At 44.6% G+C, this 143,154-nt stretch overlaps 5 protein-coding genes and 1 long non-coding RNA gene across 12 annotated transcripts in view; 3 read left to right on the top strand and 3 right to left on the bottom strand.

The window, feature by feature from the left end:
- Positions 1-4,541: 4,541 nt before the first annotated feature.
- Positions 4,542-30,294, bottom strand: RAB15 (RAB15, member RAS oncogene family). Its single transcript, XM_081003737.1, has 7 exons — positions 29,757-30,294; positions 21,889-21,949; positions 14,580-14,640; positions 12,005-12,082; positions 10,646-10,735; positions 9,300-9,365; positions 4,542-8,541 (listed from the first exon to the last, which is right to left on the bottom strand). Exons 1-7 carry the CDS (start codon positions 29,878-29,880, stop codon positions 8,383-8,385), a joined length of 639 nt encoding a protein of 212 aa, XP_080859863.1. The 5' UTR covers positions 29,881-30,294; the 3' UTR covers positions 4,542-8,382.
- A 9,284-nt stretch (positions 30,295-39,578) lies between these two features.
- On the top strand, positions 39,579-61,395 carry LOC308476115 (protein farnesyltransferase subunit beta-like). Of its 2 annotated transcripts, none has more exons than XM_081003509.1 (12): positions 39,579-39,780; positions 46,616-46,680; positions 47,717-47,789; positions 48,353-48,444; positions 50,508-50,654; positions 52,044-52,127; positions 53,369-53,455; positions 53,646-53,775; positions 54,760-54,892; positions 56,826-56,937; positions 58,140-58,254; positions 60,440-61,395. In XM_081003509.1, exons 1-12 carry the CDS (start codon positions 39,658-39,660, stop codon positions 60,548-60,550), a joined length of 1,272 nt encoding a protein of 423 aa, XP_080859635.1. In that variant the 5' UTR covers positions 39,579-39,657; the 3' UTR covers positions 60,551-61,395. The 2 variants fall into 2 exon arrangements, with proteins under 2 accessions (XP_080859635.1, XP_080859634.1); XM_081003508.1 differs by lacking the exon at positions 39,579-39,780 and adding an exon at positions 39,883-40,044.
- Positions 61,396-64,830: 3,435 nt separating this feature from the next.
- On the bottom strand, positions 64,831-84,674 carry MAX (MYC associated factor X). 2 transcript variants are annotated; one of them, XM_081003785.1, is made up of 4 exons: positions 84,398-84,674; positions 73,568-73,674; positions 67,882-68,012; positions 64,831-66,099 (listed from the first exon to the last, which is right to left on the bottom strand). In XM_081003785.1, the coding sequence occupies exons 1-4, from the start codon at positions 84,431-84,433 to the stop codon at positions 65,912-65,914; spliced, it is 462 nt and encodes a 153-aa protein (XP_080859911.1). In that variant the 5' UTR covers positions 84,434-84,674; the 3' UTR covers positions 64,831-65,911. The 2 variants fall into 2 exon arrangements, with proteins under 2 accessions (XP_080859911.1, XP_080859912.1); XM_081003786.1 differs by having other exon boundaries at positions 67,882-68,005; positions 73,567-73,674; positions 84,398-84,669.
- Positions 84,675-88,308: 3,634 nt separating this feature from the next.
- UNC93B1 (unc-93 homolog B1, TLR signaling regulator) lies at positions 88,309-102,874 on the bottom strand. The gene is made up of 12 exons (XM_081003485.1): positions 102,792-102,874; positions 102,177-102,277; positions 100,518-100,659; positions 97,858-98,011; positions 97,288-97,449; positions 96,329-96,458; positions 96,022-96,115; positions 93,794-93,918; positions 92,450-92,632; positions 92,083-92,356; positions 90,696-90,814; positions 88,309-90,433 (listed from the first exon to the last, which is right to left on the bottom strand). The coding sequence occupies exons 1-12, from the start codon at positions 102,799-102,801 to the stop codon at positions 90,113-90,115; spliced, it is 1,815 nt and encodes a 604-aa protein (XP_080859611.1). The 5' UTR covers positions 102,802-102,874; the 3' UTR covers positions 88,309-90,112.
- LOC308476281 lies at positions 89,973-91,062 on the top strand. Its single transcript, XR_013985828.1, has 2 exons — positions 89,973-90,094; positions 90,601-91,062. It is a non-coding gene; the product is annotated as an uncharacterized lncRNA (long non-coding RNA).
- A 23,861-nt stretch (positions 102,875-126,735) lies between the features above and the next one.
- Positions 126,736-143,154, top strand: part of ALDH3B1 (aldehyde dehydrogenase 3 family member B1) — a 31,509-nt gene continuing 15,090 nt past the window's right edge. Inside the window, exons 1-4 of one of the 5 annotated variants that reach the window (XM_081003458.1) lie at positions 126,736-126,866; positions 137,457-137,658; positions 137,755-137,792; positions 137,868-138,249. In XM_081003458.1, the coding sequence (XP_080859584.1) occupies positions 126,857-126,866; positions 137,457-137,658; positions 137,755-137,792; positions 137,868-138,249 (632 nt within the window). In that variant the 5' untranslated portion in view covers positions 126,736-126,856. Of the gene's footprint in view, positions 126,867-137,456; positions 138,250-143,154 lie in introns of all 5 variants that reach the window. The other 4 variants (XM_081003455.1, XM_081003456.1, XM_081003457.1 and 1 more) reach the window with 4 other exon arrangements.

Raw genomic sequence — 143,154 nt, 5'->3', positions numbered from 1 at the left:
ATGGGTGAGTCAGGACTTTAAATTGTGCTCTTATATCAAACTTCCTTTTCTGCGTATACTGTAATGTTTTACTGTTGCTATGGCCATTGGCTAATGCGAATAAAGTTTTATCTTATCTTCCAGGCACTCCTGTCTTCCACTGCCTCCTCTAGAGGATTTTAGGTATACTAGAAAACAAACTGGGACGCGGTTGGTGCTGTGGGTTAAACCACAGAGCCTAGGACTTGCCGATCAGAAGGTCGGCGGTTCGAATCCCCGCGACGGGGTGAGCTCCCATTGCTCGGTGCCTGCTCCTGCCAACCTAGCAGATCGAAAGCACATCAAAGTGCAAGTAGATAAATAGGTACTGCTCCAGCGGGAAGGTAAACGGCGTTTTCCATGCGCTGCTCTGGTTCGCCAGAAGCAGCTTAGTCATGCTGGCCACAAGACCCGGAAGCTGTACGCTGGCTCCCTCAGCCAATAAAGCGAGATGAGCGCTGCAACCCCAGAGTTGGCCACGACTGGACCTAATGGTCAGGGATCCCTTTACCTTTACCTTAGAAAACAAACTAGGGCTGAGCAATATCTCATTTTCAACATTGTGACATATCAGCAGCTAAACACGGTGATATTCTGAAATATCCCAAGGTCTGAAATTGGAGATCAGACGTGGGGATGAGGGAAAGAGCATTCGTGGAGATCTGGAGGGTGGGGTGGATGCAGATCAGGCATGGGGATGAGGGGAAGAACAACTGCAGAGATCGGATGGATGGGGGGAGGAGAGGAAGCAGAGTCACCTCCATCCACTGCATGGGTTGAGTGAGAGGGGATGGGGATGGGGGGGGGGAATCAAGCTGCCACTGTGGCTGCTGCTTTCCTGCTGACTGAGAAAAGCTGTTCCGCCTCAGTGCCAGGGGAAGGTAGTGCCATGGTGCCTTGAAGCGAGCGCAATCAGCTACCCTGTTTTCCCTCAGCATGAGGGAAGGCAGCTCAAATCAGCAGCAATATCATGCTAGCAGCGATATGTTGCTGTGAATTGCCAGGTCAAAATCGTTATCATGGTGTGATTTCAAAACCAATGTAACTGATTTGTAAGAAAGACTGTACAACCTGAAAAAAGAGACAAGGCATGTACTTTTGTAAACCAAGAACATCTTTAATAAAAATATTTTTTTAATTAAAAAAAAAATTCAATTTTGGCCAATATATTGAAACATCTCTCAGCGCTAAAACAGACCATAAAATTTGTGCTATTACCATGCAAAAATGACCAAAAAATAGTTGTGGGGAGGCAAGGGATGGGGCCATGGACCCCCTGGGTGCATTCTGCAGACCCCCAGGGGTCCCTGGACCGCTAATTGGGAACCACGTTTAAAGAAAGAAAAATCAACCAATCTTTTGGGAATAATAAGCTGCGTCCAAACATAAGTATTATAAGACTTTGTTGGTGAAGGGAGCACCATGCAGAGTGTCTGAAGCACGAAATGGCATCATTCTTGGAAGCCATGTGTCATGTCTTCTTTTTCTTTCTGAACCACCTCTCTGAGGTGAACTATTGAGATAGTCCATTTGATACAGTCTGCTGAAGATGTCTATGAAAGGGCCCCAGATAACAGTCACATTTGTCAGCCTTCCTGCAGCTGATGATACAGTTAATCACCACTCTCTCCCTATTGAAACACTAATGATGATGAAGAACCTGCGTTTTACAGATAGAACAAATACTAGGGGAGGAAGCAGCAGATTCTTTCTGCGCCTTTATGGCAAAAAGGAGCCATTGAGGTTGACAGCAAATTGGTCTCCCACAAGGCAGCAGACTGGCAACTGGGCTAGTGAATTGACCCAACTCGGTAAGGACTCCTAGCCTTTTCCTTGATGCTTATAATTACCACTCAGGATAACCATCTATCAAAAGTAAGAACTCTGCATTTGAAAGGGTGTGCAAACTGTGGCTTTGGACATACTGAGGGCACACACAGGTGTATGTAGCAGTGTATGGTATATCATTCGGCTAAGCATAAAGGATAAAAAATTTTTTTTTGTCAATTTAGCTATGCTAAATTGTTATGCAAGCAAAGAACATTTCCTCACATATATTCCTTATGCAATTTGTATTGCTACAGGATTGAATAGATGAGCTGGGCTGGGGGAGGTTTCCAATTCTTTGATTGTAAAGAGAGGCTAATTGGGTGCTTCAGACCTGGCAGAGAAGATACCGCTTAGCAGATCCCCAGAGTTAGTGAATTGCAGGCCAATGGCTCTTAATGGCTGTCTGCATTAATGGTTGGCAGAGATCAAAATGGGTTGCTCTTTTCCTTTCCTTTTCCAGCTTTCTCTATGTAAAAGGACCCCTGACCCTTAAGTGTCAGGGGTGTCACTTGCTTACCTGGATGGGGAGGGAACAAGACGTTTGGGGCCATGCAGTTTCACCGCTGGGAACATCAGGTTGGCTGGTGGTCAACCCATAGCTCTGGCCTCACCATTGTCCCACCCATCCAGCCCCATCCAGGTAAGCAGAAGGGGCAGTTTCACCCACCACAAACACAGCTGGGGTACAGTGAACTTCAGTATTTGTTGGAGTGCTTTAACACTGTATCTCCACCTATGCTCAACATGTATATTTTCAATTAAGAACAAGTATTATTACAAAACAATGGCATGCCTCCAGTGCCCTCATCCCAAAATGAGACCCGGCCCAGTTAAGAACAACTCCCCTGAAATGTCTCATGGTTCAATGAAGTAGGGGTGGCATTACAGTATTTATCATGTCTTGTGTCAACCTAGAATAGATGCAGACCTTTCCCATAATAGTTTTTTTATTGACTGCTGAGGTCTGTTCTGAGAATTATAGCAGTGTTTTGAAAGGAAAAAAGAAAAATTACTTCCACTGCTGCAATGCACGTCCCCTTTCCAAAAACAGCTTGATAATGAAAACCTCTAATGAGAATCCTGCTTCTCCTGCCACAAGGAGGAGCAGGCTGAATTATTAACAGCTGGATCAGATTCCCTGTAAGCTCAAGTAGAGGAAGCTGGGGCATGTAACCAAAGTACAGAGATCAGATATTTTTCTGTAGCAGAGGAGGGAAGGGATACAGGGCCACTCCACCAGCACAGCTCAGACACCAGCAACTCTTGGCTCCTTCCAGTAAAGTGTATCTATCCTAGCTGGCCCTTAGAAGAACGGGTACTTGAGCTTGCTTATTTCCTTTTCCCTCCTGATCAATTTTCATTTTGTGTTGTGCCTTTTAGAGTGTAAGCCCGAGGGCAGGGATTGTCTTGTTTTTATGGATCTGCAAGATGCGCTCTGGGAGCTTATTACTATTTTGCTGATGAGCAGAACAATAATAAAAAAGAATATAGGATGGAGGACTTACCTTAATGCAAGTTACCTCAGTGCCTCAGCAAAGTAGTCTAAACATGAAAAGCACAAAGAGCTGTTTTGTCTGACTCCAAACAGACACATCAACCATGTGAAATCTCTATACTACAGACTATGAAACCAGATTCACACACCCCCTGCCTGAATTGAGTGCATCAAATAGGGCAGACAGCAATACAGGCTTACGGCCAGCTCAACATTCTTGTGTAAACCTAGCTAAAAGACAGCCTAAGAGCCTTGCTAGGTGAGGCCAAAGGCCCATCCTGTTCTCACACTAGCCAACCAGATGCCTATAGGAAGCCCATACACAAGTCCTGAGTGTGATGGGACTCTTTCCACTCGTGATTCCCTGCAGCTGGTATTCAGAGGCACAATGCCTCCACCAGAGGAGGTAGAACTTGATGTTCTGAACATCCACTGTCTAACAGCAGATGTAGCTACTGTAGGAAAACCTACAACATGATTTCACTCTGTTGAGAGAATATGGGGTGTGGAGGAAACTCTGGATGACGACTTGTTTGCTCTTCCTTCCTCTAAATTTGTAGTGTTGCAGGATTTAAAGATAGAGGGAGATAGGGTTTAACAATATGCCACTATCCTGCAGCATCTGTTTGAAAACATCTAAGCTGTGGTCCTCCTTTGACCCACAACTTCCATCACCCCTGGAGACTATGAAGACTAGGGCCCAAAAGGTGTTCAGAAACATCTGGCAGACTACAGATTCCCCACCCAAGTAAATTGATGCAGATTAGCAGGCAGCTTGAGCTCTTGCAGTCTCCTTTTGAAGGAGGGATTTTATATTCCTTGCTACAGTACAAAAATAGCTGCAAATACATAAAATGTTCACTCCAGGACTCTGCCAATTCCAGGTGGTCCCATGTGGGCAGAACTAATCCTTGCTTGTTTCCATTTTTCTGGACAAAAGCTGGTTGCACTGATGCATGTGCCAAGCTACATCCGTTCTACCCCTGGTTTGCTTCTTTGGCTCCTTTCTTGTGCAACTGAGCCCGTTTGCAGCATAAATTAAACATAGCTCTATTCTGAATGTGTTCTCTACATAGGGAAGCATTTGCTGTTTGACCTCCTGGATTCCACTCCAAGTGAGATTCTTAGCAGCAACACAGCTTCTTTGTTGCAGAGGACCGGGTTAGCCACCCAGCAAAGAACTAGAGCAGCCGCCAACCACTTTGAGAATCTTTATTTTTGTAAAGATCTTTCTTGTTTAAAATCATGAGTTACAATGACAGGCCATACAAGGAAACCCAGTCAAAGTGCAAAGTCCACAAATTACAGACACAGCAGAGGATTCAGAAAGTTCTAAGTTTGGCTGGATCCCATGACAAGTTTATATGCAACGGTTTCCGCTACAGACAGAATGATCTGTGACTCAACAGGACGGAGGCAGCCTCAGAATACTGGAGAGTGCTAGATTCCCAGACTCATCCTCCCTTCCCCAAGCACTGGCCTGAAACCAAGAAGCACTTTGTGGCCTCCTGAGAGCACTACTCCAATCTGCACAGAGAAAAATCAGCATTGATTAGGGAGCTTTTCTCGCACTGAAAGAGTTGTCTTAATGACCCAGAATGCACACTGTTAGTGTGGCTCGTTTGGCTCAGTGTTGGGAGCCAGAGGCTTCGTCAACCACTTGTTTGCGAGTTCAACCCAGTTAAGAGGCCATTGCTGACTCTACACAATAAGGACTCCAGCTCCTGCCATAAGCAAGGCAAAGAGCTCCTCACCTGTTCCCCTTTCTAGTCTTGTGTGTTGTGAAGATTACATTGGAGTCTAGTAGTTTGTGTGTTATAGTTAACAGCATCAGCAGCCCAGCTTCTATTATATTGGTGGGATATGGTCTTAGATCCTAGGTGGAGCAAGCGGCGCCAATGTGATGCTGAATTGCAGCAGGCAAGGAAAAGCTACAGTGGGGACATCTTTGGGCCCTCCTAGCTTGCAGAGCCAGAGATACTGGGAAGCCTCCTGTGCTCATTTCAGGGACAGAATGACATCCCTCTCTTCAATCCTTTCAGACAGACCACCTTGAGGGCAGCTCTAGCAACAGAGCTTTAAAGAACTGGGTGCAAGAGACAGCCAGGAACCAGCTGAGACAACTACTCTCTGCAGGCAGCTAGCTAGCCACTGCTGTTGTTTTTTGTTTCCCAGTTGCACTGAGAAGATGCCGAGTGAGTTATTCCACGTTTCTCATCACATTTATGCCTTAGCATGGCAGTTCTGCATGCTGCCACAGGCCTTCCACACTGTAGGTTTAAGTGGTCATGTAAAACCTGCTTTCTGCACTCACAGCATGCCCATTCACCTTGGGTGCAGTGCAATCCAGTCAGAAAACAGGAGCGGGGGCGGGGTGGGGAGAGAAGACAACACAGGCCACGTAGACTCTCTGTGCAAGGATTAGCCCTCAGTCTTCATTCCGGCCTCCTAACAAGCTAGGCAGACCAAAGCCAGCAAGGCCTCAACCAATCAGATCAACAGTTTGGGCTTACAAAAGAGGCAAAAAAGCTCTTCCTTTGCTGTGGCCCATCCATTTCCCTCAGTCTCTACATGCCTCCTCTCTCAGGGCAAAGATGCCTAGTTCCCCACCTGCACAAGTCCTCGTTTCTTTGCATTTTCACCTGTTCTTACAGAATTTGGGTCCTACTACACCATGGCTGGGAGGAAGCTTTGGTCCTCCAGGTGTTGTTTGATTCCAGCTCCCCTCATACCGTCACAGCCAGCACGGCCCTATGGTCAGGCATGGTGGGAGCTGTAGTTCAAAAACTAAACAGGCTACCAGCTACGTGTCTCTCTAATTAGTGTCTACAATATCTCCAGCTTCACACTGGGTCTTGCAGGAAGCGGTCCCTTGTGGTCAAGCCTTTTCATGCCTCTTTCTTCCCAGACCCTGGGACTGGGGTCTTCCCAGGGGACTGTGGCTACAGGAGAGCTGCTCCTGCCAACAGCAGGCACTGTGTGTAGAACTCCACTGTTTCCCCCTTACATTTCCAGTGGCTTGATACCTGTTCAAACCCACCCAGCACAAAGAAAGAGGTAAAACTGGTGGTTTTGAGAGTGGAGCCTTTTTTGGAAATGCAAGGCACCCTTGCTTTCAAGACAAGCATCACTGTGCAGCCAACTTTATTCCTGCTACTATCCTTCCTCTCCTTCACTGGGTAAAAATATTTTTCATCTGCTCTGAGAGAGAAAGTCAACAACCAACTGGAGGAGGAAGAGGAAAAATGAGCAGGGAAATGTAGATCAGTCTGCTCTCTGGTATGACCTGGCTAGGGAAGGGCAGATCATCACATGGATATAAGAACCATTTTCTATCGCTCAAATAGATCGTGCCTAAGCCCCACCCCCTCCATCAAAGGCAGCCTCTCTAGGCAGCAGGAGGACTTACGCACCGCCATCCCACCCAGAAAGCCTCTGGTTGACACCCATCCTTTCTAGATCCGCAAATGTAGCCCATTGCTGGCATGTACGTAGGAATGGAAAGGAGTCTTCGCCTCCCCAAGGTGTTGGCACGCAGGGAGCAGCTACTCTGGAGCAGGCAGGCGCATATAGATTAGAATTACCATGACATACTGCCAAGTGTCTTTAGGCCTCCCCCGCCAAGCATGTCAAGGCGAGAGGGGGATGCTGGTACAACATGCAGGCAGGCAGGCTGGTTTCAGTTTGCTCGGATCAAGCCATGTTAAGCAGCACATGGCAAAAGAACCAAATAAATTGGATACCCTGGAATCTACCAGGCTGAGCTTCCAAGGAAATTCCTTCTGTGGAGGAACTTCTAAAAAGAGCCCACGAAAGGGTCGTGAGCAACTTCTTACAGGTTGGATCTCAAGAGTGAGAAGAAACAAACGAGGGAAGGCTCTATGCACAGATTACAGTGTGTTTCCATATCAGCGCTTTGGTGAATAGTTGGGAAAGTCATTCCAAGGGGGCTCTCAAAGCCAGTTCCGCACAGGTGACACAGATAGGGTGGGCTCTCTGCCTCCATTGGTGCAGGGATATAGGCTAAGCGGGTGCCTGATGTACCTGCACCACCAAAGATACCCAAGGGGAGCCAAGCGAAGATGCCCTACAAAATCTTCGAGTAAATAATAGTAGGCAAGGATTTTGCTTGGTGTGCAAGACAAGGCTCCAAGGAGTTACAAAATGGGAGCCTAGTTTGGCCTGGGAAGAAGCAAACATTAATTGCAACTGGTAAGGCGAGTCTGAATTTAAAGCCCCAAATTTCCATCATCCTACCCCTTTCCCAGCAGGGCTAGACTCTTGCTGCTCCCAGCAGCTTACACTTAGCAGGGCAAGAGATGCCACTGTGCACTTTGGAACAAGCCCCAATTTGGCGAGATGCCGTGGTGAGAGGTCTTTTTTAACAACAACCTCCAGGCAGCCAGGTATGTACAAGACACTGTATCCAATACAGCCGCAAAGCCCCAACCCTGCACAAAGCTGTGCAGGCATTAGGGCAGATGCTGAAATGGCAAGGCAATGTATGGGGGGCGGGGGGCGGATACAAACGGACAAGCCTTCAGCAGGCCTGCTATTGAGGGTGTGCAAGCAAACGGTCTGTCTGGAGGAGAGTGAATGAAGCGGGACATTCCTCCCTCCTTGAGCGCCCTGTTCTCAGAGGACAGGCCTAGTTGCACCCAGGCACAGAACCCAACCGGCTCAGCTGCCCCCTGGAAAAGGGCAAGGCTGCAGAGCACCTGGAGGTTGAGAGGCTGCTGAAGAGGCCTCGGCTGCTGCGATCGCCAACCACAGCTCTTCCGCAAAGGTGGCGGGGTGATGTTCTGCATATTGTGAGCCCCCCCGAAGAGAGATTTGGATCCAGGGAGTTTGGGGGAACAACAGAAATCACCAATCAAGGAGAAACACCAGGAAATCCAAAGAGGATCCAGCAGGGCAGAGAGTGGGCAGGCAGGCAGGCAGGCAGGCAACCAGAGACCAAAGAGATGGAGCCCTCTCTAGGTGGCAGCCTCTCTGCCTGCACTGGGGGACAGAAGAAAAGGAAGAGCACTGGGAGGCTTTCAGCACCAGCAGGTCTTGGGGGAGTGCTCTGTGCCCTCTGGCTTGCTTGCCTCTTCCTCCAGCTCAACCAGGTTCAGTTCATCAGCCGCATATGTGCGGAGTCCGTCTAGCTCCTTCTTGTGGGCCTGCAGGACCAGCTCTGTCAGACGAGTGAAAGACTGAAAGACATGAGGGTTGTTGTTTTTTAAAAAAGTGAGGTTTAGTACATAGCTTTAGATCAGCAAACAAGTCTACACAAGTTACTAGCCCACAATGTATTTACTAGTGTGCTTGGGTGCACATATCTAAATGTTTTAGACATTTGAGGTAGATAAAAAAAAAGACTACTTCTCAGACTTTCAGTTTGGTTTCCCACTTGATGGCAATTTTTATTTGCTACATGCAAGAGTCGACTTACAATCCAGTTTTAAGCAGGAGAGTTATGTGCATGCTTAAATATGTCCCACTGAGATCAACAGTGGGCTCCTGCTCCATCTATGTATGAGTTTTGACACTAACTGCTAACATTATCACACATAGGGGCGTATCCAATGGACCCCATTTTTGTAATTCTGCTGCCCACTGTAGCCCACTCCTGAGGGTTTAGAGACCATCCAGAACAGTTATGGGATATGGCACGAAAGGCTACAGTAGGTGGGAGTGTGTGTGAATCCAGATATACCACTGTACATAAGTGTAAGTACTTCTGAGGTTAAATAAAATATATATGTTACATTTGCAACAATATATAGTGCAACTTTGCTTTCTCTCCCAAAGGTGAGGTGCCTACTGGCTGCTATGGTCAAAAACTACAGGTGAGCCCAAGGATTTTCCACCATGAACTCTCTTTTGTTCTGTGTCTCCACTTGCTCTGCAAAGGTGATACACTGGCTGCAAAGCATCAGACACCTGGAAGTTCCATATGCAGAGTTCTTACCTCTTTGATGTTTACATTGGTGCAGGCACTTGTTTCATAGAAATCCATGCCATACTCCTTGGCCAGCTGGAAGACAGAAGTTCCAACAGCTTTACATACAGGTATAATAGTGATTGTCAATAGATTGTACAGATAGATCTGAAGAAACTAGAACATTCTCACATCATCACCTCCAAGACTGAGAAGATAACTTGTATTATTTTTTAAAAAACAGGCTAGGTAACATTTGAAGTTTCTGAATGGGGAAAAAGAGCACTGTTACAAGCATAGCGTGTCTCTCTGATTAACCAGGGCTGGAAAAACTAGTAGAATGAAGTCCAGCTCCAGACCCCAGTGCCATCTCTAATATAAACAGTGACCCGGGAACACTGTAAAACAGCTTGTCTATGCCAGAAGGAAACCAGCTTCCAGAACCCATTTCCACAAGTTCCTGGACGTTGACAAAATTTAACTGCTCCTTCCATCTAGTTTTCTAGATCAGACTCTGCCCTAGTTCACACCCACAGCGGATGAGGCAATCAACCTGTTCCTGACTCTACCAGACTATGTGGGAGTCTCACACAACTGCATGTGCTTCTGAACAACAACAACAGAAATTATCCTATAGCAAGAAGGGTTCCTGACAATGCCATTGTCTTATATAGAGGAATTTGGTTGGGGAGGTGTATGGGGCAAGATCCAAACATATGAGGCCCCCTTTGCTGTTTGAAGTGGTACAGTGTGGAACAAGTTGGCTTCAATCAAACATAGGTTCCTGAATAATGCCCTCCCCAGAGCCCAGTAAGTTTCCCACAAGGCAATGAAAATGGAGGATATGGGGGCTGCCACTACAGCCATATAAAAATGCCCGTGGTTAGTACAGCTGCCATGGAGACTGCCATTGACCAGGCCTTTGGTTAGCATTGCAGCCTGCCTGGCAAGTGGACACTTGTACGCCATACCATAACAAGGTTCTCTGGGCATCTCACAATTATTAATTACAAAAACCATTAAAAACATAAAACCATTTAAATAAAAAGCACAAACATAAATACAACGAAAGCGGAACTCACTGCACTGCCAAAGTTAAAACAGATTTAAGAAACGGAGAGGCCCAGACCACATCGTTATTTACAAGGCCTGAGTGAACATAAACAGCTCAGTAGCAGAACATCTGCTTTGCATATAGAAGGTTTGAGGTTCAATCCCTGGCGTCTTCAGGTAGGGCTATGAGGGGGCCCTGTCTGAGAGCCCAGGCAGTGTAGATGGTCTGACCCACCTGGCACTGTCAGTTTTACTATACCATCTACTATGAGTGAGGCTTAGGTCTCAAAGGAGAACAACTAGCAGCTACCCAAGAAGTTTACCTGGAGGCCTTGCTCTTTGCCTACTTGCCTCTTCTCCTCCTCGTCTGCTTTATTCCCAATGAGGATCTTCTGGACGCCATCAGGGGCATACTGGAGAGGAGGGAGAGACTTTAGCCCATCCCAATCAGCACAGATTAGAAGCAGCATAGTTAAAAGCTGAGCTGTACGGCACTGTTCAGACTTGGGATTGTCAAATGCACCATTCCTGTTGCCTTTTAACTGTTGCACAGGGCAGAGAATTTTCATAGCAAATGGCTTCTTCCACCACTGCAACACAAACATCTGGAAAATGGAATCGCCCAACACATTTCTGATCTTAACAAAGCAATTAAAAGAATCGCAGGATGGTCTTACAGAAAACAGGGCTTCCATAGACCAAAGCCAATCAAAGAAACAGGGCAGCTAGAAAATCCCGCCCCCCCCCAAACCCAGGGGCCAACAGAGTTGATCGCACATGCCCAACAGCATCTCCTTCAGTCCAGACCTGTTCATCTCCCTGTTAAGTTCACTGCAAAAGCAGATTACTTCAGTGCCAGTTGTGGCAGAGTGTTAAGAGTCACCATGTCAAAATGTGCACCACCTTCACCAGCCCAGTGCCTCCAGGTGTTCTGGACCACAACTCTCATCAGCCCCAGGACTGGCTGAGGCTGATGGGAGTTGTAGTCTCAACACATTTAGAGGGCACCAACCTGGCAAGGGGTAACCTATAAAAATTCCCTAACAGTGTAAAGGCAGAATATATGTGCACAAGGACACAAAGTTAGCACCCTGGCAGTATCCAAGATGCCTCCATCAGTTATTCAACAGCAGTGTATTTTATTTACTATTATATTTATATACGTAGCCACCTATCAATAAATATTCACTGGATGGTTTACATGCAAAACAACATGCTAGTTATTTTAAAAAAATAAAGAACAGCCTTTTGTCGCAGCAGAGATGGCATAATACAGCTCAGATTTAAAACACGGTTAAGGTTTATTAGATGTTCTTCTAGTCCCTGCATAATCTTCTAGTTAGCACTTGCTAAATACTGAAGAGCTTACACAAGGTAAAAGTCCTTTTACAGGAAATAAGGACACCCCAAAAGTGTTACGCCTTTTTCAAGGACATCCGGACTGTCCGTTGAATTCCCAAGGCTATTTTAATCCTACAATCTCTAGATAAACCAAGCACCTAAGCCAAACGTGCTATTTCTCTGTTTGAACAAGGCTTCTCAAGACAAGAGAGTGCATGTATATACACACACAGGCCTTGAGCAGGAGCAGTTCATCCGATTTTGCCATGGCAACTTCTCCCACACTGGGGCCAACAGTCCCCAACAAAAGGGGGAAGAAGCAGGGAGACCTCCTTGCTTACCTCATCTACATCACTGGCCCATTTCATGATGTGCTGGTATGAGCGCTCACTGCTGATGTCGTACACCAAGAATATCCCCTGGGGAGAGAACCAGGTCAAGAAAACAGAATGGAGTAAAACGTGCAACATAAACCCAAAGGTGAAATGACTTCTACTTACAGGGAAGGGGTAGGGGTGTGTGTGTGTGTGTGTGTGTGTGTGTAATTGTTAATTTAATAGGACATTCCCTATGCACCCTCTGCCCAGGAATTATGCTGGAGGGTTGAAGAAGAGGAACTAGACATTTGGGGATTATTCTTTCTTCTGTCCTGTTAGATTCTGCATGCATCTGCGTGTAGGCCAAGCTCATTGTGAAACCTTCATGGCAGATGTGGCCTTTAACTACTACCGATAAACCAAAAGCATTTGTGTTGTGACAGTTGTTCCTACAAGATTGTTACAGAGCAGGCTGCCACCATACTAGATAACAGACAACTGTTTAATGAATATGTCAGTCTTTCCCCCTGGGGACCTGGCTAATCAGTCTGCATTCCCTGCAGAAATACAGCAGGCTTCTTTGGCTGCAGTTTTACTAAACACTCCTTATAAACTAGGCTTCATGTCTCAGAGATCTAGCACCACTATGGCTCAGGGCATCAAGCGGCAGGCAACAGGTGACCTACAGGCAGTAGTTGGGGGGCACAACATTTACCGTATTTTTCCATCTATAAGACGAGGTTTTTTACCCAATTTTTTAGGTCTAAAAACATGGGCTGTCTTATCCACAGAATATAGCAAATAAATATATAAATAAATAAATAAGGAACTTCCTCTAGCAGTTGCAGCTTCTGGTAGTGGCAAGCTGTGGGGCCTCTGTAGTCTGCTTGCCTCCTCTCACTCTGCCCGCCCTACAGCAGGGAGGGAGGCTGTAGGCAGTCCGTTTTTGCCGCGCAGTGTCTTCGCGCAGCTCCATTTGTGTGTGGGTGATGCAATGTTACACAGGAGGAGCGCGGCAATTGAAGTAATATCCCCCCCAACCCGCCGTGCCTTTAACATCAGTGAAACATCGCGCCTTGCGTCCTTCTGTGTAACATTGCGCCGCCCGCACACAAATAGAGCTGCGCAAAGACAAAACAGGTCACACACGCAGCCTCCCCCACGCAGCCTCTGCCCCACGGGAAAGGCGTGGAGGGGAGAGATATCTTCAATCGCTGCAGCCAACTGGAGAGGCAGCGCCTTTCCCGTGGGGCATTATCAGTCTGCTTGCCTCCTCCCACTCTGCCCACCCTACAGGCAGAGGCTGCGTGGGGGAGGCTGCATGCAATCTGTGGATTTTTGGATTGCTTTCTCATGGGCCGACATCACTGCATTTTATGCACCAAGATAGCATCAGTAACACTAAATTCCTAAAGTATGCAGCTTGTCTTCAGCGCTTGAGGCCATCTGACATCCCCAGCCCGGGACTGCTGGCTTGCTGCCTTTCAATTTAGCTGAGGTTTAATGTTGGGACCCTTTCTGTGTTCTGCAATGCACTCTACGTGGGGCTACCTTTGAAGGTGACTCGGAAACTACAACTAATCCAGAATGCGGCAGCTAGACTGGTGACTGGGGGCGGCCACCGAGACCATATAACACCGGTCTTTAAAGACCTACATTGGCTCCCAGTACGTTTCCGAGCACAATTCAAAGTGTTGGTGCTGACCTTTAAAGCCCTAAACGGCCTTGGTCCAGTATACCTGAAGGAGCGTCTCCACCCCCATCGTTCTGCCCGGACGTTGAGGTCCAGCGCCGAGGGCCTTCTTGCGGTTCCCTGATTGCAAGAAGCAAAGCTATAGGGAACCAGGCAGAGGGCCTTCTCGGTAGTGGTGCCCGTCCTGTGGAACGCCCTTCCAGCAGATGTCAAAGCGATAAACAACTACCTGACATTCAGAAGACATCTTAAGGCAGCCCTGTTCAGGGAAGTTTTTAACGTGTGATATTTTACTGTATTTTTGGTTTCTATGGAAGCCGCCCAGAGTGGCTGGGGAGGCCCAGCCAGATGGGCGGGGTATAAATAATAAATTATTATTATTATTATTATTATTATTATTATTATTATTATTCCAGTGCTAACCTTTTGTCAACATTAGCACCAAAATTGTGTGTGTCTCTGTGTCTGTCTCCAAGTAGGAACTTATGGTCTGGATTCAACTAAGTTGTTGCACTTGCAGAAGCTACTGCAACAAGATCCACTGGTGCAACAATACTACCCCTCCTCTCCCTGTGCCCCCCCCCCAAATTCTGCTTCGGAGGGTAGGGAAAACCCCTAGAATAGTGCATGGGTGAAAGGGAGGCGAGATTCAATTCAGCAGGACGATCTTTTTAGCACAATGTTTAATTCCACTCAATATCAAAAAATGGAGAGAATGTCCACTTCTGTCAGGTCACCTCCATGAATTTTGGTTACACTATGCTTGCATCTCTGGCAACAGATGAAGATGTCAGAGAAATAGCACCGAGGCCAATGCTGGGACAATTCCTGCAAAAGCCAGCTAGTCCTTCCCAGGTCTCTCCATGCTTTTTGTACTACTTCTAGTCTAGGAGAAAACAGTTTTACCTGGGCTCGCCTGTAGTACTGCTTTGTGATGGTCTGGTATCGCTCCTGACCTGCAGTGTCCCTGGAACAAAAGCAGGCGTCATTAGAGTTGCTCCAAGTTACACACAGACTGAGGGCCACCACTGCAATTTTTATCCACATGATCCATCTGGACTGCAGCAGAGTTGGCGCTCATATGGACAAGGGAATTATTATCATCATTTACTGGGTTGTATCCAGCACTGCCCATGAGTGAGTGGAACAGACTTCTGCTTATGAAACAGGACTTCACCATCCTCTCCTCCCTGCTGCAAAATCAGCACTGGAGGGTTGGGATAAGCTCCAGAGCAGATTTTGGCATGGGACAGGGGGGAAGGGGCTGCAAGGAGAGGAGAGGAAGGTGAAGTCCTGTTGTGCAAGCTGAGGTCTCCTTGTGCACTGTTGGGATTCTGCTAATCGTTTCCAAAGCGATTAAAGAACAAAAGAGCCACTACCCACAGGCTTACAAACTAAGATCCAAGATGCAAGAGGAAAAAGGAAGAGGGAAATAAGAAAAGTTGGGCATCAGTTCTTTAAGAGTTACATAGTAGTTCTTAGAGTGACCAGCTGGAACAGAAATAGTTCAGGGAGAAGAGGAGCCAAATGGTAGCTGGCCTCAGCTGATGTAATGGACTGGGCCCTGTTATTCCAAATCACCCTCTGTATTATGCAAAGTGAGCGATGGGATAGCCAGGAGCAGTTCTCAACATTACACAAATTCCTCCTCCTCACCCCTGCTAAAGTAGCTGCCAAACACACTTCCTAACATGCAGCCTTGACTTTCTGCCACGTCAGAAGACAAGCCCAAACAGCAGATTTGTGCTAAACTGCAGTCAAGTCGTCATAAGGTATGACTAATTGTTGTTCTGCAGTATCATCTTATGACCGACTTGCTCTTTGATCCACAACTGGTCATCGTCACTAATATTGTCACAAGGCAATTTCCTTGCAGTACAGGGACCCAAGAACACACAGGATCACTTCAGCTATGGAGGTTTATGCAATTTGACTGCTCCCTGCTGGGCTGTTTTAAATCTACTCCTGTGAAGGCAATTGCATCTAGGGTCTTCCCAGAAAAGATATACTATATCATTTTCATGCTGACATACAACAAAGCATCCGTGTCCCATTTTTAAAAGACTTATTTTTGTTTTTAATTAGTTCTTTGAATGCTATCTAAGACCCCCACCCCAGTATTTCACACCACACCCCTCCATTAGAAACCAACACCATAAAGTGGAAAACTTCCTGGGTCAGTGGTGCTAGGGTAACATTAACACTACCTAAAAGAAGTATGTTTTTTGAAATAACAACAATAATAGTTTTAAATGGCCTCTGTGATGGGACGATGAGCTGCTTGTGCGTAAAATCCAAGTCCCTCAGAGTTTGGTCAAGTTTGCAAACCTCTATCTGTAACGGAGCCCCTTAAACATGGCTCTGTCAGTCGCTTGCAGATTCCGACAGTGGTTGCTTTCGGAATCGCTTCCAACATAAAAGCTCCTTAACGGAAACACGTCTTCTGGACTCTCTGCGTGACAGTTTCCGGCGAGGAGTGGGTGTCCCTACAGGAGGTCCTGAAACCTCCCCACTGTTTTCGCTGGAAGTGTCTCGGAGCCATCCCTCCTGCTCACTTTCCCTCAGCTCAGCTCTTCTCCCCCTACTGGTTCCCTCTTCAGCTGCTGAGTCTCTCCCAACCTGTGTGAGCCCTTCCACCTCCCTTCCTTCCGATGGCAGTTCCCTGACATCCACCTCCCCTCCAGGGCCCCCTTCACCCCCTCCCGCCCCCTCCTCTATGGGCGGTGAGGAGGCAAAACCCCGGAAGGAACTTCCTTCACCTTCCGATGTCTCGAACACTTCTCTCCACCTGTCGCGGTTCCTGGTCTCGAAGCACTCCTCCTCCTCAGAGTCCATCTCCCCTTCCCCTTCCGAATCCGTGAATCCTTCCAACTCCTCCTCCTCATCGGTGGTCCCAAAGTATTCCCTCCGGAACCTCTCCACAGGCTGAGGTTTCCTTGGGAACCTTTGATGGAACGTTTCTATCAATACCTCGTCATTGATATCTTCTGCCATTACCCAAGTGTTTTCTGACTCCGGTTCTCCTTCCCACGCTACCAAATACTCCACCTGATCCCCCTTCCACCTGGCGTCGAGGATTTCTGCCACATGGCTGCTGCATTCCCTTTCTTCTATGATCGGTCCCCGAGTGGACATCCCTTCTCGTCCCCCCTCATACGGTGACAGTAACGACCTGTGAAATACTGGGTGCAGTTTCATGTGGTTGGGTAACCGGAGCCTGAAAGCCACTGGGTTGACTTGTTGAATGACCTCAAAGGGACCCAACCTCCTGGGTCTTAATTTCTTACAACCTCCTTTGAACGGCAACCCTTGGGTTGACAGCCACACCCGATCTCCCACCCTTATGGTTTCACCTTCCCTTCGGTTCTTGTCTGCCTGCCTCTTGTATTCTTCCTTCGCCCTTTCTAAGTTGAGTTGGAGCTGACGATGGATTGCTTCCATTTCTTCTACAAAATGCTCGGCTGCCGGGATGCTCCATCTCTCCCCTCCTCCCCCTGGGAATGCCCTGGGATGACACCCATAATTAGCCAAGAAGGGGCTCATCCCTGTGGACACATTCTCTGCATTGTTGTAGGCAAATTCCGCCAGCGCCAACTTCTCTACCCAGTCATTCTCTCTGTCATTGACATAACACCTCAGGTATTGCTGGAGGACACCGTTTGCTCTTTCCGCCTGCCCGTTGGTTTCAGGGTGCCGGGCAGTCGAAAAGTTGACCTCCACCTGCAGTAAGCTCATGAGCTTCCTCCAGAACCTGGAAGTAAATTGTTTTCCCCTGTCTGAGACCACCCTCAATGGCACTCCGTGCAACCTAAAAATGTGTTCTACAAATAACTTCGCTGTCTCTTCCGCCGTGACTGCATGCGAACAGGCTACAAAGTGGCACATCTTTGTCAGTAGGTCTACCACCACCATGATGGCTGTTTTCCCCTTGGACTTCGGCAGATCAGTCATAAAATCTATCGACACTGCCTCCCAAGGTCGTTCTGGGTTGGTAAGGGTTCTAATAGCCCCGCCGGCGCCCGCCTCTCCCCTTTGGCTCGCTGGCATTGCTCACACCCTCTTACATATTCCCGTACATCTTCCCTCACCTTAGGCCACCAAAATTCCCTGGTGACCAACCACATGGTTTTGTGTTGTCCAAAATGCCCCGCCGTGGGGCTGTCGTGCAACTGCTTGAGTACCCTCCCCCTTAAGTCTCCTTCGGGGATATACAGTGCCCCTTTGTAATACAACGCTCCATTTCTTTCCTCAAAACCCCCTGGTTCCTCTCCCTCACCCCTAAGACCTCTGAGCTTATTCTGGGCATATTCATCATTCTCAGTTTCCTCTACCAGTTCTCTTTGCCCCACCAATGCCGCCCCACACACCCAGCGGTCCTCTGGGATGACATGTCTCTCTTCGGGTCCCCCCTCCCCTTCCAAATATTCAGGTTTGCGTGAGAGAGCGTCCGCCCTAACATTTTCTGGACCTGGCACATAACAGATTTCAAAGTGAAATTTGGAGAACTCCTGGGCCCATCGCACTTGCCGTTGGTTGAGCACTCGTGCCGTTCTCCAATACTCTAAGTTCTTGTGGTCCGTGCACACTTGCACCTTATGTTGTGCCCCAATTAATAAATGCCTCCATCTCCTGAACGCTTCATGAATGGCAAGTAGTTCTCGGTCATACACCGTGTAGTTCCTCTCAGATTTGTTCAGCTTTCGCGAAAAAAAGGCACACGGTCTCCACTCTGACTCCTCCTTCCCAGGCTGCAAAAGCACCGCCCCCACAGCCCGGTCTGATGCGTCCGTCTCCACTCGCATCGGTTTTTGTAAATCCACATGCAGGAGCTGTTCTTCCGAAGCGAACGCCCTTTTCAGTTCCTCAAAAGCTCGCTCCGCCTCCACCGTCCAAACGAATTTCCTCTTACTGCTGAGACAGTCCGTAATGGGAGCCGTCAAGTGGGCAAAATTTCTGATGAACTTCCGATAGAAGTTTCCAAATCCAAGGAATCTTTGCACATCCTTCCTTGTTTTCGGTGTTTTCCATTCCAGTACCGCTTGGACCTTGCCAGGATCCATGGCCAATCCCTTGTCCGACAAGCGGTACCCCAGGAATTCCACCTCCTTGGCATGAAACTGACACTTCTCTAGCTTCACCCACAGCTGATTGGCTTGCAGTCTGCCCAACACTTCCCTGACGTCTTTTACATGCTGCTCCTCAGTCTCTGAATATACTAACACGTCATCTAAGAAGGCCACACAATTCTTGTAAAGCAAAGGCCCCAGGACGTGGTTCATAAACGATTGAAAGCACGCGGAGCCTCCTTGTAGGCCGAAGGGCATAACTAAATATTCAAATGCCCCCAAAGGGGTGAACATGGTGGTTTTCCATTCATTCCCCCTTCCTTATTCGTATCAGGTTGTACGCCCCCCTCAGGTCCAGTTTAGTAAAAATCTTTCCCTTCCTGACCCTTGTCAAAATGTCATCAATTCTGGGCATTGGGAAAGTCACTGGTTCTGACACTGCATTTAAGGCCCTGAAGTCCACTACAAGCCTGGGTTTGTCCGTGTTTTTTTTTGTCCACAAAAAACACTGGGCTGCCCCCCACCGCCCTGGACTCTCTGATGAACCCTCTCTTCAGGTTCTTGTCAATGAACTCCTTTAGCTCCTGCATCTCTCTGTCTGACATGGCGTACAGCTTGCCTACAGGGAGCTGTGCCCCAGGGAGTAAATTGATTTGACAGTCAAAGGGCCTATGTGGGGGTAGTTTGTCTGCCTCCCTCTCGCTGAAGACGTTGCTCAGGTCGGCGTATTGTTGGGGAACCTTCCCCTTCTCCGTTACTTCCGTCCCTGCTAGAGTGGCTCTGGCCCCTCCTTGAGCCTCCCGCTCTTTGCAGTGTTCTAGACAATGTGCTGACCCAAAGGAGACCACTCTCTGATGCCAGCCCACTAGCGGATCATGTAACGCTAGCCAGCTCATCCCCAAAATAATGGGAGCTCCTCCCAAGGTAGCCACATTAAACGCTATTAGCTCAGTGTGTCTTGCTACCCTCATTATCATTGGGACGGTCTGCTGGCTGACTTCTCCTCCCAGCAGCTCCCTTCCATCGATCGTGGTCACCTGCAAAGGGTTACTTAAAGGGATAGTCTGTATCTGGTGCTCAGCAGCAAACTCCTTACTCATGAAATTGCAGGAGCTGCCTGAGTCCAATAGCGCCTTTATCTTTAGTGGGTGTCCGTTAGGCAGCTCTAGTAACACCTCTATCACTAGGGCGGGTTTAGGAGGTTCCGGCGTGGGCACTTTCACTGCTCTTTGGCCTGGCTGCTGTGCCCCGACGGTGGCAGCCAGGCGTTGGCTTTTACTTGCTCCGGTACCTTTTCCTCCCTCTCCCCAACAGCTCCCGCCATTCCTTGCCATTCCTTTCTTTGGGGGCAGACTCTGGCAAAATGACCTGGCTGTTGGCAGAGATAACATTTCTTGACGCCCTTTCCCTCCTTCTTCCGCTCTTCACTGGGCTTTGAAACTGCGCGCGCGCGCGCTGTTCCAGTTTCCATCGGCTCTCCCGGCGGGAACGGTGGCTCTGGAATCTCTGGAATGCGAAGCTCCCTCCAACGTTCCCCCTTCCCTTCCCGCCTCTCCAAGGCTCTCGCCTCTTGGCGCGCTCCTATGGTCAGCGCTGATTTGGTCAGCTGGTCCATAGACTCCGCCCTGGGCGCCCGGGAAAGTTCATCCTTTACCGCCGAAGCAAGCCCTTCTTCAAAGAGCATTTGAATGGGTTCCGCCGATAGATCCCACCCCAATTTATGGATCAACATGGCAAACTCAGTCCAGTACTCACGCACAGATCGGCTCCCCTGTTTGCACGCCATTAACTGTCTGCGTACCACTCCCTGCTCAATATCGCTGGAAAACATCAAATCCATAGCACGAAAAAACTTCCTCGTATCCTTCAGGATGTCATTGTTTGTTGCCATCAGGGGCCTCACCCAGTCTTTCGCCCCCTTTTCGAGATGCCCAATCACAAAAGCCACCCGTGATTCCTCGTCGGGAAAGTCATCAAACTGCAGATTAAGGGCATATTGCATCTCTGTCCTAAAGGCATGATAGTCCTTGGCCTCCCCCCCAAACTTCTGCACCAATCCTGGCAACTTTCTGGCGAGCGGGGTGGTTTTCCCCTTCTCTGCATCTTGAGCCCTCCTCTCCTCGAGCCTCGCCGTCTGCAGCGCTAGCTGGACCTCCAACGCCCGGTACCTTTCCTCCAGGCTTGGACCCGCTCCAGCTCCTGCTTCTCCGGTTCCGGCTGGGTTGCTCATGATGCCTTCTCCTGCACAAACTGCTCACAGAGACTGTCGGAATGCTGTGATGGGACGATGAGCTGCTTGTGCGTAAAATCCAAGTCCCTCAGAGTTTGGTCAAGTTTGCAAACCTCTGTCTGTAACGGAGCCCCTTAAACATGGCTCTGTCAGTCGCTTGCAGATTCCGACAGTGGTTGCTTTCGGAATCGCTTCCAACATAAAAGCTCCTTAACGGAAACACGTCTTCTGGACTCTCTGCGTGACAGTTTCCGGCGAGGAGTGGGTGTCCCTACAGGAGGTCCTGAAACCTCCCCACTGTTTTCGCTGGAAGTGTCTCGGAGCCATCCCTCCTGCTCACTTTCCCTCAGCTCAGCTCTTCTCCCCCTACTGGTTCCCTCTTCAGCTGCTGAGTCTCTCCCAACCTGTGTGAGCCCTTCCACCTCCCTTCCTTCCGATGGCAGTTCCCTGACAGCCTCTGTTGCAGTTTAGGCATGGCGCTTTAATCCACACCCCAAAAAACAACCCCAGTCCCCATTCAGGCAACCACAGGAAGGCTACACTACACAGATGGTATATAACAACCTGTTACATTACTGCCAAGGAACCCAAATGGCCTCTCCCTCTCAGTCCTACTGGACCTCTCTTTGCAGATGGTGTTCAATAACCACTTATTGATTCCCTGCTACTTTTGATAATTTACCAAGCACTTCATCTGTAGAGTGCTTTACACTCTCTCTGCATGTTCACTTTATGGCAATCTTGCTGGCTGAGTTACTTGCCATTCCCATTTTACAGATAAAAGAACTGAGGCTGAGAATGGACAACTCATCAAAGTTCTCACAATGTATTCACACCAAGGAACTCTCATCTGGTCTCCCAGATCCAGAGTTCAGCTCTCTGTCTGAAGATCTACATTGCAATAGCTAAAATCACTTACCAGATCTGTATTCGAACCTTAATGCCATCTACTTCTATAGTCTTCATTTTAAAATCGACTCCTGTGAATAACAAAAGCAAAAGGTAAGTTACAAAGGCAACTCCATCCCTACCCAGTAGATTCTGCTGAGTGTAATTAGGTTATGTGATGTTTAGAACATATATATGGAGACCCACAAATATCCATGTAGGTGTTTCTCACATGCAGCATCTTCCTTGGGCTTGATTCAACCGAGTCCCGCTAGCAGAAGATTGTGCAAGTCCTTCCACTAGCGCAACACTGCTTCCCCCCGTCCAAAAATTGGCTCTTAGGGGGCTTGATAGATTCCCTCAGAAGAATGCCTGGGGGAAGGGAGAAGGGGGCGGGAATCATTCCATCTGATGAACTGAAATGCTTGCACTGACGGAACCAATGCCATGGTGCTACATTGAATTTCTTCCCCCATATCTATCTTCTCTTCAGTCTACTGCACAACCACCCCACGATGTGAATATGCAAACAACATTCACACACACACAATCTAAGAGTAGATCACCATTGTTAAGGAGCTGGATCCTCCCTTCTCTGTTGAACTCCTTCTCACCAGCAGCCCAACCTGTCTCTGGCCTTGCCATACAGCGCTGACAGTTCTTTTAAACTTTTGAGCAGTTGACATATTCATACAAACTCCATAACACTACAGCAGCTGAGTCAGTAGCTAGGCAGAGCTCATTTTAATCAACTCAGACTAGTGCTCTCACTCTGATGGTCACCAATCTCACAGAACTACGGGGTGAACACACCAAGCAGGCCTCTGGTTGAGGTCTCAGTGTGTGGGCAAGATGTCACAGGTACTGCCAGACAGCTCACAGCCTAAACCTTTTAGGGCTTCAAAGTTTAAAACCAGTCCTTTAAAATGGGTCTACAAAGCCAGTATACTTGCTATAATATAGATGTTGTTGACGCTGACAACAGTATACCCATCAGAACTATGGCAACTGCTTTTTGGACCAGTTGACGTTTCTAGACACTATTTAAAGGCAGCCCCGTGCAGAGTGCCTTATCTGCGTCTAGTCTGGAAATAGATCACTGTGGCTAATTTTGTCCTCTGCAGAAATGGCCACCATTGGCATACCAGCTGAAACACACCCCTAGCTTAAGGTTACCAAATTTTTTTCAATGAATCCGAGGACACTTTTCAACTTCCTACTAAATAGATGGATTTTGTCAGGGGACTGATTTGTAAATCTGGGGACTGTCCCTGGGAAACAGGGATGCCCGAAACCTTACCCTAGCTACCGACACTACTTGGGCTTCACTATTCAGCACCCAAGCCAGCAGCATTTGCAATGCGGACTTGGGTCTTTTAGGGGAAGTGGAACCTCATATGGGGAATATCCCAGCCCACAGCACCTCCATCTTGCCTGGATTTAACCTCTGCTTGTTCACCCTCATCCATCTCAGAATTGCCTCCAGGCACCAGTTTAGAGTTTCTAAAACCTGATATCGGAAGATGGAAAAGAAAGAGAGAGTTCCATGTCATCAACCTTTGGATGACTTCCCCCAGTAGCTTCATGCAACTCTTAAAATGCACGGAAGACAAAACAGAGCCCTGGGGCACCCTGAAAGCCATAGGGCACAGGGCAAGATTTGCCCAACATTATCACCCGAGAACTTCCATCATGGAACAACAAGAACAAAAATACTAAAGTGTCCACAAAGTCCAATACCCAATAGTTGACCCAGAAGGATACTATGGTTGAAAGCTTTCCTGGCTTTCGATACTAACAGGGTAGCACTCCTTCCATCCTTCCTCAAGAGCACATCATCCACCAGGGTGACCAAGGCTATTTCCATCCCAGAGCTGGGCCTGGCCATTGGTGGGGCTGATGACAGTTGGAGTCCAACAATATATGGAGGGGGGCTGGCTGTCTACCTTTGGTCTAGGCCAATGTGGGTCATAAAGGAATAGTTTACTATACAATCTAATATATGTTGCCTTTGCATGCTCAGCCATGGTGTGTGTGTGTGTGTGTGTGTGTGTAAAGTAGTATAAAAACAGGACAAGAAAATCTTACTGGAGTAGGGAACATACCCGTGAAAGGAACCATGGGAAAGTACTAGTGAATTCACCTTCATTTTGTCAGAGGCTGGAGATCTAACCTTGGTAGGCTGTGCAGCTTCAACTTATCTGTGATCCGGTCTAGATTGTTTTGAAGCCTTTTCTCCTTGTATAAGAACAACAGCCCAACTCCCCAGTTTTCTGCAGGAGAGCCAGCAAAAGCAGAAAGCACCAAAGACTCTGTGTGTTTCTTTGAAGTTTCTACTGCAGCCGCTTGCCCACACTGCTGAAGAAGCAGGTACCTTTCAGCAGCACAGGGGACTGCAAGATAAATGCCACCAAAGCTGCACACAGCTTCCTACGCAACCCATCTTTCCAAGGTGGTGTGCCACAGCACGATAAAGCTTGGCTGACAAAACACCTCAGCAGTAATGCATATGCCCAAACCAAGCAGCGCCTACCTGCTGCATTGCAATATTTCTCTTCTGAGTTTGCCCTTCTTCTATTGCAGGGCAGGGTAGAGCTAATTGAGAGTACCAGCTTAGATCTATGACCGGGCAGGTTAGAGGCAACAAAACAGGCAGTGGCCCAATGGGAGAGCAGGTACTTTACATGGAAAAGGCCCCAGGTCCAATCGCTGGCATCTTCAGACATGGCTGAGGGAAGCGCCCCATCTGAAAGCCTGGAAAGGTGCTGCCTATCAGGGTAGAGAAGGGAAGACCAAGGTAGGTGGACCAGTGTGAGGCAGGTTCCTACATCTACCAGTGGTTGTTAACTATGAGAAATAAATGTTAAGAGGCAGCATAGTTCCAATTATCAGAAACTGATTGCAAACCAAAAGGGACGGTGACCCTCATGCCTTGCTTATGAATTTCCTCCAGGAACCCAGCTAGCTTCTGTTGGGAGACAGGTTGCTGAACTAGATGGACACTTGGCCTGATCCTGCAAAACAAAGCCTTGCATTCTGCACAAAAAAAGCTCCCTGATCCAAGATTAAGTTTATTTTCTCCTCAGAAAATTGTGTAGCTTTCTGAGGGTGACTCACATATCGTGCACGATTCACCAAGCAGGAACAAGTTGAAAGTGATCCTTTGTACTCCGCAAGGCATTTTCTACTCGCTCTGTGGTCACAATGAGAACTTCATTAACTTAACGCAGATGAGGACTGTGTGCTTGCGTCACCGTGTGGGAGAACAGGACCGTTTTGGAAATGGTCCACTGCTGGAGAAAATATAAACTCAAGGAGGAACATATCCCATTACATAGCAATTCATGCATACAAGCTACCTGGCTAAAACCGGCCATGGTCAACCTGAGTGGGTTTAAGCTCAAGCAGATCTAAGCAGCAGGTCACACGAAGAACAAGCTTTTCAAGAGACGTGGCACTTCTGTTAACTCCACTCTTCCGCAACCCTCCTAATGTTCCATCTCAGGAGAATAGGGAAGTGGGGGCTGAAAACCCAACCTAGTGATAGTCTTCACTGCCTACTCACCTGAATGAAGACCATACAATAATAATAATAATAATAATAATAATTTTTTAAAAATTATTTATACCCTGCTCTCCCCAGCCCTATAAAGCAGAGTGGGGGACCTGTGGCCCTCCAGATGTTGATGGACTACAACTCCTATTATTCCTTACCATTGCCATGTTGGCTGGGACTGATGGGAGTTGGAATTCTACAAATATCTGGTGGATCCACCCCTGCTAAAAGGAGGTAATCTCCCTGTGTGAACACCATTGTGAGTAGTGTATTTTGCTACAAGCCTACAGATGGGGTAGTTAGGGCACACCCTGGAAGTGGAAGTGGCTCGGCCATTCTTTGTTTACTACCATTGTTCCCATGGTACATTTGACGGCAGCAGCATTAGGCAGAAGGTAGGCCACGATCCACTTGGTAGACCTCTGGGTGTTTTGCAGTAGATCAGGAAGTGTTTCTCAATTGTTTGACGATAAAGGTAAAGGGACCCCTGACAACAAGGAGTGCTCTGATGGTGTTTCCTGCTTGGCAGCGGGTTGGACTCGATGGCCCTTGTGGTCTCTTCCAACTCTATGATTCTATGATTCTAACTAAAAGGCTTCCCTCACTAAATTAAAGGGCTTGAACAAAGAAACCTTGTGGGGAAACGAGGAATGGATTTTTGCCCTGGACTGAATATGTGCTTGATTCTTAATGTGTGTCTGCCTTCCTGAAGCACTACTTTACACTTGGCTTCAGTTGGTGACCCTCAGGATTCTACAAATTGTAATAAAGCTTAAAGCCTGCACACTGGCCAGATAAGTTACTGGAAGAATCAGTGAGTTATTGGAGGATATTAAGCAACTGGAGAAGCAGAAGAGAGGAGAGACTCTGTAAGATATGGATGCAAATGCATATCACGAGTGAGGAATTGGGTGAAATTTGGAAAAGCATGATTTACAAGAAATCATGGGACTAAGCAGAAAACCTTGCTTTCTTAGCACCAGAAGTTCCAATAAAGCTTTTGAAAACCAGAGCTTTATTTCTGTATGGACAATTTTCCTTTTCATAAGTTTGCTAGTAACGATGGGTGCCAACTGCAAACAAATATTATGCAAGCTTGGCAGTGTCAATGATTTTTACTAAATACAAGAAATATAAACTTGCTAACTTAGACCACTCTCTAGAGCAAATGAACGTTTTCCAATGCAAACTGAAAATTTTCTCTTTAAATTACTCTTTAAAAAATCCCAATTTATTTTTTTCTTGACTACTGACTACAAAAGCAATTAAACAGGAAGCAAAGGGAATTTCATCCTATTTCCTAAAATAGACCATGATAGGAAAGTAACTTATTGGCCAGAAAGCTAAATACTGGAATATGCAATTCTTCAGTGTATGGCAGGGATGGGAAACCTGTGTCCTCCACCCCAACGCTACTGAACTTCAACACCCATCAGTCCCAAACAGATGGGATGACGGAGGAAAATGGGAACTTCTCACTTTCCAGATCGATTCCATCATAAGCTTGCAAACTGACCAAATACTCAAATCTGAAATTAATAGCTTCAATACTAATGCCCAACCCTCTCTCCCCCGCACATGCATGTTGGCCTTACTTGCAAGTCCTATATCTGATATGGGCTACAGAGCTCCTTCAGATGGAGTTGTGTCAATATGGACATGCCCCAAAGCAGCTTTCTTCTCAAGCTGCCAGCAGCTGAATGCAAGCCTGAGGAATCGAGCCATAGCTGGGGAGCTTCAGGCCCGGAGCCCAAATGCAGCCAATCACACCTTTCTATATGGCACCTTGGCTCCCCAGGCCACACCCCTAACCCTCCCGGCTTCACACTTTCCTTGAATACTTTTGACTGCCTGGAATGTGTCCTTGAAAACCTGCATTGCCTTTTGCTTGCCTGGATGGAAGATAGAGAATGTGTGCACAAACTAACTTATTGTATAGATGTAAAATTTGCTTTCGTTGCTCCACCCACCTTGGCCTCTGGCCCCGCCCACTGGCATGTGGCCCCTGGACAGTTGCCCAGAAGGGAATGTGGCCCTTGGACTGAAAAAAAAATGTTCCCCACCCCTGCTATAGGTTATGCATGCCTAGCACAATGGTAGAAATGAATGGTTTCTACAGGAAAACATCAACATATTGGCCTCAGCAGGCAAATTCAGAGGCAGGTGGGGAAGCTCAGCCACAGCCTTCTTTTACCACATTTCAGGCAACGCTTCATTATCTCACCACCACCCAAAAAAATCCTGCACGATCTACAAGTTATTTTTGGACGTTCGCTACATTTCTAAAAATGAAAGGCACACTAGTTGTCACACCTTCTGAGATGAAAGCTTTGTGCCTAATTTCAGAACTGTGGGGCCTGACTGAGGTCATTCTCTGGGAACCTCCATTCATGTTTTAAAAGGTCCCTTTTTATTTACCGTGGTACCTCAGGTTACATACGCTTCAGGTTACAGACTCCGCTAACCCAGAAATAGTGCTTCAGGTTAAGAACTTTGCTTTAGGATGAGAACAGAAATTGCGCAGCGGCAGCAGGAGGCCCCATTAGCTAAAGTGGTGCTTCAGGTTAAGAACAGTTTCAGGTTAAGAACAGACCTCCAGAATGAATTAAGTACTTAACCTGAGGTACCACTGTAATGTGTTTCATGACCAACAGAGCTAACAGAAGAAGAGCCCTGCTGGATCAGGCCAAGGCCCATTTAGTCCAGCACTCTGTTTTCACAGTGGACAACCAGATAACCACAGGAAGCGAACAAGCAGGACCCGGGTGCAACAGCATTCTCCACACCTGCAGTTTCCGGCAACTGGTATCCAGAGGCACATTGCGTCCAACAGTGAAGGCAAACCATTGGAGCTAGTGCGGTGCAGCTGTCATGGCAGGGGTCCCCAACCTTTTGGGGCGCAAGGGCGTATTCTGAAATCTAAGTAACTGTCAAATGCACAATAAAGTACCCATTTCACAGAAGAAAAACTGGTGATGCTCAGAACTGCCCCTCAACTGGCCAAAACACCTACACTCCCAATAAATAAAATGGGGGCGGGGGGGGGGAGCAGGCAATGTCTTTCCCAACCAACTAAACCTCCTTGCAAAAGAAACCACCCAAAAATCTCTACTGTCTTGAGCTCATTGGAGAAAAGGTGGAATATAAATGCAAAATATAAAGGCCTGGTACTACAAACAGCTAAAACCCCAGTTTATCCTATCATCTGCTCTTGGCCACTTCAGATATGCCCTGCACATCACTCAGTAAAACGGGGTACATCCAATGTTTAGTCTCCCTTAAGGATGCTTTGCGTGTTATGTTCTGAGCTCACCAGCATGCTCCCACAAGTCACTCCTGTGTCTAAAAATAGAACAGGCTCATACAGTAGCTGCTTCCAGATTCTCAGCACACATATGTGCCTGCTAACACCCACAAAAAAGGAGATGCTCCAAAGAGACAGGCATATTCCACGTTATGGGTTTAGGCTCACGTAGGACTTATCAGAGGGCTGCTTTTTTAAGAGCCCATGAGGAACCGACTTTATTCCCTGGGACTAGCATAGCCACCACTGGGGATTTCGGAAAGCAAAACGGGTCTGCCTTCCCTCTGGCTTTCTCTCTTCCATCCTCTCCCCACCCCCATATGACTCATGGTGTTATGCCTACCTCATATTTTCGAACAATGACGTCGCATTTATTTTCACCTTTGAGGTGAGCTGGCATTACTGCATTTAGCAGCAGCAGCAGCAGCAGCAGCAGCAGCAGCAACATGTACAGTGACCGGAGAGCCGGGCGGTTATTGAACAAAAACTAGCTCCCAACACAGGCAACGCAGGAGCCAAGGCCCGGTATTGGTGCAGCATCTAACAACAGGTAACTGGAAGCAAAGGCACTGAAGGAGGGGGGGATCGGGATTTCGGGGAGAAGGGGCGCTTTTCGCGATCCCTGCCTTAGTAAGGGGGTGTCAGCTTTGCTTCAGGGAGCCGGAGCCTCAGATCTGAATCGCCCGGGGCGATTCCCTCTCGGCGCTTGCTATGGGCAACTGTGCAGGTACACTCATCTTAATCCGTGCCAAAGACGCAGTGTCTTTACGCGCGATGCAACCCAGCCACCCCTCCCCTCCTCCCCAGTCCAGCAGCGAAGCCCCCAAGGCCGCAAATGTGACCCACGAGGTCTCCCTCCCTCCAGCCGGGCCCCCGATGATGCCCTACGAAGGAGTCGCCGCGGCTCCCTCTTGTTCGAGGGCGAATCTCGTCGGCCCTCCTCCGCCTTTGTCCCCGCTCCCGGTGGAGACGGAGGAAGAGGCCAAGCTGGCAGATCCCCCCCCCGACTTCTCTTCCTTCCCCACCCGCCCCGGCGTACCGATGGTGGAGATGTGCGAAGGGTGGAACTCGTTGTCGGTGAAGCGGCACAGCAAGCAGGTCTTGCCCACGCCCGAGTCCCCGATGAGCAGCAGGCGAAAGAGCACGTCGTACTGCTTGGCCATGGCGGGCGCCGCTCCGGCTTCAGCCCCGCGCGGCACCCGCTGCCATCCCTGCTAAGCGCGCTCTCCTCCGCCCGCGGCGTCCGTGCGCGTCTGGGGAAAGGCAGCCCCAGCCGCAAGACCCGGCGGACGAAGCGAGGTGGAAGGAAGGAAGGAGGGAGAACCGACGCCGACGCCTCGGCTGCTGAGATCCGCCGGGGGTGGATCTCCAGAAGAGCGGGAGAAATTGAAGGCTGCTGCTGCCGAGGCGCTGGCGCCGGGGAGGGAATCACTTCCCCGCTCTCGGAGCGCCAAGCGGGGAGGTCTGCAAAGGTGCTCCTACCGCTCCCTATTGGAGAGCGCCGGGGAAACAGGGGCGCGCAAGGCGGGCGCCTCGGACGCGCAGAGTCGGGACGCAGCAGCCGGCGCTTTTCGGGCGAAATTGCGCTCGCCAGCCAGCTGGCGTGCTCGCTTTGCACCACGTGCCTAACAACCAACAGAAGGGGCGGAGAAGAAGGGAAGGCGGCCCGCTCAAAAGAAGGCGAGCAGGCCAAGCCGCGGCGCCTGTTGCCGAAGCCGGGGCGTGACCCTGGAACATAGGCCGAGTAAGATGGGGTGAGAAGCTCGGGAGCGGGCGCAGAATTACGAGTTTCCATCGCCATCAGTGCCGGATTTACGTTTAAGCTAAACAAGTTATAGCTTAGGACCCCACTCTCTTGGGCCCCCCAAAAAAATTAAAGAAAAAAAACACCTGGATGTACATTTCCAAAATATAAGATAAAAAACAAATAAAATAAAACCTACATACAGCAACAGTGTTTTGTGTTTTGTCGGCTCCTATGATGTAAGTGGGGATGCGGGTGGCGCTGTGGGTTAAACCACAGAGCCTAGGACTTGCCAATCAGAAGGCTGGCGGTTCGAATCCCCGCGATGGGGTGAGCTCCCGTTGCTCGGTCCCTGCTCCTGCCAACCTAGCAGTTTGAAAGCACATCAAAGTGCAAGTAGATCAATAGGTACCACTCCGGTGGGAAGGTAAACGGTGTTTCCGTGCGCTGATCTGGTTCGCTAGAAGCGGCTTAGTCATGCTGGCCACATGACCTGGAAGTTGTACGCCGGCTCCCTCGGCCAATAAAGCGAGATGAGCTCCGCAACCCCAGAGTTGGCCACGACTGGACCTAATGGTCAGGGGTCCCTTTACCTTATGATGTAAGTAATGGGACCTGCCTGCTAGCCTGCTCCCTAAAATATCACTGGTAATTATGTCAATATTAACATACTTCTTCTTAATTGTATTTCACCATTAATATACTTCTTAATTGTATTTCAGTTCCAACAATTACTTTGATAGAATACATATTTTGTTATGTGCAAATAGCTTCAGATACCTATTAGGTCCATAAATTACCATATAGCATATATTCAACACACAAAAGCAGTGACAATTTGTTGTTGACAAAGGACAGCTGGACATATAACGGGCCCCATTACCTTCAGTAGCTTAGGGTCTCATCAAACCTAAATCCAGCCCTGGTTGCCATGGATAACTAAAGAGAAATCCAGTTTGAAGGTATCGGGGATAAACGAGGGACCGAATTTCTCTGTGGTTATCCGCTCAGGATACACCTTGTTTGCATGAAATTAAGGTCAGAGAGCTCTGTAACTTCTCTTGTTCCCTGAACGCAGAAGGATTTTATAGGCATATTTGCTTGGGTAATTCTTTATTCACTCCCCATCCCCAAAAGACATACACACATGAAAGTTGAGGGGGTGGGAAATTGAGGGTTATATTTGAGGATTAGACAGAGTTCCTTAGGGCTGTGTTCAGAACTGGAGACTCAGCTCAGGAGAAAGGGCAGTAATGGAGGGGGACTCTCTCAGTGGCTATGGGATGCCAGCTGTTCAGGGGGTAGGGTGGGAAAACAGGTGGATGGAATGGAAGATTGTGGAAGAGAGCATGGGCAGCTGACTGGAACCTGAACAGCAGCACTCCACACTGCAGTTCCAACTTGTAAAATTAGAATCATAGAATCATAGAGTTGGAAGAGACCACAAGGGCCATCGAGTCCAACCCCCTGCCAAGCAGGAAAATTATGATTGCCATAGAAATATGAGTGTTTGCCATGATGATGATAATATTTATTTATTTATTTATTTATTCATGCATTTATTCATACATACATACCCCACCCATCTGGCTGGGTTTTCTCAGCCACTCTGGGTGGCTTCCATCAAAATATTAAAAATACAATAAAACATCAAAAATTAAAAACTTCCCTAAACAGGGCTGCCATGTATGTCTGTGTGTGTGTTATATAATGAGTAGCATATAAACCACATACATACCCAGTTAAATGAAAGGTAACTTGCAATGGAGTGGGGAGAAGGAAGCATAAGCAGTTTGCTATGCCAAGAGTATAATTTAGAAATCATTTTTTATAAACCCTATGGATTGTCAAATGTTAAATTGTGTCCTTCCTGAACGATTGATTTCCCTGCCCAAATCAATGGACAATCAATTATATAAGCAGTTACCCAAAGCTCTTGCTAGAAGAGATGGGAAATCCAACTTAATTTCACACTTACTCAAACTTAATCCAGTTGATCTCAACAGGATTTACGATCAGCAAGACAGCAGCCTTAAAATCTGTCCAACCCTGTAACTTGTGAATGTCAAGGAAACTAGTTGACATTTCATGCTTTAGGAAATGTAAATATTTTATGTACATTGAGCACCTTGAGAGGAAGGTCTGAGATTGGTTAGAACTGATGTCACCCGTTTTGCACCTTTGCTTTTGTTTGCTTCTTTTCTTCTCTTAAGTTTGCCCCAGGTCCCTAAACTGACAGATCTGGTTTGTCAGTATCTTAATTCTATGCATGCTACTTTCTTAGGACAAAAGGAGAAAGAAGCTTTGCTGTATGTGGCTAAAGTGCTATAGCCTGTTTGACTAGGGGTGTATGTAAATTATAATTCCCAGGCAATGCATGTGAATGTAACCCATTCTAAGCCAACATTCTGTTTGAATTTTATTTCTTTTGCTTCCTGATTGATCTCTGTGCCTGTGGTTGTTTTCCTGTTAAAAGCACTGAGTATTGAAATACTTTTCCTTAAAAGTACTGATTATGTTTATTTTCTGGCCTGGAGGTACACCCTGTGTGCATTCTAAGCAGGATGGGGTCTTCATGAAATGCGCCATACAACAGGTGTGTCCAAAGTCCATTTAATCTGGCAGTTTATTTCCTGGGTTAAAATCCTTAAAAAAGCTCAACAACAATAAAAAAATGGTTAACAACTTTGGTTGGCCCTTTGGTCGGCCCTCACGGCCCTTCACTTCATCAAATCTGGCCCTTTTTGAAAAAATTTTGGGCACCACAGCATAGAACATCAAGGGGTGGGGAGAGAGTTAGGCACTGTGACAACGGAAAAAATAAATAATGACATAAAATGTGGAAAAGTACAATGAACACTCTGGGTGGGGGCAGGGTTTTACAACACAGGTAAAGCCAAAGGACCCCTGGATGGTTAATTCCCGTCAAAGGCGACTATGGGATGCAGTGCTCATCTCCCTTTTCAGGCCGAGGGAGCCGGCGTTTGACAGACAGTTTTCCGGGTCATGTGGTATGCAGGACTACACAAAAGTAGGTCACATTGACTTCAGTGGGGTTTACTCCCAGAAAGTGTGAACAGAATTGTGGCCAAATTCAGTTGAAATAAGTGGGGTTTTCTTCTGAGTAAACAGGATTTTGCTACATATGTAATCCGCTAGATATGTGCTCTGCTAGCCAAGTATGAAGCTAGCAGCAGTGAATGATTGCTGATTTCAAGAGGATTCAGAATAAGCGTGTGATAATCAACATATTTTCTCCCCTTGACAAGTTCTTCCCATCCTGAGCTACTCGTGGTATTACTCCCAAAGCAGCATCCTAAGGCAGAGGATCAGAGCTGCTAATCTACAAGTTACAGGCTGAGAGCAGAGGCAGAGAAAAGGTGTGATATTTTATCAAGGCTGCACAATACATAGCCTGATAAACACATTTCTCTGTTTGTCATAGATCAACTTCAAGGCAACAAGGCCCGCCTTTCTCAGTACATATTTGTAAGCAGATTAAAAGGCAAGCAAACTCAAAATGACATCATTGCATTACATGATGCAAGCAAGCAAGCAAGCAAGCAAGCAAGCAAGCAAGCAAGCAAGCACTGGCTTACTCCTTAAGAATAGAGTTATATATTGACAAAATTATGAGCATGGAGTCATTGAAAATTATGAGAATGGAGTCATTGAGTTGGCCGAAACTCTATGCACATGTATCTGTGAGTAAGCCCTATTGCAAACAACGGAGCTTACTTTAGAATATGTATGTTTAGGATCTCACTAGTGCAAATACATCTCTCTTCTGCGTCTTAAGCTCCATAATGACTGACATGAGTGTTCCTTCTTTGAATCTGTCAGTACTCACGTTGGTTGCTATGGCAGATCTCTATGACAGTGACCTCACTTCTGCCAAAAGCAGGAGCGTTTTCTGAGCTGCTCAATGTACACAGGAAGACTTTTATATCTGTAGTTCAAGCAATATTGCATATGCATGAGCCCTCAGAAAATATACAGAGGATCAGCTCCATGTGACTAACAAGGTGCATGAGAACAAGCGACACCTTCCTTACATTGCTGTTCTATTTTGAATGAATCGTTTCAGATTGTTGACAGGGGAGGGAACGAAGCAGATGGAGACTGCATGACAGTTAATACCTGTAATGCTTAAGGAGACTAGCAGGCCAAGGACACACTTTTATCTCAAACATTACATAACTGGGAAAGTTTCAGCCACTCTGAGAAAACTATTAATGGGTCTATTTCAGATTATGCCACCAAACTTGAATGTAATCTGTTCACTTTGCTTACCGCATCTAGAACACTTGGTTCATCTTAGTCACCTCCTCTAGAAATGTAGACTATAGAAACAGAAAACATCAAGGCTCCTAAATGAAAACGCTAAATAAATAAACTTGCATAGAAACACTAAAATAGTAATGATTATGATTACTGTTTTGCTTTCTACACTATCATTCAGTTTGCAGGCATGTAATAACAAACTTAAGGGATCTGGGTGGCGCTGTGGGTTAAACCACAGAGCCTAGGATTTGCCGATCAGAAGGTCAGCTGTTCGAATCTCCGTGACGGGGTGAGCTCCCGTTGCTCGGTCCCTGCTCCTGCCAACCTAGCAGTTCGAAAGCACATCAAAGTGCAAGTAGATAAATAGGTACCGCTCCGGCGGGAAGGTAAATGGCGTTTCCATGCGCTGCTCTGGTTCGCCAAAAGCGGCTTAGTCATGCTGGCCACATGACCCGGAAGCTGTACGCTGGCTCCCTCGGCCAGTAAAGCGAGATGAGCGCCACAACCCCAGAGTTGGTCACAACTGGACCTAATGGTCAGGGGTCCCTTTACCTTTAATAACAAACCTGGCTGCGTGCTCACAGTCTGCACCTGCATTCGACATCCCTCTCATGTAATAGGCGCTTCTCATGACACAAAACATCAACATTAAAGATAGCATGAAAGGAAGTGTCTTATTTTAACACTGAATTGCTAAACGGGTTGGTCAAATTTTATGTTATGCTGTGAACAACAAACATGTCTGTCCAATACACATTGGTGCTGGCAGGGGGGATTTCTTAATTTTATTTTAAAATGGGGCAATTGTGTATAAACAAATAAATCTGCACAGCTACTTAGGCTCTTTTTTACCACTACTTTAAGCTACTGTACATTTCATAAGCTTTTTAAAACGTGGAATTTCACTATCGCTGATAAATGTGGAAGATATACGGTATTCTTTGTGTCAGGATGAGAAAATCTGTAACTGCTGAATAATCTCAGCCAGAGGAATTTCTATAATTACTTCATATTCACTTACCATAGGGCAGCGAAGGCTATCAGTGTCAGTCAAAAGAAGGTGATATTATTTTAACTCCCAGCCTCTCAATACCAAGAATGTTAGTTACGCCATCCATTTTTACATAAAACAGTGAATATCGTTCAACTGAACAACATTCATGGCATTTCTAAGCTTCTTGTTAAAGCAAAGAGTTGGCAAGAGTTTGGCACCTGGTCTGTCCCATCCTTCTGCTCTTGCTTAAGGATATTTATATTCTCCAAGTTTGCGTTATCAGTCTAAAAATAGAACACCATCTCTTACAGATTTCAAAATAAATTACTTTACCTTAGTCTACACTTAGTCTACACTTTCCAATAAATTTTAGAATTTCCTCCTGCCCTGCTGCTCCGAAGTACACAGGTCACTGACAGGTAGGTGGCCCCACCCACCTGTCAAATTTGGCCCTTCAGAAGTGGGAAGATAAGAATCTGGCCCGCCAGCCAGAAAATGTTTCCCACCCCTGCTTTGAACTGTGGAGCAAAAGCTTCATAAACAGAACAAAACCTCTTTTGTTTTTCTTGAATTTCATGACAACAGCCTGAATATGGACACCTTTAACTTGCTCAGCAATTTGGATCCACAACACATAAGATTCTTTTGGATTGCAGGTCTAAGGATTTATCCTCTGAGCCTTTCAAGAGGATATTTGGTCCAGTTGTGACCACTACTACACACTTCCCATTGATTGAATTGTACTTCCTGTGTCCCATTCTGTGACAGTTAGCTCATTACAACTCTAGATTATGCCCATGCTTCTTTTGGGAGCTGTTGTCTCTGTGAATAATTTCCTGTACTATTGGGTTTATTGCAGCATGGTAGAGGTCTGCACATCTAAAGGAAATTAAAATATTGATTTGTATTTTCGTTGTAAATATGGCTTGAGCAAGTACAGGAGACTAAAATGTCTACCTACTTTTTATGCAGACAGCAACACTTAAACAACATGTGTCTAATAAATAATACGGCTATTTCATCCTCAACACAGCGTTTTATTGGAGGAATTTAACAACAAACAATTTATAGTTGGGTAGAAGATAAACAAAAATGTTGATTTAAATATGATCTTCATGATTTAATGTATCTTAAGTGTACTCCTCACCATCTGTATGAACAAACTGGAGCACCATAAGATTTTCCTGGACTGTGCTTATATGTTACATTGAAAAGATAATTCTCACTCTAATACCATTAATCAGTTATATGTGGGGAGGGGTGGATTAGGGCTTTTGTTGTAGTAGTATGTGTTGTATATTTTAAAATCACACTAATTCAAACATTAAAAGAGGAAGAAAATATGTTGATTTAAATGCACCACTTGCTTTTCCATTTCTACTATTCTGCCTTGAAATCCTTGTACATCAATCAGTTTCTCACATGTCTGCAGCTATTTGCTCTGCCTGTTGGACTACAGTTCTGCAGAAGGCTTCAAATTGTTCTGAGGGGGATAATCAAATAGCCCTCATTCTTTGTTTTGCAGCAACCATGTCTGCGGTCTTTGGCATCTTCTTCAGTAACAGCCAAGAGCCTTGTGGCACCTTAAAGACTCACATTTGCATTATGACACAAGCTTTTGTGGAATAGTCACTAGCAGTGCTTTTTTTCTGGGTGGACGCAGGGGTATGCATACCCCTAAACATTTTGTGAATCTAAGTTTGGCCTCATTGAGGGGCAGTATTTCAATATGAGTAGGAAAAGGGGAGTACCCCTAAACATTTTTTTAGGAAAAAAGCACTGGTCACTAGAGAACACTTCATGGGATACATGTAAGCATTACCCTAAGTTGCAGTTTCCTTCTGAATCTTGGAGAAGATGGGTTAAACTTATTTTGAAGCAATTTTTAAATTTCTCCACCTCTTTGTTTCTGCGTAGGTTCTCCTCCCAGGTTTTCTGAACTGAGAGCTTGATTTGGTGTCTCACATGAAGACCTTTATGTGCATCCCATGAAGACTGGTTCATTAGGGCAGATGGGGCACTGCGGTTGTAAAGCTTGCCTGTTCATAGAAAAAGGAAAATGCAGCTATTATAAAACTAATGCTGTCACACAAGCTGGCCTGCTCATGTTGAGAAATACAAAGATTTCAGTCCCTTCAGTTTCAGGAGAGGAAAAATTGGAGGCAGATTTTCTTAAATGAGAGAGATGAATGTCAGCCCACACACAATGCCTATTTGGGGGGGGGGGGCACACACAAAAAGAAACCAAGAACTAGCCTGAAGAAAGAGAACCACTCAGGGCCCTAGGCTCCACTCCAATGAACCCAGGTTGGAACCCTACTCCTTTGTCTGCCTCAGTTGTTATCAATCAGTTTCTCTCCAAGCGCACAATAATTCCTCTTTGTTGAGTAAAATCTCTCCTCCTCCTTACATTTGAATGATCATAGCTAGTTTTAAATACAGTGGTACCTTAGGTTACTTACGCTTCAGGTTACAGACTCTGCTAACCCAGAAATAGTACCTCATGTTAAGAACTTTGCTTCAGGATGAGAACAGAAATCATGCAGCAGCGGCACGGAGGCCCCATTAGCTAAAGTGGTGCTTCAGGTTAAGAACAGTTTCAGGTTAAGAACGGACTTCCGGAACGAATTAAGTTCTTAATCTGAGGTACCACTGTACTGGAAATGCAAGATAGGCATAAAAAGGGCAGAGCCATAGCTATAGGGGGACTAGCCAGGTTTTTTGTCCCAGGTGAAACCTCCAGAGGGGCGCCATTGAGGCTCCCAGTTTGTGATGTGTGTACGCAAATGCACATCGGGTGTGTGTATGCCAAACTGGGTCTTTGACGTGGGTGAAAATGAGCCTAGTTTCACCCCTGAAAAGGGATTATTTAGCACTCTACCTGGATCCACAACTAATACTGAGCTGCCCAGAGTGGCTGGGGAAACCCTGCCAGATGGGTGGGGTATTATTATTATTATTATTATTATTATTCCTGCTGATCTCTGCATTATTGCTCAAATCTGAAGAGAACCTGTGCAATTGGGGGGGGGGGAGAGAGGAAACATACTAAAGTATACCTTTGAAGCCACTACAGCAAGGATGGGGTAACCTGCGACCAGGTATTGTTAGGCTCCTATTCCCATCAGCCCCAGCCAGCGTGGCCAACGGTCAGGGATAACAGGAGGGCAAAAAACTAGGAGACCACAAGTTCCCTAGGCCTACTGAAGTCGCGAGCAATGCAGCACTCTTAAACCGGCAAGGAGACTGGGAACAAAGCACAGTCATGGTAAGTAGGAGTTCAGTTTTCCATCTGGAGCCACCGGAGAGCAACTCTTCCCACACACCACCTGTCGACGCTGGAAAGGGAGAATTGCCTTACAACAAGCAGACTGCCTAGAGATTTCCAGGAGCTGTTGTCTGCTCAGCTCACGCACACACCGGCTAACTCAAGCAAAAGCGGGCTAAAAAGCAGGGCAAGTAACTTGGGAACCCACTTCCCCTTTAAATAAACTGGTCTGTGAAGAGGGAGGGGAACTCGCATTTCATGCCGCATGGACAGCTCTAGTGCCTGTAGTTAAACTGGTTTGAGGGATCCCTCTTGTGCTTCCCCCAGCCCTTAAGCAGGGCGCACTGCGTCAGAGAGAGAGGATTCCCACCTGGGATCACAGCGTCTAGCAGTCGCTTGCCGCATCTGAGGCACATTATGAGAGCTGAAACTGGCGGGTTAAAATAGGCGCCACCTGGGGGCGGCAGTGAGTTACCGACGCTGCCGCCGGCGCTTCCCAGCGCGTTTGGGCGAAGCTGCTACAGTATATAGTAATAGAGCAGCGCGCTCGGACCTTTCTTGCCTTCAGCGAGCCGCCGTAGCCGGGCTTGAGCACACCGCCTCTCGGGCTGCCAGCCTCAGTCGCGCGGGCTGAGCGGCTCTGTGGGATCATGGCGGCCGCCGCTTCTACCCAGCCCGTCGCCGACAGGAGACGCTACCGGCGGGGCGGCACGGAAGCGGGCCGGGAGAGGCTGGAGGACGACGGAGTTCGGACCCTCACTTCAGCTGAGCAGGTGGGGCTGGGAGCCGCCCCCTCTTTCCAGGGAGAGGGACTACAACTCCCAGGGTGCACTTCGCGGGCGTGTAGCTTCAGGGGTCCGGTCTGTTTCTTCGCGGGCGGAGAGAGAACGATGCCCCGGTGGCCGCCCTGTAGATCCATTGTGTTCAGCACAGTGAGAATCTCCAGGGTTGTGGGGTGGGGCTTTTTTGAGGTATATTATCTTGTTAGATTTGGTTTAGCCTCTACTTCTCCATGTGCCGCCTTAAGTCCATTTCAGGTAGCCCATTGCGCATGGAAGCTGATGCATTAATATGCTTAAGTCGCTTCTGGAGGCTCGCCTAGTCCTCCTCTCCTATGTTTTTTGCCATTTGTCCGCTTCCCAACACACACGATGGAGTTCCTTGTCTGCACACGTTGGAGAACCGCTTTGCACCTCCTCTTTTGTTGTTTGAAACCTTGTTAGAGAGTAACTGTTTGTGGGGAAACAGGAGAAAAACGTGGGTGTGCTGCTGGTGTTCCTCGCAGTTTGTGAATTTGGACCCCACTTCAAAACTCGCCCTACCTTTGGGGAATCTATATATTGGGACAGATGGAGATTCAGGGTGGTTTTAATAGTGGTGTTTCCCCATCCCCTTCAGCCAAACTTCCCCACTTCCAGCTCACACCTATTTGTAGTTATAGGCACACATCCTATTCATATCCAGATCTTACTGTATCCCTGCAACTTTCAAGTCTGACTATTTGTATGCTAACAGAAGTGGTCTTAGAAAAGTACATTACTGTACCTATTTTTTAAAAAACACAAGCAAGGTAACAATGGTTATAAAGAGTGCTGGGTTCAAATGATAAGGGGTTGCATCCCACACCAGTTCCCTTTCCACTAGCTGCTGTCTCTCACCACCCTTCTTACCCAGTTCTGTCATGGACACTTTTATCAGGTTCCCTAATCGTGCAGACAGATCAAGTAATCACAACTAGAATCCCTTTGTGGTTCTTTCCTACGTAAGGTCAGAGACTGAATTGAGAGGTGCACAGTGACAATGATGTGCATGTCTGTGTCCTCCTACACAGTTTGGTGTTCCAGTACTTAAATTTAGAAATTCAGTGGTAGCGAAGAACACTGAATTTCTAAATTTAAGTACTGGAACACCAAACTGTGTAGGAGGACATTGCTTCCATAACCTTAAACAAAAAAGTTGTGAGGACTGATACATTTGGAACCAGGCAAAGCTTTAACATCTTTGGAGATAAAAGGGCTAGAATGTTAGTGCTTCCCAAGCTTTTCTATCTAGTCCTTTAACAATTCAGGCATAAGTATTTTGAGGAAAAGAGAAGTGGGTATTTTATACAACATCAATATTATAAGCCTTAGTGATTAAGCATTTATTCCTGCCAGTGCCTAATTACTGTGATGCTTAGTAACTTTATGCCTTTATAAAACCTGTTTGAAATGTGCATGGTAAGCAGTTCCTGACCCGCCTGGCTTCAGGTCTGATTACGGAGCATTGTTTGCAATGTTCAGGGGGAAGGTAGCCTTGGAACTACGTGACCTTTGAAAAGTCAATGTCATACTGTGGAGGATGATGCTTCTAAAACAGCAGATAATAGGAAGGCATCATCCTGATGTACATGTTTTGAGTGCTCATGAACAACAAGAGGTGAAGAGATAAAAGGCTTGAACTCATGGAGGAGCAAGGACATAGGCTTGGAATTCAGAGGTTGGGGGCAGAAGGGCTGCAATAAACTCAGGACTCTGAGAAAAGGACTCTTTGGTGATCAGCAAGTTACAAGGCTCCATAGGATAACAGTTCAAAGCATGCTAGCCCCAGGTCCTCCATCATATAATATGGTGTGTGTGTTTTTAAACACTGAACTAAATGCAAGGCTACATCTTTCTCAATATATAGTGAAACACTCAGCAGTTTTGTTGTATGTATGTTGCTGCTGTGGTATTGTATTGAGGAACTGTGTTTAAGAAAGGGCAGGCAACAAACATAGCTGATTTACCAACAAACAAACATGGCTACCCCTGTGGAATCAATCAAAGGCATCCTTTCAATCACATCACAATTTTGTTGTGTTAGTAAAACGTGTGGAGCAATTTACTGATATATTTTAAGCATTCAAGTCAAGTTACCTGCTGAAAGGTCTCTGTAATTCAGTGATTATATCTGTGGTTTGTTCTCTGTGGAAGACATCTTAATTATTCACCAGGAGGGGATAAAGAGGGTTGAGCTTTAGTTAGTAGGGCATATCTATGACATATACAAGTTCTTCTCAGTTTCTGGAATTAATCAGTGAGAGGAAAGACCTCTACCTGCACTTGGGCTGACTGTTCTTCAATGCTGGTTGGACAGTCATCTGACTTTGTCTGAGGTAACCCATATTTTTAAGTGGAAAATGTGATAGGTATTGCTAGACCTGCTTCCTATGGTGATTGTGTGGTAAGACCTGCATATACTTTCCCTCAGAAATATAGATGGCAAAATGGTAGTAATCCAGTAGATTTTTATGTTCTTATGTTGTACACCACCTTGTTGCATATATTTTATGTAGTATTCAGCTCACAATATTCACCAAGTCCACTGGTAGACAGGACAGTTAAAAGTACCGTATTTTTCGCCCTATAGGACGCACTTTTCCCCCTCCAAAAATGAAGGGGAAATGTGCGTGCGTCCTATGGGGCGAATGCAGGCTTTCACTGAAGCCTGGAGAGCGAGAGGGGTCGGTGCGCACCGACCCCTCTCGCTCTCCAGGCTTCAGGAGAGCCCCAGCGCCAGCCCCACAAGGTCAGGGGACAGAGGGAGGCGGAACGCCGCCATCCCGCTGTCTCCCGAAGTGGGTTGGAGGCTGACGGCGGGGAGACCCCGCCGCAAGCTCTGGGGACAGCTGGGAGACGCAGCGGTCTTCCTGCTGTCCCCGGACCTGATCTGAAGGCAGGCGGCGGGGAGAAGAGCGCTTCTCCCTGCTGCCTGCCCCACAAGCGCCTGGGGGGGAAATAATTTTTTTTCCTTTATTTCCCCCCCAAAAAACTTGATGCGTCCTATGGGCTGGTGCGTCCTATGGGGCGAAAAATACAGTATTCCAAAGCTGGAAGTCTCAAACCACTTGTTCTGTTAACTTCATTAGGCTAAAGCCTGTCATTCATATTTCTGACATAATACCACTGGTTTTTTAATTGTGCAAAAGTTGGATGGCCAGGTATGCCCCTTCATAAGAATTGAGCTCTTTGGCTCAGGAAGACAGGCTATAGAACACAGAGATTTAACAAACTTACTTGTGTAAAATCAGAGCATAAATGGATAAGTAGTGTTGGATAGACACAGCTGAGTAGAGCACTAATAGTTATGATTTTCCTTTGGTTTGCTTGGTTGTGTAAAAGAATTATGCAGTAAATCATTTCCAGTTAAATCATGGAAATGACTATCCTAGAGTTTATAGGACTTAAATTATCCTTCTACTGGTTTTAATTAAGTCCTGTTAGTCATGGAAATACTTCATTCTTTGAAGTTCAACTGGCGGGACAATGAACAAATTATGATTATTTATAAATGTTGCTTAACCGATAGTGTCTGACCATCTTTTTCTTGATGGTCATGGTTTCTATAGCTGCAAAGCTGAGCGAAAGGAACTTATGTAAAGTTACTCAGTTGCTTAGTTCATTTGACCCCTTCCCTTCCAAATAGTACTCAATCCTTGAGAGAAGCTCTGAAATTGAGGGGAAGCCAACTACCTTTCCTAAGGTTCTGGAAAGAAATTTGCTAAAGTCAAAGCATATGTGGCTGGCAAAATAGTTCTATGTATTAGAAACTGAATGCATTTGATGTGCTATACTAGGGTGCATTCAGAGGATACATTTAAGGCACATGAGTTCCCCCAAACAATCCTGTGAACTGTAGTTAAAAGTGCTGTGAATTGTAGCTCCATGAGAGGTAAATCACGAGTTCTCAGGATTCTTTGCAGAGATGTCATTTGCTTTAAACGTGTTGTGTGGATGTAGTCTTGGATTTTGTGGCCTACTTCTGATTTTAGTTGCACTTGCCGCTTTCCACTGTTAAGACCAAAGCAGCTGAAATTACAGTCATCCAGTAAACATGATTACTAGTTGGACTTTCTTCCTTGCTGGAGGCCTGAGACATCCCTGAGGGGTGATTGCTGCTCATTATCTCTCCCTAGAATCTGACCTTTAATGGAGAAGGCAGCACTTTTCAAATCCGAGACAGTGAGAAAACATTAGATACCAGGGCAAAAGAGCAGGAAAATGTCAATTGAGGCTTTGTGGCCCCAATTAAGGTGAGCTGTGGAATAAGGATGTGAATGCCAATGTGGATTTCTTTGTTCATGTAGCCATAGAGTAGAAATACAGCATGAGCTGGTCAGAGACCTCACAGATTGCCCTTTTCTGTTGCTGAGCATTTAGTGCTGGCTTCAGCTTAGCCTAGCTGCTTTGATGCTATAGGCAAATTATTAAAACTAAGTGCGTTCATGCACACACCTTGCACTGATTCTTCAACTTCTAGTTCCTAGAACCTTTCCTCACCTATTACACCCAACCTTATGATGTGTTGAGCTTCTTCCTCTCTGTCTCCCCTCGCTATTTCCCCTCCGCCTCTCTCAGTGAGCCTGGTTTCTAATGACTTCCACTCCCCCATGCATGCTTCATAGCAGTTCCCTTTCTTTTGTTGGGAGCTGGAGCAGCAGCCTCTAAACACAACCCTATGGTTGTGTTTAAATATCCTGCTGCCATGCTTCTCTCCTTCTTGCACTTCTTCTCCATTGTTTGTGTTTCATTAAATAATTCATTTATTATATTTCTGTGCCTCTTTTCACTCACCCGAATCACAAAGCAGCTTACAAATACAGTGGTACCTCGGTTTTCGAACGTCTCTGTTGACGAACATTTCAGTTTACAAATGCCATAAACCTGGAAGTAAATGCTTCGGTTTTCGAACACACCTCAGAAGTTGAACATGCCATGCGGCTTCTGCTGAGTGCAAGATCCTGAGGCCTAGCTGTCGGCTGTTGCATCCTCGGTTTTCGAATGTTTCAGAACTCGAACAGTCTTCTGGAACAGATTACGTTAAAAAACTGAGGTACCACTGTATTAGCATAGTAAAACATCCCAATTACAACATAAATCATACAAAATAATTTAACAAATCATCAGTAAAACAACCACCTTGCATGAAACACTATTAACAAAGCGACTTAAAAAACAGGCTAAACAGCACAACCACAAGAAAAGTTATATTATAAGATTCACAAAGCATTTGCAGCACTCATAATCCACAACACGATGTGAACATTAACAAACTAACAACCAAAAACAAAACTGAGCACTGTTGAATTCACACACACTCTTTCTCCATCCCCATGACTCAGATTTCCACTCAGTTAATCAAAAGACGCAGTAACTGCGTTCTGAAGGCTTCTAGGCTCCGAGGGTTGGAGGGTGGGGCAAGGCAGGTGGAACAAGTCTTTGCCTTGTCAGCAGAAAGTCCCATCACCTTTAAGATGCTCCTTACTGAAATGGTGGTGTCTCACAAATAATATATCAATTCATAATGTCACTGTCTTGGCAGACAGTTATGGCAAAAGCAGCGGGAAAACTAAGCCAGAGCTTAGCTTAATATATATTAGCATGGCAGCAGTAAGTTATTAGCCTGCAAGTTTCTCATTCCACGGCGAAACGCCCTCCACTCACTGTTGCCAGTTACTCTCTTTCTCCATACATATATATTTATAGATGGAACAATGCACTAAAAATGACTCCATTCTATCCAAACGGAGTGCCTCGCAACAAGATTTTGCAAGTGTTGTATCCTCTGCTGCCTAAATATATATGTGATCTAATCTAATGTTTCCTATCATACCAACTATTGATTTTGCTCCCATGCATTCTGTTTGATGGTTCATTTCACTGAGGAGATGGGTGGAGGGCTTCATTGTGTGTCTTGATTCTAGCTATGTGCTCTTACAGGTGCTAAAACCCTCAGTGATTCTTGGAAAGTGCTTGTCGTCAACTCTCCCCCCCCCACCCCAAGGATCAGCCTGGGTTGTGCATATTGTACAGTGCTACATGGGTGGGATGTCCTGGGAGCAGAAGAACCTTTTTGATTGTGTGCTGCATCACTGAACCACAGGCACATAGGAAGTTACCTTAGACCAGGTCAAACCACTGACCCATCTATCTCAGTGCTGCCTAACTTAATTTTGGACTAGAGTCTTTTTCCCGGTCATACCTGGAAATGCCCGGGATTGAACATGGGACATTCTGCCTTTCAACTGTGACCTTTCCTCACGGGCAGCAGTTGTGTAGATGTGATATACTAAAGGAGCTGTAGCTTGTTATTTGTTACCATCCACTTTTTTTACGAGCCTCTGTGTTGTTTTTTTAAAACTGGAGCAGCAGCAGCCCTCTTGAACTCTGACACCCTTTTAACAATTACTCACAGCTGCCGTAGACACTTTTCTTCTTGGCATGCCTTGCCATATTGCTCCATTTGTGCTGTGATGGTTCTTTCTTAATAGTTCTGTCTTCTGAGTGCAGAGGGGTTCTTGCATTCTGATTTTTACCTGTCGTGTTTTTATGTTTAAGAAAATATTTTGCTTTCCTGTTACGTATGCTGCATTAAATGTGTCCATCTCTAATGTTTTATTTTGATATTTTGTAATGTTTTGTCTTACCTGTTAATTTACATAGTAAATTGCTTTGGGACCTTTGAAAAAAGTAGTGTAGAAATTATTTTAATAATAATCCTAATAATAAATGCTAGCATATAGTGTTCTCTGCATCCTCCCCACCCATAGTTATTGTACCTCTTCTTTGTCCCTTTAACTTGCTGCAGACAAAAGTAGAAGATATAGTCCAAGAGGTCTTTGATGCTTATAAGACAAATCACCATGACACGCAGTAAGTTATTGTATCCATGCAATCTTTCCTCCACATGCTCCGTATTCTTGTTTGACTGCTGATTTATATACCCCATCCCACATTGCTCAGGAGGGCCCTCAACTTTCTGGAGAGGCTTTTGGGGAATGGGGTATGTGTGTAGGTAGCTGCAATAGTGAGGAAGTACTGGGTGACTTTCCTGTGAACTGCCTTCCTTTCTCTTAGGATTCAAGCAATGCCTTTATATAGAGTTGTGGTATACTCATATTTACAATACTTTAGATGGTTCTGGTCTTTCCATCACAAAATAGATAGTGCTGAGCTGGCCCCCATGCCTGCTGGTTAGCACTGGAAGGAAAGCCTCGACTGGCACAAATGGGAGCTTTTCTTCCAATACACACAGCTAGGGTTGCCATATTTCAAAATCCAGACAGAAGAGTTGTTGAGCTTTTTTTTTAGTTTTGCCCAAAGTTGAGCTTTTTTTGGCATATGACAAAAAAGTTTTCCAGACATATGGTAACCCTACCCACAGCAGATGCAGGGGTCTGATCCCCTTGCCAGGGGCCCGGTCCAAATTGGCTCCTTGCTCCTGCTGTTTACCTAATAAAAAGTAAATAAAAACCACACAATTGCTGTTGTGTGAATGATGTCACTTCTAGTTTGGCCTTTATTTTTGAAAAAGATGTCTCAGGAGGGACATGATCACAGGTTTATAAAATTATGAACAGCGGCTTCCTCTCTCTTCTCATCTTTGCTTAAATGTCTTGCGTGTTCTCCCTGATCCTCCCTGCTCCCATCTTTATCAGCTCCTCCTGGGGGCCTTTGCTCTACAGGTATCATTCTTCTAGGAATAACTTAAGAATACTTCCTCTGTCAATCCCATCTGCACTGTTTCCCTCCTGTCTCTCTCTGCACTATTACCATATGGACTTCAGATGAGATGCCCACTATCCTGGATGGTTTTAAAGGAGGGTTAAACAAACACACATGGCTGTAGAGCACTTACGTGGCTTTATGACTCTTTGATCATTTGTATATCTTTTGGTCTATCCTTCAGGTTTGTTTTGCAGCGAGAGAAACACTTCCACTACCTGAAGAGAGGGCTGAGACAACTGACAGATGCCTATGAGGTAATCCCTTCTGGCTGAAGGAGTTTGTACTGTTTCCTTCCTACTTATATTTTGTTAGTGGAAAAATATTTGATGGTGGGTTAACATGATTATGGCTCATTATCCTCCTTGCTTTTTCTACAGCTGAGGTTTCTTTAACTATTCTCTGGAATCTGAGGTATCAAGGGAATTCTTTTTCCTGTCTCACTGAGGGGCACTTTTGTAGGCCATAGAAACACTGGCTGTGTTCCCGTTGACCTTGCTAAATCCATTTTCCAGGAGCCACTTCAGTTGTAGTGCTGGCTCCTCTGGGGTTGAAAGCTAAATATTTGTTACCCGTGTCTTTTGCTCTGTCCATTTAGTGATAAATGAAAAGAGGTTCTCATGTTAGCTTAGGATTGTGCGACTAATGAAGCTATTCTTAAAGAGGTATGTAAATTCCCTTCATAAATTGGTGTCCTTTATCCTTCTAAACCTCTTACTTTCCAGTTCTGATTCGCCTTCTTTGCCCTCCTTTTGTTGGGGTGTAACAAATGCAGCTGTGTCAGTCATGGATTTTAACAGCTGTCGTTTTCTCTTCCAAGTGTCTAGATGCCAGCCGCCCATGGTTGTGCTACTGGATCTTGCACAGCCTTGAACTGCTTGAGGAACCCATCCCGGAATCTGTAACTTCAGAGTAAGATTTGTTTTATATTTCACTTCCGTTCCTGCAAAACACTTTGCCATTTATTCCGAGCATTGTCATTACATAACTGCTGGGAGTCGTTGTTGAGAAGCTCAAAAATTATGCAGGCGGCTTCTGTTGATGTCTCAGAAACCAAAGATGAGTTTCTCTTTTGTTAGCAAGCTATTTAGTAAAGTTGCCTATCTAAACATTTGGAGGTAAATTCAGAACTCAAAATTTAGAGAAATAAGGACTAAGTATAACCTGAAAAAACTTTCTGCTCAACTTTCTGACTTACAAATTATAGGAGAAATTAACTTCCAGAAGTTTTCCTTATCTTTGCACAGTGTGTGCCTCTCTGGGTTAACCTCCCAATGTCCCTGCATGATGCATAAGAGCATTTTTTTGAAATACAACAGTGCATTGTCTTTGCTCCAACAATGACCTCTCAATAGCTTTTTCCTCGAGTAGAAGCTTTTGGTGCATCTTGTGATCAGCAAAGATGGTGGCGGTAAGAGATCAGCTTCAGCCACTAGGAGAAAAAAACCCATTCCCTGCAGGGTTTGAAAATCTGTGTCTGCAAAAGAGTGGTGGTGGTCAGGAGAGAGAAGGTTTTTTTGCATTTGAAAGAAGTATTGGTTGCAAATTGCTTTTCAAAGAAGAGAAGTTTTGCAATTTGTAAGGAGAAAGAGGGAAAATTAGTAAGCTTGAGTTGCTTTCTGCAGCCAAGGTCTGATGTGTATAATGAATGGAAAAGCAGGATTCTTACTGGATTGTAGTGGAGACAGTCATTTTCACCCAGGAGGCATTGGGTTGAGAAGAATTTGAGTTGCACAATTTTGGGAAATGTTGAAAAAACCTTGTTTTTGTGGGGGGCGGGATTGGAATGAATTTTGGGGGGGAAATTGTAATATTTTAAATACTTTTTAGCACCCTTTACAGATTTAAAGCCACTTTGTTACTTTAGGAACATAAAATGTGTTATGTATAACTTGGTTATACATTAAATTATCCTTAGTTCAGATCCGTATCCGGGAGCTACTGTTGCTGCGAAATATAACCATTACAGAAAGGAGTTTCGTTCCTTTAATCAGCATGTCCAGAAGGCACTCTGGATGCTGTTTTGCAGTGTTGTTGCCACCTACAACAAGATTTGTTGTAGATGAGTAGATTTGCACTTTCTGTGGCCTGCCCCCCTTGGTCTGGGGCTGGATGTGTTGCATTTCAATGGGTGACTACTGCAATTGCATTGCAAAAATTTCCATATACACATATATTGTGTGTACGTTGATCTTAAATTAAAGACTTATTGTGGGGGGTGTTGTTCTCAGTGTTACTTGCTTCTTAATAAGTAAAATGTAAATTACAGTATGTCATTAAACGATGCCCCCAAATCAATATTTTAAGGGTGGGGAGAGACAAACCCTTCTTTGATCGCACAGACCTTCCATGTAGGCAGCTTCTGTCCCAAAATAGATCGGGGGAGAGCCTGGGAAAAGGCGCCTGTAACAGACCTTTGTGTATATTGGGATTAAAACAATAACAAACAATGGAATAGCATGGCAAAAGCGGAGGAGAATGCTTGTTCTGCTGTTGAGATTCAGCTAGATGGCTCTGGTGAGAGAGAACCTTCCATAGAGTCCAGGGGGTCCTTCGTTCGAGTGCAAGGCCTTCCTCGCTTTCTGCTGATATTTTCCTCTCCCGCTGCAGTTCTCCTGTACCTCATCCCCCCACTTGTGATTATTGGGAGCAACTTCTGGTGTGTTGGGGGATGTATGTGGACACGGCTGCCAAGGGAAGTGCGAGAGCCTCATTATTTGACTGGAGTCCAGCTTCTCCAGATCCAACCCAATTCATTTAGTGTCCGAGTTGTACATTTGCTTCAATTTCCCCCTTCCTTCTGCGCAATGTGGCAATGGACTGTAGAGCCACTGGCGCGGTCAAACACTGCTGCTAGTATAAGAGGTGCAGTCCTTATTTCTTAGCCCGGGAAGGCCCTGTGCTGCTTGTTTTGTGTTTAAATGCTTCTTACTTATAAAAACTAAGCTTGTCCTTGGTCTTTCCTCTGTGCCTAGTGTGTGCCAGTTCCTGAGCCGCTGTCAGAGCCCCAGCGGAGGCTTTGGAGGGGGACCAAACCAGTACCCACATCTTGCTCCAACGTACGCAGCCGTCAATGCTCTCTGCATTATTGGGACTGAAGAGGCATACAGTGTTATCAACAGGTAAAATCGTAGGAGGGACCCCCTCCCCTCTGCTCAGATCCAAGATGTTAGGTGAAGCCTGAAGCATTCTTGACCAATGTCTGCCAGCACAGTCCCCCTCTTCAGCCTTCCTACTTGCTGAAGAAGAAAGGTTAGCTGGTAAGCTGGACTGGTGGCCCTTTTCCAACACAGCCTTTGCCACAATGTGCTGCTTGGTGTCTACATCCACCACACTGCCTCCCGCCCACTTGTTGGTAGCTTCCTTTGCTTTGAATCAAGGAGAGCAAAGCTCTTCCTGGCGCTCAGGCCTTTCTTGCACTCTGTCAGGGAACTGCCATCAGTGTCTGAGGGAGAGAGCAAGCTCCAAAGGGATCCCGGAGAGCGTCCCGGGAGTGGGAGAGGCAGCCCGTCTTCTGGGGAAGAGAATCAACGTAGCTCCAGTGGATGGGGGAGATGGGGGAATCGGCGAGGTGGTCCCATGGCTCCTTGCCGGGGACCAGCGGGGAGAGGAAGGGTCCTCCGTTGCCTACGCCCTCCTTGCGCAGAAGGCTTCCGTGCAGGGATAGTAGGAGGAGACTTGGCGTCAAAGAGCTTCTTTGCTGGAAGACGTTTAAGAAACGCCCACTGACGGATTCTGCCAGCGATTGAGACAGTCACGGGCGAGTGGCTGCCCGGACAGGAAAGGTTCACTCAGGCAACCCAGCCAGAGGTTGGGACAAGCTTACGCACGAGCAACCCCTAGAACCATTGCACACTCCAGGGCTAGAGAAGGGTTAGCTCCATATTTAGAAAAAATAAATCGAGGTGGTTAGTCCAGGTTCATGTTTTTAACCAGGGTTCTGCGGAACCTTTGGAGTCCACTTTCATCGCTAGGCATTCCAACGTACACCTCAGGCACATCACTTTCCCATCCTGCACCAGCCAGGCGTCCCCACTCAAAGAGTGAGAGTGCCCACAAGTCACACGCAGCCTGATCTAGTCCCATAGTGCATCATGTGACACCAGTGGTGAAATGGTCAAAATCAGTCTCTCTCTGGGAGCTGTGGGTCCAAACATGGAGGTTGTGTGAGATGATGTATTTCTTTTATTTAGGCTTGTACAGCAGGGCAATGGAATAGCAGGTTTTACCTTAACATGAAAACACCGTGGTGGGGACAAAGTCAGAAGAGGTTGTGGAACCTGCTTTTTCGGAGGGAAAGTTGGCGGGGGGCTCTTATTGGTAGGGAGAGGGGGCTGGGTTGCCATAGGATATCATGACATGTTGGAGGGGTTCCTCAGCCAGCAAAGCACTGAAAACCCCTGGCCTAGATGACCCTGAAGCGTATTTTCATTCATGTGGGTTGGCTCTTCCAGCATCTCAGTTGTTTTCCCCCTCTTAATAGGGATAAATGTTCTCTATTGTTTTTTCAGAGAGAAGCTTCTGGACTATTTGTATTCCCTGAAGCAGCCTGATGGCTCCTTCATCATGCACATAGGGGGAGAGGTGGATGTCAGGTGTGTTGGAAATGTTTCAAGTATTTCTTTCCTGTGATGCTCAGCAGCAGCTTTGGGTTCTGATGAAATTTTTGTAGCAATGGTGTTCGTAGAGAGTTTTGTCTTAGCACAACAAGCATTAATCCTGTTTTGTAATAGTGTAGCTAAACTTCAGTGGAGGAATAAGATGCTGGCTTCTAATGTTAGGAAGATTATGGGAGCCATTATTTGCTTCTTTCAGCTGTAAGTGATGTTAAATATTCCTGGCTTGTCCCTCTAGGGGGCAGGAAAAGGCAGTCCTTGGCTGCAGTTCAAGAGAAGTGCTTGCATGTGGAAAGAATGGCAGACATGGCCAGTTTGTTTTGGTGCAGCAGATTCTAAAGCTGAAGAAGAAAATCTTTTTCAACTTGTACAGTGGCTTGCTGTGACAAACCATTTTAAATGAAGCTCTGGCTCTTCTTTCAGGGAAGAATGTAACCTTTATTTTTCTTCCCCTGGGATTTCAATGAATAATGTTGTGAGCAAGGCTTTTTCTGTCTTAATTAACAATATTGAAATCCGCTCAGTATCTTTCCATGGCTACTAATATAAATCTAGGATACCAGTCCCTTGGTACATCAAGGAAGGAAAGAAGAGAGTTTGGATTTGATATCCCGCCTTTCACTCCCTTTAAGGAGTCTCAAAGCGGCTAACAATCTCCTTTTCCCTTCCTCCCGCACAACAAACACACTGTGAGGTGAGTGGGGTTGAGACACTTCAAAGAAGTGTGACTGGCCCAAGGTCACCCAGCAGCTGCATGTGGAGGAGCGGAGACGCGAACCCAGTTCCCCAGATTACGAGACTACCGCTCTTAACCACTACACCACACTGGCTCTGAAATGGATGCACTGGGGTAAACTCTTCTGAATTTAGCTCCTGGTGTACCTTCCATTCTAATAGCCTCATCCAGAGTAATTTTATTTTAAAACAAACAAAACATGGTCTCTCTCTCCCTCTTTCTCTCCCTCCCTCTCCTCCCACCCTCACCAACAAGTTGATTGAGTACATTGAGCAAATGCCTTCTCAGGGTTGCTCAGATATTAAAACCAAGTCATGAGTATACAATGACTTAACTTCCAAGTACTCTTTGTGTCATTTCTACGTTCATGGCTGGGTGGATTGTGCAGTTTAATATGACTGGTGTCTCCCTGACAGCAGTAGCTCGGATTGCATCATTCTTCAGCCATGTGTAGAAGTTAAATAGTCTCATATTTAAATCTCAGGAGTGCGTATTGTGCTGCATCAGTGGCCTCGCTTACCAACATCATCACACCAACTCTCTTTGAAGGGACAGCGGACTGGATAGCAAGGTAGGAAAACACTTAGCTCTTGTTTGGCCTTGGACACCCAGTGTTTCTTTGGTTGCCAAGTTTGAGTGTAGTTACCTGCCCAGCAGCAGGAGTCTAGAGAACGAGCAGGAAGATAATTGTTGTATTGTGGACAAGAAAACATATCCTGTGTTTTTTTCCTTCCTGTTTTTGTGCTTTGCTTTTGAATTAGATGTCAGAACTGGGAGGGTGGGATCGGTGGCGTCCCTGGCATGGAGGCCCACGGAGGGTACACTTTCTGTGGACTGGCAGCGCTGGTCATTCTGAAAAGTGAGCACGTCTTGAATCTGAAAAGCTTATTGGTAAGTAACCATTTGCCAGCCTGTTTCTAATTCTCTCTGTGCTGCTGTTTCAACATTCACTATGGCTCAGATCCAGAGCTCCCATGAGCACACCACTGTTCATGGGCGGAGAAGTGAATTTTAGCATTCCCCGTAAAGCTGCTCCAGAGCGTCAGGGGACCCTGCAGAGCAGAACTGCGGGCGGCACAGAGTAATCAGGGAAAATCCCTTGCCTCTTCTTCTGCAAATGAAGGAACCCGTTTCCTTTGTGGAAGAGGCACTCTAGATGGAGCCTTATCAGTGCAGAAGGCACTGTCATAGCCATCACAATGCCAAAACATAAAATCCCACTGGATTTCAGTATTTAGGATTGGGATTCCCCCTTTGCCCTGCCCCTTCCATTCTTATGCTCTCCCTAAAAGTGTCTGTCTGTACATTCACAGCACATATTCATAATTATTCCCTTGAGCTCTGCATTAATTGATTAAAAGGAAACATGTACCATTTCTAACATTATTTCATAATATCGTGAAACCCCATTTTGTCTGTAACTGTCTTTAAATACGGTCATCCCCCACTGATGCGTGATTAGCTTGCATGTAACCATGCATACGTGCAGCACCGGGAAATAAATAAATAATTTGATTCAAACCTGAAATGGCAGGATCTCAGGGCCATTCATACGATAGAAACATGATCTCTTGATGTTCACCAACGTGCAATAATTTCTCATTTCTAGTTTTATTGGTTTGCTTGGTTGCTTGTTTTCTCGTTTAGTTTAATTATCAGAAACCCCTTCATATTTTCTGTGGCAACCTGGGCATGTTAGGTTTTGCTGCAGGAAACACATGAAGCATGAAGGGGACGGGGGGACGGGTGTGTGCCCTCCGACTGTGCTAGGGGACTGCAGTTGTCTGTGGCTCCCTCCATTGATATATCCGCTGGGTGTAGCAGGTCCTGTGGCTGCAGTGAGCAATAGTGATGTTTGCTTTCTCTCCCTGCTAGCACTGGGTTACAAGCCGCCAGATGCGTTTTGAAGGAGGGTTTCAGGGCCGTTGTAACAAGCTGGTAGATGGTTGCTACTCATTCTGGCAGGCTGGCTTGCTGCCTCTCTTACATCGAGCCCTGCATGCCAAAGGTGAGTCTGAGCACTGCAAGCTGGTCCACCATTCCCCAGGTATGCTGCCCCTCTCACTTGCTTCCTCTCACCCCCAAACTGTTAGATGTGGAGTGTTTCGTTTGAGGAGCCTAGCATGAGCAAAAGACACAATATGTGCTTCACTGCAGCATTTGTATTCTCTGTCCTTGTGGAAACTAAAAAAACCCAACAACCTCCCTTTCAATGTTACAGTAGAACCGGCATCAACATGTCATAGAATTGAAAATAACAAAGCTGTTGGGGGACCCATGAAAAATGTCATTGTATCAAAGAGTGCCAGTGCCATTCTTCCTCAGCACTTGCCCTCCACTCCCCCCCCCAATGTCCCTCATTCACCTGCTTTTTCCATGTTTACCTCCCCACACCTTCACAGCCAAACTTTCCAACTCCCCTTCACTTAACTACTGTCCTTGCAGAGATTTTGCGAAGCTGATGGTGTTTCCTGCTTGGCAGGGGGTTGGACTCGATGGCCCTTGTGGTCTCATCCAACTCTATGATTCTATGATTCTATGATGGGCAGCTGATGTGACAGTTGCACTCTGAGAGGAAAAAGGGACCCAAGCAATAACTGCACTTTAATGCACAACCGTCACCCTAAACTGGGGTGGGGTTTTTGGGGGAGGGGGGTTCCTGGGAGGGTGATTTATGAGCAAAAGGGGTGGATGCCCTCCTTTCTTGCCTCTCTCTCCACTAGATGCAAGAGGGCAATGTAATAGGTGAAATTTAAAAATATATATATTATAATGCACAATTGCTCCACAGAACTCTCTGCTTACAGATGTATCAGGGTATACTGTAGTTTTTGCTCTATAAGACTCACTTTTTCCCTCCTAAAAAGTAAGGGGAAATGTGTGTGCGTCTTATGGAGCGAATGCAGACTGCATAGCTATCCCAGAAGTCAGAACAGCAAGAGGGATTGCTGCTTTCACTGCACAGCGATCCTTCTTGCTGTTCTGGCTTCTGAGATTCAGAATATTTTTTTTCTTGTTTTCCTCCTCCAAAAACTAGGTGCGTCTTGTGGTCTGGTGCATCTTATAGAGCGAAAAATACGGTAATTTAATTTTAAAAGGACCTACTCATCTATGGAAAAATTGGGTTGTGGTTAGTTACTAAGCAGTATATTCATGGCATCCATATGTACAAGGAAATCTCCAACACTTTCCTCACTTATTGAACGTACGGTGCTAGCTTGATGCTCTGTGATTTTAAAACTTCCCGAAATCTCTGGATGTGGCCAGTGTCAGAGGACCAGTCTGAAGCGATGTGGGGCATGATAGTTTGTTTATAAGCAAATCTGTGCAGGGTTACCGGTTCCTTTGGCATACCAGCCCAGCATGTACCTAAATATCCCTGTTGCGCTATCACTGTAGGAACTGGCAACAGTTTAAAAGTGACAATAGCAGGGAGCAGGGGTTATGTTGCTTTTAAAAGCAAAATGAAAGCACACTCTGCAACCTTCTTCTGTTGGACCTCAGAGCTGGAATACTAGCCAGATGAACCATTTTGCACGATGTAGGAGACAGTTTCAACACGCAGAGAGGAGAGTTCTATTCGCAGGATGCAATGAATTTCTATTATTAGGTTAACTGCCTCAGATGAACTCTGCCAGCACATGCTCCTTGCGTGCTTCCCTTCCACCTTTCCTTGTTGCATCCCCTCCACAAGCTGCTGCTTGTTATCTGCTTGCTGTCCTTGCTTTCTCTCATTAGATTAAGGAACAAGGAAATGACTGCCCGATAGCGAAAATGGAAGGCTTCTGTGTGGACAAGGCCCAAAAGTGGGTGGCCATAGTTCCGCCCTTGCGAAGCGGAAGAAGGAAGGGAGTGCAGTCTTCCATTTGGTGTCTTCCTGTTGGCCTGCTCTTTCTCCAGTGGAAGTGTTAGCCTCTTACTGGGGTTTTTGTTCCTTTTAGGTGACTCTGCCCTCAGTATGACACACTGGATGTTTGACCAGGAAGCGCTTCAAGAGTACATCCTACTATGCTGCCAGTGCCCTGCCGGGGGCCTCTTGGACAAGCCGGGCAAGTGAGTGTTGGTCACCCTAACTGAGAAAATCTTTACTTGTGACTCAGCATACAGCAGGAATACCCATGACTGGGATTAAATTTACAAGTGGTTTTTTAAACAACAGAAGTACAGGGGTACCTTGGTTCCTAAACTCAATCCGTTCTGGAAGTCCCTTCAACTTCCAAAACATTCGCAAACCAAGACGCAGCTTCTGATTGGCTGATTGGCCCCGGAAACAATGCCAACAGCTGAAACGGACATTCGGCTTCCAAAAAAAGTTTGCAAGCCAGAACACTTACTGTATTTTTCGCTCTATAGGATGCACTTTTCCCCCTCCAAAAATGAAGGGGAAATGTGTGTGCGTCCTATGGAGCGAATGCAGGGGGGAGGTAGGTAGGAAAAGCCCCCAAAAGCTGCACACAAGCTCCGCGCGGCTCTTGCAGGCTTTTCCTCAGGAGGGAGAAGGGACTGACGCAGCCAGTCAGTCCCTTCTCCCTCCTCGTAGAAAAGCCCACAGGAGCCGCGCACTCCCTAAAGGGTGTGCAGCTCCTGTGGGCTTTTGCGGGAAGTGGGGGTATTGCCATAGCCACGCGCAGCCTCTCCTTGCCGGAGAGGTGGCGCGCGGCTAAAGAAGCCCCGCGCACCCTCTCCCGGCTGGAGAGGTGGCGCGCAGCTAAAGAGGCTGCTGCCATAGCTGTGCGCCACCTCTCCCAGCTGGGGGTGAAGAAGGGGGGGGGAAACCATATTTTTCGCTCTGTAGGACGCACCGGACCATAGGACGCACCTTGTTTTAGAGGGGGAGAACAAGAGGGGGGAAATTCTCCCCCTCTCTGCACAGTGCCTCCTGCTGCTTTGCTGAAGGGGTGCTGGGCAGAGAGGGGGAGAATTTTCTTTTCTTGTTCTCCCCCTCTAAAACAAGGTGTGTCCTATGGTCCGGTGCGTCCTACAGAGCGAAAAATACGGTACTTCCAGGTTTGCGGCGTTTGGAAGCCAATTTGTTTGGGAGCCAAGCCGTTTGGGAACCAAGGTACCACTGTACTATAAGGTGAAAGAATATCACAAAGAAGATGATTACAGGAAACTAATCTGGCACCCAACTTGGGGCTTTGCGTACCCTGCACTGAAACAAATGGAGATTTTGCCCCTGAGGGTGGCTGAGTGGAATGGTTGGGCTTCCAGTTTCTCACTCACCTCAACCTTGTGTATGTTTCTACCGCCAGGTTCCGGGATTTTTACCATACCTGCTATTGCCTCAGTGGGCTGTCGATAGCACAGCATTTTGGCAGCGGGGACCTTCTCCATGAAGTAGTGCTAGGAGTGCCAGAGAACCGCCTGGTAAGCTATGCCAGGATGTGGCTGTGTTTGTGCGTGTGTTTTGTGTGTGTCTTAGGAATGAACCCAAGTGAAAGTGACACAGATCAGGAAGATGCCGCTCTGATCCATCCCTAAATCTGTTCTATCACATTTCCCATATTTCATCAATTTTTTTAAGGAAATCTAATGAAAATTGCATTTATTTACGTATTTAAATATGGAAATTGCCACAAAATTTGTTATTTCTGACCATATTTTCTCTCAAAATTTGAACAATTTTCTCCTAAATCACAAATGCTTTTATATTGCTATTTAAGTAGAGACGTGCATAACAAAACTGGGAGAACTGCAGAATCCAAAGGATAACTATGTTCTGATCTGCATCTTAGTCCAAGTGGTGCAGAACAAGTTAGTTCATAACAGAATTTCCAATCACATACTTTTGAATAGGTGGAAAGTAAGCTAGTGCTTTTGAGGATGCCATTCAGCTGCAAGTAAACCTTGTCTGCAACTCATAATCCTGGAGACACTAGTGAAAATTCAGTATGTGTTACAGCGGTGAATTGATTTCATTCACTTTTTTGCCATCTCACTGTGCACTGGTAATGGCAGCCTTCATTGGCATGAAGGCTGCTTTCAGACACTCTGGCTAGTGAGATAGGGCAGGGACTCTGAATCCCCTCCCTTCCCTTTTCACAGCCATGTTAAAAAGGTCTTCAGACAGGGCTGCCCTTGCTACTTAGGAAGGCAGGTGGTGACATTCCACAGCCAACAGGCCTCAGTATCCTGTTGCCTCTGCATCTTCATAGGCCTGCCGCTTCAAGATTAGGGTAGAAACATCTCAAATTTGGTGTGTGGTAGTTTTGGGTTTCCTTTATATTTTAACTCTTCTCATCAGGAAAGTGTGCCAGAAATTTGGCATGAACCTTCCCCCTCTGTGACATAGCCAAAGGCAGAAAAGGATACCACACAGCGGTTAGACTGTGAACCACCCTGAGACCTCCAGATATAGGGCAGTATATAAATTCAATAAATAATAACAATAAATAATCAGGAAGGACCAGAAATGGTGTTTAGTGTGTGTGTGTGTGTGTGTGTGTGTGTGTGTGTGTGGATGGATGTGAGTAGCGCACTTGCCACACCAAATAGTTTGTTGTTGTTGCAAGTCGCATGGTGGCTATGGATGCTTAATTTCACAGCATTTGAGATAACAGGGTTTGACAGGTTAGGAGGAAGGAGTGAGGTTTGGGATAAAGAGCAATGTGGATAAGGCAGAATAGGAAGTATAATGAAAGAGGGGTGCTTGCTGAGGCTCTTGTCTTTCTGCATAGGCAGTGTGAGCTCCAGATATGATTTCCTTTGGTCTGTGAGCTTTCAACAGGCATAGCCTTCCTGTTCTCTTCTATGACCCTCCATCCCAAGCCAGATTCTCCTGCTGTGTGGTATGCGTCAAGTATGATTACAGCCTTGAACTGTGAACTTTGCTTCTCATTGTGCATTCCTTATTCCTCTCATGGGGAAATGTCCCTCTTGCACTGGGAACATTTTGAAGAGAAGCATTTTCTTGTGAGATTGCCCCAGTGCTGCTATGCTGCTGCTGCTGCTGCTGCTGCTGCTGCTGCTGCTGCAGTGAATGTCTCCTCAGAGAGGCTTGAACAAGGCCAGCTCCAGGTTTGGGAGGCGGGGCTTGGCAAGATGCCCTTTCTGTGGAACCACCCCTTTCCTTTGTTGTGTCACTGCAACAGCTGGTAGGCAGGCAGTGATAAGGAACAATCCTTACCTCCAGCTAGAGGGGAGGGCAGGGAGCCAGGGTTTTTGTGGTTCCTTGCTGCTGTTGCTACTTCCCCACTTGAGAGGCAGCTGGGCTGGCAAGCAAGTGGTGGCACAATGGGAAGGAGCCCGGGGTTGGTGCTGAGGCCTTGGCAACTGCTCAAGGATAATGACCCCTTCAAAGTTGAAAATATGTGGATAACATCTAGTAAACTCTCAAAAGCTACAGCGGAGCTGATGAAAACTTCTTTCAGTGGTCAGGATGCTGGGCTTTGGACTCCTGTAGCTCCATACATATTGCCATGAAATATGTCCTTAAATAACTTGCTTTCATTAACTTACCTAAGTTGACAGACTTGGCTTCTCTTGCTATGGAACTGGTGAGAGTAGACACAGTTTCACCTTTAATTCCTGTTTGTTTCCTTCCCTCCAACAGCAGCCTACGCACCCTGTGTACAACATCTCCCCCGACAAAGTGGTGCAAGCCGTGATGCACTTCCTCAAGAAGCCTGTTCCAAGTACAAAGGAGGAGCCTGTTGCTAATTGAGGGGGGGGAGCCTGCTGCCCGGGTAGACACCGTGCAGTGCCTTGTCCTGCCATTCAACGCATGGCACTGCAAGTCGTCTTGGCCATTGTAGGGGGGGCCTGGCCCTGGAGCTAACTTTTTGATTATTTTCAAACTGGGCTCAACTTTTGTGTGTGCATCTTTTGAGAGAGTTCTGCTAGCCATACCAAAACCTGATCAGTTTTCAGGACCTAGTAGCAGATTGGCTGTGTGGTGGCATACTGTTAGACATGCTGGCTGCTCATTTGCGTGGGACACACTCTCACCTTGCAAGCAGGAGCAGTTTTGGTTTTGAAACAATGCAGCATGTTAGTATCTTAAGCATCTGGCAAACCAGTTCTGTTGTTTCATTTGCACTATGCTAAGTATCTTGGGGATGGTGGGGCCAGCTTCCTAATAGGCTGATTACTGGCCTAGCCAGAGTTGGTGCCCTGATCCCATACCCTTACAGGCAATATATTCTGTCCATTTATACTCCCTGAAGCTATTCCAAGTACTGCTAACCAAGACATGGGACTCTGGCTTTAAAATGTAAGCATATTCTGAGTCAATAGTGTGCACATCAACACTGTATTAGTTGTGTGTCGGCTGCTGGAGCACATCCCAGGGGTGCTGTCTTGGATACCCGCCTTGTGTTAAGCTCTTTTCCATTATATAAAGTGGTGTTGAAGGTCTCACTCTGCATCGAGCAAAAAAGAGGCCACTGGCAAGATTCTGTGCAAAATCCTTCCCCTCCCTTGCATATTGGTACTAGCCTGCCTAGTGGCAGGACTGACAATGTAATAATGTTTGTGCATTTTATTAAACATAAACTAATTCCTTTCTTATTATCTGTCCAGTTGTGACCATTCATAAAACTTTTTGATGCAATTGTATTTAAGGTTTTAATTTGTATTTCTGCTAGGAGGGCCCTTTGGTGCTCATCTGCATGTTTGGGAAGGAAATCACAACATTTTCCTTTGGGGACTGTACAGTTTGCAATGCTTTCTCAAGGCATGCTTATTCGTGCTTACTTCTAACCAGTGTCTTAACGCCACACAACACTTCTGTTGAAGCTAAGCAGCCCTGATACTGAACCCTTCCTGGAAACTATATGTAAACTGACCTCTTGGAGGAATTATGGCGTCAAAGAGGTAAACAATCCTAGCCTTTCGTAAGCAGAGCAGACTAATACATAACCTGTAGAACCGCTGGCATCCTTAATGAGTACCATAGTAGCCTCAGCAACAGGGCTTGAGATTTTAGCTCCATGCAAGTAACCGTGTGCGGTGAGAGTGGGGCTGTGTGCTTGCCCTGTGGTTGTCCCCTTGCATGGAGGGGAAGTCTGAAGCAGGGAAGGAAGCTTGTTGAATGGTCACAGGCTGTTCCTCTCAGCTGTAACCCTGAATACCCAGGGCGGCAGCTCTCACCGAGACAGCCTATATGTGATCAAACATGCTTCAAACCTCCCCACAACATGTAGATAGCATGGGGCAGGGCGATATTGCTTGGAGATATAACGGCTGGAAATTATAATTTACTTTTCAAGCAGCTGCTATTTGTCTCTTAATCTTGGGATGAATATAGACAACTGTTAAGTGGTATCGCCACTGGAGGAAGGCGGGAACAACATATTGGAAGGTATTTTTCCTTTGTTTGCTCCTGGCTCCTCTTTCTGCTCTCTTCCTCTCCCGGCTCCTTTTCCCTCCTCTCGGCTTCCATTTTCAGCCTTTGGGAGGCTGGTACATTCCACTGACATTTCTCTTTTTCTTTGGCACACCTGTACCTTGAGCTGCCAAGCCAGGCCAGGCCCTGCTAAAATAAACACAACTTTGCAACCATCCTAAGCACATGTATAAAAGCAGCTTTGTGGGCCAAACTGGTACTTTGGGAGGAGAATTAAAGTGTGTTTAAACTGCTGAATGAAAATTGCCAGTAGCTTGCAAAATTGCTAGTAGGATTGTGTGTTACGTGCTTTGATTCCATGCAAACACAGAAAAGCTTTAGAATTTGGTATTGGGTGCACACGTGAAGGCTGCAAGGGTAGGTGTAAAATGGCTGGGCAATGCTTGGTGATATTTCTTAAGACAGAGGGATACTAAGAGAATTTCAGGACATCAAGTGAATTTAAAGCTTTAGCAGCACGTGTTCCTACCTCTGATGCCTGAAAGTGGCATAAATTACAGCTGGAGGTGTTAGACGCACTGATTTGAGCAATACACTACAAGAGTGTTCACAATCCAGCTTTCTGGACTCTGAATTTGAGTTTCTTTGGTGCAAAACTCAGCCCTGCCTACCTCTTCTCTTGAAGGGATCATGGCTTCTTACATTAAGTCTTCAAAATTTTGACCAATCTGAAGAGAAGATGCTGCAAGCTGCTTCCATGAGGGTGGGGGGAAGGCACTGAACAATGTAACTTCCTAGGTAGTAGTGAAAAGGATGCTTAGGAGGCAGGGTTGTTAAAAGCAACTTCATTCCCCTTGTGGGAAATGTGATTTCCAGGGAGATGTTTATGCATATATAGCAAAGGTATGCTCTTATTGAAGAACTGCTGACTAGATAGCAATTACTAGAGCAGTGTTGCCATCCACTGCAAATTAGGGTAATAATAGGTTTAATTGGTAGAAAGCTGTAGAACAGGAATGGGAAACCTGTATGTATCCTCCCAAATGTTGAACTACAACTCCCATTATCCTTAACCATTGGCTGTGCTGGCTGGGGCTGATGGGAGCCCAACAACAGGAGCAGGTCACAAGTTCCCCATCCCTGTTGCAAATGTGACAAAGGGCAACTGGCTGCTGTATAGGTAGCTTTGCACAATCAGCAATAGTGGGGTGGACTATAACCACAGCCATAAAGCAGCACTGATCTTTCTGCTCGGCAAAGCTGAACAGTGGTGTCTTCTTACCATTCCTTAATGAAGAAAATTGTAACATATTTTCATTGCATCTCAAGATGGCTAAACTTACATATGCAAGATGCTGTGCATGTCACAGGAACTTTTAAAATGGGATTGTCCCCATCTGCACTTTGAAAAAGTACAGCCTCCTCTCTAGTGTAGCTTTTGGTCAGAGACTAGCCTGCATTCTAGGTTAGAACCTAAGGGACTTTTTGAGAGCCTTGAGTTCTACATGGTTTAAAGGGGGGGGGGCCTTAAAACCAAGTCAAGAGCGAGCCAGAGAATTCTGCTTGTAAAAAAAACATTAACCTTCCTTGTATGGCTGAGGTCACAGGGCGTTAAAGCTGGTGTTCTGCTGATCTGATTGTTACAGATCAAGGCCAGTTTCCAGCTACCAATGAGTTGAGCTGCAAGAGGAAGTGCTTCCTGGATCCCTCTTCCTGCTTAACTATTGTTCTAGATGCCCCACCCCCACCCCTCTTGCGTACGCCATCAGTAGTGTGTGCAGAGGTGGTGACACTGCTGCCCTGCAGCCAAAAGCCTGTCACCTTCTGAATTTCAAGAGGTGAGAAACTGCTAGCACCCATTTTGTGGCTTTTAGAACTGCACCAACAAGCCAGATGCTGTACCTTGTACAAAGCTTGTGTATGTCCAAAAACTGAGCAAAATCTCAGTGATGCCTCCTGCACTCCCTGTGCATGTGGGGCTGTTGCTGAGAGTGCTGCCGCCCAAGAGGAGGAAGCCCACAGGACCAGAAATGTTGCAATATTTCACACTGAAACTAGGAAGCAACTCTTGCCATTTCCTGTTACATATGTGTGTGTGACACAGGACCACTTTGGCCACCTGCTTGTTTTTTTATCGGCATCTTTCTGCAAAGGTGTCTACTCGTTTGGCCCAAAGAACCATTCTGAGATAGCACCATTCACAAATAAGACCTCCATCTTTCTTAATGTCATTATGTGACAAGCTGCAGCTGCATAGATGGAAAAACAAAGGGAAACAACCATTCTCTCCCCACCCCATTGGTTTTAGGGTAGTATGTGCAATTGAAAACATGTAGCAGAGGCAATCTTTCTTATCCTACTAGAAGAGATATACCTGCAAAGCTCTTCCTTTATTTGATCAACTTACTAAAAGTACAGAATCACTTGACAGTAACTCCCCTGTATCAGCATATTGGAGAAGTGCAAGATTTGGAGATCTTAAATAAATGTTGAGTTTGCCTGTGAAGCCTTGCTCATAATTCTATTTCAACAGGTTAAGCCTTTTCTCACGTGGGAATAGAAATTCTTCTGTCTCTAACATCAGAAAAGTGGAAGCAAAACTGCCAAGAGGCATACCCGCCCCTATCGGTTTCCACAAAGACACCAGTACCACTCAAAAGGATAAAATACTTTTTTATTTATAGTCTTATAGTAAAGGGAAGCCTTAACTTGCAAGACAATTCTTGGGCAGTATGTACAACATACTTCAGTTCATGGAATAGACTCACACCTGGACAGAGACCAAGCTACACTTGTATACACTAAATTCAGAAAACGTCACAAACAAGAGTGGGAAGAAGACAAAAATATAAGGTCACACACACCGACACACACACACACACGCGCATATGCACACTCATGCACATGTGCGTGCACATGCACACATACACACAGTGGCCTTTGCTCACTCACAGCCTGTGCCCATTTAAGTCATTATGGGGTAACTGGCCCATTTGCCAGAGGGCAGGAGGTCCACACTTTGATGCAGTTATTAGTACCAAGTAACAAAGCTTGTGGTGTGTATTTACATTATAAAAGCTGGCTCTAATTCTGAGAAATTCATTAAGAGGGAAGAACTGATCATGGTATGAATCTGTAGCTTCACGTCACCAATGTCCGCAGCAAGAGGAGGAATCTGATCGGATTGAGTTTCCATAGTAGGAAATAAATACCAATTAATCACTTGCCAAAGTACAAAAAGGAAATCCATCTCCCTGCTTCACCCTGAATCCTGCACCATCCCTTCAGGAAACTAGGGACATGCACTCGCATGGATCTGCATGATTCCCTTCCCCCACCAAGATCCTTCAGGGGACATTTGGCTTTGTTGTCATAAATAAACATATTTTGATGAGACAGTGACTGGTACGGCTCTAGTGAAAGGATGGAGGGGTCATTGTCACCACAGAGTCCAGGCAACCATAGACTCATGAGTTCATCGAATGGCCTGGGCATTCCTGACACTAGAACTTGCAGCCATCAGGCAGGACAAGACAAAACTACATCCTGCTCCAAGCTATGGCCGGTGTCTTCCAGAAGGTAAGCTGCCAAGCCAAGGGGTTGGGTTAATTCAAAAGGGGCCACATAGGGGCAAGGAACAGGGGAAGCTGCAGTCCGAGAGCCTCTACTAAAGAAAAAAAAAGGAAAGTCCTTAAGCAGCCAGCGAGTGTCTAATGGCAGCAGGAACAGGGGCCTCTTCTAGCTGGCCTCCATACGAAGCTTCTTCCGGCTCTGTGGCTCTTCCAGCTCAGACTCTGAACTGGAGTCGGAGCCTCCATCAAAGGCGGAGATGGTACTGCCCTTGGGATTGGTGTAGAGGCTGTTGTCTGAAGAGGAATAGTTGGCCTGCAGCTGAGCACTTGACCTTGCCTTCTCCAGGGCACGAACTAAAAGGCAAGAACAAGCATATGGAAATAGGCTGGGGAAAAGTAGGCGTTGCACATAACATGAACATGCTCTCATGTTGGTGATCTTAACACTTGGCTGACAGAATGTTATTGATTGGCACACCCTGCTTTTTAAAAACTAAATGTAGTTAAGGTAGTATAAATACAATTTTAAAAATCAAAATTAAAAAGAAAGATTCCCAAATAACTTTCAGTTCTGTAACTAAGATTGGTACCTCTAAAGATGTTAAGGCCCAAACTGGGGGAAGATTGAGAAAGTTTTGGAAATATGCCACTTTTTCCTAAGGTCTGATAAAAAAAAAAAACAGTCATAAGTTTGGGGAATATTATGTGAAATAAATTATATTTTTTCAGAAAGATTAGTGAAAGTATGTTAATTGCATTATGGGGAAATTCAGTTGTGTTCTCCCTCTCTTTTCTGTTTGTATCATAGGACTGAACCCAACTAAGTTCTACTCAGAGTAAACCCACTGAAATTAATGGACCTAAGTTAGCCATGTACAATAATTCCAGTTTTTGCCATACTGTTGACAGCTCAGCCCATGGCCCATATGTGTGTCCTAGCCAGGACATTCTGGCACTTTAACTCATCAATGCACAAGAGAGAGCCTTCTGGTTACACACAGAACGTAGAACTCTCTATCTTGGGAAGTTTGGTTCCATTTTTTAAATAATTCTGCTACCCATCAAAAAAATTCATTTTTTTAGCAAGCTTTCAACTTGCCTGCAAATTAGCAATGGCTGTTGGTTCACTGGCTCTTTAATTGTTTGTATGTTGCTCTTTTACTCAACTGTTTCCATAACTGAATTTTGATTGTATATTTAGTTTTAGTTATATAAGCTGCCTTGTGTTTCCTTTTGGAACAGGAGAAGTGGAGTAAAAAAAATCTAACAAATGCCTGCTGCACTCTGAAATGAACCAGTGTAGTTCAGTGCTAGACTATGAATCTTCCAACAACACACCTTTGCAATTAACTATTATTGGGTTGTTTTATGCCCCCTGTTCCTGGTGTCAGAAGCAGAGGTGCAGTGGAGTTGGGCTTTAAGGTTTGATAAATCCTCTGTGTGTGGGTGGGTGGGGGTGGGGGTGGGTGTGCATGTGTGTGTGTGTGTGTGTGTGTGTGTACGCACGCACGCACGCACACCCACACACACACACATCCAGCACTATGAAACTTGCTACTTATACTTCTGCCTAGTGGTAACCATTAGTCCTCCCTTGTGAGCACCAACATACCAGTCTGCTTTAAATATGTCTTAATTATTCGGCTTGAGAAAACTTTGTATGCTTCAAAACAGGAACATGCCACTCACTTACACTGTTCCATCAAACGATCCCACCATAATCACCATCCTGGCATAAACTGTACATCTTAGGCAAGGGAGAAAGACTCCTCAGAGCAAACCCCAATCCTTGGGCTGTTTTGAATGACTGTATTCAATGGCTTCATTGCCAATGTGCAAAACTTTGGATCTTCTCACTCCAACCACAGCCTTACTTCATGGGTTCCTGATCACTGGACACCTTACAGCAGTCTCCCCCAACTTGGTTTCCTTCAGGTTTCTTGGACTAACTCCCATCAGCCCCAGTCAGCAAAGATATGCAGTCTGGGAGTTGTAGACCAAGACATCTTGAAGGTACCAGGTTGGGGAAGCTTCCCTGGCAGAGAAACACGGATAGCATAGGGTTTTGTTGAGAGGTGGCACAGTATCCTTACCCATAAGATGGCATATGGAGTGCCCTAATGCAGCCTCACTCACCTTGCTGCTCCAGCAGGGCGTTCTGGCGCTTTAAGTCATCAATGTCCTGCTGGTGTGTGTGGTTTTTCCGACGCATGTACTGGATGTACTCTGTGGCTTTATCTAGGATTTGGGCCCGGGATGCCTGTTGCAATAGTAGGAAAAAACACACACCAGATAAAGTCCTAGTTCACGTAGGCAGCAAGTCTGATATTCCCTTCTGCAGGGAGGCTAAAGAACTGATTCCTCAGCCCAGTCCACATTTGACTTAGGTTCAATCTTGAAGTCCATGTAATACTTGCAAAAAGTTCAGCACTAGAGAAAGCAGCTTTGAGACTCAGAATATGTTAACTGTTTTCCAATCCCACGATACTGAGCTCCTGAATCAATTGTACTAATGACACCTGTTCCCAGTACTAAAGCAACAGCAGATGGAGCAATCAATGAAACTCCTACAGGGAGCTATAGACTTGGATCATTCCCCATGCCAGCAATTCTGCAAACAAATCCTTCTGCTCACAAGAACTCTTTCAGCAAAGTAGTCTTCCAACTGCTATTCAGTATCCGCAGAACAATCTGCTGTTTTCCTCCATAGAGATAAAGCAAAATGCAAATTATTCCCACATTATTGGCATCTGAGCATAATGTTCCCTGACCATCAAAACAGACACTCAGATCACTTAACAGCAAAATTCAACACTGTACTACCAAATCTTTGCTCACATTGTGGGACCCCTTGTCCTCCATCTTCTGAATGGATCCGGAGGGTCCTCCCCCAGCCCCCAAAGAAGATTTTGGGGCATGTAGGTGGAAGGAGAGGTACAGGAACGGGAAGGCCCATTGCATGAGCAAAAGTCCTCTCTACTCTTGTATGGACACCACTGGATATCATCCTAAAACAATAATTCAGTGCTCTGCTGCACCTATACTTCTCCTGGCTTACGTTTTCGCTCAGCAACTGGGACTGCAAAATGCTAGCCATCTAACTCAGCAGCAGCCTGAAGCTATACAAGGCAATTGCTTACCTGCTCTCATAAGAACTCAGGTTCGTAAAATGTTCTTAGAAAGTTTTTCAAAGCTGCTTGTAGACTATATATGCATGTATATTTTTAATGCAGTACTCATATTTATACTGAAGTTACTGATTGGAAGACTCAAGTGGGATGAGAAATAAGAAAAAGGGCTGCTGATGGCTTCAACTGCAGACTGGAAAGAAACGGAAGGAAGGAGAACCTAGTCTGAAGGCATTTTTGAGGGAAGGCTCTCTCCATTACTGGATGCTGCTGGATCAGACAAACCTGCTCTATGGAAGGTCAAGGAGGCAGGCTGTACTGTCCAAAGGACTGGTTGGAACTGCTTTGTTTTGATGGGCTTCAATTTCCCCTTGTAAGCAGAACTAAAATTATATCATGTGTGCTTTATCTGAAGATGTTTTATGAAAGACATCATGGCTCTCATTAAAATATGCGAAGCTCAAACCTGAATAAGCAGCTATGGCAGATTTTAGAGGGCCAGGATCCCTTGCACGGAAAGTTGCATCTATTTTACGAGATTTGTATACTGCTTAATTGTAATAACCTCTAAGTGGTCTACAGATTTGGACAGCAATACTTGAGCTCGGTTACGTATTCAGTAGCTTCACACTGTTCCTGAATGGAAGCAGCAGGGCTGGCAAAGCACACCCCCATCACCTGTAAAAAACTGTTTATTAAAGAAAGAAAACAAAAAGCAGGCCTATTTTAAAGCATCATTGTTAGCTAAACAGCTGCATAACACAAAAACAATGCTGATATGCAGTTAAGTTTTAGTTTCATTTTCAAATTGCAAACATTTAAAGAAGGAGGATATTTATGGTGGTGCAATAAGATGGCAGACAAGAGGCAATAATAGACATATTTGTATTTAATTTTTGAATAGTCACATTTGTATTTGCCAACAGATATTCCTGTTTTTAACATTTTCTTCTGGTTTTTATAACAGGAACACACAGCTCTAAGCTAAAGAACAATGCAATCACAGGGAAACATAGTTAGGCAGGCATAAGCTCTGTGGTTGGGTTTTTTTTAAAAAGGTTTCATTTCTGATGTGGCAACAATGTCAACATTCTTTCTCTGTTTTAAAAAGGATCTGTTCTAAAAGGTTGAAAGTATTCTACATTGCCATCATGGCTGGACAGTGTTGTATGCCAAAACAAAAACCACTAGTTCTATACTGTCCACATAACTTTGTTGTCAATTTAGCTATAGTCTACTCTTCAGAATTAAACCTGGTACTTGCCACTGTCAAACTATTTCCCCTCTGGGACTTTCATCGTGTGAGTTCTGTGAACAACCCTGCTTATATGTAGATCTTGCCCAGCTTCACTATGTTCTCATCCTGCCACTAAATGTACTGTCCCTCTCTACCAGTGCTCCAGGAACATTTGGTCGTACATGAATGTATCATAAAATGTGCAGCATATATAGACCCACATTTATCATTTTCTTTCTTAATATTTCCTGACACTATGTATAACCTGGCAAAAGTTATGTCCCACTGAGTTTGGTGGACAAATTAAGTGTGTCCTTAACCCTCTCATTAAAGTTAATGGGACTTGGAAATACCTTTTTTTACTGGAATTTGCCCATTTCTTCTTCTATTGATGGCTGCAGCATTTCTTCAGAATGCAATTAAGGTTGGGCAAGACAGTCTCTACAATTAGCAAATGAGAAACAGCAGCAAATATGTCACTTTTAGTAATTAATCCAAGTGACTCTACTTCCCCCAGCACCTGCATGCATCAACTTGGTACTTTATGGTTCATGGTCCCGGTATAATGAAACATTTCTTCATTGTCCAGCCTGCCCTACTAAGTTAATTTTGCTTGCAAAAATGCCACTCTCCAAGCCAGCCAGAAGATCTTGGTTTGACTTTCACTATGTGGTTCTGTTTCATCCCCCATACTGCAGAGGTGGGGTTGGGTGGTGGGGGCTATACCAACTGTTGTAAATATGAAATTTTGATAATGCATATGAAGTGCTTTAAACACTTGAAAGCAATATGTAAATATTATTATTATTGCTACACAGTACAAATTTTAATGCAATTTGCTTTTTAATTCTCAACATGTGGGGGGGGGGAGACACACACTGCATGTGCCATTTTCTCATTTCTTTGTAATGAACTCCTGTTGTCAACATGAAAAGCATATTCTGCTAGAGGTGTTTATGAATTCTAACCTGGGAGACAATAAGCTCCCATTATTGTTTATTTGATTGTTAGCGTATGTAACCTGAAGTGTATGTAACCTGAGGTACCACTGTATAGGTTCCAACATATGTACAGTGTGTGAGATATTCCCTTCAACTGTTTATCTAATTTGCAAATAAACCCAAACCCCAAATGTTTAGTAGGCTTTGTACTAGAATGTGGATGTGCATTAGAAAATACAGTCAGATGTTCATCAAATAAATTGGAACTAAAGTGTTTAAGTGGTAAAATACCACTGCTAGGGTTCAACAATAGGCTTATGTCATTTTTATGTATTAAACAGAAACTGGTGTTGACCCCATGCTGTCACTGCATCCCAGATATGCAGAACAATATAAGCAGCATGGCTTTCAAATATTTTGAACTCCAATGGAGTTGACATCATCATAAAGAAACCCTGCCAATCAATCTCCCCAAACAGGGCATAAAATTCCAGGCGCTTTACTCAGAAGCTTGCACTAACCTCAAAGGGGAATTCAAAAAGCAGAAAAGCAGGCCACATATTTTAACTAACATTTATTTATTTATTTATTATTTAGAAACATTTATAGGCCACCTTTATGAGTCAAAGTCACAACAATTTAGGCTCTGTACATGCCATACATTTGAAGCACATGACTTTGAATCCCCAAAGAATGCTGGCAACTGTAACTCTGGGAGGGATAAACTACAGTTCCCAGCAATTGGGTGGGGAATCCTGTATTTTAAATTTACTGTGTGTACATAGCCTTATAAAGTAACACATTAAATACAGAAATGTATCCAACATTAGTCATACTTAAGAGTAAACCCACTGAAATTCACGAACATGACCAATAGGGCTGAGAGATGTCTGTTTTTCAAAATGACATATCACCAGATAAGCATTACGATACACCATGGGTAGGCAAACTAAGGCCCGGGGTCCAGATCTGGCCCAATCGCCTTCTAAATCTGGCCTGTGGACGGTCTGGGAATCAGCATGTTTTTACATGAGTAGAATGTGTGCTTTTATTTAAAATGCATCTCTGGGTTATTTGTGGGGCATAGGAATTAGTTCATTTCCCCCAAAAAAATATAGACTGGCCCCCCACAAGGTCTGAGGGAAGGTCTGCTGAAAAAGTTTGCTGACCCCTGTGATACACCGATATATCACAATGTCTGAAATAAGGATGGAACTATGTAGAAGCGAATGGGGTAACGGATACATTTAGTTACCTTTAACATACTGTTGCAACTGTTATTTTATAGTACAAAGCAACAAGGGGCGGCAGACCTCATGAGAGAAGCAATGACAGGCTTCACAATTTTCCCCACATCACAATTTTTTACATAGCACACACACGCATCGTGATTTGTGATATATCGCCAAGTCCAATATTATGAAACTTTTAACATAATGTGGACTTCCAACCAATTTTGGACAATGTATCGATAAATCACCCAGACCTAACAACCAATGTAGACCAATTAATTTCAGTGGGTCTCCTCCAAGGAAAAGTTAAGTTGGATACTACAGTAAAATAATAAAATACCATAAAAACAGACTATACCACAGCATTAATAAAAACCTGAGTTCTGGCAGCTTTGCCTACATGACCTGAGTACTAAGTGGGTGTGTCTTGACAATGTCTAGGACAGTGTCATCAGAGGTTGCCTATCAAGCTCTGTACCTTGTGCTGAGCTTCTGCAGAAAACCCTGTAGGTATTGTAACCACTGGTAATTAACAGAGCACAATTTCCTCATTCCTTTTTAGAACAGCCACTTTACCACTAAGGAAAGCTAAAAGTTACCTGCTAGCATTATTTATTCATTACCTGCAAGTATAGAGAAGAAAGGCAAGGAAGTCAACCTTCACACATTCTCTGCACACCTAGGGCTAATTCACACAATCTCTCTACTCATGGGTGTTTGCTCGTTCTCAAGACTGAAGGATGCCCGCCTCAACTGTTTGTCACAAGCCTAAACTGAAAGTCTATATGCCAGTATTTCTAAGCGCAGATTGAGGGGCGGTCATGTGCTCATGGCAAATAACTGAAAACACCCCTACACCAAAAGCAAATTTCAATGTGGGTAAGGCAAACACAGACGACTAATCACAAGCTGAGAGCCAATGAAATGTTCCTGTATCACCCTCATAAAGGAAGAGGTAGATGGATCAGGAAGAAGCACCATTTCTTCAGGCCTCTGAAGCCACGTGGTAAAAGACTTTCCATTATTTAGAAACGCTTGATGGAAGGGTAAGTTACTTCTCACAACAATATTTCATCTTCATTTTACTATTAGCTTTCTGAAGCAGCCGAAACATTTCTATATGCAAACTCTTTGGGACCTTCGCAGAAGTACCTTCTAAGCTGTATTGGCACTGGCTCCTTCCTGCTCAGAAACTTAAGGCAAAAATGGGACTGGGATGCAATTCCTTTGTGATTAACAGACAGAACCCAGGGGAAGATCATCACTTCTCTCAATAAACTCACCTTCTCTCCCTGAAGTGATGGCACAGAGTCCCGCAGGCTATGGAAACTGTCCTTAATGTGGTCCCTACGTTTGCGCTCCAGTGCATTGTGGTGAGCACGTTTGTCAGCCTAAGACAGACAAAACATAGAACAAGTATTAGAATCATCACTGTCCCAGTGGGCAACAAGGCATGTTGCTGCCGCTGAACACTAGCCCGCTAGATTACGGTGCACAGAACAAAAAGGAATGGTATTTTGAATCAAAACTCTGCTAAGAGAGGGAAAGAAACAAAGGGTCAGCAAAAGAAGCATTCAAGGCTGTTCAAGTCCAGAGCAAGCACACAAAACAAGTATGATTAGTAAAGAGGAGGGTGGGCTTTTGCCCTGCAGCAAGTTCCTTGATCAAACTCATCTGCACACGATTGTTCAGAAAGACCTTTGTGACACCTCCTGGACTAGAGATTATCTATCCCCAAAGAGAGCACCAAGATTTCAAAATATGCTCCATGATTCGCTAAGGACGGGAGTCAGAAGACCGTTCCCAGTAACAAGAATTTCTGGGGACTGCACTACAGAGAGACTTCAAGTGCAATTGCCAAAGCACTGCAGGAAACATGGAATATCACCTTATCTGTTCATAGTAAAAAAGAAAAGATAGGACTACTTTGTTTCACTATAGCACCGCAGCTGAACATTTAAAATTCAATGCCATTCAAAATCCAAAGCTAGGTCCTTGATTGAAAAAACTGACTTCAACACCTGGATTATTTTTATGTAGGAGCTCCATGTTGATAGAATGCCATTCAAATTTCATAGAAGCAGCTGAAGGATGTGAATACAGCTGCAAGTCTATCAAAGACTGCTCAGAGGATTTCTGGGAGAAAATATATTTCCAGAGTAGCACCATCTACTGACACATGCAAGATCAGCTACCCTAGTCCTCATGTACCTACCTCATGTACCACTCCCACCATGTACCTAGGACTCACTTATTACAACCCAGATCCAATAATTCCCAATAGCCATTCTCTACCATAAAATAGAAGATCATTGTCATTAGGCCCTTTGAAGTGAGCTGTTTGTCAAAAAAACACCCCCAAACCCCAACCTTATTGCCTATCCCTCACCAGAATGGACACCACACCACTAATGGTCTATGCCATTTAAAGTCAAATATAGTGCAACAGAAGATGCTGCTTTAAGTGTCACACCTGAATTTATCATTAAAATCTCACACGTTTAAGTCATTTTTTCCTTCAGGAAAAAGACTCATTTCTGTTTAATTTAATCCCTCTCTAATTATGAAGACTGATCATAGAAAAATATGGTGTGTCGGGAAATGCAGTGTTTTCACAGTGTGCTTTTCGGATAGCTTTTTGAAGCAGCTTTAAAATACATTTAAAGTATTTCTGAAGCACATCACATTTACGCCCTCTCTGGCTTCCTCTTCCTCTTTTCTGGACTGACTGATACCTTTTGTTCTCAATGCCTTTTAAAGGCAATTCCGGTGGCACACTGAACTCAAACTATGATTAATGGAACCCCACCTTTCAAATGTCAAGGCAGTCTCCAGTCACACAGGTTTGGCAATGATCCCACACCCAGCTCCAGACGCAGAAATTGTCTGCCAGATGTAAACAGGCACTCTGGGTGTGGCTGGACCCCAAACCCAAAGCACAAAGAACTTTTTTCTGTCTGTCATAGTTCCCTTTAGGTCACCTTGTTAGAGGAAGAGCTTGACAAACAAGGAGTGGTCCAATCTTTTCCTCCGACACAGGTCACTACAAGGTTCAGAACTTTGGGGTGGCAAAGTAGGAGACACACAGGTCACGGATCTGCCAGACAGTTACTACTTTAAAAAGGAAAGGAAAGGAAGAACAAATTCAAGGGATACCGATGATATTTGTTGTCAGCCCATCTACAGTTATTAAACTGTGTGCATCAAGAGTGCAAGTGGCAAGCTAGCTATGGTGAAAAGGCAGACTAAATTCCAAGTTCACATACACGATCTTCAGAGATCTCAAGTCAAGAACTGGCCAGCAGCAAAATGCTTCGAGGTTAGCCAAAGAAGAAAGTGACTCAAATCATACCAATACGTAGAAAGAAAGAAAAATCATCATCCTGAAAAAGGACTAGGACCCAAACTCACTACTGTCCTATGGTGTTACTTAAGGCCACGCCAGAAAAGAAAATGTGCAATTTAATTAAGGTATTGAGTAATGTGAAAAAACACACCCAATTGTTGTAAGTGTAAGTCCCTATGTTAATAATGTGCCAAATGATGCAATTTAAGGAGATGATCTTCCATAGCTTCTAGCTTTGTAGACATCTGAAAAGTTAATGCAAAGCAGTTGCATATGTATAAAGTGCTGCCCAAATGACCTTAAGGAGATCAGGAAAGTAGAGGAAACTAGAAGAGCCTCAAATCTGCTCACACTAGTTGCCAAGTGGCTGCACTGGCCTCTAAGATTACATAAGAAGCCATGAATATGACCATGGTAAAAATAGGGTAAAGAAAAATATACTGGTGATATTATCTGCATCCAGAGGAATAAAATAGAGAAGGTATAACTCTACCTGACACACTGCACTGTAGTCAAGTTACCACAGAATGACCAAAGTGCTAGTTGCAGACACTTTCCCATACAGGAGCTAATTTTGAGGTAGTGTGATAATGATTACTGGTTGCATCTATAACACCACTTTCTTACAACCAGTTCAGCAAATAGCCACAGAATCTTCCCATGGACCACAGTAGTTGTAACTATTTCCAGTTGGCCATGTGTGTGCTTATAACAAGAATCTACTTCAGTGTAATAACTAGGATTTTAGTTATTTTTAAGAATTTTATAGAAGCCTAAATGAATAGACATAAAAAAGGTTGCAAAATAGCTGGAGAGTGCCCAACACAGAGTCATAAACAAATATGATAGAAGGCCACTGCCTAATTGTCCACAGTTCATGGGGTAGTACTGCTAAAATTATTAGTGCCACTAACAAATGTTAATGCCAGTCACAGCAGCGCTGAGATATTCTAAAATTTATGTTATCACATGTCCATTCAGGCAATTTTATTGCATGCTGAGCAGTGTTAGAAATTAGGCAGGTGCATTTTGCTACTGGTGCAGGTCCAATTGTGACCATGTGGAGATATCCAGATGCCAGGTTGGTGACTGACATCTCCATCTGGTTGGCCTCTCCAGCTTTCTCACGCAGGTAAGCAAAAGAGCTTATTTATTGCATTTATATCCCACCTTTTTCTCCAAGGAGTACATGATTCACCCCCCTCATCAATTCATCCCTACAACAACCCTGTGAGAATCAAAGAATTGTAAAGTTGGAAGGGATCCTGAGGATCATATAGTCCAACCCCCCTGCAATGCAGGAATATACAGCTGTTCCATATGGGGATCAAACCTGCAGCTCTGGTATTATCAGCACCATCCTCTAACCAACTGGTGAGGTAGGTTAGGAGGCTGTGACTGGTCCAAGGTTACATAGTGAGCTTTACGATTGAGTGGCGATTTGAACCCTGATCTTCTAGGTCCTAGTCCAACATTCCAACCATTACACCTAGGGTACTTCTACTATGGGGCAGCTATATAAATTAAGTAGGTAAATAAATATGCAGAAAGAAAATGTCACTTAGAGAAGGATCCGAAATATTTTTATTGAAGCTTGAATTTGTTTTATTCTGGATTGTTGTATTTGATGTTTTAGTGTGCTGTAAACTGCTTTGAGTTTTTTTCTTTAAAATACAAAGCGGTATAGAAATGAAATGAAGAAGAAGAAATCCCCGGGGGGGGGGCAGGGGGAAATGGTGCCGAGACATTGAGTTGTGGAGACTGTAACCTAGGTTTAATGTGCCATCTGGCTTATATATGTGAGTTTCTAACACTGATGCTGATCTCAAAAGCCAGTTCAACTAGCTAATTTCACCAAGCAGGTATGCATTGCCATATTTAGGAGTGTTATAATAATTTAAAGGCAAACTATAAAAACATTGACCACTGAAAATATAACCCTGCTCCCCATTTCATAGCTGGTACATTTCATTGGTAGTTCTAGGGAATTCTAAGGAACCTAGAAAACCAAGGTGATGCAGGTGAGCTATCCTTTTTCTATTAAGAGAAGCCCAATAGCACAACTATGGCCAAGGTGACACAGATACCATTGGTTGTGGTATGCTAAACATCACGTTTCCTCAAATCACTTCATAACAACGGGCCCAGTTAACAGTGGATATAGCACCTGGCCCTACTGTGATGTACTACTGGCAATAATTCAAAGCAAGTGAATTGCATTTAGGAAAGACTGCCAAATCTAATCCAATGAGTTCTGGCTAGCACATGCCAGACTAAATGCCGAATAAGGATAGCAAGAAAACACTAGCCTCCATTCATCAGAGTACAGTGGCCCACTGCCATGCCACTCTCCATTACTACCTCATCAGCTACTTTCAAAACCATTGGACTGTCCAGGAAAATATCAGCTCCTGGCAAGGAAAGAGGGCTGAGAAGAGGGAGGAAACCAATATTCTTCTGTCTTAATAGAGTCTGACAGTTAGAACTGTGTGTAATGTACATGAACTCATGGATATGAACCCATTCAAACCAGAAAAGAAACAGTGGAATTTAGCTCTGAAAACCCAATCTTGGTTTTATAACTTGCCAGGAGTCAGGCAGCTGAATATAAAAGAGGGATCTTAGTCTTTTATTCAGGTAGGTATGTTAAGACATATCATGAGTTTGACAGCAACTAGGCCCACATTGAACCAAATGCTGGGGAAAGTCCTTTGAAATCTAGCCCTAATGCTGCACATTGAAGGCTCCGTCTTTGGCAGCTGAAAATAGGTATTTATCATATCACAATGGGCATTTGGTAGCCTCGCAACATTATGCTTTATCTCAACCTGAAGAGACAGCTCTCAAAAGAAGCAACTCTTACAGGCATCCACAGCAGCACAATAGGCTTTGAACCACATGTGACAATTGTGGCACACAGTAATTTTACCCTAGTCTTCTAAGTAGACAAGACTCAAACCATGGGTAGGCAAACTAAGGCCCAGGGGCCGGATCCGGCCCAATCTCCTTCTAAATCCGGCCCGCAAACGGTCCGGGAATCAGCGTGTTTTTACATGAGTAGAATGTGTCCTTATATTTAAAATGCAGCTCTGGGTTATCTGTGAGGCATAGGAATTCATTCATACATTTTTTTCAAAATACAGTCCGGCTCCCCACAAGGTCTGAGGGACAGTGGACCGGCCTCCTGCTGAAAAAGTTTGTTGACCCCTACATCAAACAGTCACCCATCCAAAAACTTACAGATTAACATAGCAAGCTGGATGTGACTTCAGTTTGTATTCCATGTTGCCCTAAAACAGAACTCTTTGGTCTTTACAACAGGGTGGGCTAGCCTATGGCCTTTGAGATGTTGCTTAAGTCCAACCCACATCAGCCAGAGCAAGCATAACCAATGCTCAGGAATGATGGGAGATACCGTGCAACAACAGTGGAGGTCTACTTCTGCTTTCTAGTGCCCCAATTACCCCCATAAAATATAAAATGCTAGAGGCAATATGGGTAGCCACTAGGGCTGGGCAATGTATCAATACATGGTCCAAAATCAGTTCAAAGTACTCAGATAATGCAGGCAAAGCTGCAAGAACTCAGGTTTTTATGAATGCTGTGGTATAGTCAGTTTTTATGGTATTTTATTATTTCACTGTTGTATCCAACTTAACTTTTACTTAGAGTAGCCCCACTGAAATTAATTGGCCTAAGTTGATCATTAGGGCTAGGCGATGCATCAGTAAATTGTCCAAAATTGGTTGGAAGTCAACATTGTGGTAACAGGTTCATAATATTCGGCATGGTGATATATCACGAATTATGATGTGTGCATGTGCTTCTGCAGGAAGTTCCTGCAGCCAATCAGAAGCTGCGTAAGCCCCGCTGGATGTCCGGGTTCCAAAAGAACGTTCGCAAATAGGAACAATCACTTTCAGGTTTGCAGGGCTTGGGAGCCAAAACGCCTGAGTCCCAGGGTGTTTGGGATCCAAGGTACAACTGTACTATAAAATAACAGTTGTAATAATATGTTAAAAGTAAATAAAAATGTATCTGTTTTAGACTCCTAGGTAGTAGCAGTTGCCAGAGCATTAACCCATTCACATCTACAATAGTTTCATCCTTATTTCAGACATTGCTCAGCCCTACTAGCTACTGAAAGCATGTTTCTCAGAAACATGACTTTTGGGGACAATACTCCCAAATTTCTATATGGAATGGCAGCCACAAGCCTATGCTCATCTCACGCAATTGGCAAATATTTAGTACTCTCCTTCACATACCGGCATTCACAATACAACAGAGAAGTGCCTTTGAATTTGTAGTCATCACAAATTAAATTATGTAGGCTTCCAGGTGGAAAAATCAAAATTAGAAACAGAATTGTTAGAACCCAAAACTAAGATTTTGTCAAAGATGTATAACTTGCTGTTGAAATGGAATACTCAGGATGAAACGGTGAAATCTGCTATGATAAAATGGGCACAAGATGTTGGATATAACATAATGATGGCTGACTGGGAACAGTTATGGACCACAGGTATGAAGTTTACGGCATGCAATGCCTTAAGAGAGAATATTATGAAAATGATATACAGGTGGTACATGACCCCAGTCAAACTTGCAAAAATCTACCATTTGCCCGATAATAAATGTTGGAAATGTAAGGAAACTGAAGGTACATTCTTTCACCTTTGGTGGACATGCCCAAGGATTAAGGCTTTCTGGGAGATGATATATAATGAATTGAAAAAGGTATTTAAATATACCTTCTTGAAGAAACCAGAGGCCTTTCTCCTGGGCATAGTCGGCCAATCGGTGTTAAAGAAGGACAGAACTTTTTTTATGTATGCCACAACAGCAGCAAGAATACTCATTGCAAAGTATTGGAAGACACAAGATCTACCCACTCTGGAAGAATGGCAGATGAAACTTATGGACTATATGGAATTGGCAGAAATGACTGGCAGAATCCAAGACCAGGGAGAAGAGTCGGTGGAAGAAGATTGGAAGAAATTTAAAGACTATTTACAGAAATATTGCAAAATTAACGAATGTTAGAATGATGTTGGATTGAAGTTAAGTGGTTTCTAGCTGTAATGGTATAAAAGAATATGAAAGAATTGGATTTTTAATAGGTAAAAATTTAATGCTATAATATATTAAGATTAAGGATCAGGATCAGGATAAAATAAGGAGGGAAAGGAATTGCTGAACTAATAAATTGAACTGGAATACAAAAAAGGGAGGTATGAGGAGGTCCGGGAAACAAGCAAATGAAAGATAAGTGACAAAAAGATGGAATTGTTTTTAACTGTTTTTTATTTTGTATTTTTTCTTTTTCATTATGTAATATTGTGAAAACTTTAATAAATATTTATAAAAAAACAACAAATTAAATTATGTAGCTATGTTACAAAACTCAAATAAAAGTTGTTCTCCTAAAATATAATGAGTAGTCCAAGTACACTGAGTGAATTCTATCATGGTGCTCACCCACCATAAGAATCAAAAGGTTCAATATCTCACAGGAACATTGCTGCCATATACCAAGTTAGACCATTGTCCCATCTAACTCAATATTGTCTATACTGACTGGCAGTGGTCTATCAGAGTGGGGTCTATCCCATCCCTACATGGAGATGCTGGGGATTGAACCTGGAACACTCTGCATGTAAAGCACATTCTCTACTCCTAAGCTACAGCCCCTTTCCCCTCAAAAAATGCACCACAGTTAGAAAGTCAATTTGCAAAAATGGGAGGACTTGAAACAAAACAATCCAACTACAGGTAGCCGGAAGGGTTCCAGCACACACACCACACCATAAACGCAACACACATCCTTGAGGTATATGAAGTGCTTTTAATGCAAGTGAAGTGCTACCTGTTAGTTGCTCCCCCCCCCAACACAACTGGTTTCTCAACACCTGCAACTGCTCATCACGAACATGAATTTGCCAGAATAAAACAAAATAGACATTTTCATTAACGATCAATAAATTTAATGTAACCATTCACACAAAATTTGGAAAACATAATGCTGATTTTTCTCACCCATTCAGCTTTAGTCAACTCCCTAGCAGCTCTCTGTGAAACATCACCCACTGGCCTTCAATCCAGTCATATTTTAAAGAAAATTTCAATAGCTTAAAATTCTTCTGTAGACCTACTGTTCCTAGGAATATCCACCAGAAAGTAAGTAGAAATAATTTTCCTTCTTTCTTTAGCAACATGAATTTCAGTGGTTTCATATTTCACCATGGAAACAGAATTCTTTTTCTAAGGTATGTTTTCCTGTTTAGCACAACAAGGAGGAAAAGCGTCTTACACCTTGATTTGTTAATCTGAGTGAATATTAAGCTGGACCTCTGTACATTCTCTAAAGCCAGGCAATTTGAACTGGACAGGCATGTACAACAGCAACTATGTTATTTTTCTCACGGTGGATCAGTATTCATTATTAAAAACCAGATTTTATATAACATCCTTTAAAATGGAATCCTAATTTAATACAAATGTTAAGCTCTACACTTACAATCTCTTAAAACTAAATCATGGCAATCTCTTAAACACATTTACTGTTAAAAAGAATGCTTTTCTATTTAAAGATGCATAGAAGAATACATAAAAGGGGAAATATGTATTTTGGCAAAAAACAAAGAAACCTGATACCAATCAATATAAATACATGACTTTTTTGTGGCATCCTAAGGGGCACAGGTTTGTATGGTTCCAGCATAGGAGTTACTCCTGTTTATGGAAGGAATTGAAATTTACTGGATGCTCCTGCTGGAAGGTGGGGTCACAAAGCCCCGTCCCACCAATCCTCTGGAGGAGCTTTTCAGGGGAACAGAGGAAGTTGCAGGAAGTAAGAGCATCCCCATCCTTCTTCTAATGGGAGTTTTCAAATTATTGATATTTTTGACAATCAGCATGGACATTCACTTTTTAGTGAAGTCTCCTTTTCCCCCAATAACTAATGTTTAATGGAGCAGGTGCAAAGTTGCAGCCAACCTGCGCCGCATGGCTGAAGGTTTTGGATTATACTGCTGGTTTGTATAAAAGCTGTGTTTAGCTGCAAGTCAATATGCTTTGCTATAGAAACTAGTCAGTATGTATGTATGTGCAGGAGACATGTGGTTTTCAAATAGGAAACTTGACTTAAGTTTGACATTTTTTCTTTACACTTTAATTAGAAATCAATCCACCCTTTTTCTAAAATGCTGACTATACATTAAGCACTACTCTCCTTTGCACTTTTATCTACACTCAACAAGCAAAGTTACTTAATTAAATTCTTATAGAGGCTGTAGTATACCAGCATCCACAAGTTTCTAGTGCTACAATACACTACAAGAAACTTTCCAACAGGCAAAGGCAATGCAGAAAAACCCTATTACTGGCTGTTCTGCATGGTCACAAAGAAAGGTGTGCATCATAGTGTAGATTTCAAGAATAAGAAGGCTTTAAACCTGAAATTCGCTTTTACTATAAATTGCTAGGGATGCTAGAAAGCACATCCAAGTAGCACACACACACACACACACACACACACACACACAAAAATTAAATATTCAACAACTGAGTCAGAGTAAGCTGCTTTGTGGAAGTTTTCTGTAGAGGCCAGCATTTCCACTATAATCCACTAAGGAGATTAAACACCAAAATAAGAGAATTCCCAGCTTCTCGCTCATTAAATCCCCTGGCAGCAGCAGCAGGAGGGGGCTCTTCCACAACCCTCTTGGAACCTTCAGCATGCAGCATCCTGCAAGCAGAAAACCCTTCAAAGCCCCAAAGAGGCCTTTCAAAGACAGTGCACTTTGCTGCCCTGAAAGATAAGGCTACAGACCAGGGATATACATTTTAAGACACCCACCCCCGACTATTTGTGGATGCCTTTTCTCTAAAGCCCCTGCTCCTCCAGACAGCGTGTCTTCGTCTCTTCCAGACTCCCAAGGAAATAAATAGTGCTACATGCTTTCTGCCAATGTAGGCAATTCCCCTCTGCAGTATATGATTCCATCACATGCCTGGCCTGGGAGGCGAGATGCAGCTCAAGGGTGAAACTGCCAGGGTTCCCATCACAGCCAATCCTCCTCACCCCACTGCAAAATTGTGGTTTCGGCCTTTGCTGCGAACCATCTATATTCAACACGACAATGGCTGCTCCCTGCCCCAGATTTTCGACTCTCCACTCTTGGCCTTCAGCCCACAGTCGCCCCCCCCCCAAAACCCTCTGAGCACCTCGTCCTTTGCTTCCCCCTCTAATCCCTTCGCCTCCCCCCACCTCCAAGCACCACCATCACTACCCAGCCAAGCTGCACGAGGCCTAGATAAAAGTCTCCTCCCCTGGAGCCCAGCCCGGGAGCAGCTCCAGCCTCGCCACCGCCACAATCTCTCCCAAACAGGTGTCTGTCTGTCTCTCCGACCCCAGACGCAGCCGCCCCCCGCCACTCTTCCTCCCCCTTCAGGCGAGACTGCGGGCCAGGACGAGGCGCCTGCCAACAACACACACAAACACCCCCCCCCCCGCTGCTGCTCCTCCCCCTCCCCGCCAACCCGGGCAGGGGCTCCGGCCGCCGGGCCTCTCTCTCTGCCTGAGGAGCCGGGTGGGGGCCGGGAAGCGAGGCCTGTGAAGAGATAAGCACCGGGGGCTTAGACCTCGGCTTCTCTCCCTGCAATGAGAGACACACAGACGGGCAGAGAGAGAGAGAGAGAGAGAGACCCTGTCGGCGCACCGACTCCGAGCAAAGGCCGGGAAGGAAGCGCCGCGAAAGACTCACGTCGCTCTCCACCTCGATGTCATCGTTGTCGCTCATGCTGCCGATGGTGCTGCCGTCGCCCGGCCGAGCGGCTCGGGGGCTTCCCTGGCGCGCGCTGCGGGCCCAGCCGCGGAGAGCGACGAAAACAGCCCCCGCGCAGCGCAGCCAGAGCAACAGCGGCGGAAACAGCGGCGGCGGCAGCAGCGGCAGCCTCCGCCTCCACCGTCGTCGTCTTCTTCGTCGTCGTCGTCGTCGTCTCCGTCTCCTCCTCCTCTAGCATCAACGGCACACGCACCTCGTACTGCACGTGACTGGCTGACCCCGCGCCGTCGGCTTGCCCTCACGCCGTCGCCTCCTCCCCACAAAGCATGCTGGGGGATGGAGTCCATCGCGGCGTACTGCGCCGCAGACGCTGCGCAGCTCCGAACTATACTTCCCGGAAGCCTCTAGGCAGCGGAGGGCCTTTGAGGTCACCTCATGCGCTTGCGCAGTGCCTGCCGAAGTGCATTGTGGGGGTCGTAGTCCTCAGCAAAAGAGGAAGGACTCTGCTTCCCGGCAGCCTAAGGAGGGGACACGTGGATGGGAGGAAAGCGAGCACGGTCTATTTAAGCATCATCTGTCTCCTCCCTCCCCCCCGCCTCCTATTGACTTTTTTTTTCCTTTAAAGAGCGAATAGCGTTGTTATTCTTAGGAAGAGGAAACACAGCAGAAGGCCACTTCTGGCAGTTATCTACATAAGCCAAACTGGGTTGTTTCAATGCAAGATATCAGTCAATACATGGAAGGAAACGAACCAAACGTTAAAAAAATGGTGACACTCAGAAACCACCGATGGGAGAATTTTGGTCTCCCTGGATATTCTGTAACAAACTGGAAAGTTGTCTTACTTCAAAAAGGAGATTCTAACAGAATGGCTGAGTTTGAATTCATTTCCGGTCTGACACTCCAGTCCAATCGACTAAGAATGGCCATTTCATTGCCGAAAGTTGCTGCTGTTTCTAAGTGTTTATGATTTTTGTTTTCAGTTGTGTGTTTTGGTTTTTCCCCATATTTTTTTAGGAAGGCTCTTCTACTCGATTACATTTGTGTAGCTGAGATTACTACATTGGCAGGATCTGGGCTGCCCAGATGTAGAATGTTACCTGTAGTACTAGAATCCTCACACAAAACATAGTAGACAAATGTACACTCAGACATTTGTTGGCAAACCCTAAACTGCCATTCTGTGATAAGAATTTTGAGGTCTTAGATATATGTTAAATGTTCATAAGTGTACCAACCAAGCACGTACATAGATCAGCACAGGAAGACAGACCTGGAACCATTTTTGATCCCAAACTGTCCCAAACTGACCAAATGTTTTCTCTGCAAGGTCAAAGGAAAATGGAAAAGCCTCCCCATTGTCTTTTCCTTCACAAATCCTGTCTTAAGGGTATGTCTGTGTTTGAACAGGGTGAGCCTGTGACCTGACTTAGGAACTAAGTATTTATCATTACTAAGTATTTATCATTACAAAAGAATGGCCAGGCTCCCCAGGGTATCTAATCAAGTAAGCAGGCAATCCAATCAAGTGACCATTAAACAGGTAACCTGTCAGACGAGATAAACAAGTCATTCAGATTTCTGTTTTAGACCACCTTTTCTGTGATGTAGGTATGTGGCGGGTGGTCTTTGGTTACTCCCCTTCTGTGATGTATGTATGATATATGGAGGGGTGGTCTTGAGCTCCAGGGCAGGGAATTTAAAATGTCTATATAAGGCCTTGCGCGCCATTGTTCTGGGTTCCTCCTCCTTTCCTGCATGTGAGGGGAGCACCCTCTTGCAACAGATTAATAAAGATCAGGCTTACTAGCTGCTTTGCTTCTCAATATTCTCTGGCTGGCCTCTGCTATTTTCTCCTACCAATGGGGAACCTACATAAGGACTCTATATGGGCTCTTGGATACCTCATAAGGGGAAAAGGGCAGATTTTGTTTACACAATACAAATGTTTTTCATAAAGTTAGTCTTCATAACCAGACTTCCCAACTGTCATAGAAAATTTAGGGTTGGCTTTTGCACAAAAATATGAGTCACATTGCTCCACTTCACTCTGACCCTTAACCACCACTGCCATGCAACACTCTTCAGGGAGATGTGGCCTCTGCGCTGAAAAAGATCCCCTACAACAATTTTAAGGTTGTTCCCACATGGTATCAGTACAAATGAAGGCTGGTCTATAAATATTTTAAACAATAAACAAGCACATAGATAAATCTCTGCTGAGCTGCCTTTATAATTGTGAGGCCTGAGATTATGATGCAGCATCCTCAGCTGTTGCCATTGGCTACAGACTGTGACATCACAAAAGAACATGGCAACCTAGTGAATATAAATGTGGGCCTTTTACTCTTTCCCAACAGAATACAGAAAGCAACAGCTGTGACATTCAGCATTGCCTGGTCTTTTTCCAAATGGAGGATGTGAATTGGCAGATGGACAAATGTGATCATCTGGCTGTGGGATGCTATGGAGTGATAAGGCAACCTTACCTGATGAGCAGGATCACAGCTTGAAAGTGGCTGATATCCATGGTAAGGAGCTGGCTGATGTCTGGTGATCTATGTAGCAAAAGCTGGCAGATATTGGTGGATGTAAGCTGGTGGAGTTCATATTTGGAAGCCCATGGGTGTCGGAAGGCTGAAGCAGGCTGATATTTGGGAATGGAAGTTGGTTGAAATTCACCTTCAGAAGCTGGTCAACTGAACCTGGTGGATGTTTGTGGAGTAAAGGCTGTTAGGATATTTCCGTTCCTCCTTAAAAAGGGAACAGGCTGCTGTGTGTCACAAGCCTGCATACCTCCTGCTCACAGGGAGTTTCCGTTTTGTATATAGCCTTTGCTTCTGGCTGTTTTCTCGACATGAAAGTAAGCAGTCATGTTTTTCCTTTGTTCTGACCAACGTTGAATAAAGCTGTAAATATGCTCTTCTGGGTGCATCTTCCTTTATGGAAACTCTGCAGAAAGGGCGTGCATGAGTCTTGGAATGTGTCTGAAGCTCGTGTCACTAATTGACTGATGCTGTTCTATGGGAGATCGAAAGATTGTCTGGAGACGACGTGTAGGCTGCCTGATGCCTTTGTCTCCCTGGCAGTATCCCAACAACAGGTTATGGGCCCAGCACGCTTCCGCTGGGCCATTCTGCTTGAACGTGAATGCAGAGTGAAATATGAGTGGATGTGTCTGCTGGAATTATTCATGGATGTTGGTTAGCTTATGCCTGTCTCTCTCTCTCTCTCTCTCTGTGTGTGTATGGAAGGTTTCAAATATGGTCATGTAAGTGTATGCATGTGAAAGGAAACTGGTGGATATTCATGAACAGATGAAACCTGTGGAAGTTAGCAGGTAAATATTTTTCTATATACCTCAACCTGTAGTGTCTATTCTATCTTTTTATTCAAAGACAGATAATGGAAGATCAAATACCTGAGTTTATTATGAGACCTACCTCACCCATATCAGCAAACATGAAGAAAGGGCTGTAAATATTTTTAATAGTTGAAAAAAATTACTGCTGAGGTGTCCCCAGAATTTTCAGGCTCAGGGAGGCTGTGCTGATACTGTTATCTACAGACTGCCTCTGATGTCACAAAAGGACAAGGGGCAGTTAATAGGGGAGCGGAGGGAAGAACTCCAAGAGAATGCGGCTGAAGGAAAGCTGGGGTAGGACCAGCTGGAGGCACAGAAGAGAAATGAGGGTTGGCTCCTTCCTGTCTACTTGAGTTGCCAACTTTTTGGTCTCTCAGGATTCCCATACCTGTCACACCTACACAGATGTAAAACATAGATGTGCCTTTCAATGAGAATTCCTCAATCCCAAATAATTTTATAAGGATCCCTAGGTTTGGAAAAATTCTCCTTTCATTGAAATATATTTGCTGCATCTCTTAAGGTGTTTGCGTCAAGCGAACCTTTACTAATGTATTTTATTTAAAATCATTTAGAAACAGTTCCACCATTTAAAAATATATACAGTGTTGAATTATACAATGTAGAAACACTATAAACAACTAAAACAAAAATACAAAACCAGTAAAACAGTAGTATAAAGGCATATTAAAAATGATAAAAACAGGTTTTGAGGGAACTGGAGCATATAAAAATAGGGTCCGATCTTAAGGATCAGAGAAAGTGGGGGAGGGGATCCTTTACAATCAAGAATATTCCTGGTGCTCCCAGTGGCTCACTGTCTGAGGCACGATGAGCAATGAAGATTTGCGTTTGAACCTCACCTCTGCACACATACCCAACTCAAGAGATTGCCTTGGGGAGGATGTTCTTTCCACAGTGCCCCTACTTCTTCCCTGCCCCAAATATGTACAGTATTGCCTGATTTCCTTTCGGCTGCCAGTGTTATGTCGAGGATTAAACTTGGGTCCTTGCACCAAGAAGACAGGACGCTGTCTTGCATCCCTTCAGGCCACTGGACTACCTAGCTCAGTGTTGCCTTCATCCGGCTTTGCCAACATGGTCCCTGCAGATGCCATGGTGCCCACAATGCCCTGCCAAGCTCCCCTCTGCCCCCCAGTTCAGGATTCAAAGTCTAAGCTTGAGGAAGCTAACCAAGATTCTCTCCTTACTAGGGTTGTCAAACCCACAAGGCAACCTGAAATCTCCAGATGACTGACACCTGTCAAAGCCTCCTTGCACATCACTTCCCAAGCAGCTGGCAGCCAGTCAGTGATGTGCAAAGTGCTTCCCATGTCCTGCACTCAGCACTTCCCAAGCACTACACACAGAGCTGGAAAAGCTGCCCTCTGCAGCGTGTGACTGTAGAAGTTCCTCATGGAGAACCCAAGTCATACAGCCAATCATGTTGCATCTTTACCTGCCCTGCAGCTGACATCAGGTGTGGGGCAGGTGAGTGTAGTTTGGGGAAAATAGACCTCATGGGCAAAATTGGGCCCTGGCTTACAACCAGAGAGCAATCACTGCATGCATAGTGCTCAGGAACTGTGCAGTTGGAAGTTCCTGCTAAGTAAGACAGCTGACACACAGCTGCTGCCAGTCAACTTTTATGCTGAGTACAATTTATCAACAGTTGAAGACAAGGTTCTTTATTGGTTTATCATGTGAGCACTGGGTGTCAAATGAGCAGGATCAATTTTATTGCAAGGTCTTTAGTGGGTAAACTTGCATATTATCAGAGAGAGAGAGAATACCCACCAGCAATAGGGCCAACTGTGATAGGCCACAGAAACACCCTCAGGAGCCAACCTACACAGTAAAAGAACTTATGAAAATGTACCAAGACTTTACTGCCATTTGTTTCTAAAGACTAAGAAAAGTTCGATCTACCGTAATCCCCCTTCTCCCAACCTCCAGGGGCTTACGCATCTAAAGCGTTGACATTTTGTACCTTGTACTTATTTCTCACAATCCACCTAAACGTTTCCATGGGGAGATGCCTGGATATATTGTACCACTCACAGTCTGAAGCTGGAGATTACGATTCCTGCCACATATTAGGCAGGGGAGGCGTGAATAACTTTTGTCAGGAAGTGTGCCTTTGAAGCTTCACTCTCTTCCAACTGTAGCTGAAGTGTCAGGAGCGAGGTAAGGAAATGGCTCAAACACAGCCTGTGGTCCCAACAAAGTTGAAACATGGCAGAAAGAGGATTCAAGTGATGGAGAGAGGCTGATGCCAAAGGCACCTGAGAGTCATGTCCCAACCCAGACAGGTGAGAAAAGGGCAGGCACTAGCCCACATTCTCTCCCCCTTCCCCTCCCAAGGCCTGCTCATAGGAACATCTGTTCCTTCGGCGAGGTCGATCACGGAGGCCACTGGGTTCCTCCCCTTCTGCCTCTTCCTCAGAGGAGTCGCTCTCCTTATCCTCTTCCTTCTCAGAGCCAGTCTCGTCAGAGTTGTCATCGTCCATGTAGCGGTAGCCCCGCACCTTGTGACGGGGCTTGGGAATTTTGGGGAGGCGATGAGGGATCATCTGGGCTACTTTACGCTCCATCCACAGGTAAGATATTACTGCAGCTACCAGAGTAGCGAGCACGATGGATAACTTGGCCTAGAAGGAAGAGACTCCATCAGTTAACACAAAGGTCAGTTCTGCAAATATGACCTAGGCAAAGGAGAACTATCACCTAGGCGCCATTCCATTAACCCTTTCTGCTCATTCCTTCAAGTTCCTTCACAACACTACTGGCTTTAGATTTATTCTCTTATTATCCCCAGGCCAGAGGAACTCTCATCCTTTCAAAGTCATCTTCATATGCCACCAAGAGCCAGAGAGGTCAAAGAATTCATGCAGTGCCAGACTTCCCACTCACCTTCATGGGCAGTCCAGACCAGAGATAAACAACGAAGATGGCTATGGCTTGCCACCAGTGATATATGGTGAAGACGAAGTCCTGACGCTCCTTGTCTTCATAAAGTATCCCCAGGAGTGCTGTAGGGAAAGGGCAGGGAACAGGGATGCAGCAACTAGATTCAGAGACTATTAGCTTTCATTGCCTATCTTATTCTTCACAATCGCCCTTCACCCATATGTGTGTGTGTGTGTATGCGCATGTCCGTGCACGCGCGCATGCACACACACACACGGACCTGATAACCCTTCATGATTCTGAAGAAGCAGACTGTAATCCAATAAATCTTATGCCATAATAAATGTGTGAAGCCTTCTAAGGTGCTACACCGCTGCATTATTTCTGCTGTTCTCAGTACAGACTAGTATGAAAGGTTAGGAAAACAATGCATCTTATAAAATGCTCCCCTCCAAAATGTGTAACAAACCATGGAAAAATATCTTGGGGGCAGTTACTAGGGGTGCTCACGCATGACCAGTCTATAATGCATGTAAACAAAGGAGCTGTACACTCACACAGTTGTTGACATGTAATGTTCAGCTGTGTACACAATAGATCAACAAGCATACAGTGTTTCATATAGACACTTGTACAGATGGAGAAACCACTTTCATCTGTGTTGAGTGCCATGTGTGAACAAGCCCATTATTTTGCTTTACTAGTGATCAATGACACCGTCAAGGGAGACTGAAGTTCACAGAATACACTACCTGCCATTCAAGCAGTTAGAATTGAGCCTCTTCCAGGTAACAAGCATCTATCACACTATTTCAGAGAGTTGTTGTTACCATGGTATTGTCCAGCTCAGCTTGCTGTACCTCCTAGTCCAGAGGAAGCCAAGGTGATGTCCTCCAGATGTTGTTGGACTCCCAACTCCTATCATCCCTGATGATTGACCATGCTAGCTGGGGCTGATGGGAGTTGAAAGTCCAACAGCAGGGCACAGCATTGGCTACTCCTGTCCTAGTCTATGGAAGGTACAACAGCTACTACACCAAGTGCAAGCACTGTTTGCAGCCTCTGCTTCGCATGCAGAAGGTCCCAGGTTCAATCCCAGGCATCTCCAGGTAGGATGGGAGAGAACTGTGGCTGAAAGCCTCGGAAATTGCTGCCAGTCACTGTAGACCAGGGTTTCCCAAACTTGGGTCTCCAGCTATTTTTGGACTACAACTCCCATCATCCCTAGCTAGCAGGACCAGTGGTCAGGGATGGTGGGGATTGTAGTTAAAAAAAAAACAGCGGGAGACCCAAGTTTGGGAAACACTGCCATAGACAATAGTGAGGTAGACAGACTAATGATCTGACTTGGTATAAGACTCCGACACCAAAGGGGTATTGTTTTACTCACAGCTGAGGCCTGTTTTGTTGAGGGCACTGCCAAGACCCCAGAGTGCAGCTACCAGGTAGAGCAGGGCTTCTTCGCCTAAGCTACGGGCCTGAGGTGCCCAGCAGAAGAGGCCGATCAATAGGATGGCATGGACCGATGCTCCGGCAAGCAGGGGAACTTGGCGAGGCAGACACAACATAGAGAGACCCAGGGTGGAGCAGACAGCAGAGGAGAGTCCATAAGCAGTGAGGATGTACGCCATGCGCTCCAGGCCAATGGAGCAGACACCATAGTTCTGGGAAGTGGAGAGGAAGGACCTTTTGTTAGCACAGAGGTACTTGGGTGCCCAGCCCTTCCTGTCTCCAAACCTAAAAGGACTTCACATTACCAGAGTGAAGCCAGTGCAGAAGAAGACCACCTCAAATCCACTGTAGATGAAGAAGACAATGAGGTGGCGCAGGCGGTAGTCCCGCATGTGCTTGAAAGGCAGCTGGAAGATGTTGCCCCAGCCAATGCTGCGCAAATCTATCTCCTCTGTGGGGCGATAGGCTGAGCCACACAGAAGCAACACCTGTGGAAACAGAAAGGTGTGGCACTGAGATATCAGAAGCTGGGCAAAAATGACCAGGGCTCTCCCTGTACTCTCCTTGTTAAAAGGAGGAATGGGGGCAGAACTCAGCCCCAGCCAGCATGGCCAATGGTCAGGGATGATGGAAGCTACAGTCCACAAATTATAAGGAGGGCCACAGATTCCCCATCTCTGCTGGGAATGTTTAAGCATAATTTCCTGCATTGTCCCATCACCTCCCCTGCCAAACATACACATCAGCAGCAGCCAATGATGTGAGGCAGAGAAATATGAAACAAGATGACATCAGAAGTCTGTCTGAGTATTACAGATGGGGCAAAGAGAACTCGACATGGGGCTGCTGTTTTCAATGGCAACCCAGTATCCATATTAATTCTGCCCCTTGCACGGTAAAATAAAGAAATGGATCACATTTACATAGACCAGAGATTTTGTTTATTCATCTCATTTAACCTCATTTCCACCTATGTTAAGGGACAGTTTTGATATGGCTGTATCTTTGCATAGTACCACTTGAAAGCTCTTACCTGGGTCCACAATCCATGTGGCAACAGCAGCAGCAGCAGCAGCAGCAGCAGCAGCAGCAACAATGCTTACCCTATGCTCCAGCCCATACAGGTAGAGCACCCATACCTAGCTAGGTAAAGACAGAGGCAATCCTAGTGTGTGACTGCTGCAGATATACAGGTCAATGCACTGATTCATAGTTGTTTCTGGCTGGGGCATATTCCTCAATATGCAGCCACATAACCTTTACAGTCAAGAGACAATATCCTTCTGAATACCAGGTGCTAGAAACAGCAGGAGGGGACCGTGTTGTTATGCCCATGTCCTGCTTGCAGGCTTTCCATAGCCCTCTGGTTAGCCTATGTGAGAACAGGATGCTGGACTAGATAGGCCACTGGCCTGATCCAGCAGGCTCTTCTTATGCACGTAGGGGGTTCAAGAGGATTGCCCTATCACGTGCACAATGAACACATTTGCTTTGTATGTGATTTACCTGCCAACTGTGTACACATTTTAGGGGCAGAGGAATCTGGGTTGCAGAATGTATTGCTTTTACTTCTGATTTCATGATGACCACAAGCATGGTGAGTTAATCCATGCCTTTGCCCTTGTGCTTTTTTGTCCCTAGCTTCATACCAGGAGCATGGAGAGGAAGGCCACTCCCATGAGAACACTCTCCACCGTGATGAGCTCATTGCTGCGTGGCAGCTTCTGCAGAACTGTGGTGTTGAACCCTGTGAGAATCCCATGGCTGTTGGTCCCTGCAAGGAAAAAACCCAGCACTTTCAGCAACCACAGGCCTAGTTGGGAAAGGGTCCCCAAAGATTAGGATCATGGGTATAAAGGGCAGGGGTGGGAACACTTATTGCCCAGAGGTGGCCATGTATGGACAGTAGGAAGTTGCATGCCAATGGATGAGGCTGGAGCCAGCAGTTGGGAAGGCCTAGACCAGGGGTCTGCAACCTTTAAGACAAAAAGAGCCACTTGGACCCGTTTCCGAAGGAAAAAAAAACTGGGAGCCGCAAAACTTACAAAACAGTAGAAAACCAATTGGACTTCAGAAAAGAGCAACTGAAATGATCCAGGCAGGGTTTTCCTCCCCACCCTTTTAGGTGGGTGCCATTGCCAGTCTAAGAGAACAAGGGAGGCATTCAGGGCGAGTTTTGGCACCGCTTTCTCTAGAAAAATAGCACTGGAATCCCGGGGACTCCCCTGCGTAGAAAGGTTGCAGCATTTGGGACTTTTTAGTTTTGAGGAAGGTTACCAGACGTCCCCGTTTCCTGGCGACAGTCCCCAGATTTACAAATCAGTCCCCTGGCAAAATCTATTTAATAGGAAGTTGAAAAGTGTCCCTGGATTCATTGAAAAAACAAACTGGTAATCTTAGTTTAGAGAAGAGGTGACATGAAAGGAAGTTGGCAAATTATGCATGGAATGGAGAAAGAGGGTAGAGAAAAGCTTTTCCCCCTCTCTTGTGGACCACCAGAACTTGTGGACATCCCAAGAAGCCGACTGTTCAAAGATTCAGGGCAGAGGAAAGAGAGGACTTTTTCACCCAGCGCACAATTGAACCATGGAACTCCCTCACACAGGCGACAAGTTGGACGGTCTTAAAGAGATTCACAGAGGTAGTAGTAGTAAAGGAGCTGGGGGGGTGGGGGTGCGAGGGGGATACGCGGATGCCTCTGAGGGAGAGGATTTTGTCTGTCAGGGGAAGGAAATGCAATGGAGAAACCAAAAGGGATAAGGTGCTACCATTAAAAAAATAAAATAAGGTTTTAACCTAAGAAGCGAGTGGAGGTTAAACCGAGCATTAAGTGGCAAGGGCTGAGGTCCCCTGAGATTATATTTAATTTAGAAAAATGACAATGAGGCTGTTAATGATGGTGGCAATAGTAATAATAGTATTAATAGTAATAATTGCCGTGGGGCAGCAAGCCCCACCCTCACCTCCTCCACGTTGTGGTCCAGGGGGCCCCCAACCTCCACTTCCACCACCGCCGCCTCCGATTGGAGGAGGCGGGTCTGGGGGGCGGGTTCGAGCTGGCCGAAGGCGCCTGTCAAAGCCGGCGAGGGAGTGTCCGACATGTGGCAGCTTCGTAAGCGGGCGCAAAAAGTCCTGTCTGGCTGACACGGCGCTCAGGGACCGAGTCCCGGCAGGCTGCGTTTTCACAGGCATTTTCTGGCAACCGCCGCAAAAGACTTCACGGGATGGCCGGGTACTTTCTACACTTCTCACGCCAGCAGGAAATTGAGGGACACTCCCTCACCTCTGCCCCTGTTTGTTTCCCTGTAATGTGGCTTCTTGCAGCGAGAATGTAATGTATATGTAATGTAAGCTCAGTTTATTCTTTTTATGTTTGTTGTGTAAATTTTTTTGGGGGGAAATCATTCACTCATTTTGTGGCATTTTGTTTTGGCTGCTGGGGGTACATGGGTAGCTCTAGTATCTGCCCCGAGCCGCGACAAAGGTGCAAAAGAGCCACATGCGGCTCCGGAGCCGCGGGTTGCCAACCCCTGGCCTAGACCATTCACTGACTCACTTGTTCCAAGACACTCCCAAAGAAGTTTCTCCAAATCCCTCCATCCTCCTATTTTCCCCATTCATTTTTTTCATTAACTGCACAGGTGATTTTGTTTGGTAACCCAACCTCCTCCCAATACATAGACAGGTAAATTTACAACAAATTCCTCCTTCAATCTGCCCCACCCCCAAGATCTCAGAGAGGCAACTTACATTAAGCTCCAATGGGGGGCGGAGGTAAATGGCTACCTTACAGCAAGTCAGCCAGCAAAACACCTCTTCTGAATGCAAGACAGATGCTCTCCCCACTGAGCTACAGCCCCTCAGCCAGGATACTCACCGCAGTGCTGTACGCTGAAGAGTGTGTGGTTCAAATCAGAGAGGTGCCCCTTTATGAAGAAAAACATGGGAAACTGGGCACAGACAAAGCTCAGCTGGAAAACAGAGAGAATGCAAGATAAACCAACCGTGGGCAGGAGAGAGAGAGAAACCCAACATGTGCAGAGAGTGAGAGGGTGTCTCCTCACTGAACTATATCACTGAGGGCTGCCATTTCCCAACAGACAAGGAGAGACAATGGGGAATACACACACATCCCACTCCACCCCAAAGGTGCATGAAAAAAACCCTTTTAATAGAGCTCTCACATAGAAGATGGCATAAAAGACAGTCTGGAAGCCAACAATGTAGGAGTTGTAGGCCCCACGTGGTGCCCTTTGCTGCTCCTGGACATGTTCCAACTTGTAGTTCGCATATTCATAGTACTTCTGTGCCATCCTGTTGAGGCAAGTCGAACATATCAGATGACCAGGTGAGTGCAACCAGCTGCCCACCTGCTCTCTCCAGGACACACTCTGGGACAGGGTAGGGAGCCTGTGGCACTCCAGATTTATTTGTTTTATCCATTTATAAAAGAAATATGTATACACTGATACATCACAAAAATACATCAAAGCACGACCGAATGAAAACCATACAATAAAAGCATAACAAGTCAAAAACGAAGGTCAGTACAGCCATACTTCAGAAGTCGAATGGAATCCGTTCCGGAAATCCGTTCGACTTTCAAAACGTTCATGAACCAAGGCATGGCTTCCAATCGGCTGCAGCAAATTGGAAGCTGCAGAAACCACAACGGACATTCAGGTTCCAAAGAACATTCGCAAACTGGAACAATCACTTCCAGGTTTGCAGCATTGGGGAGCCAAAACGTTTGTCTCGCAAGGTGTTTAACTTCTGAGGTACGACTGTATGTTTATGTATGCTGTGAGATGCTCCCACCACCCCTATGCTGGCTGTGGATGATGGGAGCAAGAGTCTAAGGACATCTGGAGGGCCACATGCTCCTTATACCTGCCGTAAAACTCCTCCTCCCATGGAAGCTGCCAAGAAATGCTTCTGCAGGTTGGTGCAACCAGAACACCCAAAACCCATTCACCACACTGATGATGAAACATCTCAATGCCAACACTGGTCGGGAATTCACAATATTGTTAAGGAGAGTCGCTAAGTGACCAGAATGGTACTTATGTATGGTAAGGGCCATGCAAAGACACTCGGGGGAGGTCTTTCAATCTAGTGTCTTTCCCTTCTGCAACAGGCTCACCGGGTGACATAATTGCCCATGGAAGCCCAGAGAGGTATAATGGCAGCCCCGATGGCCACGGCCGATGGCACCAAGGTATAGTAGCGTTCCCAGTAGTTGGTGGAGACAAAGAGTGTGTAGACACCCACGGCCAAGAACAGCATCCATTTGGTGCCAAAGAATCTGGAAAGACAGAAAAAAAGAGGTCTGTGTTCTGGGCAGGGCGAAATGTTTTTACAACTGTGAGATTACTTGTGTTCTAGCTACATCAGGACACAGGATTCAGGTTTTTTCACCCCTTCCAAAAGAATGGTGCGTCCTCACTGAGGGTTTTTAGCACTGCCCACTGATTGTTCTCATACTATAAGCTACATAATCTTCCATGCTTCAGAAGGTACATTCCCCCCATCTCTTGTCATGTTTTCGCCCACTTTTGGCAGGGTAAAGTGTGAGAAGTCTACGAGAAAACCCCTAGCATGGGCGCACCCAAAATTTGTATTCCAGGCACAGCTCCACCCCCCAACAAAAAAAGTATGAATAGTATGAAAAGAATTCAGATGGGGTGATCAGGAAGTCACAGCAGAGGAATACCTGATGAGCATTGGAGTGTAGAACAGGGCAACAATAGGTGTGACATTGATGCCCATCAGCATCTTGCTATCAATGTTCTGTAGTTCCAGGTTGCTGTATTTCACCTCTCGGTACGTCTCGTCATAGTGCAGGATGAGCTGCATCTGCAGCAAGCCTAGGGGAGATGACAGGGGCACTTAAGAGTTGGCACAACCTTGTTCAGTACAGGTACCACACTGCTAAACTAGCTCCAAGGGGGGGAAAGCTAACAGTGGCTGATGAAGGCTCTTCTCTCCAAGCGGCAGGGAACATTCAGAGATTGCACCAGGGCTGCAAGATACAGTCATGTTCAGAAACAGAGCTGACTTGTCCAGGATCCCTCTGCTTGCTTCCTCAATGAGTTCAACACCACACTGAGACCCACGCCATCCAACAGGACCAAGTGGGTGAAATCGTTAAAAAGACACCCGTTTTAATATACTCTTGGAAGCTGAGGCAGAGGCCCAGGTTTCATCAGGATGTCAAGCATCATGAGCTGCTTCTCTTCCCTGCCACTGGATCTGCTCCTTCTAGATTGGCAGGATGATACTATTCTGTTATTCTGCTGCAGAGGAATAGTAGGATGCAACTTGCACGTCCTGCTCCTTCACAACAAGGTAAGGTCCAAAACCTTTTGATCTGAATCAAATGTGCAAAATGAAAATGAAAACAGATAGTGCTCCCTCTGGGACTTTGCCACCAGAATGCCCTTGTGAGGAAGGCAGCATATTTTTAGTGCTCCCACATAAAGATACACATGCAGTTACCTAAACATCAGTGTTGCCTCCCATTAATTACCATGTACAAGGACCATGGAAGTGAAGACAAGTTTCAAAACAGTGTTGTTTGGTGGACTGAGCCCCTAAAAACCAAGCAAATCAACACCTGTAATCCCAAAGGGTCTTTATGAACTACAAAGTAGCACTTTCCTCCATTTTATGAAGTAACGGGTGTGCTCCATGCAACGAATCACCACTAGAGATTTAAGTTTGCAACAGGTCACCATTTCGGATTTAATTTTATCACAGCAAACCAACACTTTTCTGTTGGGTTGCAACTTCAGCTTCAACTGAAAGAGGAAATAAAGGTTTCACCCAAGCAGATGTTGCAATCCTGGCTTAGAGACCAGAAATACTGCAATCGTAACAATTGTGGCGGTATCTAAGGAACACACGGCATCATGTCCTAAGCTGGTATAAAATAGCTGTGCTCAGAACCACAGGAAAAGCACTGAGCTGTCACAGGACTGGATCAGCCGCTGAAAACAAAGATAGGGAACCGAACCACAAGAAACAGACAGGCAAGAACACAAAAAGAGCTCATCCGGATCAGACCAAAGGCTCATCTAGTCCAGCATCCCCTTTCCTGTAGTGGCCTCTGGGAAGGCCATGAGCAGAACATGAGCACAAGAGCACTTCTCTACTCGCCTTCCCAGAAACGCTATTCAGAAACATGCTGCCTCTAGTCCTGGAGGTAGTTATGTAGCCATCATGGCTAGTGGCCACAGATACATTTATCCTCCATTCATGTGTTTAATCTCCTTTGAAAGCCATCCAACATGGTGGCCATCACTACATCTTGTGATAGAAAATTCCAGAGTTTAATTATACACAGTATGAGGAAGTACTTCCTTTTGTCTTCCAATATTCAACTTCATTGGATGGCTCCAGCTTCTAGTATTGAAAGATGCAGAAACATCGGTCCATTCCAAATGGTTGTCAACCTGTATCTGCTCTACATCTCAGCAGGCTATAACCTCCCTATGGTGGTAGAGTCCTGCTAATCATCCACTTTAGCCAACAGATCCTGGAGTTTCCCATCCAGCTGCCTGGTCCTTCCATGCCTCACTATACCACTAAATTTGGAAGCTGCAAGTTGCCTTGAGACATCGTTATTTCAACCATTTATATACCACTTAATTTCAACGACTTCTAAGTGATGTACAAGAAGCGCAATATAATGCAAACATAAATCTCGTTAAAATCATAAAACCAGAATTCAGCTAAAATGCCTGATGCAATATATTTTTGAAAAAGTCTTCAGTTGGCACAGGAAATTCAAAAGGGCGGGATCCTGCCTGATCTCAACTCTGCAAAATTAGGTCCACAATGTTGGATGCACAGTTCCTAATGGATACAAGCCATGCATCTGAACCAGAGGGGATTACTAACAGTTACTCCCCTTGAAGATCATAGAATAATAAAATCGTAGAGTTGGAAGGGACCCCAGGGGTCATCTAGTCCAACCCCCTGCAATGCAGGAATCCCAGCTAAACCATCCATGACAGATAACCATCCAACCTCTGCTTAAAAATCTCCAATGAAACAGAGTCTACAACCTCCCAAGGGAGTCCATTCCACGTCAGTGATTAGGCAGGGATTTCAGGGATCAAATTATTTCAAAAATAAATATAAAATAGCTGGTGGGAAAGTCTTTTCGGAAGGCAGCCCTGGGAACTGCAGTTTTCACGACACCCACTTTTACACTTTGCCCCAGAATCTTGGCAATGGATCAATATGACCAGAAAAAAGTTAGCCACACCTGACCTAGAGGTACGGCTGGACTTGCAGGTAGATGAACATCTGATGGAGACTAGGCTATGGGTAGCAGCAGGAGATGAAGACGATGAAAGTGTAGCATACCTAGAAAGACCCCGTAGGTCAGCATCCCCCCCAGGCTGGCCGCCAAGAGGTTCTTGATCACACCAAAGCGCTTGCGGCGGAAGTACTTGCTCTCCTCCTTCTCTTCGTCGTACTCGGCGTGAGCACCCACAAAGTCATCCAGCTAAAGACAGAAGAATCACATGGGGGTTAAGAGAAACACCCTGGTAAACTCACCCCCCCCATGGCAGAGAGCCAGCATGCCACATATCTCAGAGAGGTAAAGGTAAAGGTAAAGGTAAAGGGACCCCTGACCATTAGGTCCAGTCGTGGCCAACTCTGGGGTTGCGGCGCATATCTCGCTTTATTGGCCGAGGGAGCCGGCGTACAGCTTCCAGGTCATGTGGCCAGCATGACTAAGCCGCTTCTGGCGAAGCGGAGCAGCACACGGAAACGCCGTTTACCTTCCCGCCAGAGTGGTGCCTATTTATCTACTTGCACTTTGAGGTGCTTTCGAACAGCTAGGTTGGCAGGAGCAGGGACCAAGCAATGGGAGCTCACCCCGTCGCGGGGATTTGAACTGCCGACCTTCTGATCAGCAAGTCCTAGGCTCTGTGGTTTAACCCACAGCGCCACCCGTGTCCCATCTCAGAGAGAGAGAGAAAGAAATGAGGGCCACTGTGAGGTAGTGGATAGAGTGCCAGACTAGGAGCTGGGAGACCAGGTTTCAAAGCCCCACTTGGCCATCAAGCTCACTGAGTGACCTTGAGTTAGTCTCTGCCTCTCAGCCTAACCAACCTCACAGGGTTGTTTTGGGGATTAAATGAGAAGGCCGTCAACCATGTTCACCACCTTGAGCTCCCTGGACAAGAAAGCAGGATATAAATGCAATAAATATGTTTAGGGAAGTTTTAAATGTTTGATGTTTTAACGTGTTTGTAATATTCTGTTGGGAGCTGCCCAGGGTGGCTGGGGAGGCCCGGCCAGATGGTCTGGGTATAAGTAATAAATTATTATTATTAAAATAAATAAAAAGGCCATGACTTAGGGTGAGGAAGGCACTGCTAGAGAGGGCTGTTCTCCATTCCAAGGCTGTTTTTTGAATTACAGTGGTACCTCGGGTTACATACGCTTCAGGTTACAGACGCTTCAGGTTACAGACTCCACTAACCCAAAAATAGTACCTTGGGTTAAGAACTTTGCTTCAGGATGAGAACAGAAATCGTGCTCCGGCGGCACGGCAGCAGCAGGAGGCCTCATTAGCTAAAGTAGTGCTTCAGGTTAAGAACAGTTTCAGGTTAAAAATGGACCTCCGGAACGAATTAAGTACTTAACCCGAGGTACCACTGTATTATTATTAGGCTGCTGAGAATAAGTGGTATGCACGTGTTCTTGCAGGCATGTTGAAGAGCCAGAATACATGCCCAAAATAAATTTTTTAGCATGTTGATGTGGAGGGGCTTTCCCCCACTCCACATCAAAGAAAGCAAGCCCCTGTTACCCTCATCTTATCCTCCCAAAAACCCTGGGAAGTGGGCTGGGCTGAGTGAGCGAGCTCCATGGCCCAGTGAGGATGCGAAACCTGGTCCTAGTCTGACACTCTCTAACCACTGCGCGGAACTGATCGCATTCTTAAACGCATTGAAAGACAATTTCCATCCATTATGAATACTTTGCTGGGGAGTGGGAGGGGCTTCTTACCTGAACCTCAGGGCCATTCTGGATAGGGCCGTTTATAACGTCGATCCCCTGGCCGTCGGGGGGCGGCCCGTGGCCCGGCGCCTCTTCGTACACATTGCCACCTGCAGGGAACACGCGGCGAGGAAGAAACGAAAGCTGAACACTCCGCGCCTGCCTCTCCCTTCCCTCGGGGCTGCAAACTCCGCCGCAGACTCGGGGGTCCCGGAGGAGCAGTTCGACCAGCAGCTCCCCTTTTTAAAAAAGAGACCCCCCCCCACGTCTAGACCACGTCAGGTTTTCTGCTTGCACCGTTTTACGGCTTACCGGGCAAAGAGAAATACACGAATATACAAACGGAAGTAATAAATAACTAAATCTTTCCTTCATCAGCACTGACACCGATTTCGCGCCGGGACAGGTGGTGGTTACGCTCGCTCCACTTTGGGAGAAAGGATGCTAAGATAAGGAACGTCAGAAAGTTGTGTTGGCATAAAACGGGATTCTAGGAAAGAGAGGGCGCTTCCAAAGGCACACGAAGGGGAAGCGGCGCAAATTCCCAGGTTGTTTCCCCCACCCCCACCCATCCCGGATCCTGATCCAGCTTCCCCTCCCACGCAAGGATCAATTACAGTATACCTGGTTCCATGGCAGCTCCAGAGGCGTCACTGTATCTCAAAAAGTGGAAGGTTCGCTGCGCTTTTCCGGCTCCACTGGGGTGGGCGGGGTGGAGAAAGGGAGGGGGCGAGCTCTTAAAGAGGTAGGAGTATCAGAAAGGCAAGCTAGGGGAGTGGATTCTAGACGTATGTCATATTATACACAGTAGGCGTGTGTGCAAAGCGGTTTCTGTGCTTGCTCTACTTAAACGGCTGCATTAAAACATTGAAATAGTTCGCCCAAAATACTCTTGATAAATCGGGGAGCAGATTACTACTACTACTACTACTACTACTACTACTTTTAATACAGGTACTTATAACAACCGATTTTAAAAAGGCACCTACTCTTCTTTCCCATCCATTTCTGCAGCCTAGATGTGCCTTGCGAATATAGATATATAGATACATGATATAAATATGGTTAGAACGGTCATAAAATTAAAACAATAACAACGCAGGAGGCATGGGATGGAGGAAGAATGGGAGGAGAGTAAGATGTTGCAGTGGAGTCAGTTGCTGCACCCTAGAGCTCTGCGTCTCTGACTCTCTTTTATCACAGTACCTTGACTACTGCAGCGACTCAGCCCCACTAGTCTTCAGGAACAGAGTAACCCAGCCTTTCTCAACCTAGGGTCCCTATACATTTGTGGGACTACAACTCCCATCATCCCTGACCTCTGGTCCTGCTAGCGAGGGATGATGGGAGTTGTATTCCAACACCTGGGGACACAAAGGCTAGATTCTAACCCATTCTCTTCCCCTGTTCCAGGGTCCCTGCTCACAGTCCAACATCCCTACTTTCTTCTGCAGTAGGCAAAGCAATGTGGACAGCTCCCAGGGCAGGATAATTCCTACCCCATCCTATATCAAACAGTTTACTGTGGAGATGAGCACATATTAAAGCAGGACATCTAACTGGCCGGCAGCTGTCAGCTCCCATCTGCACCAGCCAGTATGGCCAATGGCCAGGGATGATGGGATCTGGAGTCTAGCAATATCAGAAAGGCACAACATTTGCTTTCTCTGTAATAGAGAGATGTATGCTGCAAGGCTCAACCATTTTTCTCAAAGTGAGACTTAGCAATAAAGCTTTGTTTTCTCCTTCATCTCTCAATTCCTACCCCCTTCACCCCCCCCCAAAAGCCAAATCTCTCATTCCTTGTAAACATGTAATGCAGGAGCCCAAGTAATCGGGATGTGTTCTGCTGAATTCATTTCCTGTCCTTCAGGCAAATCTAATTTAACGTCATCACTGGGGTTCCTAGAAGAGTTATTGTAGCTTTAACAAGCAAAAATCCAACTGGCTAAATTCTCTCCAGTGTTGCTTTATACCAAAGGAAAGTTTTGCCTATAGAGTATCTCGCTATCATATTCAAGCATGGGAGTCCATGCCAGAAAACAAAGGCGCCCGCTAATCTGGCAAGCTCACTTCTTCACTTGGCCTGTGACACATAAGGATTGTTGCCACAGAGAAAGGCTGTAGCTTCCTCTTCTTCCCTAAACCTTTGCTTCTGCCTTCTGCTCCATGTGCACCTGATCGTGGCTCCTTCCTTCCCCTTTTCCCCTTGCTGGGCATGCAAATAGGTCTGAAAGGGAACAGGGGTGCTGATGGAATGGCTGCTGATGACATGGTCTATTATCTTCCCCAAACTTTCTGTTTTCAAAAGAAAGCTGCAAAAGATGAAGAAGAGGAGGTAGAGAAAGAGACCTGCAGAGATTTGAGGTATTATTTAAGATGCTGGAGTCTTACTATATCAGTTGTGGGGTGAGCGGGTCCAGTAAGGAGGCTTCCCTACTTAGCCCCTGAGCCATTTCAGTCAAGCTACACCCACCTGACCTACATCAGACATCATCTATGATATATGTGTGGGGCAGGCAAAGACATGGCTCCCTGCTGAAAAGGGAGGTGTCCAGGCACCACTGATCATCTGATTGTTGGTATTGGCAAAGCCCTGCCAACAATCAGATGATAAGTGCTTGCAAAACCCTGTGCCTTTGCTAGGGTGGTTTGATTTCAAGTCACACAGGCAAAGGGAAACATCATGGGGATGTCAGGTGGTTGATAAATGGGCATCCCTACCCACCTGTCAAAAGTGGTCAGTGGGGGTTGGGGGACCTAAGCATCCAGCCCACTGCATGTTCCCCACCCCAGGAAAGACAGTACAGACAGAGGATTCTTCTTTGACACAAAGGATTCAACTAAAAGTTTCTTCTGCATTCCATCTGCCCCTACATTCAGCTATCATAAATCCCAGGTTAATATGAATGAAATGTGATTTTTTTAACAAGGGAAAGAGAACGGCTATCTGATGCATGTATCTCACAGGGATCCTGAGTGAGTTCACAAGAGTGAATAATGACCCTTCTGCACAAGTGGAGCTCAGCTTTTTGCGGACTCTTCAGCCACCTGCAAGGGTGAGTAGGTGGAAATGGCTCATATAGGTTTCATTTTCTCCAAGTTCCATTTCTCCTGTGTGTGCTCCCCAAGTTCCCTTTCAACTTCTGCTTTTAAGCACAGTCATTCTCAAACTTTCGTTTTCAGTTCTGTATACTTTGTAGGCAATGTGATAAAAGGCTTTTGTGCACATTTTATTTCAACACATTTTTTTTATTTGTAAGTTGCACTTCCTCTGAAAGATACCAGGGTGAGGTACACCAAACATATGAACTAAATACAATAGAATAGTGCTAAGCACACAAACATAAACAAGTTGCAGATTATTTAAAACAGCAATTCATATACTGTACATATTGCATTGCAGATGATGAGTGCACCTCTTATCTATCAACTTGTGAAACCCTGGACAAATAAGCATTATTACGGTTGGTGTCTGAAGCCCAACAATATGAAAGACAGACACACCGTGGCACCCTGGGGTGCCTTGAATGATAGTCAGCGGTGCCGTGGGCAACACTGGCTTCTGTCCCTCTTTCCTTCCCTCCTTGCATCTCTGCCTCCCAAAGGCTTGCACAGCTGTTTGTTGCAGCAGCCCTGGCTACAAGCTCCTTAGGCAAATGGTGCCTCGGGACTGGCCAGGGGGTACTTACCAGGCCCCTGTGAGGTAGTGTGAGGAGGCACCTCTCTTTGGGGAAGTGGGGGGGGGGGAGCTCAGAGACCAGAGGCAGCAGCAGCTGCTGCCCCTATAACTCCCAAGGAGACGGGAGAGAAGGCTGAGGGAACATTCCACAAGGGAGGGTGTTTGAAAAAGGGTGAGAGGCTCCCAGCTCTGCAGGCAAGGGGTGACATAACTGGGTTCCTGAGCCCCACAGGGGTGTCACAGAAAGAACGTAGTTGGTCAAGGGTGCCGTGGACTCAAAAAGGTTGAAAACCTCTGCTCCAAGGGGAAACCATGGAGAAGAACCTTCTATGCATCCTCTCACCTCAAATCCTGATGGGACCGTGAGCAGAGTTTCCATCTTCCCTGCTGATCTTGAGATCAAATTCGCTGGTTTTTGGAGGAGGTTGTCTGCAGGTATTTAGGATCCAAGGTTTGTAAAGCATCACAAATCCCCAGTAGCCAATGCAAAGCTTTGAGAAAAAGTATTGTACCATTCCATCCCACTGCCCCTGTTAATAACCTGGCACCTGCATTCTGCCCTAGCTGAAGCCTCTGACCATTTTCAAGGGCAGTCCCACATAGACAAGCATATTGCAAAAATCCAAGCAATAGATCACCAGAACTTGAGTTATTGACAGCAAGCTATCCCAGTCCAGGAATGACTAGTTGGTGAACCAGACATAGCTGGAAAAAGGCACTGAGCCTCCAGTGACAACTGTGGATAAAGGAGTACCTCCAAGCTGCAAATCTGCTCCATCAAGGGAATGCCACCCCATCCAAAATGGGCTGTTTCTCCAATTCCTCGATGAAGGAACTGCTTATTCACAGTACCTCTGTTTTATTGCAATTCAGCTGGGATTTTGCCAGCTCACCCACCCAGGTCTTCATTAAGTGCCTACTTATGGAACTATGAGTCTCTGCTTTCATATATAACCAGAACAGTATAGAGCAGGACACATGGAAGTGGCTCCTCCAGTGCAAAACTTAAAATTTAATCCTTCCTTAAAAAGGAATCCTAATTTTGCAAATTTGTTTAGAAGTAGGCTTCTTTAGGCTTAACTTCCTGTTTAAACCTAGTGCATCATTGTAAGATAAGGGAGATAGGCAGACAGTTCATTAATTGACAAGTGGAGCAACTCTATTATATATTGGTGCAACAAGATGCAGGAAAATAATCACCCAAAAATATTACCGGAAACCATTGATCAGGCTATAGGCTAATATAATTTGCTTCTCCTAAATTAAAATAATTAAAATGAACTTAGCATTTCACAACTGTTGTGCTTCCTCCACCCCTAGCTTTGGTAACAGCATGCTTGAGATTCCACAGGTGCAATGTGCAAAAGGTAACAACTCGAGCAGTTGTAGCAGTTAGCAGAATTAGTGCAACCATTGAGGAGACCTAGTGCAGTACTACAGAAATTCATATATAAATCAGCCACTAGAGGGAGTAGGTGTGCCACATAAATTTTAGCCTTGTTTATGCATGCTCTTAGAAAGGACATGTGATGAGTCCTAGCTTCTAGCGCAGTACAGTGGTACCTCGGGTTAAGAACTCAATTCGTTCTGGAGGTCCGTTCTTAACCTGAAACTGTTCTTAACCTGAGGTACCACTTTAGCTAATGGGGCCTCCTGCTGCCGCCGCGCGATTTCTGTTCTCATCCTGAAGCAAAGTTCTTAACCCGAGGTACTATTTCTTGGTTAGCGGAGTCTGTAACCTGAAGCGTCTGTAACCTGAGGTACCACTGTATATCTCCCCCTTCACCTAAATCTAGCATAAGGGTTTACCTGAGGCACCTGCCAAAACCTGTATCCCAGTAGAGACCCCACTGCCAATCCTGGGAGCCTCCTGGTCTGCTGCTTCTCCTCCATGCTGTTGCATAATTCACCTGGTCTACCTAAGCAGGTAAGTAGTGTAGGGAAGAAGCAGTAACCTCTATGCCCCTTGTCCCTTTCCTCTGGCAGGGGATTTGGACTGGGCCCAGAGGAAGATGCAAGCGGATCAGCAAAGACCACAGTGACAAGATGCGGTCTCACTCAGGACTCCCTGAAAATGTGGAAACAATTACAGGCTCTGCTCCATAGTAAGTGTCCAATCTATATTTCTGAACCTTTACAGGCTACATTTACGGCTTAAAGGCAGCTGTAGAGTAGGAAGAACATTTTGTGCTTTCAGGAGAGTTTCACTTCTGATTGCCTCAGAACTTGTCTGAAGGCTCTTCAGAGGATTATCCTATATTGAACCCTGGGGAATAGAGCAGATTAAAGAAAAAAAAAATCTGATGATCAAAACATTTTTGCTTCCATAAATACGCCTCTGTCCCTACACCCCGAAGCTTTCCTAAGTACTTTGCAAAAAGGATGAACAATTGTCTCGGCATTAAAAACCGCATTGGCAATATAGCAGAGGGAGACTGCTGCAAAAGTCTGCACGTTTGACTTCCACGTCATAAAAACAAACTGGATAACACTTGCATGAATGTGAGGATTGCCAGGTCACTACCGGTGGGTGTTCTTGGTTCATTTCTTCTGTGCGGCTGTTTGTGAATTTCCTGTACCTGCCTTAAAGTGGCAGTTTATAGGATCCTTTGTCGTTCGTCATCACTTAAACACCGGCACAGTGTAAACATATGGCTAAGCTTTATGATTACGCTTTAGCAATTAAAGTGTTAGGACCTGCTCCAGAGAGATGTGGGTTCTAAGGTAATGTGCAAAATATGCACCTTGTTGTGTGCCTCCCTAATCTCTGAACAGTGTGAAATTCAAGGGGTTTCAGGCGCTTAGCCAGGGTTCGGTTTGTATTTCCTCTTGGAATGAAGGACAGTGGAGACTGTGGTGTCTTTAGGATATATGGTTTATTCACACATATCTGCAACCTGAGCCTTCTGTGATGCAGAGGTTCACAGCATTCACTCTCCAAAAGGATCTTGTTTCTCCCACGGATTCAAACAAAATCAAACATTGCTCTCAAAAGTTGTTCTGACTGACTCACCAGTTTGCTGCTTTACCTCCAGGTCTTATTACTGCCACTTTCAACTCTAAACTCAGGCTTTGTCCTTCTAAGTATCTCAGAGTTGAGGGAGGGCCCCCAGTCATTTGTCTTCTCACACAGTCCTTTTTGTCCCTTTTTCCATTAATGGTTTATATTTAAACACTTGCTGGGTTCAAGGGCGAGAAGGATCTTTCATACATCCTACTTCCTCCCCCATACACTCAAAACAATATTCATGCCATTCACTGACAAATAAAGTTGTAGGATTGGAAATATTTGCTCGCTGACATTTAGTAGACTCAGGGTAGGAAACCTCAGGCCTGGGGGTCAACTGTAAACCTTCAAGTCTCTCACCCTTGGGATTATCCCCAGGTAATGCCCCCTCCTTAGCCACACCTCTCTCCCTGGACCTTCCAACAGTCTTCCTTGAATGTTTTTGCATGGCTGTAATTTGTCCGTGAACTCTAATCATGCTTCTTGCTTACCTGAATGGAAGAGAGGTGTGTGTGTTCCCCATTCCTGCAGCAGAGGACAGATCCATTGTCCCCTTTAATGTGGCAATCCCTTGCCCTGTGGAACTCCCTACCAGTGGAGGTTCAGAAGGAACCATCCTTCCCACCTTCCAGGTGTCTTTTGAAAACAAATACCATTTAAACAACACTTTTCAATATGAATTTCCTCTTTTTAGCCAGTCAGTACAATTTTTCACATTTTTTTTAAGCTCTAATGAAAATTCATGAGTGTGAGCTTCTCTTAGTATTTTTGCATGCACTTTTGCCCTATACACACATATTTTGCAAAGCAATTTCCTCATATAGAATGCATTTTTGTATGCTACTATTATATGTGTTTTATTCACCTTTTACCCTTGCAAATACACACACACATACATACACACACATATATACATATAGACAGACACACCATATTTTTCCGTGTATAAGATGCCCCCATGTATAAGACACCCCCTACTTTTGGGGACTCCTCAGCATTACCTGTGTATGAGAGGAGCCCCAATTTTAAACCGAATTTTTTGGTAAAAAAAACCTAGTCTTATACATGGAAAGATACGGTGTGTGTGTGTCTACACACACACACACACACACACACACACACACACTCATACACACGGCCGTATTTCAGTTCCAGTATTATTTATGATAGTGCAAATTGGAGAGGCTCACTTTTAAATGCGAACTGAACTGAATTTCTCACCCACCCCTGACACAGTTCCCTGAAAAGAGAGAACGCTGGTGGGCTTAGTGCTTTGTCATAGCTCCTGTGACTAGCAGGTTCGCCGACAAGTTCTATAGGGATGCGGCTGGCGCTATGGTCTAAACCACTCAGCCTCTGCGGCTTGCCAATCAGAAGGTCGGCATTTCGAATCCACATGACGGTGGTGAGCTCCTGTTGCTCTGTCCCAGCTTCTGCCAACCTAGCAGTTTGAAAGCACACCAGTGCAGATAGATAAATAGGTACCGCTCCAGAGGGAAGGTAAACGGCGTTTCCATGCACTCTGACTTCTGTCACGGCATCCCATTGCACCAGAAGCAGTTTAGTCATGCTGGCCACATGACCCAGAAAGCTGTCTGTGGACAAATGCTGGCTCCCTTGGCCTGAAAGCAAGATGAGTGCTGCAGCCTCATAGTCACCTTTGACTTGACTTAACCATCCAGGGGTCCTTTACCTTTACCTTGGGACAGATTACGTAGCCTCCTTTTGATCTTCATCTACCTCTACTGTGTTTGTTTGAGCATGTGTATTGTACTCTGAGAAGACAGGAGTGCCTGGCGTGCTCTGGTCCATGGGGTCATGAAGAGTCGGACACGACTAAATGACTAAACAACAACAACAACAACGATCGTACTCTGAAGTATTGCGAAGTGTTTATCGTTCCATTGAAGTTTCTTAAAGAATGTAGCCTGCAATTTTATTTATTAAATGGACAAATCAGCAATGGTGGGTGGCATTTATCAGAGATTTGTGTCAAAGCTTCCTTTGGAACAAAGAGGTTTTGTTGGAGCTCATTATCAAGCCTTGCGATAATTTTGAGGCATAACAAAAATAAGTTTGGAAAGGATTTGCATCTACAGTATAGTTCATGTTATTTTTTTCGACCAAAGCCTCAGCGATGGGCTTTAAATGAGTATGTACCACCTTGGCAAGTAGGAGGCTGAAGAGGAAATTAAGCCCTGACTTTAATAATGTTTCCAAATGTGCTGCTATTTAGAGGGGAAGGGTTATTGCATTGCGTTGCATTGTATTGTATTGTCTCAGTTTCATATGTAATTGTTATTTTGTAAACTGCTTAGAAACTGTATTAAATGGTATATAACTGTAGTAATAAGGACACAATCCTAGAACTGCCAGGATGAGTATAGTTATGATCCAGCAGATCTCTGACTGAGCTAGATTACATCCTGATCCTGAAATATATCAAGCCCAGCAGATCTGGCCCGACTGCACTGGCTGCCAATTAGTTTATGGCCCCAATTCAAAGTGCTGGTTTTGACCTATAAAGCCCTGAATGGCCCACAACTGTGATAGCTAAAGGGCCGCTTCTCCAATATGAACCAGCCCAGCCCCTGTGATCATCATCTAAGGCCCTTCTTTTTGTGCCTCCTCCATGAGAGGTTCAGAGGGTGGCAACACAATAACAGGCCTTTTCTGTGGTGGCTCCCTGTTTGTGGAATGCTCTCCCCAGGGAGGCTCACCTGACGCCCTTGTTACATATCTTTAGGTGCTCTGCAAAAACATTGTTCTTCACCCAGGCCTTTGGCTAATTGAATAATTTATGACCTTTGAAACTGGGCTGGGTGGGTGTTGTTATTTTGTTTGTTACTATGTTGTGTATTTTTGTGTTTTTATATTGTAAACCACCCTACAATCCTTGGATGAAGGCTATTATAGAAATTGAATGAATAAAAAAAATACATCTTGTATTGACAAGTGCAAATTCCTGGAATATGTGGAAATGGCACAATCTACTAACAGACTAAGAGGTAATACTAGGCAATCATTTATTCAAAAATGGGATATGTATAAGAGATATCTACAGAATAGTAACAGTGGTACAATATCTATGGCAGCGTTTGAATGATGCTTGTCTGAAACAAGCAAAAAGGTACGAATTGTTGTAAGAAAGTATTAGAAAATACAGAAAGCATAAGGTAATAATGATAAGTACATTCATCACCAGAAAGGTTACATGCATTGGGAAAGGAGAGGAAGTTTATTCCATGTTAGCAAAAAGATAGGGAAAAAGAGATTGCATAAATTTAATTTAAATTCAATTTAAACAGGGGGGGGGGGGGAGAGAATTTAAAAAATACATCTTATTTATTTACTTTTTATGGTTAGTCTGAAAACCCCAGACTTGGTATCTGAAGTGGTCTGTTGATGGCTCAGTCTTCAGACTGACCTCTTCTAAGTTTTCCAGGTGGTGGAATGGTAGGAATTTTTAAGGTGCTAATAGAACTTCTCTGGTCATGACTCATACAATTGCCAGAATTAGCAACCCGATAATAGTGCCCTGTAAGTGCAGAATTATGGTAATGTCTTCAGGTGGGTGTAGATTAACATGCTTCAGTCTATGACTACTACATATTAATGTTTATTATAATTGGCAGCCAGCACCTGCTCAGCTATTTGAAACAGAAGCTGTTGTACATTTCCACTGCTACTGAATGTGAAAGTTTTTTAGGATAGGTTAGGTGCCAGGTGGAAGGACTGCTGAAAAGCTACAGACCAACAGAAATTCATATGATGGCAATTTTTACTCAGTTCTACTATAACAATGGTGATGACAACAACAGTGGTTAATGGCTGAAGCGTAGCTGTTTCAGCTCTCCTGTAAGGCCCTTACCATGGACTGATAGCTGTGATGTCATGGAATACTTAACACATGATGCATGTGTCATCTACAGAATGTTAGATTTGAAATAATGAAGATCCTGTCAACTACAAGAGATCAAAGGGAATAGGATAACAAGAACTAAGAAGCATGGAAGTAAATTTCAACATATTTTATTCCAGGATCAGACATCACAGAAACTGAAACATCAAACTATTAGAGCTCAGATTTGAATTTAGCATTGCCCCCCCACCCCAAGGCATCTTTTCCAAGTAAATATGTGCATACTGTACTGTGGTTAAAGGGACTGCATAGCTGTACCTTTGGTTCTAAAATCTGTATTTTTATATTTGAAAATAAATAACAAGCACATAAAAAAGCAGGGGATGGAGGAACGCAGGAAAATGTTATTTTAGACTTCCGGGTTGGCGCCTCTGGCAATGGCGGATTTCCTCCGATCGGGAGGAATCCGCTCCGTGGAAAACAGGGTCTGAACCGCCACGGCGAGGCGGAGACCCATCAAAAACCACAGGCGGGAGAAGCCTGTGGACGTGGGATTTGGCTGGCACCTTTGCGCCCCCCCTACTGGCGGGGAAACCCTGTTTTGGGGATCCGGAGCGACGTGGGGTGAGTGGTGTGGTGCTTTGAATCGACTGCTTCTTTCACGGAGTGAAGCTGCATTGCTGTTGCCGGAGAGCGCTGACTTTTTCCTGTGGACAATTGGATTTTAAACAACTGCCCGTGAATAGAACGGAAAATTGGACTATGAAATTTCTTAATTAGGCACCGAAAGCGGGAAGGTCTAAACAGGAAGTCCGCCTTCCGCTTTTGTAGATAGATTGAAGCAAAGACACGGCAAGCTAGAGTTTAGAAAGTCGTCTGTAAAGGACTAAATTTTCATCATTTAAAATTACTGAACCCCCCTTAGAAGCAGGAAAAGAGGGGGGAACCTTTTTTAGACTGTTTAAACCTGCAGAAGAGAGAGTAAAGAAAGGTAATTTTCCACCGTCTTGAACCTGGGAGCGGGGTGTCAAGACAGACGTTTTGGAGAAGTTCATTGACTATGGACAAACATTTTTGACAGATAGTTAAAAGAAGAGAAACATATTGATTCCATTGTTCCCTTTCGCATTTAAAAGGAACAAAATATTGACAAAATATCTGAAAAAGGAAAACTTTGTTGCTAGATCTGCTTTTTTTTTTTTAAAAAAAAAAGATGGATACAAATAGAAATTGTTTCCCCTAGAGGGAGCTTGTGAAACTGTTATTAAAGTCGAACTGGGGAGCTTTGCAGCTGTAAAGATTAAAGATCGTGGGACCAGACTTCGACCTTGAACAAGAATGTGCTCAGAGGCTCTGGTGCTTGCCTTTTGCAAGACAAGTGCTTTATTGGAACAGTTACATGAGAAGATGGATTTGATGACTGCTGCGATCGGAAATTTTGGACAGGCAGTGGGTACCTATATAGAACCCACTCAGGAATTAATCCAGGAATGTGCTTTGACAGATGAGATGAGGGAGGAGGTAGTTGCTGGACCTCGGGTGGCAGAGATGGAGGGAGCTGTGGCCCAGCAGGAACATGAGTTGTGGGATTTGACGAATGAACCTGGAAAAAGTCAGATTTGGAGAGATGGAGTTCTGTTTGGCTTGGAGATGGGGGGCTGGATGGACCCCCCATGCAGGAATGTTTTGACCTTTCAAGTCTGGCTTTAGGCCGGGGGGAGCTCGGAGTTGTGGGGGCCCCTAACTTTGGAGGGACCTTGAAACATGCCTTTAAATACCACATGGATTTCAGTGTTGACTATGGAAAAGGGGCTGACTTGTCGAGAAGGGACAAAAATATTGTCAAGCTGGAGTCTCCCCGAGTGAAAGGAGCAGAAGACAAAGTAAAGTACAGGTAGAATAAGAGCAGCAGAAGATAAAGTAAAGTGCAGGTATAAACATGAAGAAGACCTGCGGAAGGGACATGGAAAAGACTTAAGAGCCTCGGATATAAGGTCACCAGGTTGATGGACTAGATGGATGGGATAGAAAGGACTGACAAAACCCGAGACCAGGAAGAAGAGACGATGGATGAAGATTGGAAAAAAGTTTTAAAAAATTATTTAGAAAAGTATCGTAAAATTAATGAGTATTAGAAAAATGTTGGAATGAAAGTATTTGGCTTTAGCAGAAATGTTAAAAAGAATTATGTAAGAATATGTTATGGTTAAAAGAATTCGGTATAAATAAGATTTAAGTTTTAAGTTTTAGGGTTTATGGTAAGATAAGGTTAAAATAGAATAAGGTAATTTAATGACAGAATATTGTGAAAGATGGAAAGCATTTGCTAAGATAATTAACAACTAGAATACAAAAAAGGGAGGTGTGAGGAGGTCGATGAAATAAGTTAATGAAAGTTAAGGATTTGGGAATATTGGATTTGTTTTTAAATTTTTTGTTTATTTTTGCTTTTTGATTGTGATGCATTGTGTGTTTTGTTTTTTCTTTTTGATTTTGGTTTTTATTGATTTGTATTGTTTAATTGTTACTTGTATCTATTTCTTTCTTTCTTTTTCTCTTTTTCTTGTTTTTTCCTTCTTTTTTCTTTGTAACTTTAAAATTCTCAATAAATATCATTTAAAAAAAAAGAAAAAAAAGAAAACGTTATTTTAAACAGTAGAACAGGTTTGTGCAGAGTGAGCAGTGGGAAACACTGAAGTGGGGAGTGGCAGTTTAAAACAAGATTTGTGTACAGTAAGACGGGAGTTTGGAAAGGCTGTGTGATGTTAGCTTTTTGATGTTAGCTTCTGCACTGTATCCACCTCTGCTATTTCTCCCTGTTAAAACTGGCTTGTTTGTTTTTTAACAACAACAACAACAACTTGGTGTTCCTCCATCCCTGCTTTTTTCAAAGCTCTGTCATTTTTAAAAACCACAGTTTTCATTTCCGTGCTCCTCCATCCCTGCTTTACTCAAACTTCTGCTGTTATTTGATTACAACGAGAAGGGAGTGATACTGAAAGGAAACAATTGGCAGTTTTAAACTTCTGCCTCTCCCATTCCTCAATTGCCTCATGTGCGAGAGGTAAAACATGCCAAGACCCCAAATATTCTATAGTACCATCCCACAATCATGTATTTCACTCCTGGTACCATATGTTGTCTTCAACATGAAGGTCCAGACTCAGTGCAGTACTTCAGAAAATATACTTTAACAAGTGAACACTCAAGTATGTACAACATCCCTCAACTGAACTTAACATTCTCTAACTGAATAAGTTGACAGGCTTGCTCCTTAAGATTCTATTCAACTTTAAGATACAGTAGGATATATCAGCATGGTGTGTTTGTGCAGAGGGGGGCTGCAGAATAGGAGAGAGGTGGAATAAAATGGGGGGTGGTCTGTGTGCAAGGAAAAGTTGAGAAAAATGAGGAGCGTGGAGGAAAAGGGGGCCCTACCATTTAGATCAAGTGAGTTTGCTGCCCCAGGCAGCAGATTCTGAGTGTTCTGAAAGGACAATGAATCATTATTTACTTTTCATTATTATAACAAATAGAAAATATATGAAAGAGGTGCCAAATGGAATGGAAAAGCAAACATAGCAGAGCTTTTTAAAGGATCTTCAAGAGCACTCTGATAACTGAACTTGGGATATCTAAGAAAGAGAAATATTTGCCTCAGAATGGAATGATGGTCAATGGCCCATATGTCACTTAAACTGTAGCAAGCTCCATGACGTCGGTAAGACGTCCACAGCGAGAATAAGGACTAAGCATTAAATATAAAGACTTAATTATTCACAACTAGGACAAAGGAGAGCATCAGAATAACTTGCATTAATCATCACATAAGTAGTGCATCATCTGCTCAGAGAATGTGGTGTAGCCAGCTGACAAATTTTAGCAAAGGGATGTGGTATGTTAAACTGCACAGGATCTCATTGAGTTTCTCTGCTTTCCAGCACCCAGAACTTCCTTCTCACTCCCTGGCCCCTGTGAGACCCAACTCCCTGGATATTTATTTGCATCTTCATTTCACCAAAGCACAAAAAAGTGTGTGTTTGTGTGCGTGTGTCTGTGTGTGCGCGCACACACACACACACACACACACAGACAGAGCTCTCATTCATTGATCACCCCTACCTAACCAAATATCCTCATGTAGCCTACACAGATACATTATTGCAACCAAGGCAAATTTAATTCGAGCCAGACCTTGCCACAGTTTAGCCCTGGATACAGGGTAAGGGTGAAGGATATGTAAATTCAAATTCTTTCAGGGTTGTTGTTTTTCCCCCCAATCTTAAATCCAGTTCTTCACATTTCTGAAGTTTCTGCATTTTTTTAAAAAAAACCCTCATGAAAATTCATCATAATTTTAGTGTGAAATTATCCTAATAAATAGATTTTTATATGCAGTTTTGACATCATGTGTGAAGGTTGGTAAGCAATTTCCCCTAGCATAATGCATTCTTGCAAGCAATGTTCATGATAAAATTATTTTTTATGCAAACTCTCATAATATATGCATTTTTGTAAATTCAGATAAAGTTAAATTTCGAAAGGTGCCTGTGTTTCAGTTCCTATACTATTTTGAATTTGATAGATTTGACTTTAAATGCAATCTGAGCTGAATTTCTCCCCTATCCTTACTGAGGGGGCAGAGATTCTTCCATTATCAAGGGGGCCGTGTCTGGAATTCCAGCTGTCAAATAAGAATACAAATGCTCTAAATCTCCTCCACTTAGGAGCAGCTACATCTATTTTGTCCCTCCCCCCATTTTTTGCCTCCAAATATTTTGATGCCAGCCTGGGCACCAGAAACAGGTTTCAATGCTGGTCTAGTATCTTGTGAAGAAACGAGGAAAAGAGCATATTTCTTTTCCCACTGACAGTGCCTCCAGTCTGTCACCATTCTGTGGGGTGGATTCAAGTGCAGAGTGCACATTTAGGTTTCTGCAATTAAGCAGTATGGCTGAGGGGGGGCACACTGGGCGCCACTCACCCGGGGGGGGAGGCATTTACCGCAGGGCCTGAAGCGCACCTAAGCCATGCGTCTCTCCTGGGAGTGACACAGTGGTTCGGGCGCCTGCAGCCACCGCACTGCCTTTTCAGGCAGTGTGGGGTTCATGTCAGCCCACTGCCTCCTTCTCAGCTGGAGGGTGGCTGAGAGGGGGAGGCGGTGGGCGGACTCCATGCAGGCTCTGCCCAGAGTGCCCTGCCCGGCTCTCCCCACCCCCATGGACAGCTTGCCCCATCCCTAAGTGCCTGAGCAGCTAGCTACGCCACTGGTGCAATAGAAGTGAATTAAAACACTATTTCACCTTAGCACAGCAAATCTTCTTTTCTGGGGGGAAAGGAAGACTTTTTGCAGTTGGGGTGAAAAATATGGGGTGAATGAATGAATAGTGGGAAGATATATCAAGCAAACAAAATAAAAATAGAAGAAGAAGAAGAAGAAGAAGAAGAAGAAGAAGAAGAAGAAGAGTAGTAGTAGTAGTAGTAGTAGTAGTAGTTTGGATTTGATATCCTGCTTTATCACTACCCTAAGGAGTCTCAAAGTAGCTAACATTCTCCTTTACCATCCTCCCCCACAATAAAAACTCTGTGAGGTGAGTGGGGCTGAGAGACTTCAGAGAAGAGTGACTGGCTCAAGGTCACCCAGCAGCTGCATGTGGAGGAGTGGAGATGCGAACTCGGTTCACCAGATTACGAGTCTACCGCTCTTAAACACTACACCATACTGCTTAAGCAAATAAGGATGAATTCGGAATGAATGTTCATTGTCATATTATCTCCCCATAAAGAAATCAAAACAAAAGCTCAATGAAGACGGGACATAGCCTAACCATAAGCTTTGTGACACAAAATCAGGAGGAATGCTGAATAAACAGATGGCCCTTAGTTGGAGTGTCTGATTTTGACAGAAAAAAACACCCTTTAGGGAAAGGGAAGTGCCTCTTCCCACATGCAAGCTCTCACAGATGTCAGTTTCTTCCCACACTGCACTGGATTCCAAAAGCAGGGGGGAGCAAGAACAAAGATTGATGCCAACGAGTTTCACATACAGCAGGGGGTCACCCACCTCAAACCAGAGAAAATGTCATGGGCATCCCCACACCAGATGTTTCCTCCCAACCTGAAATTGCTCCTGTGCCACAATTAGGCTTGATATATATATATATATATATATATATATATATATATATATATATTCCTTTGGCCACAGGAGGGTTTATCCAAGCCTAATTTCAGCCAAAAGATTGTCCCTGTGGGTTTCAGGGAAGGCATCTGTGGGCACGTGCACCCACACTGGCCACCTATGATGTAACAGGGTGCAAAACAAGAATAATAATGGCCTTGTTGTTGTGAGGTTGGAAGCGATAAGAGTCAGAAAACACTTTGAACAATTCAAAGCTGGCCAATGATTAATGGATTAATAATTTTAATCCATGGGTAGAGGCTAAACCCAAGTTTATGCTAAGCCAAACACCAGTAGCTTCTTTCTCTCAGGTGACTTAGCTTTCTCAGGTTATGTACTGAGTCATGCTTGATAGCATCTATATGGTCATGGTCATGAACAATCCTTTAAGAGATGCTGTGTGGGGCCATTGGCTCTCACCATGGCCTCAGCAATTACCTAAACCAAAATTGGGGTGAGACCTCATGAGTCAGCTGCTGCTCCTTTTTTTAATATAGGTATGTATATCTTAAATGTTTTAGACCACACCTTCATCCACACATGGATTTCATGGTAGCATCCACAAAAATAGCCACACAATATTAAAACAAAGAATCAAAACCAAAGCAACACAGTAAAAGCAAAAGTAATATAGCAGAAGCTAAAACAACACAGCACATTTATCTAGTTGCTCTAACTAAGGGTAGTATATAGATTCTTCCCACCCATCCAAAAAGAGGTGTTACACAAGTCATCTCTAAAATTATCAATGCTGTGGTATTCATAGAAAAAGAAACTTGTCACTCATTTGTACATGTTAACAGTAGGGAAATGCTTGAATTTTCCACAACTGGGGTTTCCACTGAAGTCTAGACAGATTTGCAAATGTCTGTAACAATTTCCGAGCCCATTCTGTGCCCCATGTGCTTTTAAAAATATATCTGCAGAATGTATGCCTGCCACTGTTACAGAAAATAGTTGTTCTGCGTTTCAGCCATCTTGTTGGCATCCATCTGTTTTGAGAGACAATGAAGTGCGCCTCCTGGGGTTAAGTCAAACCACTGTGTTAGCAGCACCTGCATTTTTAAGCAATATATGAGGGGTACTCAAGGGTACGCAGTACTGGCACCTTTTGTTGTTAAAAAGTGTGGCACTTACTGTAACAACTTCATGGTGAGTACCGGCACCTATTTTTCTAGAAAAAAAGCACTACAAAAGTCAAAACTAATACTAGATATGAAGTGACAGCTACTATTAGTGTCACAGTAAATTACTATTATTATTATTATTATTATTATTATTATTATTATTATTATTATTATTTTAACCAAGTCACCTCCCTGTTCAGTGCTGCCTTCACATGTAAACTCCCATAGTCTATAATTGCAACCCCACTTTTGTTTACAGCTTTGTTTTCAGACATACGTAGAAGCATTCTTTTTATACAATGGTACATCGGGTTAAGAACTTAATTCATTCTGGAGGTCCGTTCTTCTGAAACTGTTCTTAACCTGAGGTACCACTTTAGCTAATGGGGCCTCCCACTGCCGCTGCGCCGCTGCTCCACGATTTCTGTTCTCATCCTGAGGTAAATTTCTTAACTTGAGGTACTATTTCTGGGTTAGCGGAGTCTGTAACCTGAGGCGTCTGTAACCCGAGGTACCACTGTACTGTGAAATCCTTTACCTGCTTTACCACATAGATGTTCACCCCCACCCCCCACAAACCCCCCTACATAAATGAGGATCGATGTATGAGGTATGAAGACAAGTCAAACAGACAAAAAAGCAGGGGAACTATCATGGTTGCTTTACACTATCAAAAGACTACAAGAAGGAATGGTTCTTTCAAGCTCAGCGAGCCAATCCATTTTTCATGCAGGAGAAAGCAAATTGCAGGAAGGTGTGCTTTTGAGGGAATTGTCGGGTGATGAAAAAGCTTTGCTGGGCAAAGAACAAAGACTGCGCAAGACCCTGGGGGCACAAATGAACTCAAGGAGATTGAGAGATGGCAGCCAGTTATTAACATTAGTAGACCTGAAGTTGCAACAAGGAGTTGCAAAAGTTGGAACAGAAAAGAGATAATTGAAACAACTTGCATCGGTTTGCAGAACACAATGCCAACTTAAAAGACATTTTGTAAACCAAGTTGTTTTATGAGCAGATTTTGTGCAAGGTAATTCTGAAAACAAATGAATGCAGAAATTACTGTGAGTTCAGTCCCTAGTTAACAGATATGCTTTATGGTATGGACTGATATCTAGAAAATAACGTCAATTGTCCATCCGATATATTTGATTGACTTGCATGGTGTTTACAAGTCTTTCTCTTAATCATTTCTTTATCTCATGTTTCCCTGTCAATTACCTAACTGCAAAAGGCCATGGGCTCCTTTGGGAGGAAGGGTGGGATATTAATTAATTAATTAATAAAATAATAAAATAAAATTTTATATATATATATATATATATATATATATATATATGGGATTTGTTGTGTTAGGGTCACAGAGCCCTTTATTCCACTTTAGAGATCCTTATTATTGCATGTCATAATTATTCCCAGGGCTGGAACTCACTGGAACTCAGGTCTGCCACCCATCAGGTGGGTGCCATTGCCATTCTAAGAGAACGTGGGAGGTGTTCATGGTGAGTTCCAGCACCTCTTTTTCTGGAAAAATAGCACTGATTATTCCATTTTCAGTAACTGTTTGCAGCTGCAAAGGTTTGGGTTTAGCAAGTCTGCTTTATCTTCAGTCAGTGCATAAACTGAAATCCCGTAACTTTTTATACCACAAATGTTCTGACTGATTACTGTCCTGTTTTTGTTGCACTATATCCTGTCCAGATGGCAATAATGTGTTAGCATTGGGGAAGCATCGTAAAACAACAGCTCAAGTGGAATAAATCCAGCACTAATGCATTAATATTTTGTCTAGAACATGTTTCAGAATACACCTGCTTTAAACTCCAATTAGGAGGCCCTGCTTTTAAAGTCTTGCCTTCGAATGAGTCATGCAAAATACTGGCAGTCTTGAAGTGACCATCAAGGCTTAGCACCTCATGTTTGCATGAAATGTGTAGTCAGTCCAGAGACCTGAAGGGGCAAAGGTATGGAGCAGACCCTGTTATTACCTCAGTGCAAAAATGTACCATGGATAGCATGAGGTGGACTTCCTTGAAGGGGTGTGACTAGGGACAGGATGTTTATGCATCTATATTTATATCCCTTTACTCATCATGCATACATGATTTGTGGCATTTCCTCATTGAGCTTCAGAACTCCTGAGTTACAAAAATTACATAACCTTTCTTTAGTGGCAGTGGTACAGTAGAAATTTTCTCTACAGAAAACTGCTGTAAAAAAAGAATGATAATTTTATTATTTATACCCCACCCATCTGGCTCGGTTCTCCCAGCCACTCTGTGTGGCTTCTAACATAATAAAAACACAGCAAACTTCAAACATTTAATACTTCCTGATACAGGTGTTCAGGTGTTTTCAGAAAGTTGTTTAGTTGTTTATCTGTTTGACATCTGATAGGAGGGCATTCCACAGGGTGAGCACCACTACTGAGAAGGCTGCAAAGGGCCTAAACCATAAAGTTTGTGAACAAATAAAATGTATTACCTGCTGCAGAAAAAGTAAGAGGTTCATGGTGAAATTCTCCCCAATGCCCCAATACTCTGAGCAGCTATTATTATTGCTCCTGAAATCAGCATGAGAACAGCACACTTGGCCAGCCCAGTTTTACATGCTACAAAGTTCTGTTCAGTTCTTAAGTTTATTGTTCTAGCCAAGCCCACGATAAGCTTGTAGCAATAATATTAATAAAATACAGAACATCCACCCATAATAAAAGCCAGCCTCCATGATGTAAGAGAGAGAAAAGATACCATCGCCAGGCCAAGATCAGCCCATCCCTATAGAAGGAAGAAGCTGCCACCAAAGAAGACAAAGAAGATTGGCAAGAATTAATTAATGAACTATGCAGAAAAGTCTGACCAAACTGCGGGAGGCAGTGGAAGACAGGAGTGCCTGGCGTGCTCTGGTCCATGGGGTCACGAAGAGTTGGACACGACTAAACGACTAAACAACAACATGCAGGAAATATTAGATAATTTGAAACCCAAGAAAGAAAGAGGATATTGTTTTGTTTTTTAAAAAGAGAATTGTTTAATGCATACTTTTCAAGGGTTGTGTACAGATTTTTGCATTAGTAGAACTTTAATAAGTCACTTGTATTAAGATAAATAAGGTTTGAAAATTGGATTGCTAAGAGTATAAGGCTTTATGGACGTGCATGAATAAGTCAATACAATGGAGCCAAGAGGGGGAGTGGAGGGAAGTCAATTGAGTTAAGATTTACAAATTGAATTTTTATATTTGCTTTGTTATTGTATTATTATTGTTTTGATTATTGGTTTTTTTTGTCATTTTTGGAAAATTAATAAATCATTATCAAAGAGACACAGAGAGAGAGAGAGAGAGAGAGAGAAGATACCAGAGACACCAACAAGCTATCTTAATTTCAAATTAAACCTCCGAATCTCCCAGCCTTAGAGCTCTTGATGCTACCCAGTTATTGCTCTTTTGTAAAACTGTAATTGACTTCCCACTGGGTCACATTATTTCTCAATGCACATCCTGCTATATTTCATTCACACCTTTCGGCTCCTCCAAAATGCATACCAGTATTTATTCAGCATTCATCCTGATTTGCTTATAGAAAGACTACTCAGAGGTTACACAATTGCAGTGGATGGGGAGGTCTTGCACAGCAAACTCACTTTCCCATAATACTGAACTTTTTTTTGTGATAAGGACAGGAAAATGCACTGGAATGTATGGGATAATGCTTGTTTTTGATGCAACATCATCTGATGCAACATCATCTAACCTTCCTATAAACAAATCATTAAATAGCCGACATAATCTAATTACCCTGCCATCAATCAAGGATGAATGCTCAGTAAGCAGGTGGTCTGGAAATGACCATGGTAAGAGAAACACAAGAGAGACCTGTAAGTTGCTTGCATTCTTTAATAGCTGCTCTACGATGGAGAGGAGAGTCAATACTGTGTACAGTTTGCAAAGCCCATTTTTGCTATGGTGTCCTGAATTTTCCAAGCCCAGTGTTGAGGTGTGCACCTGTGGGTACACGGATAAACAACAGGCAGCACGGCAGGGGCCATATTCAATGCTGTATCCTGCCCTGGAACCTTCTAGTGAAGGTTAAGCTATAATTCTGATAATAAAGGACTCATCATCATAATCTTGCTGAGAGCAACAGATCAAGCTGCTTGCCACTCAGTGTTTACTGGATGCAAAGTTTAAATTGTATATTAATTTTTATAGGGCGATTGGGCGATTGCTTTATTTCTTGTCTGCTTGTGAATTTTTATTGAACATTGTGAAGGCTTATTGTTTACAGTAATAAAATACTAACTGAGGCAAATTACTTTAAGATGCTTTGAGCTGCTGTGAAAAAAACTGGGAAATAATCTCTAAAACAGATTGATAAAATGCAGTGCACATCTTTTCCCCATTGCCTGTAGTAAAAAGCAAATGTGCTTGGAGGAAATGTACATGTGTACTTCATGAACTATAATTAAACCCACTTCATTAACTATAATTTAAACCTTGTCTTTCAAGTTTGTTTAATCAACAATAACCCACTAAGGCTACAAAAGCAGCTTTTAATGTCTTTATTTCTGCCAGTACTGCAGGACATCATAAATCATTCAAGGCACTGAATACATACCCTGCTGTTATAGAAAAACTATGAGTGCAGCGGTTTTCAGCCTTTTCAGGTCTGGGAACCATTTTCAACCCAAACATGTCTGTCTGTCTTTCTTTCTTTCTTTCTTCCTTCCTTCCTTCCTTCCTTCCTTCCTTCCTTCCTTCCTTTCTTTCTTTCTTCCCTTCTTTCTTTACCATATGCTGTTATATTGGTAGTGCTGTTGTTGTGACCCACTGTAGATCAGGCATTGACCCAGTAGTGTGTTCTGACCCACCTAAAAAAGACCACTTTTATTTAAACAATAGTCAATTGAATCTAGGGACCTCTTACACAGAAAGCAATAAGCTAGTCTGAGTCAGTGTTTTGAGTTTTGAAAGCATTTGCTCCCTGATAAGCATGTACAGGCTGCTTAGTTGGCTAAGGATCCTTTTGCAATGGTTGCTCAGAGCCAGTCAAACTGCAACTTGTTGCTTACAAACAGCATTCAGGCAGCAACAATTTGTCAGATCCGTATTTGCCCCAGTGAAATACAAAATGTGTCAAATCTGTGTCATCAGAAGTCAGACCAACTATCTCTGTATCATCCCTCTGATGTAGGCTCCTTATAAAATCATGCAGCAGTACCCTATATAGAGTGCATCTCAAACATTACGTTGTCCATACTTATTCCATATTGCTGTTTACACTGGGCAACATATTTAGACATTTGTTTCTAACATACTTGTTTTGAAAGTTGCAAGGAGGAAGGGGGAAAAAAGACTGAACATATGCAATTTTGGGCTTGCCACACCTGAGTTTATTGTGTGTTTGCAGTGTTCCCATTCAGGTTGTGTAATCCACACAATGATGCCCTCAAACAGGATTATTTGGAAGGAAAATGTGTTTTAAATGTGCTGTACATGTATGGTGCGTCTGCAACATGTGTGAGGTGCCACCTGTAATATGCACACATGTATTGGTGTGTAGGAAAAACATTGTATAAGATACTGCTGCTTAATCTTATAATAAGTTTTATTGGGGAGGAAGATGAATTGGGGCTGTCCTAAAATGAATGAAAAGAACAGCCACGGAAATACATTGATTCCTTACAACCTGGCCACAGGAATACACTGTTCAGAGGTGAATTCCGATTATCTGGAAAGTGTGACCCTGCTATTTCCAGGCATTCCAGAACTGAGACGCCATACCCATCATGTGCTATCCAAGGGCCACATATACCGGAATGAGCCATGATAAGATTCTTGTGGTTTCTAAGTACACAGCAAATGTGTCAAAGGTTTTCCAGCCCTCCCTGTTGCCTCCAGCGCAGGATGCTCATTAAGAGTCCTCTTCAAGCGGATTAAGACCAAAACTCTCTCATTATGTGCTGAAATATGACACCATCTAGCAAACAAATTATTTTCAGGTGTGCAAAGAGCAGGCAGGGCTCCTGTGCAATGTGTAGGATTATGACAATTCGGATCGTGGTGTTTCAAGGACACATCTCATTCCAGTATGCCTCAAAATAACAATGAATGATGACAGCGATGATAATCCAAGAATCTCTGCTTGCCAGTAGGGGAGTATGTTCCAGAATGCATCTCAAGGAAATGTGTGTCTGTGTGTGTGTAAAAGAAAGTATGGTAACTTCCAGGCCAGAGGTCCACAAAAGGGGTACCACTATTACCTGGGCAACAATGAGAAATGGGCAAAGAAAATTACGTTCCAAATTTGCTTTATGCGTGGGGAGAAGAAGAGACATGTCCTTCTCTTACATTCAGGTCACCTTCTTCAGGATTGTCCTGCAAAGGAAACAATCGTTTCTGAGGGGAAAGGGGCTCTTTCTTACACTTAAGGTCCTATTGCCTTCACGTGAGTTCTCCTGCCTTCTAGGTTGTGCCCATGCAGTTCCATAAGGCCAGCACTGCCTCCACGTGCCCTTTTACGGGTTATCCCCACCCTTCCAGTCATATCCTTTGCACGGCTTAATCTTGTGGTTTGGGCAGAGGCCCCGCCCCAATCTCCTTCAGCCCCAATCAGCTGCTAAGTGGATTGGCCAGCACCCAATCACCTCCCCTAGAGATGAAGGGCAGGAAAAACAAAGAAGCAAAAATGCGCTGAGTCAAAGATAGTTCCCAGAGAAACAAATAAGGTGCTGAGGCTTCCTCTCATCAGTAGCACCCAGGGCCAGCCAGACATAAAGCAACAGGAAATCAGGCTGAGGATTGCAGCAACAACAGCAGCAGCAGCAGCAGCAATGGAAAGAGGTACTACTATGAATGTTGGTTGGATGAGATCTAGATTTGTCCCTCCAGGGGGTGCTAGTTCCATCTCATATTCAAGGAATTGGATAGCTGAGAGGACAAGGATAACAGCATGTTCTGCTTGCATGTTCAGATCTGCACATCCCTAGTGTTGTCAGTGGCTGATGGCATGTTGTGTACGGAAATGAGTTAGTGAAAACTACAGATAGAATATTGGCGCTCTTGCATCGGATCTGAGAAATGCAGGATGCAGTCCTGGTTCTAGACACTGCAAGGCCCGGATGTTGCTATATCTCAGCTTCTGGTTTCCATCTGTAAAATGGGAATAAGAAGCTTCCTTCATAGGATCATTGTGAAAAGAAGGTTCGCAAGGAAATGTTGGTGTGTGGCCTGAGCCTTTGGCTGGACTGTATAGCTAAGGAAGCCTTGAGGATGTTTGGCCAGCAGGACATTTGACAACGACAGCTATTTTAGCAACAGTTTTTACAAAGCCATATAGGGAGTCTGAAGGGCCTTTTCGGTGGTGGCTCCCAGCTTGTAGAATGCGCTCTCCAGGGATCTGACACCATCTTTATCCAGCTTTAGGCACCAAGCAAAGCCTTTTCTCTATTCCTGGCCTTTTGGCCCTTAATTTGAAGAATAGCACTGTGGTGTCTTTTAGTGGGGCAAGGCCCGTAGTCCTGCCTTTTTGTTTTGCTGTGTTTTTAGGCTTTTTTATATGAATTGCTTGAATTTTTATTGTTGCTTTGAATTGGTTTTAATGTCAGTCCCCTTAAATTACTTTGCAAGAAGATAAACTGGCAAATATTAACATTAAAAATAATAAAGTGTCTGGCCTGTATTAGGATCGAGGCAAGTGGCAACCTCCTCTACCAGAGGTCATGGTAGTTCACAGCATTGAGTGCACTCGTCAAACCCTCTGGTTATGCAGGGGCTTTTGAGCAACCTATCACTAATAATGGCTTTTGTTCTTATGCTATGGAAGTTACTTGAACAAAGGAAAATTCAGAAATCTACTGAGCAACAGCGACTTTGAGTCACATGATGTTATTTGCTGCTGTAATGTCCCTCAGAAGACATCACTGGGACTCCTTTATCCAAGACACTGAGGAGAACTTTGTCTGTGAAACAATTGGGGCTCCTGGGATGAATCCTGCCTGAGCCCCAAGAGGGATGAATGCTGTTACTGTATTCTCTGTCTAGGCAGAAAAAAGACAAATCTAGAACCAGACCAAAAGTCCATTGTTAGCAACATCCAGGAAAGCTTCCATTGTGAGCAAGAACAGCAATTTCTGGGGTAAGGGAACTAGTAATTATCTGTCTCCTGCTCCCCGTATTTACCAGGGAAATGGTATAATCAAAATTATAGGCAAGATTCGATGAAACAGTTGCGCTAGCGAGAACCAACACAACAAGCGCCACTAGTACAGTGGGATTTTCTCCCCTCTCCTTCCTCACACCAGATCTGGGGGGTCAGGATAATAGTGTGAAAGGGGAGGAGTGGGGAGATTCCTCCATCAGGGAAGCAGAGATGCTTGCAGTGACTGAGCAATTTCCTGTTGTTTTGATTCCACCCAATAGTATTTCCCTGCAAAGGATATTACAGCGGTACCTCAGGTTACATACACTTCAGGTTACATACGCTTCAGGTTAGAGACTCTGCTAACCCAGAAATAGTGCTTCAGGTTAAGAACTTTGCTTCAGGATGAGAACAGAAATTGTGCTCCAGCGGAGCAGCAGCAGCAGGAGGCCCCATTAGCTAAAGTGGTGCTTCAAGTTAAGAACAGTTTCAGGTCAAGTACGGACCTCCGGAACGAATTAAGTACTTAACCCGAGGTACCACTGTACAGTTTTATAAAAGTTTTTCAGAATTTGATCTACTTACTAAAAACAGAGAGAGCATGAAAGCATACAGCAAAGGCAGAGAACTTGTTGCCCTCCAGGTGTTGCTGGACTCCAACTCCGATTAACCCCAGTGAGCACTGCCAATGGTGAAGGATGATGGGCACTGTAGTTCAACAACATGTTGGAGGGGGCATAAGTCTCTCCTTCCTGCTGTAATAGGTTCAATGGAATCTGTATACTAGGGAGGACACCTGGAGTCCCATTGGCCAAATCTGGCCTCCTGGGTGGTGTTATGTGGCCTCTTTCCCCAGAGGGAAAGAGGGGTGTGAAGGAACATTGTGTGTGGCAAGGGAATGTGGCAATCTGCCACATTTAGGAGGGGAGGCTGGGCTTTGGCCTTCCCCTCTCTTGCCTGAAGTGGTCTTAAATTGACAAAAAATGTTGCTGACTAGCTCGCTGTTTACATGAGAACAGGATTATTGCATTGCAGGTGGTTGGACTAGATGACCCTCAGGGTCCCTTCCAACTATTCAGTTCTACGGTTCTGTAAGTTAAATGGATGCCCAGACAGCTCCCTGTTTCTGAAACAGTCTGGTTTGACAGCAATAGAAAAACATACAATCAGAATAAAATACAATTATATTATCTGTTTTATTAATCTCTATAACTAAAATGTAGTTATAGTTACATTTAAACAGATAACCAAATGGTAGCAACAGAGTTCAACAAGTCCAATGAACCACATAAAGTATTTTCATCAAAGGCAAAGGTGGAAGGCAGCTAATTTGAGCTAATTCACGGGCGATTTGAGACCTGATGTAAATAGTAAAGACACTGAAGGCTATCATGTGACATTTTGCCCTTGCCATGGTTCCCCAACTACAAAGCAGATGTGTATCTGACATTTTCTTTCAGAGATGTTGAATTTCTGGGAGGAATTCAATATCACATTTTCCCAGTTGTTCTGTCAGCTTGCCAGGTGGAAGAATCTCCCATCTTCTTCACCATGTGCTGCTTTAGGGGTTCCCTTGACCCCCAAGCCAAATTTGTGGGGAGCACATGAGGGGAGACAGTGGGGAAGCCCCATTGTACTAGTGGAAGCTCTTGTAGTCCTCTGTTTCCTTTTAAAATACTTTTAAAATGGACTGAGTCTGGGCTTGCATGTATTTTAAAAAGGATGATGGCAATGGTAACAGTTTCCATACATGCCTATATTACATTTGTTGTGATAAGAACACATTTCTGTACTTACGTATGGTATTGGCAATACTGAGGTAACCTTGAAACAATTTCAGACCCAGTGACTCCAAAGAAATGTTTAGATTCTCTATTCCTAGCTTCCAGTTAAGCAGCTGGGTTGTTGTTTTTTACCAACTTGGTCAACAACATACGTCAGTAAACTCTTAGGTCATATTATATAACAGGTCAATTTTATATTGGCGTAAGACTAAGCTTTAAAAAAGGTTTCTGAAACTGACCATTACAAAAAATACTGCATTGTCCAGGAAATTTAATTTGATTGGGGTTTGTTTTTGTTTATAGTAAAATAGCAATACGTAACCCTTCTCCCCAATTTAAATAAATGTTTATATAGATAGCCAGATGTGAAGTGCTCAGTAGCCATACAGTTTCATTTCTACTAGTTTGTTTTTTAAAAACACACACCTTGCGTTTAACGTATGAATTTATTGTTTTATACAATCACAATTTGAAGACATAACTAGAACAGTACTAAAAATGTGACATAGGAACTGATATGAACAGAATTAAAACAGAAAGTATGAATGCCTTAAATTGGGGTGTCAGTTTTTACCAGAGTGGCAAGAACTGCTCAGGTAAATACAATGCCAGCTTTGGGGATCACACTGCCCTATGAACCAAGGTACAAGCTTTATTTGCCACAGAGGCTGCAGACAACACCCACAAGATTATTAGGCAGCTTAGTGTGAAAAAAAGAATACTATTTTATCTCCTAAATGGAACAAAACAGCACAGTAATCTAGCATTGTACAGGGGAAAACCTGTTGAGTCACTTCTGACAAGGCATAAGGAGGTAATCTGAGTAAAGACGTTTACAGAAGGAAAGGTATGGTGATGCTTCCGAAAAATGACATTTCGGTTCTGCACCACTATGCATGCTATTTATTCTACTTTGCAGTGGGTTTGTATGGCTAGGCTGTTTTGACATATAGGCTGTATAAACCAGAATGCCCTTGATTTTCAGAGGAAACTTCACTTGTTGTCATTTTATTTACTGTACTTAAGTTTTTCCAAACCATCTTTCGTGCTGAACCTTCCTTGCATAAACAAAAACTACCAAAATTGATTGGCATACATGAAGAAAAGAAAACACACATGCTCCTAACATTTAATAGGGCTGAGCCAAAACAAGTTGTAATTAATCATAAATGCTATGAGCCGGAGGAAATTTGGAGCACGGTAAATTATGCCCGCCCTTTGATAGCCTATATTATTCGCATCTAGAAAATCAGATAACATGCAAACCGGCAATCTTGATAGATTATCAGACATGCATCAGCACAAACTCACCCACATCCGGGCTTTAAAAAAAATAAAAAAATAGACAACCAGACCCACTTCTAGGGAAAAAGTGGGCAGTTTGAAAACTCAAGCCATGCAAAAGATATGTTAGATGATGTAAAAAGTGACAGATAACAACATGAAAAGGGGTTTCATCCAGTACTAGTTATATTCAGAGGAGACCCATTGAAGTTAATTCAGATGTCTTAGGTTCATTCATGTCCATCTGCCCTGAGCAGAATTTAGTTGGAAAGAACTCAAATAAATTAAGTAGATTAGGCTCCCCTATAATTCCAGACTCTGATCAAGCAGACCCATTTCTTCCTCTGCCACTCCCCACTACTCTGCACAGAGTATTCATCAATGTTTCTGAAAGGAAGGAATAATTCTAAAACACGAAGACCCTATTCCTGACAAGTCATATGAAGTTATCAGTGATTCCATAAATATCCCTGACAACATTCTTAGCAGGGAACAGATTGGAGCAGTTGCATGAAACATTTGTGCCTGAAGGTATCATCACAGCACAAAATCATTGAATTTTAGCTTCAAAAACAGATAAATCCTCTATCAAGGTTACAGATAGATGATCTGTTAATTTGAGTTTTCTGAGTTTCTCATCTTAAATTCAGTTCTCCATATTTCTGCGGCAATTTGTCATTTTAAAATGTCATGAAAATTTGTCAGCGTTTTAGTATCAGTTTCTTTTCTTTACACATTAATTAATTAAATTTATTTTTATTATTACTTAATAATTAAATTTATTAGTCACTTGTTTTGCCACAGCAACTCCAAGTGACTTACAATATTATAAGCAAAAAAACACATACTGTATATTGAAACCAGCATCAAAAAACTGTAAGCAGTTTTAAATAATATACACATTTTTGCAAGCAATTTCCCAATATATAATGCAATTTTGTTTGTTCTTTTCATTAATATATTCATTTTTATTTTGGTTAGAAAATTGTACCACCAAGTTCAGATAACAGCGAATTCCAAAGGATACCTGGTGCTGCGCATTTGCACATTTTTTCAGAAAGTACAAATTTGGTTAGTTCACCTTTAAATGTGGACTGAATCAGATTTCTTCTCCATGCCGCATCTAGATGTAGGACTGCACTGAGAGTCAGACACATACAAACCTCAAAGAGCTACTTGGGAAGAACGAGTGCTTAACCCAGGGGTAGGCAACCTATGGCTCAGGGGCCTGATGTGGCCCAATTCTTAATCTGGCGTGCAGACGGTCTGGGAATCAGCGTGTTTTTACATGAGTAGAATGTCTCCTTTTATTTTAAATGAATCTCCGGGTTATTTGTGGGGCCTGCCTGGTGTTTTTACATGAGTAGAACGTGTGATTTTATTTAAAATGCATCTCTGGGTTATTTGTGGGGCATAGGAATTCGTTCATTCCCCCCCCCCAAAAAAAATATAGTCCGGCCCACCACATGGTCTGAGGGATGGTGGACTGGCCCACGGCTGAAAAAGGTTGCTGACCCCTGGCTTAGCCAAAAGCCACCTGTTTCTAAGAACCACCATCCCCTAAAGCGGTTTCTCTTTAAAAACAAACAACTTTACAATCTAAATCCATTTTACCTTTACAAACCAACCATCCATTCAACAAAAACTCAGTAGTGAAGAACCACTGCCAGTCAGTACAGACAGTGCTGAGCAAATGGACCACTGGTCCGACTCAGTACAAGACAGCTTCCTATATGTCCCTAGTGTTTGACTGAATAGATGTCTCTGGTAGGAGAAAAAGAAGAAAGGCAGTTTTTGTCTATCCCCCCCCCTTTATATAGTCCCCAGTGCCCTCTGAAAATTGGTCTCAGAGGGTTGGGTGACCTTCCAGAATACGGTGGAAGGTGGCATTGGGCCTCAAGGGGGAAGAACAAATCATCATCATCAACAACAAAATTGTTCCCCTTTTTCATTAGCAGACGAATCTGCCAGATCAAAAGTCCATTTGTGAGCACAAGCTCACTGGATTCCAACAAACAGCAGCAACTGGATTCCACTCATAGGGAACAGCATGCCAGAACAGTATGAGGAGGACACTCAGGGGCTAGCAGCAGATGACATGAGAGGAAGCAATGACTATGCTGAAAGGAAGGCTAGGGGATAGCATTAATTCCAGGCATATTCATTGCCTGCTGACTTGCTTTGCTGGATCAGATTAAGGTCAACCTACTCCAGTACTCTGCTTCCAATAGCAGCTAACCAAACACCTATGGAAGCTCACACAGAAGAAGCATGAAGCTGATGTCATTGTCTGTTTAGAACCAGGTTGTCTCCAGCCACTGGTACAGAGCAGAAGCTACACCATCTTTGAACATGAAGGCTCCATTTAGTGAACATAACTATCAACCATTGACAGGACTTGACCTCCATGAATTTGTTTTGTCCTGAAGTTGCTTTTTGAAGCCATTCAAGCTAAGGGCCAACATGATGTTTTGTGGCAACGAATTATGCAAGTTAATTATGCTTCATACCATCTGTTTTGTAGCACTTCCTTGTGTTTTAAACACCAGGTGATTACTTGCTTCCATGTGTGAATCAGCCACCCTGAAATTTCAGTGAAGACAGATCATGCAGTGGAAGACAGGAGTGCCTGGCGTGCTCTGGTCCATGGGGTCACGAAGAGTCGGACACGACTAAACGACTAAACAACAACAACAACAAAAATTGATTGAACATACATATTGGAGCCTTATATTTCTTTCTCTTTGTATGTCTGCAGATGAAGGTGCAACCAAGAGGCATTTTTACTGAAGTAAATAATGATAAATATATGAATCAGTTCAAAGAAAACTTCAAAAGGAAGGAGGGTAGGTTAGATGCGAAACCTGTTAAGGAGAAAGGTTTAATGCAGAGATGGGGAACCTGTGGCCCTCCAGATGTTGTTGAATTCCTGTTTCCATTAGATCCAGACAGCACCATCAGTGGTCAAGGATGCTGGGCGCTGTGGTTCAACATCTGAAGGACCACAGGCTCCCTGTCCCTGATTTAAGAAGAGAATTGACAGGGTCATAACATTTGAAGGAAAACATGGTTTTAGCCAATGCATTTACAAGCGACTAGAGGAAGATACAGGAGGAAGAAGGCCCACAGCACTGTATCGTGTTTCAGGTTATCAGAAGCAGTGTTTAAAAACAATGAAAAACATTGGTCTAGGGAAGAGACTACCAGAAGGATGTGCAGTCTTTAGCAGGAGATTCAGAAAGGAAAGAGTAGATCTTGAAAAGGAAGACATGATGTGATTGTTGTGACTGCACGTGAGAGATATGCAAATGGAAGAAAGGAGTCAAGAGTTGACCTCAGGCTTGTGATGCTATTGCATGAGAAAAAATTATTTCCCTCCACTACTTTAATGCAGAATGATGAGGCCAATCACACCAATTTGTGGATCATAGAAGTCTCAGATTCTAGGAAGGGACCTAGTCTCTCCTAGTTAGACACTTCCTTCATACTCATGCTTTGTTTCCTCAAGACAAGTTTAGCTAGTTCTGGGGCAGTTCTAGCCAGAAAATCTGAGTCAGCTATTATCCACGTGACACATTATGCGGACAGTGATCTTGTTTTAAACACAGAGTTAGGACACTCATTGCTCACTGCAAGCCCAATAAACAAGCAGATTCCCAATGGGTCATTAAGGCCCCACCCTTAATAACCCCACCATTCTCTTCTGGAAGGATGTTATCTTCTGGTTTTCAATAAGCGTCCTTCACATATTACTGTTTTTATGTGTAGAAGTAACAAAAACAATCTGTTTCAAAGACAAGGGTCTCTGAATTCAGAGCTCAAACCCCCACTAAGGGCTCATGGAGTCAGGATCCAAGTCCCAAATCTCCATGCTCCAACTGCAAGCGAGTGGAGGAGATTAACGAATTGTGAGCCAGCTCTAATTAAACCAGGAATTAATTCCAGAATGCGCTGATTAACCTAGGATACTGACTCATACAAGGGACTTCATTCTAGGCTGCACACGTTGCATGAACTTCCTCCAGGTGACCATTCTGTGTGTTTTCTAGGTTCACTAGCAACCAGTAAACATAACAGGCACATTTATTTCTTGCAGAAATGAACTGCAAGGCAGGAATTCAGAGTCAGACTGGGAATGCCAAATCGTAAAATTGAAACATAGCTCAAAGAGGGCTTGAGTCAACGGTGCAAGGGTGGGCGGGGAAAGAAAGAGAAATTGGCTAATTTTATGTATCCTTTGCTTTTTGAGCTGCTATGGGAGTACCAGACTTTTGTGTGAAGGAAATTCGTCCTCTGATTTTTAGAAGACACTTGAAGGGGCAAACATGCTCTGCAGAATGGACTGAGACACTTTGCGCTGCAGAGTGGCTGCCATATATAAAAGTCCCTGCAAATCTGTGCACATAAAGAAAGAAATGTAGTAGCCTTTGCCTGCTGTGCTAGTTTTTGACCTACAGGGAGGAATGTGAGGGAGCATTTATATAAACCTGCTAATAGTGGAGGCTGGCTTATGGGGCACGGCCACACTAACCACAGTCTGCCCCCAGCCAGCGCCCCCATGCCTGCCTTACTACTTACAACCAGCCCAGGGAGTGGCACTGCCGGTCAGTTCCTTTGTCTCAGTGTGGTCCCTTGTAGGATTCAGCAGCAGGGAGGATGAGGACAAACCTAGAATGAGTTGGCCCTTTCTGTAATTGGCTCTTGCTCCACCTACAGCTGATCCCCATCTTACACCCTACCAGTCCCTAGGGGCAGTAGCCGTCACTGCCCTGCAATGCCAGGGTGAGACTGACTACCACCTGGGTGTGTTGGCAAATCCAGAATGTGCTCGGTCGCAAAAGGGAAAGGTGCTGAGGTGCAGAAAAGTACAATGCAGGGCATTCCAACAAGCAAGGCTGTTTGCCAGCACAGCAATGCCAGGGTCCACTTGGCAGCCCTGCTCCTTTGTCACCCTAACATATACAGTGGGCTTTGGGTGTAATGATGGGGAGAAGTTCCCTCCATTTGTGAAATTCCCTTTCTTCTCCCTAGAGAGGCTCAAGCAGTGTCCACATTAATAGCTGTCCAGTGCCAGGCGAAGTCCTTTCTTTTCTTCTAGGGATTGTAAAGTTGTTATAGCATCATTTCCACACCTTGTATTGATATCCATTATGTGAGTCTCGGCTGTTATCCTGATTAATTTATTTTGCCCTGTGCAGTGTGTTAACCCTCTGTCATTTTGATTAGTTCACCTCCATCATTTTAGTGTTGTGCTATGATTTTTAGGTTTGATTAAGTCAGTGGTTCTCAAAGGATGTGGTGCGCCACACTGGTGTGGCAGGAGAGGATGGCAAGTGTCGTAGGAAGATTCAAGGGCAAATCAAAGAAACATTTAAACATTTCAGTGAAGTATAGTACTGAATCAAAATAATATTTTTTTATTTGCTGAATATGGATAAATATCTTCTCAAAATGGGAGCAAGTGATATTGATGATAATCCTAGTTGTGTTTCCCACTGTATTTCTTTCTTTCTTTTTTATTATATATATTTTATTGATTTTAAATATTTTATCACAAGAGTACAAAAAAAACCACCACCCGTCGGTTAGCAAAAATATATTATGTAGAAATAATTTTTTTAAACAAAAATAAATAAATATTGCATACAAATAAAATACAGTTCTTCCATACTTTCAGACTTCCGTCTCTCTCAGCATGGGTCCTTCATTTCCTCATTAACTGCATTATATTATAACAATTAATATAGATTGTCTATATTCTTTATAACATATTATATTGCAGAATGTATATTGTCCCAATGTATTTCTTATCAGTAAAAAAAATGATGTGGCGCAAAGTAAATTTTTATTCTGAAAGTATGGCCCAGATAAAAAAGTTTGAGAACTTCTGGATTAAGTTTGTTTTAAAACAATAAATGCTGTTATTTAAATAAAGTGCACCACCCAGAGAACTCTGGTTATGGGGTGACTCAGAAGCACCGCAAATAAATAAATTGAGGCACTGAACAAGACAAGCTGCAAATGTCCCCTGAGAATTTAGAATTATTTTGAGTCCATAGACATAACACCAATGCAAGCTAAGAACCACCTAAGTCAGCTCTGTTTAAGAATAGAACACTTTCCACCTTTCCCTGGGAAGGTGCAATCGTACCCAAAGCCAATAGGAATTTCTGCCAGTCAGAGAGCACACCACTTGACTTACTCTATTTTCTTCTCTCTTTCCAGCTGGAGAAATAGTGCAAAGTGTATTCTCAGGACAGTGGGACATAAGACAACAGCGCAAAGTTCCAGAAATCCCCAAACAAATGAAAGATATGCAGAGCACAGAAGGTGCAGGGGCACAACCACAACAACACAAATTCCAAGAAATTCCTCTCCAAAGTGATGCAGGACAAGCAGGGAGCTCTGGATCTTCAGGACAACAACGAGGCTTTTCCGGACAAGCAGGGAGCTCTGGTTCTTCAGGACAACAACGAGGCTTTTCTGGACAAGCAGGGAGCTCTGGCTCTTCAGGACAACAATGGGGCTTTCCAGGACAATCAAAGAGCTCTGGTTCTTCAGGTCAACCAGGGAGCTCTGGCTCTTCAGGACAACAACGAGGCTCTTTGGGGCAAGCAGGGAGCTCTGGCTCTTCAGGGCAAGCAGGGAGCTCTGGCTCTTCAGGACAACAACGAGGCTCTTTGGGGCAAGCAGGGAGCTCTGGCTCTTCAGGGCAAGCAGGGAGCTCTGGCTCTTCAGGGCAAGCAGGGAGCTCTGGCTCTTCAGGACAACAACGAGGCTCTTTGGGGCAAACAGGGAGCTCTGGCTCTTCAGGGCAAGCAGGGAGCTCTGGCTCTTCAGGACAACAACGAGGCTCTTTGGGGCAAGTAGGGAGCTCTGGCTCTTCAGGACAAGCAGGGAGCTCTGGCTCTTCAGGACGAGGCTCTTCAGGACAAGCAGGGAGCTCTTCAGGACAACAACAAAAAATCCAGGACCTTCCTAGTCCAAGCCAAGACAACAAGGGCGGTGAATTATCTAGGTAAGGAATGGGCACTGAGAGGACAAGTTAGAAAGGATCTCTTGTGTTTACTGGACCCTATTTTCTGTACAGTTCAGGTATGTGTACAGTACATAGTCACAAATTCAGAGTCTGAAGAGGATACACAAATAAGTCACACTGCACCTGGATTCTGTGCATATTTACCTTACGTACCCCAAAATTGCTTTTTTTAGGAAAACCCAAAAGTTGGAAGATCCGGATGTATAGCAGCCCTACCTTACAGTCAGATGATTCAGTGGGGCTCCAGGAAAAGGTGCTTAGCATTGCATCCCACAAGGGGGTTGGAAAGAGGGAGAGAGAGCCAAGTATGGATTGGGACTCAGTTAATATAACCACTTTTCCCAAAAGAGACTCTGTACCTTTAACTGTGATAAAAGAGGCATCATTATCATCACCAACGAAAGCAACTTCCTCCTTTTACTGCTACAGTTAGGCACTCACTAGAATAGTCCTGTTAGCATCACTTTCTCACACCCTTATTTTCCCATCTGTAAAAATTAGAACAATAACAACTAAGTTCATAGTTCAGTTGTGAGGATAAGCAGGATAACAATTGTAGAAGAACTTTGCATTTTAAAGTTGTCATTGTTCGTGTGAACTTGTCCCACTCAACTCAGTGGAAAACTGCTTTAAAATATATATTTTACAGCACCTAAATGCATGCTAAGTAATTATGCATAAAACAGCGTTATATGCAGAGCTACACATACCATGAAATACACAATCTAGACTAGACCCTAAAATAGAACTTGCCTCCCTGGAAATCTCAACATTTCTTAAGGTAGGTTTTTGATCCTTGCAGCTTGGGAAAACATTTGAAAATTGGTGATTAATGCCCATGAAAGATTCAGACTGCATATGTACATTTGAAATACATGGCCCATGAAAAAAAATAATCCTGGGAACTGAAGTTTAAGCTTCACAGAGCTACAATTCCCTGCTTCCTTCACAAACTACAGTTCCTAAGATTATTGGGGTGAGTGTGTGCCTCATAGTTCATTTAAAAAAGAAAACAAAAAGGTGGACTTTCAGAACTACATTCCCTATGCCTTGCTGAGTTCCCTTCTCTCCATCTTTCTCACCGGCTGCCCTAGCCAACATTTTCCTTCTTTTTGTGTCCTGCACCATCTAAATCTATGCCAAAATATTTCTAATGGATTTGTGTGTTTGATGCTATGGAATACTACTGTAAGAGTACAGAATGCAAGCTTACCCATTCATTTTCACAAAAAACATTGAGTTTTTGGTGAAGTCTACATGCTGAGTTTTGCATTTTATTCACGTGCTTTGAGAAATGGGGTTGCATCCAACTGCATTTTGCTCAGAATAGGCCCATTGAAATTAATGGACCTAAGTTAGTCGTGGTTATTAATTTCAATGGGTCACACAACCCATGATTGCTCCACCACAATACAGGTCATTTGGGCATGTATATAACTTGTTTGCAACATATGCACTTTTTACATAGTTGCCTGTCATTTTCTATCCATGCCCAGTGCTCCAATTCTATACAAGAAGCATAATAGGTTGCTGCCTTCCTATTATAAGTGAACCAACAACAGGACTGTAGGAGTCACTACAAAGGTTGGCATAGCAAAGAAGCCATACTGTTTATCTACCCAGGCCCATTTTCTAGTTGTTTCAGTCAGTTTCCACAACCACCCCATTGTTGCTGCTGTTGTTGTTGTTGTTGTTAACTGAATTTCTATACCACCCTTCATCTGAGGATCACAGGGCAGTTTACAATATAAAAACACAAAAATACATAATGTAATATTGGGTTGCCATGGCATGGGTGTTTTGTTGAGACTTCTTCCAATGCAATTTGTTCTTCTCCACAACCATCATGAAAAACCTATTCAGATGAATTGATTCAGAGTGGACTCATTGAAATGAATGAACATAACTCTTAGGTCCCTTCATTTCTACTCTATGTAAAACTCAGCTGAATACCACGTGAAAGGTTTATGCAATCAAAGGTTTGCAATGGGGGCATGTCCTGCAGTTTGCTCAATAATTGCACTGCATTTGCCTTACCTGGGTCAGCTAGTTCCTCTATGTGTCAGTCAGCTGATCTGCTGAGAAACACAAAATTTGTGTCAACCAGGGCATGATTTCCTTTGAGCATGGACACAGCCCTGGAATACATGCAATCATGATAAAACTCGTGAGCACCTGCATCTGGAAACAGGTACAGAGGTTTTTTTTAACTCTCTGTACTGAGTATCAGGGAAGGGTTTCCAAGGGAGACAGTGTGATCTCAAGCCTTGTTTAAATTTGAAACAAAAGCTGCTTCAGTCCACAGAGAGATTATAGTATGTGTTTGGTCAAAGGACTTAAAAGAAAGAAAGAAAGAAAGAACAGGCAGATCAAGACTGCTAGCTCAGCTGCCCACGCCTGGAAGCGTGAAGCCAGCTGCAAATCAGGCACAATGTAAGCGGACTGGCAAAACTGGTTTATGGATAAGCACTAAGAAAGTCACCACGCGGGTGGCGTGGTGGGTTAAACCACAGAGCCTAGGACTTGCCGATCAGAAGGTCGGCGGTTCGAATCCCCGCGACGGGGTGAGCTCCCGTTGCTCGGTCCCTGCTCCTGCCAACCTAGCAGTTCGAAAGCACGTTAAAAGTAGTTTGATTACAATGATGAACCTGAGCCAGGAATCTAAAGCAAGTATTGTTCTCAAACCACAACAACTCGTCCTGCTCTCCAGCGTTTAAGGAATTAAAGTTCAATGAGATTCCTACACCAAAAAATCCCAAGAATCCCCAGTAATCCTACCTCCTCATTTCCTGCCTTGCACAACTGCCCTGAAAAAAATATTCTAGGATAATCAGAGGGGAAAGCTTGGGTGGAGGTTTCCCCCATTCCTCTTTCACTTCTCCACCAACCTTTTTTGGGTTCAAACTGGCAGTCTTCCTGTTAGCAAAAGCTGTCCAATCAGCTGCTGGGAAGCTGAGACAAGGGCAATGCTACTCACCATGACAGGACCGCATCCATGCAACCTGTACGCAGCAGCAAGGTTGTTGCAGCAGCAAGTGCCAGGCCAGGTCTCAGGGTGGAGCCTATTCAATGGGAAAAGTTGGAGATGGAAATAGCTCAGGAAACGGGATTAGGTTTTTGGAGGTTTGGGTTAGGTTTTTGGAGGTTGGTCAACATCTGTTATTCACAGGTTATGATACTCCTCTCCAGAAGTAAGACCGATCCTGGATCACAGGGTGCTAAACTTTTTGCTTTGCTTTATCCTGCAGAAAGCTACAGTTCACAGCACCCTTAACAAACTAGGATTCATGGGATGTGTATGTGCTTTAAATGTATGGGGCGTGCCTTCTCATGCCTGCTTCTTCTCTAGTCTTCTGTTCTCCCTTCTAGTCCTTCCACACCGTCTTGTGGCACCTACATCTCCTTTCTTACAGAATCATAAAATCACAGAATTGTAGAGTTGGGAGGCTTCCTGAGGGTTATCTAGTGCAACCCACTGCAATGCAGGCATCTCTCCCCCGCCCCAATTTTTTTTTATTGGTTTTCTCTTATAACACACATTACACTTAAGGAAAACATTACACTTAACACAACATAAAAACTTAACAGCAACAAAAACACAAAAAATAAAAGAAGAATTTTTTCTTATTGTTCCCAGGTATATTTACATTGCTAATAGACTTTCTCGAAACCCTCCAATCTGAATTTAATCATATCTCATATTTAGCAGTTCCCAAATTCATATTTATAACATCAATATCTTCTTTCATTACAAACTCTTATCCTTACTTCCAATTATAATCCATAATAGTCATCATTATTAATCTTTTTCTATCCCTTAGCCTAATCTGTTACTTCTAGGAATTTCTTAATTATCTTATATTGCAATATCTCACTAAATATTATTTAAATTTCTTCCAATCTTCTTGTGTTTCCTCCTCTTTCTGGTTGCGAATTCTTCCAGTCAGGTCAGCCAGCTCCGAGCAATGCAGGCATCTCAGCACACGGTCTCCCATCCAGTTTGAAACCATACTGTACCCTGCTTAGCTTTGCAAATGTGCTAGCATTTTTATTACTGAGCCACTACAGTTGGAGTCTGTCTAATCAGACAAGAAGGGAGTGGGTGCAGGCAGTGAAGGTGGACCATTTGATGAACAAATCCAGCATGGAAAATTCAGCTCAACCGATGGGCATCATGGTGTGCCTGTTGCGGTATTGTAGTGGATGTGGGCACCCCATCGATGACCCTCCACAGTAGTTGAGGACATGCTGTAGACAGATTCCTTTACTTCTTGTTGCAGTGGGTGGCATTCAATGCTAGTCCTACACAGAGTAGACCCACTGAAGTGAACAAACATTCATTCATTTCAGTGGCTCTGCTCTGGACTTAGCCCAATACAATCCAGTGCAGCCCAAAGTTATTTTGACTTTGAACAGATGAGGCAAGTATTGCTAATGTGCAGTCTGTCCAGTGAGCAGCCAGTTCTTAGTGGGGCTCCGTTGATTCTCTGAATGTCACTGTTATCAGCTGAGTTTGTGAGGTAAATGTGGTGGTAGCTCCTAAATACCAGACCCTATTGTGTGTGTGGAATATGCATACCAGCCCCAACGTGACCCACACCCCACTCCAGAGCACGAAGGAGAAACATTTCATTGACCCTTTCCTGAAGCACAATAGGGTTTTGTGCATCTACATTAATAGAATGAGAAGCTGTTAAGCAGGAGATGATTCTCCCCAGGTAGGCACACAATAATAAACAAGGAAAGCAGACACCCATCAAGGATGATACAATTCTGGGGCATCCTGATTTAGGTGATGGTGTTTTCATAAATGATCCATGACATGGGGGTCTTGCAGCCGCTCTTCAATCTGCTTTGGGTCCATACAATGAAAAGTGATATACA

This window comes from Podarcis pityusensis, assembly GCF_964106645.2.
Source record: "Podarcis pityusensis genome assembly, chromosome: 1".
NCBI lineage: Eukaryota > Metazoa > Chordata > Lepidosauria > Squamata > Lacertidae > Podarcis > Podarcis pityusensis.
Note: the sequence above shows the minus strand (reverse complement) of the source record. Positions and strands in the feature narration are given on the sequence as shown.

What these genes read in the sequence shown, in the direction of transcription:
- RAB15 (XM_081003737.1), bottom strand. Translation starts at nt 29,880, where the DNA reads ATGGCCAAGCAGTACGACGTGCTCTTTCGCCTGCTGCTCATCGGGGAC. An exon ending in TTCGCACATCTCCACCATCG is followed by an intron (nt 21,950 to 29,756) that starts GTACGCCGGGGC and finishes TGTTATTCACAG; the next exon opens with GAGTCGATTTTAAAATGAAG. An exon ending in CCAATGTAAACATCAAAGAG is followed by an intron (nt 8,542 to 9,299) that starts GTAAGAACTCTG and finishes CATGTCTTTCAG; the next exon opens with TCTTTCACTCGTCTGACAGA.
- MAX (XM_081003785.1), bottom strand. Translation starts at nt 84,433, where the DNA reads ATGAGCGACAACGATGACATCGAGGTGGAGAGCGAC. An exon ending in ACATCGAGGTGGAGAGCGAC is followed by an intron (nt 73,675 to 84,397) that starts GTGAGTCTTTCG and finishes TGTCTGTCTTAG; the next exon opens with GCTGACAAACGTGCTCACCA. An exon ending in CGCCCTGCTGGAGCAGCAAG is followed by an intron (nt 66,100 to 67,881) that starts GTGAGTGAGGCT and finishes CTTGCCTTTTAG; the next exon opens with TTCGTGCCCTGGAGAAGGCA.
- LOC308476115 (XM_081003508.1), top strand. Translation starts at nt 39,898, where the DNA reads ATGCCCCGGTGGCCGCCCTGTAGATCCATTGTGTTCAGCACAGTGAGA. An exon ending in CCGCCTTAAGTCCATTTCAG is followed by an intron (nt 40,045 to 46,615) that starts GTAGCCCATTGC and finishes AACTTGCTGCAG; the next exon opens with ACAAAAGTAGAAGATATAGT. An exon ending in TGAATCTGAAAAGCTTATTG is followed by an intron (nt 53,776 to 54,759) that starts GTAAGTAACCAT and finishes TCTCCCTGCTAG; the next exon opens with CACTGGGTTACAAGCCGCCA.
- UNC93B1 (XM_081003485.1), bottom strand. An exon ending in TCTGCACTGGCTTCACTCTG is followed by an intron (nt 92,357 to 92,449) that starts GTAATGTGAAGT and finishes TCCACTTCCCAG; the next exon opens with AACTATGGTGTCTGCTCCAT. An exon ending in GGTCTGGACTGCCCATGAAG is followed by an intron (nt 90,434 to 90,695) that starts GTGAGTGGGAAG and finishes TCTTCCTTCTAG; the next exon opens with GCCAAGTTATCCATCGTGCT.